The 144,179-nt window shown below is 36.9% G+C and overlaps 3 long non-coding RNA genes across 11 annotated transcripts; 2 read left to right on the top strand and 1 right to left on the bottom strand.

Moving 5' to 3' along the window:
* The first annotated feature begins 55,151 nt into the window (after nucleotides 1-55,151).
* LOC134484676 (uncharacterized) lies at nucleotides 55,152-58,407 on the top strand. Its single transcript, XR_010062308.1, has 2 exons — nucleotides 55,152-56,605; nucleotides 58,303-58,407. It is a non-coding gene; the product is annotated as an uncharacterized LOC134484676 (long non-coding RNA).
* Nucleotides 58,408-69,725: 11,318 nt separating this feature from the next.
* On the top strand, nucleotides 69,726-126,955 carry LOC134484680 (uncharacterized). Of its 9 annotated transcripts, none has more exons than XR_010062322.1 (6): nucleotides 82,756-83,435; nucleotides 92,725-92,812; nucleotides 93,103-93,167; nucleotides 97,749-97,808; nucleotides 99,192-99,322; nucleotides 111,754-112,493. It is a non-coding gene; the product is annotated as an uncharacterized LOC134484680 (long non-coding RNA). The 9 variants fall into 9 exon arrangements; XR_010062318.1 differs by lacking the exon at nucleotides 82,756-83,435 and adding an exon at nucleotides 98,563-98,728 and having other exon boundaries at nucleotides 92,197-92,812; nucleotides 111,754-112,498; XR_010062316.1 differs by lacking the exon at nucleotides 82,756-83,435 and adding an exon at nucleotides 98,153-98,728 and having other exon boundaries at nucleotides 92,197-92,812; nucleotides 111,754-112,498.
* LOC134484681 (uncharacterized) lies at nucleotides 71,379-72,168 on the bottom strand. The gene is made up of 2 exons (XR_010062325.1): nucleotides 71,690-72,168; nucleotides 71,379-71,595 (listed from the first exon to the last, which is right to left on the bottom strand). It is a non-coding gene; the product is annotated as an uncharacterized LOC134484681 (long non-coding RNA).
* Nucleotides 126,956-144,179: the final 17,224 nt, after the last annotated feature.

Here is a 144,179-nt window from a genome sequence, read left to right as displayed (position 1 = left end):
TCATCAATAAAATCACCATCACCATCAAAAGTAATTTAGGCTGGTAAGATGATTCAGCATTTATTAGAACTGACTGCTTTTCCATAGGTCAGAGTTTAATTTCCAGCAAAAACATCGTGGCATACAACAATGTATAACGGCATCTGATGCCCACTTCTGTTGTGTCTGAAAGTTACAGAATAATCAAAAATCAAATAATAAAAATCTTTAAAAAGAAATAAATAAAAGTTTACTTATCTAAGTTTAAGTACTGTGCTTCTTTAGCTGACCAGCTTTTTGTATTCCTCTGAGGACAGAAAATGTGTTCCATGTCTATTAAAATCCATGATGAGAGCTCACACATTACTTGCCATATTCCTAGGCTGTTATTCAAAACACAGCTTCTGCTTTTATGAGAAATTAAATAGCTTCTTATCACACTCCTATCCTTTCTTCATGTCCTGGCTCTGAGAGCCACATAATAAAATTAGTTTGTACATGAGGACATTACAGTTGAATTTTCCTGTTGTGTGAGAAAACTGAGGTTAACACAGAGGGGTCAGGACTGTATACAAAGAAGTGGGTATAATGACTAACTTAAATCCTAATGCTGTTCGTGCAATTGTTCAGTATACATGAGAGTTTTCCAACTCACAGTTCATCTTTTGGAGCTCAATAGTCAGTTTCTCCATCTTCTTAATCTGTTGTACTTGCTCATTGATGGTGGAAGTTTGGAAAGATGGCTTTCCTGCAGATCGTGTAGATAAATACAGGGAACATGCACAGCAAAGGCCCACACAAAGGAGAGAATATGCTGAATCCCCCAATGAAGCCTGATGAAAGAGGAAATCTACAGACACTTGAAGCGCTGAAGGAGGAGGAAAGCTCTCTTCAAGCTGGCCTACTAGCTATTTTCTTTCTCCCAACCATGATCGATAGACATATGACTCACTCCTTTCTGTAGTCCCCCTGGCACCTAACAACAAAATCAGTCCAAGACATGAAGAAATTGAGGACATTTTAAGTTCTTATCTGATGGGATGCAGGTAAGTCCTGGAGTCCATAGTGTTTAGAACCACCAAGACTTAATCATGCATGTTAAAGAAAAAGAGTCAGAGACCTTGATGCATGTCCAGAGAAGTAGCCCTTCTCATAATATTCCAAAGGCATGTCCAGAAATCCTCTGAAGATAAAATTCAATACTGTACCCTGAGAGTCAAAGCTTTTATCCCTGTTGATCTTATTGGTATTCTTCCTCATTTAGAATGAAATTAAGGAACTCATAGTAGACCAGCTGCATGATTGACAATTCCTGGCTCTCTGCCAAAAATTCATCAGGTATTCCTGACTCTGGGTCTCTTCTTTAGGAATCCAGAGACTTCAGGTCATAAGTCCTACTCCTAGAAGGCCTGAGGCAAGAACACCTCCTCTAGGAAGCTCCTAAGAACCAGTCCACTGCTCTCCCTCTCCCTTTCCCACCAGATAATTTATGTGTTCTCTTCTATAACAAGAAAGTATCTTAATTTATTCTTCCTCTCTCTTTTGCCTCTCCATGCTCTCTGTTTTCTCTGTAAATAGCTTGATCATCCTGAAAAACATTTTTGTGGGTAAACCAATGAGTACTTACTAAATGCCAGAAGGGCAGTTTCTGTTTCCATTACACTAGAGACATCACAGAGAATATCGTGGAATTTCCAGCATACATTAGAGTATCCAGATGAGAGTCCCCTTCAACAGCACAAAACTACCCATTAACTAGATCTTATCCAAATAAACAAGCCAAGTTGCCCTTTCAAGGATTTTTGCCTGAGACACAAGGGAAGACTTTCTATCACTGTCCCTTCTTACCCAGAGATATCACTGATCTATTGTATTTTTTACCACGTTCATGCATGAAGAGAGAAGACTCAATTTTCAAACATAGCCCACAAATTTTTGCCCTCACCTTCGGTAGCACACTCAAAATGACAAAGAAGAAAGTAAACTGAAAACATAGTTCAGACTGTTTGTCAGTGATTCGATGATTCAACACAGTTAATCCATCTCAGGGGACATCTTCTGTAGCTCAATGAGTAATGTATCCAAATTCTTCATCTACTCCTCCTGCTAAGTAATATTGGTAGTTTGTGTTGATGGCTTCCCAGTAGGCCATGTACATAGATAAATACAATTAAGCAAAGACTTGGGGAAGATCCACAGACTACAACAGATTGGATAGGGGGTAAAAAATACAGAAAACATACATTCTGTTAAAACTTCCTTCAGAGCCTCGAAAACTACTTATTTTAGCCATGAGGCTGGTTGTGATGAGATCAGTGGTACACAGTTCTGGCTATAGGTGCATTGATTAAGACAGGTGTAATTTGAGTCATCAAAAGCAAACACTCAGAGAAAGCTTGATGGGTCAATCTTGGAATGAGCAATTAAGTTGTCAAACTGAAGTACAGAGAGGTATCATGGGGAAGAAACAGACAGAGATAAAGGCAGAAAGACAGAAAGAAAGACAGAAAGACACACGCAAAAAAAACACACACACACACTCACACACACAAAACAAAGCAGGAATCATTGGGAAAAAGATGTTGTATGTAGATCATTGGTATGGAGTTTCAGCCAGGGAAGAAAAGTCAAATTCTTCATTTGGGTGCCACATGTGACAACTTCTGTACTCCTGAAAGGCAGTCACTACTACATTTATGTACAACATCCATTAGGAAAACACAGACAGGGAAGGGTAAAGTAAGGGAGGAGACTAGGTATTATTACAGGATGCATGTTTATTAAAACCCCATGTTACCTTTCTCCTGATGCTGGCCGTCCCTGTAAAGAGAAGACAGTCCATGGTCAGCCTGGCATGCATTTCTTGGATCTCTGACAATATTCCTTCCATACATGATCCTTGGCCCCTAGGGTTGTTGTGAGTTGTTGAATATTCTACTTCTTCTCAGTTGTTAAAGTTCTAGTCTAGTAGATTTGGACATAAATTCTATTTTCAATTGTGGTTCTCCAGTGGACAGCAAGTTCAGAACACACTGGGGTTTATGAGAGAAGCAAGTGCATAAAATGACATGAAATATGTTATCATTAGTAAAGACTGTTGTAGGAAAGCTGAAAAATAGGACAGAGAGGCAGACAGAGAAAGAGAGATGAGACAAAGAGACAAAGACACATACATACAGAGAGAGAGAGAGAGAGAGAGAGAGAGAGAGAGAGAGAGAGAGAGAATACTATGCCTTTTGTATAAGAAGCCAGAAAATAATTTGTCAATCTAGAAAACAAAGTATAAATGACTGCCTGTAAATCCCAGTAACTAAGAAAGAAATCTGGAGCCAGTTCTGCTATTGAGATCATACAAAATTGGTCTATACCAATGTGAGACACTAGACTTCCTTGAGCAAATCCTTAGCTTGGAAAATGTAGTTATGGTGGTCCAAAAAAAAAAAACACAGATTTGTCCCCTCCGTCCCCTCTCATTACTCTGATCTCCCATATCACAAGAGGATGAATGGTCTTCCACTTATCCTGAAAAGTAGCTCACAATGAATAGCAGCTATTTTCAACGGTCCATCATCTGAGCCTACCCTTGGCTTGTGGATGGTACTCAGGAAGTGAACTGACAGACTAAAACACTTTGCCAAGCTGGGTGTCAAAGTTCAAACATGAGACCTCATTCTATGATTGTCAACCCTTCAATGTTTCCATTGGTAGAGCAGTGTCACAATGGCCTGATACTCTCTTGTCACTCCTTTCATATGATTCATGTGACCAATTGATAGTCTGCTACAGGTTATTCACAGATCAACAGGATGCACCTTTGCTTCAGAGCCTTCATGTCTGGCCAAAGAAGCCAAGAGAAAAATGTAACAGTTAACAGTGTTAATGTAGCCATGCCAGGGCATTTCCTCCAAGTTTTACTTTCAAGTGTATTATTTTATTGTAGATTATGCTATTATTTCTAGAAGGTCATGTTTGGGAGAATATTTGGATGCTTCCATATCCACAGTTTCTAAATTTCTTACATAGACTTTTTTCCGTGACAAGATTTCTGTAAACTTGCATAAAAATTAACAATATAAGTAGACAAACACACACACACACACACACACACACACACACATACACACACACACACGGTGTACGGATATTAGAGAAGAGTTTATTGAAGAAAAGGTTGGTCAGTTGGTTTACAATATAAAATGTGAAGGGTTTCACTAAAATCTATTACCCTAAAATGAAGAGTTAGAAAATGGGAAATAATTGTGTGTCATGCTTCCCCCACAACTTGGCCACATGAACAATGAAGTATGAGACAATAGATCTCCATGATCAAAGCAAAATATCAGGAACGTACACAGTCAATTGAATGTGAATACAGCTCATCTCTCTGATCCTGAATGGAAGACATCAGGTGTTTCCCACACCTCTCCTGCATAGTATTTCATTGCAGTCCAATGCTAGCACACTGAAGGATATTCAAGAACATTCCTGAGAGGTGATATTTTTAATTAGCTTCATATAGAGATGAAGCAAGAGTGTCAGCATTCCCAGAGCTCTGTTTTGCAGGGGGTGCTGATTTCCTCTGGATCCCTTAGCAATGCTTCAGAAATCCAAGAGGTTAGCCTTCTCAGGCCTATTCACAGCTGCACATGGTATATCTTGGCTTCACAACACCATAGCCTGTAGTTAAAGAAGTCAGGATGAAAACTGCAATCTTCACCAGCCTACATTTCTTTGACTGATGCCCACAATCACAGATAAGTCTCTCTAGACCCACTACTATAGATAGGGATGCTTGTAGGTGTATAACATGGTTGTTTAGTTTTCCCAATTACTGTCAGGAGTCAGGAAGGAGCCACTCTGTGTTCTAGTTTACTAACTGACAGTTCTTCACTGTAGTAGGAAACTGCCTGCCAAAGGACACGGTTAGGACAAAACAGCAAGGAACAGATTTGGAAAAGGTCTATACCAATCCTCCATCTGATGGAGGGCTATATTACCAAGATATACAAAGAACTCATAAGTTAGACTTCTGAGAGACAAATTCCTGAATTAAACAAAGATTTCTCAACTGAGGAAAATCAAATATCTGAGAAGCATCTAAAGAAATGTTCAAAGTACTTAGTCATCAAGGAAATGTAAATGAAAACAACCCTGAGATTCCACCTCACACATGTAAGAATGTCTGAAATAAAAAACTCAGGAGACAGCAGATATTGATAAAGTTGTCAAGAGGAGGAATGATCCTCCTTCATTGGTGGAATTACTAATTGATTCAACCATTCTGGAAATGAGTCTGGAGATTCCTCAAAAAACTGGAAATTGCACTACCTGAGGACCCAGATATACCTATGCTGGGCATATAACCAAAGGATGCTCCAACAAACAAAAAAGACACGTTCAACTATGTTCATAGCAGCCTTATTCATGATACCAGAAGCTAGAAGGAACCCTAACTGCACTAATCATAGGAATGGATACAGAAAATATAGTATTTCTACACAATGGTGTACTATTCAGATATTAAAAGCAAAGATTTCAAGAAATTCATAGACAAATGGATTGAAATAGAAAATGTAATACTAACTGAGGTAACAACCACAGAAACACACACATGGTATGAAATCACCAAAAATAGATATTGCCGCAAAAGCTCAAATTACTGAAGATGCAGACTACAGACCACTGGAAGCCCAAGAAGGACTCCCAAAATGTGCTTGCTTAACTCTTTTTTAAAAGGGGGAACAAAAAATATCTATGAAATTAGAGGAGAAACTGAAGGATCCCATTCTGAGCATTACATCCTCATGGAAAATATACATATTATATATATATTATAATAAATATTATATATATATATATATATATATATATATATATATATATATATATATATATATATATATCAGGAAAAACAGATAAGATTGAAGAAGCTAAGAAGTGCATGCTGCAAGTAACCAGATATAGATCTTTCTTGAGAGACACAGCTGGAATCTGTCAAATACAGAAATGAATGCTTGTGGCACAGAAGTGAACTGAAAACGGACATCTTCTTGGTAAATTTTGAGAAAGGATTACAAGAGCTGAAGGAGATTTCAACCCTATAAGAACAACAATGCAATTGAACAAGAGCTTTCTGACAGTAGACCAATATTCAAAGACTGTACATGGACAGACCTATGGCTCCAACTCCATATACAGCAGAGGATGGCCTTGTTGGGAACCAATGGAAGGAGAATTTCCTTGTCCAACCTAGGTTTAACTCTCAGTTCAAGGGAATATCAAGGTGCACTAAGGGATGTAGTAGAAGAAGGGTAGGGGCATTAGTTAGGTCTCTTATGGACAGGAACCTGGGAAAGAAAATAAAAGTTGAAATGCAAATATAGAAATATCCAATTATAAAAATAATAAAATTTGCTAAAAATTAAAAAAAAAGAAAGAAAATTAAGAAAAGAAATCTGTCAGCTAATTATACATATTGACTCAGAAATCTAAAGGCTCACTGTCAGGGAATGGTAATCAGAGTAATACTAGTGGAAAGACTAAGATGATGAAGTCTCAACTAGAAGCACTTCTCTCTCCCAGATGTCAGTGTCAGTCACAAATTGCACAATAGATATCCAAAACATGGAGGTGTTTACACTGAGATGAGGACACAATACTTGTCTTTGGCTTCTTCCTTAGCACCTTTTTCTTCAGGGCAAAAATAATAAAAGCCAAGAGCTCTCAGGTAAACAACTGTGCCCATTCCAAACCGTGCTTTTTGGAATGAAGAAATTAATGATTTAAAGTCTCTGAATTTCAGGAACCATTAAAATGACAGTGCAGATTCTTCGAAAAGTATGACACCTCCCAATTCCCGTATGTGGAAGGTTAAGATAAAGGCTGTCACCTCAGTGGAACCACTCAACCTCTACCCAGGAATAACTGAGTATTACCAAGGACCATGTATTTCTTCCTTTTTTATATGAAGATAGAAGGCCAGCTTCCTGTTCCCCATCTCTGATATCTTCATCCTCTTTGTTCTCCCCCCCAAATAGCTGTTTACCTTGAATAGAAGGGTAATTGTAAACCCTAGAGGTACTGAAGGAATATACGAGGTGCAGTTGAAGACATGACAACACTTGTGACATCACAGAAGAAGCTAGGGCTCTCTAGGACGCAAGAGATTTTTCAGGGAGGGCCTAATGATGATGTCATTGAGAACTGCCATGGCCTACCTGCTGAAAAGCTTCCTTACATTGACCAGATTCAAGGGTGCCTTTTACAGGAGTGTCTCCTGTGACACAGAGGAAACCTTTATGTACTACATCTTTCTACAGCTAGAGACCTCATTTGCTTCATTAGTGGTTACATGTTCTGAATGGAGAAAGTTAGTCAAGGGCTTGGCATGGGTAGAAATGTTCTAGGAATGTGGTGTGGAGGAGATTCTTCTGGATAATAATTTTATTCAGTGAACCATTCCTGTAACATATGATTCAATTTCTTAGGTTTTCTTTTTTTCCCAAAGTCTAGTGTTTTTACTACAGACCTTTAATTGAGTGAATATTTTTTTTTACATTTTCTTATTGTACATTCCTTTATATGGGACTTTATATTCCTGAATGTGTATTCAAAAATTCTGTTTTCCAATTCAAGTTTTTGCAATGATTTTGGCAACAAAGAGGGCTCAGCTATAGAGTGAATATGACAGTGTAAATATTGTGGACCTGCTCCAAATTACAAACTCCCAAATCCTTATTTTATCCAACAATTACCAGACATCAGTAAAGCAAAGAACAACATGGATTACATAGTGTGGTTTTGTAGTTCCATTAGATATCAGTTCTCTAATATCTACCTTCATGTGTTCACATGGCCAGACTTGAGGGTTTTAGATGTTTTACCATAACTCTTTCTTCAGGCCAACCATAAAATATTGGAGGAGGGTCAGGGAGAGGAATGGCTTGAGGTCCAGGGAAACCTCAACATCAATAGTTTCATCAGAAAAGGAGGAAGTCTATTTGGCACTGTCATTTGTGGATTCTACATTCTTGACCTAGTTGCTCAGAATGCATGTTAAAATTCCTCATTACCTCCAAGCTTTAGGAGACACCAAATGTGTATATATTTCACCATTATGTGTGTGTATGCTACCAAAACTAGGTATGATTGATGAAGGTAAGAAGTGCATCCTGCCCGGAACTTTATACAGATCTTCCCTGAGAGACACAGCTAGAGCATGTCAAATACAGCAGTGAGTGATAGTGGCAAACCAGTGACCTTTAAATGCACCTTTTGTTAGTAAATTTTGAGAAAGGATTACAGGAGCTGTGTAAGTTAGGGGTCTGAGGGTACCTGTTAGAGAAATGGGGACAAGCAACGTGAAGAAGGACACCAAGACAAGAGTCTGAACCACACGTCAATTTTATTTTTCACCATAGCTGAATTTATACTGTAACAGGGGTAACAGAGGGAGGGGGAAGTAAGAAACACTTATGTAGGACAAGGACAAAATATTCATGTGGTCAGAAAATCGGGCAATGTTGACAGGATGTCAGAAAGTTCACAGAATTGTCATATTATTAGTCATCAGGACAACTTTATCATATTATTATTTTTCTTAACCACCAGATTTGTAATAGGCTCCTGCACCTGGCTGGGGATTTTTCATGAACCCAGTCATACTTAATTCTAACCATAATAATAACATCAACAACGTAGGTCTTCAATGACATCACTCCCAACATCTCCCCCTTCCTATAGTCAAGAGAATATGTGTCAAATGGCCATGCTTATCCTGGAATGAACCCCTCCAGAACTTTGTCGGTCTTAGGTTGGAGTGATATTTGTCACATGGCCAAGAGACTCTTTTAGCCAGGGTCTGTCATGGGATAAGGCAGCAAGTAATGGCGCCCACCAGTCACATGTCTTTGGCCCTTTATTCATGAATATATCACTCTCTTACCAGTCATTGACTGTCCAGCTTTGCACACAGGAGTGACAATTTCTTGATTTTTCAGCAAAGGCATCAGGACACTAGGCAGAAAAGAATGTTGGCCTCATTTGACTGAAGGACAAAAATATCCTTACCTGGGGTGGGAGGAGATGTGTAGGTGAGCTTGTCCCTCATCAAAGCCTCTTCCATAGCTAGCCTATGATAATATACCTGAATAGAGAACTGCCACTTAATCATATCTATTGACTCAGAAATCTAAAGGGTCATAGTCAGGTGAATAATAGTCAGAGCAGCACAAGAGTATATATGTGCAGCGCAAAACAAGGTAAGATTGAAGAAGTTAAGAAGTAGTGCATGCTGCCAGGAACCAGATATAGATTTTTTCCTGGCAGGCAAAACTAGAGCATGTCAAATAGCGAAGTGAATGCTAGTGCCAAACCAGTGAACTGAAAATGGACCTTTTGTTGGTAGATTTTGAGAAAGGATTACAAGAGCTAATTGTGCTTTCAATCACATAAGAACAAAAAAGTCAATGAACCAGAGCGTTCTGGAACTAAAACAATAATCAAAAACTGTTTGTGGACAGACCTCTGGCTCCAAATGCATATGTAGCATAGGATGGTCTTGCACAAATGGAAGGAGAAGCCCTTAGTCCTCCCTAGGTTTGACTGATAGTTCAAGGAAATGTCAAGGGACAGTAAGGGGTATTAGAGGAGAAGGGGAGTGGGACTAGTTAGAGATCTTTTGGACAGAAAAGTGGGAAAGGAAATAACATTTGAAATGTAAATATAGAAATAAGCAATTAAAAATACAATTAAGTTTTTAAAATAATAAAAAAATAAAAGAAATAAAAGAAAAGAGAACTTCTAGCAAATCACATCTATGGTCTAAGAAATGTAAAGATTCACTGTCAGGGAATAGTAGTCAGAATAATACTAGTCAAAAGATTGAGATGATGAGGTCTCAACTAGAAGCACTTCTCTCTCCCAGATATCAGTGTCAGACACAAACTTCACTATATGTATCCAAATAATGGAGGAGTTTACTCTGAACTGAGGACACAATACTTGTCTTTCTTTTCTTCCTTAGGAGGGTTTTTTTCTGGACAAAAAGAGTAAAAGCCATGAGCTGTCAGGAAAACAAATGTGCCCAGATGAAAATCTGTCCTTTGGAATAAAGAAAGTAATGATATAAACTCTCTGACTTTCAGGAACCATAACAAGCAGGGAAGTCCAGATTCTACTGAGAGGCTCCAATCTCCTTATTCCCATATGTGGAAGGCTCAGATCAAGGCTATCACTTCAATGATGCCACTCAATGCCTACCCATGTTTCACTGAGCTTTCACATATACCACATCTTCCTTCATTTCTTCATACAAGACAGTAGGCCAGCTTCCTTCGCCCATCTCTGATCTCTTCATGCTCTTTTTTTCTCCCTCTCAACTGGCTGTTTACTCTGAATTACAGGCGAATTAGTAAACCCTAGAGGTACTGAAGGGATATCTGAGAGGCATTTGCAGTCACAAGAACACTTGTGACATCACAGAAGAAGCAAGGGCTCTCCAGGATACAAGAGATTTTTCAGGGAGGGCCTAATGATGACGTCACTGAGAACTGCCATAGCCTACCTGCTGAACAGATTTCCTTACATTGACCAGATTTGGAGGTGCACTTTCCTGGAGAATCTCCTGTGACACAGTGGAAACCTTTACATTTTACATCTCTCTATTCTAGGGAATTCTCTCTGCTTCATTAGTGATTACGGCTCTGAATGGAGAAAGTTCCTCAGGGGCTTGGCAAGGGTAGAAAAGATATAGGAGCAAGGAGTGAAGGAGATTCTTCTGGAGATTAATTTTATTCCCAGGTCCAATCCTGTGACATTCAATTCTATTCCCTAGGTTTCCTCAGTTTTCCATGTGCCAGTATTTTACCTACAGACCTTAAAATGAGTGAATATTTTTTACATTTTTTGATTGTACATTCATTGACAGTGGACATTATATACATTCCTGCATGCGTACTCAAAATTTCATATTTCCAATTTCTTTTTTTTTTGCAATGAATTCGGAAAAAAACTTGGCTCTATTGAGTCAATACAACAGTGGAGATATTGTGTACATAAGTCAAGTGATCAACTCCAAAATCCTTATTTTATCGAAAAATTACCAGACACCAATAAAACAAAGGACCTCATGGACTATAAATTCAGTTCTCTATTCATATTTGATATCTGTAATACACTATCTACCTTCCTGTGTTCCCATGGCCAGCCTTGAAGGTTTTAAATATTTTACCATGATTCTTTCTTAAAGCTAAATATAAGGAACAGGAGGATGGGCAGGGTTATGAAAGCTTGAGGAACAGTGAAACCTCAACTTCAAGTACAGGAGGGAGTCTATTTAACATTGTCCTTTGTAAATTCTACATTCTTGAACTAGTTGCACAGAATCCACGTTAACATTCCACCTAAACAAACACCTGTAGGCACCAAAAGTGTGTATATATATATATATATATATATATATATATATATATATATATATATACATACAGCTGCCAATAATAGGTAAGATTGATGAAGCTAAGAAGTGCATTCTGCCAGAAAATGGATATAGATATGATTTGAGAGACACAGCTAGAGCATGTCAAATACAAAAGTGTATGCTAGTGGCAAACCAGTGAACTGAAAATGGACCTCATGTTGGTAGAATTTGAGAAAGGCTAACAAGAGCTGAAGGTACTTTCAACCCCATAAGAACAGCAATGTTAATGAACCAAAATTTTCTGGTATGAGACTAATATTGAAAGACTGAACGTGAACAGACCTATGTCTCCAGCTGCATATGTAGCAGAGAATGGCCTTGTTGGGCACCAATGGAAGAAGAAACCCTTGGTCCTCCCTTGGTTTGATTCAGAGTTATTGAAAATTTGAAGGGACAATAAGAGGGTTATAGAAGAAGTGGATAGGGACCGGTTAGGGATTTTATGGGAGGAAACTCTTAAAGGAAAAAATATTATAATTTTAAATAGAGAAATACATAATTAGAAAAACAAATAAAATTTGTAGAAAATTAAAAAAAAGAAATATAAGAAATGAAAACAGCCAGCTAATCACAGCTATTGACACAGAAATCTAATGGGTCACTGTCAGGGATTGGTAGTCACAGATATAATATTGGAAAGACTGAGATGGTGAAGTCTCAATTAGAAGCACTTCTCTCTCCCAGATATCAGTGTCAGACTCAAACTTCACTATAGATATAGAAATCATGGAGGAGTTTACTCTGAGCTAGGGATACAATACTTGTCCTTCCCTTCTTCCTTAGGTCCTTTTACTTTTGGTCAAAAATAACATAACCCATGAGCTCTCAGGAAGAAAATTGTGCCCTTCCCATCACTTGGATTTTGGGATAAAGATATTGATGATAGAAACTCTCTGACTTCCAGGAACCATAACAAGGAGGGAAGTCCAGATGCTTCTGAGAGGTTCCCAGCTCCTGATTCCCATATGTGGAAGGCTCAGTTCAAGGCTATCTCTTCAGCGAACCAACTCAACCCTTACAAAGGTCTCACAAAGGTTTCCCATGGACAACGTATTTCTTCCTTTTTTTATACCAAGACAGAAGTCCAGGTTACTTGTCCCCATTTCTTATCTCTTCATCTTCATTTTTCTCCCTCCCAAATGACTGTTTACTCTGAATTACATATCAATTAGTATACTCTAGAGGGACTGAAGTAATATCTGAGAGACAGATGATGTCACAGCAACAATTGTGACATCACAGAAGAAGCAAGGGCTCTGCAAGATAAAGAGATTTTTTTTTAGGAAGGGCCTATTTATGATGTCACTGAGTACTGCAATGGCTTACCTGCTAAACAGCTTTCCTTACATTGAAGAGTATTGAGGGTGCCCTTTCCAGGATGTCTCCTGTGACACAGTGGAAACCTTTACGTGCTACATCTCTCTAAAGCTAGGGACTTCTCTTTGCTTCATTATTGGTTACATGCTCTGAATTGAGAAAATTATTCAGGGGCTTGACATGTGTCGAAATGATCTCAGAACGTGAAGTCGAGGAGATTCTTCTGGATCATTATCCTATTACCAGGTCTGTTCCTGTGACTTACAGTTCAATTTCCTAGCTTTCCTATGTTTCCCAAAGGCCAGGATTTTCCTTCAGACCTTTACTTGAATGACTATTGTATTACATTTTCTAATTGTACGTTACTTGATAGGGGAATATATATATATATATATATATATATATATATATATATATATATTCCTGAATGTGCATTCAAAAATTCTGTTTTCCATTTCAATTTTTGCAATGATTTTGGTAACAAAGGGGGCACAGCTATGTAGTGAACAGAACAGTGAAAATATTGTGTGCCTACTTCAAATGATGAACTCTGAAATGCATATTTCATCCAAAAATTACGAGACATCTGTAAAGCAAGAGACAACATGGACTATGGAATGCAGTTCTATATTCCCATTTGATATTAGTTCTATAATATCTACCTTCCTATGTTCCTAGGGCCAGAGTTGAGGGTTTTGGATGTTTTACCATGATTCTTTCTTCTGGCCAAACATAAGAGTCAGGAAGTTGGGCAGGGAGAGGAATGTCTTGAAGTCAAGGGAAACCTCAACTTCAATAGTTTCATAAATACAGGATGGAGTCTATTTGGCTTTGTCATTTCTGGATTTTAAATTCTTGGCCTAGTTGCACAGAATCCATGTTACAATTCCACCTAGCCTCATACCTGTTGGAGCCACCAAAAGTATATATATATTCAGCCACCAAAACTAGATAAGATTGATGAAGCTAAGAAGTCCCTGATGCCAGGAACTGGATATAGATCTTTCCTGAGAGAAACAGCTAGAGCATATCAAATACAGAAATGAAAGCTACTGTCAAACCAGTAAACTTGAAAAGGGTCTCTTGTTGGTAGATTTTGAGATAGGATTACAAGTGCTGGAGGGACTTTCAACCCCATAAGAAAAACAAAGCCAATGAACCAGAGATTTCTGGTACTAAACTCATATTCAAAGAATGTGCAAGGGGAGAACTGTGGCTCAAACAGGATATGTAGCAGAGGATGGCTTTGGTGGGCACGAATGGAAAGAGAATTCCTTGGTTTTTCCTTTTTTGACACCCTGTTCAAGGGAATGTCAAAGGTATGCAAGGGGTTTATAGAAGAAGGGGAGGGGGACCTGTTAGGGAACTTTTGTACAGGAAATTGAGAAAGGAAAAATATTTGAAATGTTATTATAGAAATATCCAATCACAAAAGTAATAATATTTGGTAAAAAGTAAAAAAAAATGAAAAAAAGAAACTGCCAGCTAATCACACCTATTGACTCTGAAGTCTTGAGAGTCACTGTCAGGGAATGGTAGTCAGAGTAATACTAGTGAAAGACAGAGATGATGAAGACTGAACTAGAAGCACTTCTCTCTCCCAGATATCAGTGTCATACACAAACTGCACTACAGGGATCATAATCCTGGAGGAGTTTACTCTGAGCTAAGGACAAAATACTTGTCCATCCCTTCTTCCTTAGGATGTTTTTCTTCTTGACAAAAAGAATAATGGCCATGGGCTCTCAGTAAACAACTGTGCCATTCCCAAAACATGGCTTTTGGAATAAAGAAATGAATGATATAAACTCTCTGACTTTCAGGAACCATAAGATCAGGGAAGTCCAGATGTTTCTGAGATTCTTCCATCACCAGATTCCCATTTGTGGAAGGCTCAGATCAAGGCTGTCTCTTCAGGGAACCCACTAAACCCCTACCCAGTGCTAACTGAGCTCTGCAATGGACCACATATTTCTTCCTTTTTTATACCAATACCGAGGGGCAGCTTCTTTCTCCCCATCTCTGATCTCCTCATCCTCTTTGTTCTCCCTCCCAAATGGCTGTTTACTCTTAATTAAAGGCCAATTAGTAAGCCCTAGAGGTACTGAAAGAATATCTGAGAGGCATTTGCTGTCACAGCAACACTTGTGACATTACAGAAGGATCTAGTGCTCTCCAGGATAAAAGAGATTTTTCAGGGAGGGCCTAATGATAATGTCACTGAGAACTGCCCTGGCCTACCTGCTGAACAGCTTTCCTTACTCTGACCAGTTTTGAGAGTGCCTTTTCCAGGAGACTCTCTTGTGACCCAGGGTAAACCTTTATGTACTCCATCTCTCTAAGTCTAGAGACTTCTTTTGTCCTCATCAATGGTTACATGTTCTGAATGGAGAAAGTTAGTCTGGGGTTTGGCATGGGTAGAAATGATTTAGAAACAAAAGTTTAGGAGATTCTTCTAGATAATATTTTTATTCCCAGGTTCATTCATGTGACTTACAGTTCAATATTCTATGTTTTCTCTTTTTCCCAACAGGCAGTATTTTCCATATAGACCACTAATTTATTGAATATTGTATTACACAATTGTGATTATGTTCTAGTTTTCTTCTCTTGCTTAGTGATGAAAAAAGTGATACCCAATACTGTATTAGAACAAATATTACAAAGTACACAAAAAGAAAACAAATTACTCCCAAGGCCAACGCAACTTCATAAGCAAGCAATTTGAATTTACAGAGAAATAAATGGTTAAGTATTGTATTATTTATCTTTATAATTACTCTTATAAGAATCTTTAAAAAAACAGAAATCTAAACATCTGTATAAATATGTCATATCTGCTTTAAAAGATCAGAATGCACATCTGTGATATTGGGATGTAATGTGAATAAATAAATAAATGAATTTTAAAGACACAGATGTCCCATCTATGGACAACATGTTTTGTGAAAGCCCAATTCTATTTTTTTGGTACCCACGTGAAGACTCTGGAGTGCTTATGTCCTTAGATGTCATAATCCTTTTCATTCTATTCTTCCATCAGAGTCCCAAGCTCTATCTAGAGTTTGGCTAGTTGATGTCTGCTTCTGTCTGAGTCAGCAGTTTAGTGGAGTATCTCAGAGGGAAGTCAACCTAGATTCCTTTCTCCAAACATAACAGAGTTTCATTAATAGTGTCAGGGATCGGTGCTCATCAATGGGGTGAGTCTTAATCTGCACTAACCATTGGTCAATCATTCCACACTCTCTGCTCTATTCACGGAAATTCATTTCTTGTGGTCACAATAAATTTTGGGTCAAAAGTTGGTGTCTCTATCATTCCATTTGGTTTGCTCTCTGGCTACAGGAGATGGCTTCTTCAGGTCCATATCACTGAGGCTGTGAGTCTCAGCTAAGGAAACACTCATTGATTCATGGGCATCTCTTACCCCAGCTCTCTGCCTCTTTCTGGATATGACCTCTACCTCCACACCTATATCCATCTAGGCTGCTGTATCTGGCTTCTGTAGCAGATGATGTGAACACAGAGACTAGATATGCAAGGTGAGGAGATACCCGTGGGGTCCACTCCTGATCAGAGGAGAAAGGGCTAGGAGAAAAACTGTGAGAAGGGTGAACTGGAGGGGGGGGAGTGTGCAGTAGGTAAAGTGAATAAATAAACAAATAACTATGAAAATAACTAGGTAACCTTGAAGGTAAGAAGCAGGTGTGTGTGTGTGTGTGTGTGTGTGTGTGTGTGTGTGTAAGTAAGTAAGTAAGTAAGTAAACTAAGTAAAGAGCAGTTTTGCATGTCTCTGTGTTTGTGAGTGTGTGTGTGTTTGTGTGTGTATGTCTGTGTGTCTGTGTGTTTGTACATGTGTGTTTGTACATGTGTGTGTGTATGTGTGTCTGTGTTTGTTTATCTGAAACTATGATATTGAAGTTGAGAATCAACCAGCTGAAATTCTTTTCCACTGCCTTATTAGAAATCAAAAAGGGGAGGAAAGACGACTCATGTTCCAAAATCATAGGACCTGGGTGCCCAGAACTGAAGTATGGACTGACCAAATAGTACACAAAGCAGAGGATAACAATTCACTGTCCTGAAAACTACTTACCAGTTCCAGTTCAATGCAATGAATTTACATGTACTGAGGAATATGGAATTGTAGCATAATGAGTTGAGATCATTTACAAACAATTTCTGGAAGATTTCAAAGAGCTAAGAATGGATATAGGGAATTTTCAAGGCCCCTGAGAGATTAGTATGTGGTTTAAACTCTGACCAGATGAAAACGTTTAAGTACTGGACTAATCTACTAAAGTAATTTAGTAGCAAGCATGCTTTACAATTGTTTGCAATTAAGCATGGTGGTGAATAAAGGGAACACAGTAAGGAGGGGGAGGGGGGAGGGGAATGTTTGCCCAGTAACCGGGAAAGGGAATAACACTCGAAATGTATATAAGAAATACTCAAGTTAATAAAAAAAAAAAACAAAGTTATGTTACTTAAAGTTTGAAGACAGCAAGAAAGAGCATAGTGGATTTGTTTTCTTTCTTTCACAGAATTTGCACCTTTTTGAAAGAGCACTTTAGGACTCTTAATTACCTATTTATTATCAGACCTTTCTTCTGACCCAGAGTTCTTCTCTGTGCTGCCTTGACTTCTTGGTTCATTAAGCTATAGAAGATGGGGTTCAGCATGAATATCACAGTAGTATGGAAGATGACCAAGAATTTATCAACTACTTGTGGGTGGTTACATTTGGGTCTCAAGTAGTTTTGTCCCAACCCTACAAGGCTACCTATTCCCCAGGAAAAAATTGCCAAACGGGAACATACCTCACTGCTCATTTGTGTTGAATAGTGAAGTAGGGCCATACAGTGGTCAAAGGCCATGGCTGCCAAGGCAGCACTCAGTTATACCTAAAAGTGTGAAGAAAAACATTTGTTTGGCACATCCCTCCTGAGCGATTCCTCAGATCTCACTTACAAGGCTCTCCATATCTTGGGTATGACAGAGCCAGTGTAACCAATTTCCAGGATACATAAGTTTGCCAGAAAGAAGTACATGGGGGTGTGTCGAGTTGGATTTGTGTAGATAGCAAATGCTATGAGAGCAGAATGAGGGTTAACAGGATGAAGCATTCTCCAGGAACCTCAAAGTTCTTGGCAATTGCAAACCATTCGAAAGACAAGCCCTTTTCCTGCCACAAAGAGCAATTGACACAATTGACACTCATCTCCTGGAAGACAGAGCAGTAAGCAATTAGAAGAATACTTGCAGAAAAGAAATATTGATTTTTTAATACTTTTAGACACTCACTTACATTGGAGTCAAAGTCTTTCTCTGTACTCACAAAAATCAAAGCTTAGATGTGATTTATTCTCACAGATTTTCATATCTCATACTTTCTTTCTTAACACCAGGGTGTTTTCCAAAGTGTGCTAAGCATTGAGCAAAGTGTCCAAATATTTACATAGATGGTGCATACTTGTAGTCTTGGCACTAATGAAGTTCAGGCTGAAGGTTTACCATGGGTCTGAGTTCAGATTCACATGCTGTGTAAACAATCATTCAAATTAAGGAAAAGAAAAAGTTGACTGTATCTCAATTTTTTACCCATTCTAATCATTAATTAGTTAAAAATGTTAGGCAGAAAAACAGATCAGCCCACTTATTTCTATGCTTTCGTGTTGCCACAGGTATAGTCTCCAACCACCCAGTGTGTGTGTGTGTTGGACCCCAATTATTCTCTGTTGCTATTATGAATATTCAAACCCACACGATAAAGGTATAATTTCCTCAAGACCCATTATTTTTGAAAGTAATGTAAAATCAAATAATCATTTGATTAAAAAAATGTTTATTGGTTTACATACATAAATTTAAAGCCAAGGAACATCTAGATGTCTGCACAATAATGACATGGTCAGAGACACATCTGAGCCATGAAAGAGAAGAAGGATCAACCAAACAGGACCATAACCCTTCATTCTGAACTGCCTTCAATATGGCAGTTGTTATCTGTAACTTAATAGTTTGTCTCTTCATAGAACATGTTTTCTTAATGAAAGTATCACTGCGTAGGCATTAAATTTCTGTTTTCTTAATATTGTTCATGATATTCTATCAATCAGACTATTGATTTAAATTAAAAAAAAAGAGAAAAAAAGAGGTGTTGTCTTGATATGTATTCCAGGGTAACCTGAAATTCCTTATTTCTCTCCCTCAGTCTCTTGAATGTGAGTATTCAAAAAGCAAGACATGGTGCCCGACTTGATAGAAATTTCTTCCTATCCTTTTATCTCAACATCTTAGAATTCCACCAAATTGCCTGTATTTCCGTACACATAGTATCTATACAGTTCATTCCTCTTTGTTCACTTTTGCATATGGCAGCTGCTGTGTGCTTGCTTGGTAACTTACATGGAAACATGTTCAATTCCAGCACAGCCTTGTCTGTTTTCAGATACCACTCTTTCTTCTTTCTACAGTTACATCTTTCTTCTTTCTACAGTTACATTCTGTTTTTCACAGTGTATCTTTTAATGTAGCTGTTAGCACTGTGGTGGCGACTACTTTTCATCTCGTTCACATTGTAGCCTTATATGGAGACTGAGTATGTACTGCAACATTCTTATCATTATGTTTACCACCATACCAATCCATGAGTTCTCATGTAATGAGAAGCTCCAGTGTTTAGCTTATTTTGGCTCCTTTGGGATTCTGCCTGTCCCTTCCCATTATATCTTCTGAAGTTCAATCTCATGTCTCTCAAGTATTGGAGATGTGGCAAACTCATTTTTCTCCCAGTCTGAAATCTTTTCCCTTCAAATGACATAACCTTTCCTGTTTTGTAGGGTGTATATGTCTTTGCTGAAGTTTGGGTTTTCTTGCCAAAAAATACTTTTTCCTGATAAAGGTAGAATAGGAGATACCACAAGCCTATTAGGTTTTCTCTATTCACTGGATATAATGGAATTTCAGAGATATGTGAGTAGATCGGTTGCATGGTTGATCCACAAATCAAATGTGAGTTTCAGTATTTCCAAATTACAAATACACATGTTACCTATGTTTACAAATACCATATAAGACACACACACACACACACGTACACACACACATGCACACACACTCACATGTATGCCACATACACATATGTTCCTATATATTCATGCAGAAACACAGACACAGAGAAACAGAATACAAAAAGAGCACATGGAGATTGTACATGAATTAAAATTTTAGTATAAACAACAATACAGGGTAACAGTATTTGTTTACATCCATTTTACCATTTGGTCACTTAAAGACAAGGCTGAGAAAACAATGTATTCCCAATGATTTTGATTGTGTTTGAAATAAGTAAATTTCCCAAATCACTTATGTTGATCTGGTGTTGAATGTTTCTCAGCTACATGGGTCATGAGAATGTGTGCATGTCTACTCACACACATTTCAGACTTAACTTTGTGTACACTCTGTTTTGGGGAATTTCTCATCATCGTACATAATTTTCATTTCTATTCACTAATTCATCACAAGATTAATTTTTATGGGGATAATAAAAAAACACAGCTCCCCAAACAACAACAACATCAAAATCAAAGCAATACATAGTTTCCCATGGGGGCAGGAGACACAATCAGTTATACTAGCTTATTAGATCTATTAGATTAGATCTGCATCCATTCATGCAAAATTTATAAAAATCTAAGTGTAGAGAACATGAGACAGACTTAAAGCTCTGACAATTATGTAGCAGGAGGTCTGTTGTACATACTTGACATTTCAGTGGACTCTGCTCTTTAGAAAAATTGCTGGAATGCAGAGGATTCTATTGGGGTGCATTTCACACTTATTTTGATGTACTGTAAATATTTCTCAATATTAAATTAAAACAAACAAAAACAAGTAAACAACCTTCCTACAGCTAACACAGAAAATGAATACTTTTTTAAATTTGAAATATTTATAAAGAAACTTCCTTTTCATTAGTAGTTTCTGTATTTGTAAAGGAAGCTCTTTAGGTAGAGAGTGTGGCCTTTCCACTTACAGTTAAATTTCCAGAAAATCAACTCAAGAACCAGAATGTTATATTTACATTTAAATTTGTGCAATAAAAATGATTCGCGAGAAATCCTGAGGCTGCAGGACAGATTGACACATCTGCGCACCTCAGCCCAGATCCCTGATGCAAGGAGATATTGAACAGTGCTTCTGGACACTGGGATATAGGAACAGTCAGCCACCGGTACACACAATTCTGGTCTGCAATGAGGACTTCGCTGAATGGCCAAACTGTTCCCTGTACCCAAATCCCATAGGTGAGAGAGGTGCCTACACACATGAGAACAGACCACCAAAGAAAACCCAATGCCTAGGGGCAAGCGTAGAAACCTAAGAAACAAAACCAATACTACTTGGCATCAGCAGAGCCCAGTTATCCCACCAAAGAAAACACTGGATATTTAAACTCACCAGAAAAGCAAGATTTAGATTTCAAATCACATTTATTGATAGTGATGGAGAGATACCAAAAGAAATCTATTAGAAAAATGTAGGAAAACAAAAGTGAAAAAGTAGAAGCCCTTTGAGAGGAAACACAAACATCCATGAAAGAATTACAGGAAACATGACCAAATAGGTGGACGACTTGAAAATAGAAATAGAAATAATAAAGAAAGCAAAAGTTTACAAAGATGGAAATAGAAAAACAAAGGAAGAAACAAGGATCCGGAGATACAAGAATCTCCAACAGAATGTAAGAGATAGAAGAGGAATCTCAAGGCAGGACCTTCCATAGAAATCATTGATTAAACTGATGAAGATAATGTAAAAACAAAAAGTTCTTGGCCCAAAACATAAAGGAAATCCAGGAAAAAAATGAAAAGTTTAAACCTGAGGTTAATAGGTATAGAAGAAAAAGATGACTCCCAACTTAATGGGCCGGTAAATATCTTCAACAAAATTAAAAAAGAAAACTTCCCTGACCTATAGAAAGTGATGCCCATAAACAAACAAGAAGCACACAGAATTCCAAATAGATTTGAGGAGAAAGAAATTCCTCCCATCACATAATCGTCAAAACACCAAATGTGCAAAACAAAGAAAGAATATTAAAAGTAGTAAGGGAAAAAGGTACAAGTGACATATATAGTCAGACCTATAAGAATTACACCAGATTTCTCACCAGAGACTATGAAAGTGAGAATATCCTGGACAGATGTCAAAAAGACCCTAAGAGAGCAAAATTGCCAGACCAGGTTATTGTATCCAGTAAAACGTTCAAGTAACATACACAGAGAAACCAAGATATTCCATGACAAAACCAAATTTATGAAATCTCTTACAGCAAATCCAGGCCTACAAAAGAAAATACATGGAAAACTCCAACACAAGGAGAGAAAATACATCATACCGAAAACAAGAATATAATGTCCTTGCAATGAAATGAAAAGAGAGACAAAGAAACATAATTCTACCTCTAATTAGAAAAATGAATATCTCTTTACATCAATGGACTCAATTCCCCAATGAAAAGGCACAGACTCACAGAATGGATACATAAAGAGTATCGAGCATTTTGCTGTAGCAGGAAACACACCTCAGAGACGAAGACGGACACTACCTCAGAGTACATGGCTGGAAAACAAATTCCAAGAAAATTGCCTGAAGAAGCAAGCTGAAGTTGGATATAATATCAAATAAAATTGAATTTCAAATAAAAGTCTTTAACAAAAGATAAGGAAGGAAATGGCTTTCTAAGGAGGATAAGGAGGATGATGACTTCATAGCCATCATAGGATATATCCATCAAGATGAACTCTCAAACCTATGTATCTATACTCCAAATGAAAGGGCACCTACATTCATAAAAACGTTACTAAAGTACAAAGCATACATTGCACTTCACATAATAGATAACAGTAGGAGATTTCAACACCCCACTCTCATCACTGGAGAGATCATGGAAACAGAATTTGGACAGAGATGTAGAGAAAGTAACAGAAGTTATGAACCAAATTTATTTAACAGATATTTATAGAACATTCCATCCTAAAAATAAAAGGATATACATTATTTTCAGAACCTCAATGAACCTTCTCCAAAATTAACCATGTAATTGGTCACTAAACAGGTCTCAATATATACAGGAAGATAGAAATTATCCCATGCATTCTATAAGATCACCACACACTAAGACTGGTCTTGGACAAAAACAATAATGACAGAAAGCTCATGTATACATGGAAATTGAACCATGCTCTACTCTATGACAACTTGAAATTAAAGAGTTCTTAGAACTTAATGAAAATGAAGATACAACATTCCCAAACATTAGTGAAACAATGAAAGCAGTATTAGAGGAAAACTTATAGCTCGGAATGCTTGGTAGAAGAAACAGTAGAGAGCATATATCAGCAGCTTGACAGCACACTTAAAGCTCTAGAACAAAAAGAAATAAGTAAACCCAAGAGGTGTAGAAGGCAGGAAATAATCAAACTCAGAGCTGAAATGAACCAAGTAGAAACAAAAAACTTTACAAATAATCAACAACACCAGAAGCTGTTTCTTTGAGAAAAACAACAAGATATATAAACCCTTAGTCAGACTAACCCGTGGTCACAGAGACTGTATCCACAGTAACAAACTGAGAAATGAAAGGGAGACATAATAACAGAATTTGAAGAAATTGCAAAAATCATGAGACTCCACTATAAAAGCCTATATTCGAGAAAATTGGAAAATATGGAGGCAATGGACAATTTGGTAAACAGATACCAGGTACCAATGTTAAAACAGGAACAAATAAACCATCTAAACAACCCCATTAATCCTAAAGTAATAAAAGCAGTTATTAAAGGTCTCCCAAACAAAAAGATCGCAGTTCCAGTTGGGTTCCGTACAGCATTTTATTAAGCCTTCATAGAAGACCTCATAAAAATACTATCCAAACTAATCCACAAAATTAAAACAGTGCACTATCATATAGCTTCTAGGTAGCCACAATTAGTCTTATACCTAAACCACACAAAGACCAAACAAAGAAAGAGAACTTCAGATCAACTTCCATTATGAATATTTATGCAAAAATACTCAATAAAATACTTGTAAACCAAATCTAAAAAAACATCAAAATATTCATCCGTCATGATCAGGGATGCAGCAACGTTTTAATATACAGAAAACCATCAATGTGATCCAACATGTAAACAAACTCAAAGATAAGGACATATGGTCATTTCATTAGATGCTGAGAAAGCATTTGACAAAATTCAACAGCAATTCAGGATAAAAGTCGTGGAAAGATCAGGAATTGAAGGTCCATGTCTAAACATAGTGAAAGAAATATACAGAAAACCTCTAGCTAAGATCAATCTAAATGGAGAGAAACTTGAAGCAATCTCACTAAAATCAAGGACTATACAAGGCTGCCCACTCTGTCCCTACTTATTCAACAGTTCTTCATGTCATAGCCAGAGCAATCAGACAGCAAATGGAAGACAAAGGGATGCAAATTGGAAGGGAAGAAATCAAAATATCACTATTTGCACATGATATGATTGTGTAATTAAGTGATCCCAAAAGTTCCAACAGATAACTTTTTTACCTGACAAACAACTTCAGAAAAATGTCAGGGTATAAAATGAACTCAAAATACCAGGAGCCTTCCCCTCCTCAATGTATCCATAGACAGGCTGAGAAAGAAAATAGTGATTTCACACACTTCACAATAGTCCCAAATAATATAAAGTATCTTGGTGTGAGTTTAACCAAAAAAGTGAATGATCTGTATGCAAGAAGTTCAAGTATCTGAAGAAAGAATTTGGGGGTTGGGGATTTAGCTCAGTGGTAGAGCGCTTGCCTAGGAAGCACAAGACCCTGGGTTCGGTCCCCAGCTCCGAAAAAAAGAACCAAAAAAAAAAAAGAATTTGAAGACGGTCTTAGAAGATAGAAAGAGCTCCCATGCTCATGGATTGACAGTAGTAATATAGTAAAGGTGACCATTTTGCCAAAACCAAACTACACATTCAATGCAATCTCCATCAAAAATCCAACTCGATTCTTTAATAAAGATAGAAAGAGTGATGTGAAAATTCATTTGGATTAAGAAAAAGCCAGGATAGTGAAAACTATCTTCAGCAATAAAAGAACTTCTGGGGGAATCATCAACCCAGAATTCAATCAGTATTTCAGAGCAACAGTGAAAAAAAAACTGCATAGTGTTGGTACAGAGACAGACAGATCAAGAAGTGGAATAGAACTGAAGACTCAGAAATGAACCTAAACACCTATCAGTTGATCTTTGGTAAAGGAGATAAAATCATCCAAAGGAAGAAACATATCATTTTTCAAAAATAGGGCTTGTTCTACTGGAAGCCAGCATGTAGAAGAAGTGAAAATATCCCATTCTTATGACCATGTACAAAGTGTAAGTCCAACAAGAGAGAGAGGGGGGAGAGAGAGGGGGGGGAGAGGGGGGGAGAGAGAGAGGGAGAGAGAGAGAGAAGGAGAGAGAGAGAAGAAGAGAGAGATTGAGAGAGAGAGAGAAGGAGGAGGAGGAGGAGGCGGAGAAGAAGAAGAAGAAGAAGAAGAAGAAGAAGAAGAAGAAGAAGAAGAAGAAGAAGAAGAAGAAGAAGAAGAAGAAGAAGAAGAAGAAGAAGAAGAAGAAGAAGAAGAAGAAGAAGAAGAAGAGATTGAAACAGAATGAAAACTAAATTTTTTTTTATTAACTTGAGTATTTCTTATATACATTTCGAGTGTTATTCCCTTTCCCGGTTTCCGGGCAAACATCCCCCTCCCCCCTCCCCTTCCTTATGGGCGAAAACTAAACTTTAATTCTTCCCCATTCCCTGTCTTCCTCAGCTGTTGTATAGGCAGTCATGTTAGTGAGACATTATGAGTGTAATTTCTGGTGTTACTTTGAGAAACCATCTCATTGTAAACTTTATTCTTTTAAAATCTTCTCGCACCCTCTTCTGTAATGTATCTCAGCCTTGAATCAAGTGACATTTTGTAGATAGAGCCATTGAGACAGGATTTGAAATTGCTATCCTGCAGTTTGAATGGCTGGGATTTTTACTGTGATCTTTGTTGCAGAGACTGTAATTAATTCTGTATATAAGGACACATGGCTTTGATTGTTGTTAGGTAAGATACTTGCTTAAGTAAGTAAGGGGCTTTACATTCTCCCAAATAACCACACCTTCAATAGCTTTCTACACATGGGTAACTTACCAGTACCATCCATGTTCATTGAAGAGGACTTAAGCAAAATTAGAGAGTTGTTGGCTATCACCAAGCTATTTATGCCACTTCCCTGCCATCGTGGATATTCTGCCATGTTATCATTGTGTTTTCCAGGCATGATGTGAACAATCAGTAAAAACTGACAAGAGTGATGATTGTAATTACAGGTTATACTAGAAATTCGACCTGTGCCTGCCATATCTTCCTGTATTAGAACATTGACTTTCTGATAGGCAGGAGAATGTAAAAGTTAAATTTAGTCTTAACTAAATAAGGAAATTAAAATTTTCCTGCTCTAGCACGTTTAATTAATTGAAGCAAAATAAAATCTATTTACTTGATGTTGGGGAAATATCATTAAACAATATAATCCTTAATCCTTTTAAGAGATTTTTAGTCACAGATATTCATTAGCTGTCATACTGTGTAAAACTAGCATCAGGATTGTGATGATGAAATATTGTTTTATGCAAATGCATAATAATAATGAAGAAAATTATGTACCAAGCTTCATGCTTAGGTAACTAATTGCATGTATTCAATTGTATCTAAGATAATTTCATATTATCTAGGTATCAAATGCATAATAATTATGATTAAAATAATAACTAGATATCAAAATAAACATACTAGAGTTACCAAGTGGACATGGAAATAAAATCCTTTAGAATAATCAAAAATATTTATTAAAAGCCAAATCATGAAAACATTGTATATATAAAAGCAGCCTGGAGCTCTATGTCACCTTAAAGTGTTAGAGTGTGTACCAGTGAGGTGGTTTAGCAGATAAAATATCATGGCATGAGTAACCAAGAACCTAAATTTGATACCTACTCATATATGTTAGGAAGACTTCTATATTCACTACATGACCAGAACACATAAAAGCTTACACAGAATATTAATAATGAGACTAATGAGAACAATAATACTAAGAAAAAGAAAAAACTAAACTCTAGGAATATTTTAAAGAAATAATGTATTGGCCTTAAAATAGAAAATTCAACGCATTTTCTTAGTAATTTAACTATTCAAAAAAAAGTAAAAGTCTCTTACTTCATTCTATATGAAAGCAAAAACACATCAGATGGATTATGTAAAGAAAGAGAGAACTGCAAACTGTAAAATTAATATAGTCATTGCAGAGGAAAGAAACAGACACTAACCCAAGGTTATGTAAGTAACCATTTGAAGGATTTAGTGCATAATTTTAACATATTTAATTGAACACATCTTACGATGATAAAGAAAAGAAAGCTGGAAAAAATAATGCCTGAATATAGTCATAGCACTTAAAATGTGGCAAGCTGTCTCAAGTTCAATGATACCCTGAAATACATCAGAAAGCTATAAATAGGTTGATTTTATTATGGAGCAAGTACTGTAGTATTAGCTTAGTGGTTAAGAGCACTTACTGTTCTTAAGAGCAAACAGGTTCAGTTTCCAACACCCATGAAGCCACTTGCAACCATCTGTATAAGCAGCTCCTGGTCTCCCCAGGTACCTGTGTTCGTGTGCACAAATCTATACATAGACATTCACACATAACAGATCATTAAAACAAAATGATTCATAAATATATTTTCTGCACAAATTATAAAGAGTACGCCTTCTACATATGCAATCACAATTGATGCAATGTAATAAGAAAGGAGAAAATTCGCACATAGTATGAAGAGTAAATTAAGGATTAATGCTTACACAGTTCAGTAAGCATAAAACGCTAAACTTCATGATTGAATTCCAATGTAAATGATAAAAAGAATCTAGCATTTGAATCTATAAGTGAACCTATTTATATATTATTTTACTTATTTACATTCTTTCCATTGTACACTCTCCTGGTCCCCTCCCACAATTCCTTATCCCATTCCACCTCTTCCTTCCCTGACTCCAAGAGGATGATCCCCATATCCTGCCAGACACCATAATCCCTGTGGCCTCAAGTCTCTCAAGGATTAGGCCAGACCAATCAGTCCTCTGCTATACATGTGTCAGGGCATCAGACCAACTAGTGTATGCTGCCTGGTTGGTGGCTCAGTGTCTGGGAGATCTCAGAGGTCTGGCTTATTTGAGACTGCTGGTCTTCCTATAGAGGTTGCCCTCTGCTACAACTTCGCCAATCCTTCCCCTATTCAACAAATGACAGAAGTCAGAGACTGATACCATTTTAAAATATATGTCTCATTTAATTTTGAATGGTATACTATGGGTTCTTTCACATAAAATTGATGACTATATGTATTTATTATAATCTCTGAGATGGAAATTGGCAGTATTTATACAAATATTACATTACTTAACAGCCTTGACATCATTCCAACAACGTGTTTTGTAATTTATACAAAATATAATGTAAAAAATCACCACTGAGTACAGTGCCTGAGTCAGTGTCCATGCTGATTTTCTGTAGCTAATTTTAGTTAATGAAAATGAAATTAATATGGAAGCCACCATGAGGTTATTATTTAAAAAAATGAGTATACTGCAATTTATTAAATGCATGATGTTCCATGAAGAAATTTCCCATGCACATGTATCAAGATATATTGTTAAATGAAAAACACATGACAGAATATAGCATTATGTAATCAAACTTCATAAACAGAAGATTTACACATATTCTATAATTTTGTCAATGTAGAGTAAACCTGCTACAAGAGCATGGGAGGCAGTAGACAGAACACTGGGAGTTCTAGGTCAATTTGAGCTACACACTGAGACCCAATTTTAAAAACAAATAGAGCAGATTTGAAAGAATGTCTGCCAAACCGTTCTTAGTGGTTACATTTGGAAGTTTTAAGAAAGCAAGTTATTCTTTGACAATTCCATACATGCATAACACATTTTTGGAAGCCCTCTACACTCTAAGTCTAATATCTTTCCCAAAAAACAATACCCTATTAATACCAAATCACAATAGCACGTGCATGTCTTTTATCATTTTTGCTTCATGACCCCCTAGATATAACCTGAGCCTCTTCTGTGAACATGTGCTTGAAGCTATACATATAACAACTGGGAAGACACCCGTAGCTACATCATTTTCTATTCTCCAGCACTGCGCTTAGTTCCTTTGAATAGTCAGGATCAATTTTGTATAGAGTCTGTTCAGATAGATGTAACTATTGTGAGTTCCTGAGTGACACAAATGTATCATGCTCAGAGGACAGCATCTCACAGATCTCCTTAATTATTAATTAGCACTTGAAAGAAGCCAAGCCCTGCATCTCACCTTACCTCTAAACTGGAAGTTATCTCCCATGGGTTATCATTTGAAAATGAAAAATGAGTTTTCTCCAAGGCAATCTCACTGTGTAACCAAACTAGTTTTAAGGGTAGACTGCATATAAAGCACTAAGGGAACGCAATATTATCTTTGGAAGATCCTTGTTAGGACTTTTTCTTCAGAATGTATTTTTCCTTTTGTTATTTATTTATCTATTAATTTTTGCTCTGTATGTTTTGTGTGTATATTTTTCCAGGTTTTATGTTTCCATGGAATTCCTGAGTGTGTGAATTGAAGTCTGGGTCTCTGTGTCTGTATCTGATTTTTGTAGCATGCATTGGCTCTTTTCTATCTGCTTGTTTTGTTCTACTCCAGTTCATTAACTTTCATTTTACTTTTAACTCTTAGATTACTGTTTTCTAATGAGAGTCAGAAGAATGTAGATACAGAAGACTAGAGAGGGATAGAGGAATGGGGTAATAGAGGGAAGGGAAACAATAATTCAAATATATTGCTTAAAAAATCTAATTTTAAGAAAAGAATTTTAAAAACATAATTTCTAGGGCCTGTCTGCCCCTTTTCTCAAAGTCCTAACTAGCTTCATATTAAAAGTTAATGGAAATATTTTAAACCCTTTGAAAGGCACAGAAAATGATTTGTTTACAGCCAAACTGGAACTGCCACTATGGGATTGAAGCTTCTGTAGAGTTGCAATAATCCAGTAGTAGAGTCTTTAAATTATTTCAAAGACAACAATCCACTGAGGTTCAGTGGGAGTTTCACATGATGGTTGTTACAATTTTGAATGGGAAGATATACATTTTCGGTACTTCAGTTTTCATGAAACTCTTGAAGATCAAATTAAAAATTGTATGGAATACAATCATGGCATAGGTATGTTCCTTTGAAATTTTCAAAATTAAACCAAGTAATACTAATATATCATTATAAATCAGAACATATTGTATCCTAAGCGCATATCAACATGACATTTATGAAATAGAAGTAAATGCGTATTAGTGGATAAAAGCTGTTTCTGGAGAGGCACTATTCTGTTTCTTGGACAATTTCACTTCGTTGGTAGATGGGTTAAATCAAAGTCTGATAATGAAGGCTTTCTGTAAAAGACCATTCTCTCACTAAGGGACTCCCAAACCCTTTTGTGTAGGGCACTAGCATTTCAATCAATCATCTGAAGTAACTTTTGCAATATCTTTAAAACATGAAAATGACTGTACAGGACTTATATTCATTAATATCTCTTCTTCAAGCACAATACTTCTCATTTCATTCTTTGGTGTATCAAAATTCCAAATTCAATTTCATGTAAATTAAATGATGAAGGTGATGATGATGTTGATGATGATGGTGGTGGTGGTGGTGGTGGTGGTGGTGGTGGTGGTGGTGGTGGCGCTGGTGAAGATGATGAAGAAGAGGTCAAAAATGATCTTTTAGGACAGAGAACAAAGCCCATACCATTTTCAGTGTTTTTCCTTTCTTTAGTGTGTCTAGGATCGACAGGGAGAAATAATCTATTTTCAGTGCTATGTTGGGAAGGAGAGGTTTAAGCTCATCAAAAGTCCATAAACACCAAAAGAGAAAGCAAATTTTGTCATGAGAAATTTATTTCTATTCTCAAAAGAAACCCTTATCATAACCATTGCAATGAATCAATATAATTTTGTGAGGCAGCAAATTGTCTTTCAGAGTTTAGCTAATTAATATAAAGTGATCATGTACTGAGTGCAATCCCTGGCTGTCAGGACCAAAGCCCATGGATTTTAGATCTTGTTGTCCTAGGATTTTAAAAATGAATGATATAATTGATGGCAATGTGCAACCTAAAAGTCTTACTGTACAAGTCACAGAGACACCATAATATATGCTGAGTATCAGGTTAGAACTTTTATATTCATAAGTATTTGGAGTTTCAAAGAGTAAAATGGTTGAGGTTAAGAACAGGGCATTTTTCGGTTTGCATTTCAATCTCTAGTGTGCAGTTTGGTTTTGGTGGATCATTACACAGTGTTTCATTTTATTTTATTTGAACAGGTGATATAAGTTAACTGTACAGATTAATGAGTCTCAGTTTGATATTTCCATAATGCAGACAGCATGCACTGAACTAATGTAACTACATTTTTTCACTGAATATTCTGCAACTTACAAAAAGTTAGGATACTCTATTATATTTTTGGGAAAAAATGACTTCCATAGGCTATAAAAATCCTTATTTTATTTTCAGAACTTTTTCTCTTATTTTAGGATTTCTATTTATTCTTCACACATGTATACAATGTATCTTGATCACACCGATCCTTAACTTGGTTCTACTCTCTCTGGATATATTCCCTTTCCAGCTTCATGTTCTTTATGTTTTCCTGTTTTATTTTCTTTATAATCCATTGGTTCACTGAGTACTGCCTGCTTGGATCTTCCCTAACCCTTTGTCTTAATTATGTACTGAACTTTTTCATATGACTATAGATGCAGTGAGTCCATAGGTCCAATAATTGTATCATGTCTAGATGTCACAATTTCATCGTATCGCTCCTCAAATTCTGCCTTCTCCTTTTCTGCAATGTTTCCCCAGACTTAGGCTCAGCTTTCTTCTTCTCACTTTCTTAGGACTTATACCAGTTACACAGATCTACAGTAATTGCTGCACTGTAAACCTGTACATTTCTCTGACCACAGCTCATAAAAGAAGTAATGTATGGAAAAAACTATAAGAATTTGAAGGCAGTTTGACAACATGGCTATTTAGCAAAACAGGAACAGTAGGATCGTCTCTCTGGCCATGTGAACCGTGGGAAAAATGTGACCATGTTTAAAACATGACATCTGACTTTCCTTCTATAGGAGAGGCTTCAAAGTCAAACAAAGAGCAGTTGGCCATTTTCATAAGATTTAAATAATTGTCTTCATACTTCTGAATTTTCACCTGGCACAATGATAGCTAGTTTCATCAATATCTATGCCAATGATGTAATTTTGCTCTTTTGTTGGTTAAATAAAGGTCTAGTGCCAATATACTTTATTTTTCCAATTTTGTAACATGGTGTTTTGAACAGTGAGAAGGTAAAGACATTCGTGGAGTTATCACTGGAGTAGACAGGTTCCTTCAGGAAGATATTCCATCAGTGGTACTATTGGATCACAAGTAATCTATGTTTTCAGTTTTACATTAATTTCTTTAGTAGCTATTTTAAATTTTAGACCCAGGATTCTTTGTTCCAGCAACACTATACAAACACTGCCATTGGTATTTGTACTTCACCAACAATTTGTGGGTTTAGTATTCTTTATGTATTTTTGATGATTACTGTGCCACTATTTTAAGCATTTATTCAAATATATAGCATATTTAATTGCATTATTTTATTTCTGAAGAATAAGGTATTTGTGTCTTACAGATATGATCCATATGTCAGATAAAGATCCAGTAAAGTTTTATTTTCTCCATTTTTATTAACTTGGTATCTTTGAATGACATTCCATTGTGTAGATGTACCGTATATCCTGTATCCATTCCTCTGTTGAAGAGCATTTGGGTTCTTTCCAGCTTCTGGCTATTATAAATAAGGCTGCTATGAACATAGTAGAACATGTGTCTTTGTTATATGTCGGGGCATCTTTTGGGTATATGCCCAAGAGAGGTGTAGCTGGGTCTTCAGATAACTCAATGTCCAATTTTCTGAGGAAACTTCCAGAATTGTTGTTCCAGTCTCCAATCCCACCAACAGTGGGGGGGTGTTCATCTTTTTACACATCCTCGCCAGCATTTGCTGTCACCTGAGTTTTTGATCTTAGCCATTCTGACTGGTGTGAGGTGAAATCTCAGGGTTGTTTAGATTTGCATTTCCCTTATGACTAAAGATGTTGAACATTTCTCTAGGTATTTCTCTGCCATTCGATATTCTTCAGCTGTGTATTCTTTGTTTTGCTCTGAACCCCATTTTTCAATAGGGTTATTTGTCTCATACAGTCTAACTTCATGCTTTCTTTTTATATTTTGGATGTAAGTAGTCTATCTGTTAGGATTGGTAAAGATCTTTTTCCAATCTATTCGTTGCCATTTTGTCCTAACAGCAGCGTCCTCTGCCTTACAGAAGCTTTGCAGTTTTATGAGATCACATTTGTTGGCTCTTGATCTTAGAGCATGAGTCATTGGTGTTAAGGAAATTGTTAAGGAAATTTTCTCCAGTGCCCATGTGTTCGAGACGCTTCCCCTCTTTTTCTTCTATTAGTTTGAGTGTATCTGTGATGAACTGGATGTCCTTGATCCAGGTGGACTTAAGCTTTCTACAGTGCAGTAACACTGGATCGATCTGCATTCTTCTACATGCTATCTTTTTTTTTTTCTATTGATTGTTTTGGATCCTTTCTCACAAATTAAGTGACCATGGGTGTATGGGTTGATTTTTGGGTCTTCAATTTTATTCCACTCGTTTATTTGCGTGCCTGTCTCAAAGAGATACAGTTTTTATAAGTGTTGCTCTGTAATACTGCTTGAGTTAAGGGATAGTGATTCCCAGGGAAGTAATTTTATTTTTGAGGACAGTTTTAGCTATTCTGTGTTTTTTGTTATTCCAGATGAATTTATGAATTTTTCTGTCTAATTCTATGAAGAATTGGATTGCAATTTTGATGGGGATTGGAAAGAATATGTAGGTTGCTTTTGGTATAATGGTCATTTTTACTGTATTAGTCCTGCCAGTCCATGGACATGGGACATCTTTTCATCTTCTGAAATATGCTTCAGTTGGTTCAGAGATTTGAGGTTCTGCTCATATGCTCATATCTTTTACTTGCTTGGATAAAGACACCCCGAGATATTTTATATTATTTGGGGGTATTGTGAAGGGTGTCATATCCCTGGTTTCTTTCTCCGCTTGTTTAGCTTTTGTGCAGTTATTTTTATACCCATCTACTTTGCTGAAATTGTTTATCAGGCTTAGTAATTCTCTTGTGGAACTTTTGAGGTCACTAAGTATACTATCATATCAACTACAAACAGTGCTATTTTGACTTCTTCTTTTCCGATCTATATCCCTTTGACCCCCATCAGTGTCTACTTGCTCTGGCTAAGATGTCTAGAACTATATTGAATAAGTTGTGAGAGACTGGGCAGCCTGGTCTAGTCCCTGATTTCAGTGTGATTGCTTTAGGTTTCTCTCCACTTAGTTTAATGTTAGCTACGGATTTGCTGTATATGTTTAGCTGTGGGTCTTAAATTCCTGTGCTTTCCAGGACTTTTATCATGAGGGGTGTTGAATTTTGTCAAATGCATTCTCAGCATCTAATGAAAGGATCAATGGGTTTTTATCTTTGAGTGTGATTATATAATAGATTACGTTGATGATTTCCACATACAACACCATCCCTGCATGCTTGGGGTAAAACTGACTTGATCATGAGGGATGATTGATTTGATGTGTTCTTTTACTTTTTTTTTGCAAGTCTTTTATCCAGTATTTTTGCATCGATATTCATAAGGGAATTTGGACTGAAGTTCTTTTTTTTTTTTTTTTTTTGTTGGGTCTTTGTGTGGCTTAGGTATTAGAGTAATTGTGGCTTCATAAAAGGAATTCGGTAGTGCTCCATCTGTTTCAATTTGGTGGAATAGTTTGGACAGTATTGCTATGAAAATTTCTACGAATTCTGGATAGATTTTTGCACAAAACCCATCTGATACTTGACTCTTTTTGGTAGGGAGGTTTTTAGTGTTTGGTTTTAATTCTTTAGCAGTTATTGTTTTTTTAAACGATTTTTCTGTTCCTGATTTAGCTTTGGTACCTGGTATTTCTCTAGAATATTGCCATTTTTCTCCAAATTTTCAAGTTTTGTTGAATATAGGATTCTGTAGGATGATCTGATGATTTTTTTAATTTTCTCTGATTCTTCTGTTATGTCGCCCTTTTCAATTCTTTTTTTTTTTTTTTTTTTGTTAATTTGGACACACTCTGTCTGCCCTCTTATTAGTTGGGCTATGAGTTTATGTATCCTGTTGATTTTCTCAAAGAACCAGCTTTTGGTTCTGTTCATTCTTTGAGTAGTCTATTTTGTTCTACTTGGTTGATTTCAGCCCAAGTTTGATTATTTCCTTCCTTCTATTACTCCTGGGTGTGTTTGCTTCTTTTTATTCTAGAGATGTAGGTGTGCTCTCAAGCTGGTGACATATGCTCTCTCCTGTTTCTTTATGCAGACACTCACAGCTATGAGTTTTCCTTTTAGCACAGTTTTCATTTTATCTCAATAGTTCGGGTATATCGTACCTTCATTTTCATTACATTCTAAGAAGTCTTTAGTTTCTTTCTTCATTTCTTCCTTGACAAAGTTATCCTTGAGTAGAGGATTGTACAAATTCCATGTATATGTGAGTTTTCTTTCCTAATTGTTATTGAAGAAGAGCCTTAGCCCATGGTGGTCTGATAGGGTGCATTGGATTATGTCTATCTTTCTGTATCCTTTGAGGCCTGATTTCTGACTGATTATATGATCAATTTTGGAGAAAGTGCCATGAAGTGGTGAGAAGAAGTTGTATCCTTTTGTTTTATGGTAGAATAATGTAAAATATCTGTTAAGTCCATTTGGTTTATAACTTTCGTTAGTCTGTATATGTCTCTGTTTAATTTCTGTTTCTGTGATCTGTCTAGTGATGGAAGTAGTGAGTTTAAATCTCCTGGATCATTATTTGCGATGCAATATGTTCTTTGAGGTTTAGTAAGGTTTCTTTCATGTATTTGGAGCATAGATATTTATAATTTCGAGTTCATCTTGCTGGATTTTTCTTTGATGACTATGAGGTGTCCTTCCTTAAGCTTTTTGATGTCTTTTGGTTGAAAGTCGATTCTATATGATATTAGAATGGCTACTCATGCTTGCTTCTTCAGACCATTTGCTTGGAATTTATTTTTCCTCCCTTTTACGCTGAGGTATTGTCTGTCTTTGTCTCTGAAGTGTGCTTCCTGTAGTGCAAAATGCTGGGTCCTCATTGGGTATCCAGTTTGTCAATCTGTGTCCTTTTCGTGGGGAATTGAGTCCATTAAAGTTGAGGAGATATTAATGAATAGTGATGGCCACTTTCTCTTATTTTCATAAATGGAGGTTACTTTATGTTTGAGTGATTCTCTATGATTTGTTGTGAAATTTAATTCTTGCTTTATCTATGATTTTATTTGCCTCTTTGTGTTGGGGCTTGCCAGTGAGTGTCCTTTGCATTACTGGATATGTAGAAAAATAATGTGTAAATTTGATTTTGTCATTGAATATCTTGGTTTCTTCATCTATGTTAATTGAGAGTATTGCTGGATGCAGTAGCCTGGGCTGTCGTTTGTGTTCTCTTCGTGTCTTTATGACATCTGTCCAGGATCTTCTGGCTATCATAGTCTCTGGTGAGAATTCTGGTGTAATTCTGATAGATTTGCCTTTATATGTTATTTAATCTTCCCCTTACTGCTTTTAATATTTTTATTTGTTTTGGGAATTTGGTGTTTTGACTATTATGGGATGGGAGGATATCATTTTCTGGTCCAATCTATTTGGAGTTCTGTAGGCTTTGTGTATGTTTGTGGGCATCTATTTCTTTAGATTAGGGAAGTTTTCGTCCTTAATTTTGTTGAAGATATTACTGTCCGTTGACGTTGGCAGTCTTCACTCTCTTCTTCTTTTTTTTTTTTTTTCGTTCTTTTTTTCGGAGCTGGGGACCGAACCCAGGGCCTTGCGCTTCCTAGGTAAGCGCTCTACCACTGAGACAAATCCCCAGCCCCTTCACTCTCTTCTGTACCTGTTATCCTTAAGTTTGATCTTCTCATTGTGTCCTGGATTTCCTGTATGTTTTGGGCTAGGGCCTTTTTATGTTTTACATTATCTTTGATAGTTGTTTCAATGTTTTCTATGGAAACTTCTGCTCATTAGATTATGTCTTCTATCTCTTTTATCCTGTCGGTGATTCACACATCTATGACTCTTGGTCTCTTTCCTAGGGTTTCCAAATCTAGGTTTGTCTTCCTTTGTGATTTCTTTAATGTTTCTATTTCAATTTTTAACTCCTGGATGGTTTTATTCATTTCCTCTTACTTTTTTTTTCAAGTAGTTCTTTAAGTTACCTTTGTGTTCCCTCTTTATGGGATTCTACCTGTTTACTTCTGTATTTTCTGTTATGCTGTATTTTCTTAAGGGAGTTATTTATGACCTTCTTAACATCCTCCATCATCATAATAAAATGTGAACTTAAATCTAGATCTGGTTTTTCTGGTGTCTTTGGATATCCAGTGTTTGCTCTGGTGGGAGATTTGGGCTCTCATAAGCCCAAGTAGTCTTGATTTCTGTTGTTTGAGTTCCTGTTCTTGCCTCTAGTCATCAGGTTGTCTCTGGAGATAGCTTGTCTTGCTCTTTCTGATAGTGGCTTGACCGTCTTGTAGGCTCATGTGTCAGGACTGCTGTAGACCGGTTTTACTTTTTTTTCCCCAGTCATGGGAACAGAGTATTCTGCTCTCATGCGTCCAGTTGCTCATGTCTACTGGCTTTCATCTCTCCCTTTGGGCAGGAGCCAGAAGGAACTTCCTATACTTCTCCTACGTCCTTCTGAGTGGGGAGATGACACAGAAGGCACAAGGTGTTTTCCTCTTTAGTCAAGAATCTGGGCAGAGAATAGTGTCCTCTGTTTTCCCAGGAGTGTCGCTTCTCTGAAGGTCAGGTTCACCCAACCTAAGGATTTGTGAGCAGGATGCTGTTTGACCAGTACACTCTGGAACATGGTGCTCCTGCAATTTTACTCCTCCTATATTTTTGGGTCCAGAGGCACTATGAAGTTTTTTCTTGGGCCAGAGATGAGAGTATGGGTGGCCAGACATGGCAGTCTCTGTGCCTTGTACGCTCAGTTTTCCCACACTCCTGGGTGATCATCTCTCTCTCCCACAGTCTAGGAGCAGGGAGCTCTGGGATGGGATAAGCAAGGTTCAGGAGCCTGTTAGGAACTGGAAGGGCCTGGTCCCAGAGAAGTTGTGACTTTGCTTGTCCTGAGTACCCCAGTCAGGTCACTTAGAGCAAAAAACTTGAATTGACCTTTGGTCTGAGGACTGAAGTTGCTTCTCGGGCTGACTTTCAGCTCTCTATGAGAGCCTCGACGAGAAATGTCTTGCCCCAACTGCACCTACGTCCCTATTCACAGGATGCCCAGATTGAGCTAGGTGGTTTTTTTTTTTTTTTGAGTCAGAATGTGAGCAGAGTTCTCAGGGGTTTCTGCCTCTCAGACAGACTAAGTCTTCCCCACCCCACATAAGAATTGGTAGTAGGATGCTGTTTGGACCAGTTCAGACCCAGGTGCAGTTTGGACTACAGGGCTCCTGCAGCTTAACTGCTCCTATATTCATGTGTCCAGAGGCACTATGCAGTTTTTTCTTGGCCTAGGGATGTGGGCACAGGTGGGCAGAAGTGTCAGTCTCTCCTTCCCTGAGGTCTCAGTATTGCCCACTCTACTCTGTCCCACGGTGTTTCAAAAGGAGTTTCAAATGTTTATTCCCTATCCTACAGGTCTCCAGTCTTTCCATTTCTCCTGCAAATGTGTTGCAGAAGACCTCTCTGTTCAAGGGGAGGTAAAACAGGCCCCATCATACAAAGAGGGCTTTAAACTTCTTCTCTTAAAGGGAATCTCAGTGATTTATCATATTCCACAAATGGATTAAGTCCTGCCCCCTCTCAACACAAGACTTTAATACCTTCACCTTCTGCCAAAGCAGGGCAGAGAGCTATGTCCAATCACAAAGACAGTCAAATGTGTCCCCCATCTGCACCAAAGTGTGATATGCAATCTGCATTGGGTAAAATGAGTTTGAAACCTGACTCTGCTGACAAAAGGCATTTCAGAACTTCCCTATTAAACCTAGAGGACCTTACACGTCCTCCACTATTAAAAATGTTCTTAAATCATCACTTATGTTACAAGGGGCCAAAATACAGTCACAAAGCCCCAAGTGAACCTCACAACACACATACCAGCCCTAGCAGAGACAAAATTTTCTGCATGTACACCTTTAGATCAAGTACAATTGCCAGCTTCAGAAGGGGCTCTTGAGAGTTCCATACCCAAGGAAGATGTGGTAGAAAATTCTGAGTCCACCCAAGGGACTCCTGTGCATTCTGTACATAAAAATATCATTAGCGTACTCTACATCTCCCCCAGTACTTCTACTGTCACTATACAGAAAATTATTCAAATATCCTCTACCACCGAAAAGGACCCTCTTGACTTGTCATCAGGCCCAAAACGACCCAAGTTTATCGCAATACACAGTCAATGAGAGATGAACAGTCCATATTTATACGATGTAAAGAGAAGATAAAACATCCCCTACATCCTCAGAGAACTCTAGGTCATTCTGTCCTGAAAGGAGAGGCTCCAAAATTTTCCACATATACATCAGAGATGCTAGAATTTCCCAAAACTGAGCAGGAATCTCTGAATAGTACTCTATCTCATAAAGAGACTGTAGGACAAGAAACATCCACAAAAGGATATCTATCCACAGCCAAGTCTTTAGAAATGGTTTGCGGATGTGACACAAGTAAAAAACATGTTCTAGGACATTTTCCATCTTAGAGAAGGTTATGGATCCAACCATATGTTAATGAGGAGTGAGGGAACATGATATGCAAACACCAGTGTCTGTACCATCCTTGACATTGAGGAAAGGGATTCCTCGTTTTAATTTGTGCAAAAGAATGCATATGACCTCTGCAAAATTCACAGGGGGCTATTTGAAAATCCGTATATCCTCAAGATCAGGCCATCTTCCCCAAATACAGAAGATGCTACACACTCTTCCAAATATGCACAAAGGTTTTCCAGTCCTTCTTTATACCCACAAGCGGTCCCATAACATTTGCAAAATACATCAAAGACTTTGGATTTTTACCTTATATTCTGAAGGGGCCTTGGATCCTGTTTTGCCTATCAAGCAGGCTATGGAACCTGACACTTCTACACAAAAGTCTGTTTCCACTTCTCCAGCAGAAGAAAATTTTTTGGAACTTCCTCAATTACAAAACAATATCTAGAAACATCCTTATCTGCTCATGAGGCTCTCAGCCCTCTCACATATGTCCATGATGCTCTAGGAGAGGTCACATCTTCTGAGGTAGCTCTAATACCTACCCCCCATTCTGATGTCACAGTCAGGATTTCAAAACATATACATGGTACATTAAGACCTTCCTCATCTGAGAAGGAAGTCGTAGGATCTACTGCATCTGAACAGCATGCTTTACAACTATCCCCATCTCCCCAAGTAGATTTCACATGTCCACTCTGGGGAGAAATAGTCGACATTCTCCCTCTACCAAAATGGACGACAGGCATCCAGTTTCTAGAAACAAAGGGTTAAGTTTTGACCCTTCTGATGGACTTGAGAAATTTCTCCTCGAAGGAAGAGAGTTTCAACCTTACCCCTTCTGCCAAAAAGTATCCTTTGCCATCTTCTGCTGACAAAGAGACACCAAAAGCTACAATTCTTCCACAGGTGAGTCCCACACATTCTCCATCTGTCCAAAGGGCCTTGAAATTTTCCATAAATGATGAAGGAATTGTGGAAAGTTGCCAATCCTTACAAGAGAATGCTGGATATACCATATTGTTCCAAGATGCTCAAGTACCCCCTCCTTCTACCAAAAAGGCATGTTCACCGTCTACCCTAGGATTTCAGGGAATTTCTTCACCCCTCTCTAGAGCTCCAGAAAGTGTTCTCCCATCCTCAAAGTAATTTGTCATTGTGAAAATTAGACTCCAAAATAAAAAACAACATTTTATATTTTGAAAGGTCTGATGGAAAGTCCACATCGAAAAAAAAAATCATTTAGACCTTTTGCCATTAGCCCAACTATATCAGAAAAATATCATGTCTTCTAAAGCATCAAAAAATCAATCTGGTTCTAGCACTCTTCCTGGGAAACATTTACCATCAGCCATAGTATCCCCAGGACCATCAAAATCTAAAAAGGGGTATCTAGAATATTTACCATCTGCCAAAGGTCTTTAGGATGTTCATCAACTTCTCCATGAGCTTGGTTAACCCACAGAACGAAAGAACTAAAGCCATCTTCCCAGGGTGTTTTCCCAAGAACCACATAGTTTTTTCTTTTCTTTTATGCCAAGACTTAAGGCCAGCTCATCATATCTCTATTCTCTTGACCTCTTTCTTCTCCCTCCCAAATGGCTGTTAACTCTGAATTAGAGACCGATTAGTAAACCCTAGAGGTACTGAAGGAATATCCGAGAGGCAGTTGCTGTCAGGACAACACTAAAAACATCACAGAACCAGTTAGGGCTCTCCAGGATACAAGAATATTTCTGGCAGGACCTAATGATGATGTCACTGAGAACTTCCATGGCCTACCTGCTAAACAGCTTTCCTTACATTGACCAATTTCGAGGGTGTCCTTTCCATGAGTGTCTCCTGTGACACAGTGGAAACCTTTACATACTACTTCTCTCCACTGCTAAGTACTTCTATTGTTTCATTTGTGGCTACATTCTATGAATGGAGAAAGTTAGTTAGGGGCTTGGCATTGGAAGAAAAGATCTAGGAACATGGAGTGGAAGAGATTCTTCTGGATAATAATTTTATTCCCAGGTCCAAACCTGTGACATACACTTTAATTTCCTAGGTTTTCTCTGTATCTCCAAGGCAAGTATTTTCCCTACAGACCTTCAATTGAATAAATATTGTATTAATTATTTTGTCTGCATTCCTTGAGAGGGGACGTTATACATATTCCTGAATGTGTACTCAAAAATTCAGTTTTCCAATTCAATTTTTTGCAATGATTTTGTCAACAAAGGGGGCACAGCTATAGAGTGAGTATACCATTGTAAATACTGTGTACCTTCTTCAAATGATAAACTCCCAATCAGTTATTTTATCCAAACATTACAAGACATCATTAAAGCAAAGGAGAGCATGGACTATAGAATCCAATGCATGGAGGAGCTTACTCTTTGCTGAGAACACAATACTTGCCTTACCTTTCTTCTTTAGGACCTTTTCCTTCTTGGCAAAAGGATAAAAGCTAAGAGCTCCTTGGAAAAAATAGAGTGCCCTACCAAAACCTGACATTTGGGATAAAGAAATGAAATACAAAAACTATCTGACTCCCAAGAAAAATAACAAGCAGGAAAGTCCAAATGCTCCTGATTCCCATATGTGGAAAGCTAAGATAAAGGCTATCTCTTCAGTCAACCTACTCAACCCCTACACAAGACTCAAGGAGCTTTCCCATTGACCACATATTTCTTCTTTTTTTTATACCAAGACATAAGGCCAGCTTCCTACTCCCCGTATCTGATCACTTCATCCTCTGTGTTCTTCCTCCCAAATGGCTGTTTACCCTGTAATAGAGGCCAATAAGTAAACCCTAGAGGTACTGAAGGAATATCTGAGAGGCAGTTGCAGTCATGACAACACTTGTGACATCACAGAAGAAGCTTGGGCTCTCCAGGATACAAGAGATTTTTCAGGGAGGACTAATGATGATGTCACTGAGAATTGCCATAGCCTACTTACTAAACAGCTTCCCTTACATTGACCAGATTTGAGGGTGCCAATTTCAGGAGTTTCTCCTGTGATACAGTGGAAACCTTTACATACTATATCTCTCTAAAGGTAGAGACTTCTCTTTGCTTCATTAGTGGTTACATGCTCTGAATGGACAAAGTTAGTCAGGTGCTTAGCATGGCTAGAAAAGATTTAGGAACATAGAGTGGAGAAGACTCTCCCAGATAATATTTCATTCCCAGGTTCATTCCTGTGACTTACAGTTCAATATCCCAGGTTTTCTCTATTTCCCAAAGGCTAGTATTTTGCCTACAGACCTTAATTGAATGAATATTGTATTTCACTTTCTCATTGTACATTCCTTGATAAGAGACTTTATTAATATTCCTGTATGTGTACTCAAAAATTCTGTTTCTAATTCCATTTTCAGCAAAGCAAAGGACAAAATGACTATAGAATTCACTTATTTAGTCCTTTTTGGAATCAGTACTACACTATCTATCGTCCTGTGTCCCCTTCAATAGACTTGAGGGTCGGATGTTTTACCAAGATTGTCTCTGAAGCCCAAACATAAGATACCGGAAGATGGGTAGAAAGAAGAATGGCTTGAGGACCAGTATAACCTCAATTTCAATAGGTTCATAAGACAAGAGGGATTCTATTTGGCATTGTCATTTCTGTACTTTATATTCTTGAACTAGTTGTGCAGAATCCATGTTACAATTCCACCTAACCACATAGCTGTAGGAGCCATCAAAAGTATATATATATATATATATATATATATATATATATATATATATATATATCTGCCACCAAAACTAGATAAGATTGATGTAGCTAAAAAGTAAATTCTGCAAGCAACCAGACATAGATATTTCCTGAGAGACATAGGAAGATCATGTCAACTGCCTAAAAAACACAAAGACCCAAAAAAGAAAGAGAACTTCAGACCAATTCCCTTTATGAATATTGACACAAAAATACTCAATATAATTCTTATGAACCGAATCTAAAAAACAATCATCCATCATGATCAGGGATACAGGGATGTTTTAATATACAGAAAACCATCAATGTTATCCAACATCTAAACAAACACAAATATAAGGACACATGGTCATTTCATTAGATGCTGAGAAAGCATTTGACAAAATTCAACAACATTTCAGTGTAGGGAGCGTTGAGGTAAAACATAAATGGTGCCGACATCCAGTCCTGTCTGGTAGTAAATGATTTATTGCACATGCACAGCCTTTTCCCCTTGCCAGGGTGGCTGTAGGATAATGAGGTGATCCGGGGCCCTCCTGTGGTGATCAAAGATACTGCACATGAGCGGTTTTTCCACCTGCATCAGTTCGAAGGGATGGTAATAAGGTAATGAGGAATTCATGTGCCGCCAATCCCTGAAGGAAAAGTAGCAGGTGTGATAGTGGGATGATTCATGCTCGACCAATCACTGAAGGACAATTAGCATAACCACAGCCTGTTGTGTATATAAGGCAAGTGCTTTTAGCAATCAAGGTCCCTGTATCAACAAAGAGGTGGTCCTGCCATAAAGGCTGTAGAGAAGAATGCGACCTTGTTGTGTCTCCATGCCAGACGAGGTGGGCATGAAACTTCAGAATAAAGAAAGATCAGGAATTGAAGGCCGATTTCTAAACATAGTAAAAGAAATGTACATCAAGCTGCTAGCAAATACCAAACTAAATGGAGAGCAACTTGAAGCAATCTCACTAAAATCAGGACTAGACAAGGCTGTCCACTCTCTCCCTACTTATTCAAAACAGGACTCCATGTCATAGCCAGAGAAAACAGACAACAAACGGAGGTCAAAGGGATACAAATTGGAAGGGAAGATATCAAAATATCACTATTTGCAGATGATAGGATAGTATACACTTAAGTGACCCAAAAGTTCCACCATGGAACTTCTTAACGTGATGAATAACTTCAGCAAAATGTCAGGATATAAAATTAACTCAAACATACCAGGAGCAATCCTCTCCTCCATGGATAAACAGGCTGAGAAAGAAAATAATGAACCCACACACTTCACAAGAGTCCCAAATAATATAAAATATCTTGGTGTGAGATTAACCAAGCAGGTGAATGATATGTATGACAAGAAGTTCAAGTATCTGAAGAAAGAAATTGAGGAAGATCTCAGAAGATGGAAACAGCTTCCATGCTCATGGATTGACAGGATTAATATAACAAAGATGACCATTTTGCCAAAAGCAATGTACACATTCAATGCAATCTCCATCAAAATTCCTACTCACTGCTTTAATAGAGGTGGAAAGAGCAATTTGGAAATTCATTTGGAATACTTAAGAAGTTAGACTCTAGAAAGCAAAAGAATTTTAAAAACATATGTTCTAGGGACTTTCTGCCCCCTTTTCTCAAAGTCCTAACTAATATCATATCAAAAGTTAATGAAAATATTTTAAACCCTTTCCAAGGCACAGAAACTTATTTGTTTACAGCCAATACGGTACAATCGGGGTGACTTTCAGCTCTTTATGAGAGGCACAACCAGAAACGTCCAGCCCCTACTACTCCTATATCCATATGCACAGGAGGCACAGATGGAGCTATGTGTTTTTTTTTCTTAAGTCAGGAATGTGAGCAGAGTTCTCAGGGGTTTCCGTCCCTCTGATTGTCTCAGACTGACCCACCCCACACGAGATTTGGGTATAGGATGCTGTTTGGACCAGTTCAGATCCAGGTGCAGTTTGGACTGCAGGTCTCCTGCAGCTTAAATGCTCCTATATATATATGTGTGTGTCCAGAGGCACTATGCAGTTTCCTCTTGGGCTAGGGATGTGGGAACAGGTGGGCGGAGGTGGCAGTCTCTCCTTCCCTGAGTTCTCAGTATTGCCCACTCTTCTGTCCCACAGAGTTTCCAAAGGAGTTTCAAATTTTCATTCCCAAACCTACCTGTCTCCATCTTTCCAATTCTCCACCAGATGTGTTGGAGAAGACGCCTCTGGTCAAGGGGAGGTACAACAGGCCCCACCAAACAAAGAGGTCTGCAAATCTTCTTCTCTTAAAGGTAATCTCAGTGATTTCCATATTCCACAAATGGATTAAGTCCTGCCCCTTCTCAACATGAGACTTTAATACCTTCGCCAACTGCCAAATCTTGGCAGAGAGCTATGTCCACTCACAAAGACACTCAAAGATGTCCCACATCTCCACCTAAGTGCCTTATGCAATCTGCTTCGGGTAAAATGAGTTGCAAACTGATTCTGCTGACAAAGGGGATTTCAGAAATTCCTTATTAAACCAAGTGGAACTTCAAAGTCCTCCACTATTAAAAATGGGCTTAAATCATCACTTATGATCCAACGGGAACAAAATACAGTCACAAATCCCCAAGTGAACCTCATAACACACATAACAGCACAAGCAGAGAAAAAACTTTCTGCTTGTACACCATTAGATCAAGAACGATTGCCAGTTTCAGAAGGGGCACTTCAGAGTCCACACCCACACAAGATGTGTTAGAAAATTCTGAGTCCACCCAAGGAACTCTTGTGCCTTCTGAACATAAAAAATATGACCTAGTACCCTCACTATCTCCACCAGTACTTCCAATGTCCCTTATACAACAGAGAATTATTCAAATATTTTCTACCACCAAAGAGGACCCTCCTGACTTGTCATGAGGCCCAAAAGAGACAAGGTTATCAGAACACACACTCAATGAGCCATCCAGACATCATATTGATACAATGTACAGAGAAGATAAAACATACCCTTCCTCCCCAGGGGACTCTAGGTCATTCTGTCCTGAAAAGAGGGACTCCAAAATTTTCCACACATACATCCGAGATGCTAGAATTTCCCAAAACTGAGCAGGATTCTCTGAGTAGTACTCTATCTCATAAATAGACTGTGGGATAACATCTACAAAAGGAGATCTACCAACAGCCACATATGTAGAAATAGCTTGTAGATGTGACACATGTACAAAAGATGTTCTAGGACATTTTCCATCTGTAGAGAAGGTTATGGATGCAACCATACATGAACGAGGAGTAGGGGAACATGATATGCAAACACCAGTGTCTGTAGCATCCTCGACATCTGAGGAAAGGGATTACTTGGAATCCATTTGTGCAAAAGAATGGATATGACCTCCGCAAACTTCACAGTTGGCTATAGGAACTTCTTAATCTCAAGATCAGCCATCTTCCCCAACTACAGAAGATGTTCCACACCCTTCCAAACATGCACAATGGGGTTCCAGTCCTTCTTTATACCCACAAGCGGGCCCAGAAAATCTGCCAAATACCTCACAGGATATGGATTTTACCTTATCTTCTGAAGGGGCCTTGGACCCTGTTTTGCCTATCAAGCAGGCTACGGAACATGACACTTCAATTCTTCAATACGAAATTCTCTTTCCATTTTTTCAGCAGAAGAAATTTTTCTTGGAACTTCCACAATTACACAACGCTGTCTAGAAACATCCTTATCTGCTCATGAGGCTCTCAGACCTCTCACATATGACCATGTTGCTCTTGGAGAGGTGACATCTTCATAGTCAGCTCTAATACCTTCCCCCCATTCTGACATCACAGTCAGGATTTCCACAAATATACACGATACATTAAGACCTTCCTCATCTGAGAAGGATGTCTTAGGATCTACTGCATCTGAACAGCATGCTTTACAACTATCCCCATCTACCCAAGTAGATTTATTTCACATGTCCACTCTGGGGAGAAATAGTTGACATTCTCCCTCTACCAGAGTGGACCACAGTCACCCAGTTTCTAGAAACAAAGTGTTAAGTTTTGATCATTCTGATGGAGTCTTTAGAAATTTCTCCTCTAAGGAAGCCAGTTTCAACCTTCCCCCTTCGGCCAAAAGGGATCTTGTGCCATCTTCTGCTGCCCAAGAGACACCAAAAGCTACAATTACTCCTCAGGTGAGTCCCACACCTTCTACTTCTGTACAAAGGGACGTGGAATTTTCCAAAAATGACGAAGGTACTGTGGAAATGTGCCAATCCTTACAAGGGCATGCTGGACATTCCATATTGTCCCAAGATGCTCAAGTAACACCTCCTTCAACCGAAAAGGCATGTTCACCATCTGCCCTAGGGTTTCAGGGAATTTCATCACCACTCTCTAGTGCTCCAGAAAGTGTTCTCCATGCTCAAAGTGATTTGTCATTGTGCAAATTAGATTTCAAATATACAAAACTTTTTTTTTATATTTACAAAGGTCTGAGGGAAACTCCACATCGAAAAAAAATCATTTAGAACTTGTTCCATTAGCCCAAGTATATCAGAAAAATTTCATGTCTTCTAAAGCATCTAAACATCAATCTGGCTCTAGCACTCATTCTGGGAAACATTTACAATCAGTCATACAGTCCCCAGGACCATCAAATTTAATAAGGTGTATCTAGAAACTTTACCATCTGCCAAAATGTCTTTAGGATGTTCAGCAACTTCTCCATGAGCTTGGTGAACCCATAGAACAAAATAACTAAAGCTATCTTCCCAGGATGTTTTCCCAAGATCCACATATTTTTTCTTTTTTTTTTTATGCCAAGACAGAAGGCCAGCTTCCTTCTCCCCATCTCTGATATCTTCATCCTCTTTGTTCTTCCTCACAAATGGCTGTTTACTCTGAATAGAAGGCTAATTGGTAAATCCTAGAGGTACTGAAGGAATATCCGAGGTGCAGTTCAAGACATGACAATACTTATGACATCACAGATGATGCTAGGGCTCTCCAGGACGCAAGAGTTTTTTCAAGGAGGGACTAATGATGATATCACTGAGAATTGCCATGGACTACATGCTGAACTGCTTTACTAACATTGACTAGATAAAAGGTTGCACTTTACAGAGTGGAAAACTTTACCTACTATATCTGTCTAAAGCGAAGGAATTCTCTTGGCTTCATTATTGATTACATGCTCTGAATGGAGAAAGATAGTTAGGGGCTTGGCATGGGTAGAAAAAATTTAGGAACCTAGCGTGGAGGAGATTAATCTGGATAATACTTTTATTCCCAGATCCATTCCTATGGCCTATAGTTCAATTTTTTCAGAAATATGTTTCCCAAACACTACGATTTTCCCTATACTCCTTTAATGGAATGAATATTACATTATATTTTCTTATTGTACATTCTATGATAGAGGACTTTATAATATTCCTGAATGTGTACTCAAAAATTCTTTTTTCCAATTCCATTTTCTGCAATGATTTTGGCAACAAAGGGGGCCCATCTACAGTGTAAGCATAACAGTGTAAATACTGTGTACATACTTCAAATGACACACTACCAAATCCTTATTTTATTCAAAAATTACCAGACATTAATAAAGGAAAGTACCACATTGACTATATAATTTGTTTCTCTATTCCCACTTGATATTATTTCTGCAATATCTGCCTTCCTGTGTTTCATTGCCATACATGAGGGTTTTGGATATTTTACCATGATTTTTATTAAGGCCAAACATAAGATATAGGAGGCTGGGCAGCGAGTGGAATGACTTGAGGACCAGTGAAACCTCAATATCAGTAGTTTCAAAAGAACAGGATGGTGTCTACTTGGTGTTGCCATTTGTGAATTCTACAGTCTTGACCTAGATGCACAGAATTCATGTTAAAATTCCAGCTAAAATTATAGCTTCAGGAGCCACCAAAAGTACATATATATACATCAGCTTCTGAAACTGCACAAGATTTATGAAGGTAAGAAGTGCATTCTGTCAGATATAAATATTTCCTGAGAGACACAGCTAGATTATACAAATACAGAAGTGAATGCTAGTGGCAAACCAGTAAAGTGGAAATGGACTTCTTGTTTGTAGATTTTGAGGAAAGATTACAAGAGCTGAAGGGGCTTTAACACTATAAGAACAACAATGCCAATGAACCGGAGCTTTCTGATACTAGAACAATATTCAAAGAATGTACATGGACAGAGCTATGGCTTCAACTGCCTATGTGGAAGAGGATGGACTTGGTGAGCACAATGGAAGGAGAAGTCATTGGTCCTCCCTAGGTTTGACTCCAAGTTCAAAGGAATGTCAAGGGGTAGTATGGAGGGTTATAGAAGAGGAGGGGGACCAGTTAGGGATCTTATGGGCAGGAAACTGGGAAAGGAAATAACATTTTAAATGTAAATATAGAAACATCCAGTTAAAAAAAGCAATAATATTTGCTAAAAATGAAAGATATTAAAGAAAAGATAATTGCCAACTAATCATACCTATTGACTTGGAAATCTACAATGATAGTCAGAGTAATACTAGTGGAAAGACTAAGATGATGAAATCTGAACTAGAGCACTTCTCTCTCCCAGATAGAAGTATCAGACAGAAACTGCACTATAGGTACCCAAAACATTGAAGAGTTTACTCTGAGCTGAGGACATAATACTTCTCCATCCCATCTTCCTTAGTAACTTTCTCTTTCTGACAAAAAGTATAAAGTCCATGACCTGTCAGGGATACAACTGTGCCATTCAAAACACTTGACTTTTGGAATAAAGAAATGAATCATATAAACTCTCTGACTTCCAGAAAGCAAAAGAACAGGGAAGTTCAGATGCTCCTGAGAGGCTCCTGGCTCCTGATTCCCTTATGTGGAAGGCAAAGTTAAAGGCTATCTCTTCAGAGTTACCCCTCAACACCTAACAAGGACATACTAAACTTTCCCAAGCACCACATAATTTTCCTTGTTTTTTTTATACCAAGACAGAAGGCCAGCTTCCTTCTCTCCATTTCATATCCTTCATCCTCTTTTTTCTCACTTCCAAATTGTCTCTGAATTAGGCCAAATAGGAAACCTTAGAGGTATTGAAGGAAAATCTGAGAGGCAGTTGCAGTCATGACAACAGAAGGAGCTAGGGGTCACCAGATTATAAGAGAGTTTTCAGGGAGGTTCTAATGATAATGTCACTGAGCACTACCGTGATCTACATGCTGAACACTTTTCCTTACATTGACCAGATTCAAGAGTGCCTTTACCAGGTATGTCTCAGGAAACACAGTGGAAACCTGTATGTACTACATCACTCTAAAGTAGAGACTTCTCTCTGCTTCTCTAGTCGTTACATGCTCTGAATGTAGAAAGTTAGCCAGGGGCTTAGCATGGGTAGAAACGATTTAGGAACATGGAGTGTAGGAAATACTTCTAGATAATATTTTTATTCCCAGGTTCATTCCTGTGACATAAAGTTCAATTTTCTGTGTTTTCTTTCTTTCCCAAATGCCAGTATTTTCTCTACAACCTTTAATTGAATGAATATTGTATTTCAATTTCTTACTGTAAATTCCTTGATAGGGGACTTTGTAAATGTTCCTCATTGTGTAATCAAAAATTCTGTTTTCCAATTAAATTTTCTGCAATGATTTTGGTCACAAAGGGGGCACAGCTATAGAATGAGTACAACACTGTAACTACTGTGTACCTATTTCAAATGATGAATTCCCAAATCCTTTTTTTTTACCAAAAAAATTACCAGACATCAGGAAAGCAAAGTATAACATGGATTTTTTAATTCGGTTCTCTACTCCCATTTGATATCAGTAGTACCCTATCTATCTTCCAGTTTTCCCATGGCCAGACTTGAATGTTTAGGATGTTTTACCATGATTCTTTCTTAAGGCCAAATGTAATCTACCAGATGATGGGCAGGGGAGAAGAATGGCTTGAGGACCAGTTAAATGTCTACTTGAATAGGTTCATAAAAACTGGAGGGAGTCTATTTACATTGTCATCTGTGAATTCTACATTCTTGACATAGTTGGGGAGAATCCTTGTTAACATTCCGCCTAACAACGTAAGTGTAGAAGCCTCCAAAATTATTTATATACATCAGCCACCAAAACTAGATAAGATTGATAAAGCTAATAAGTGCATTCTTCCAGGAACTCGATAAAGATATTTACTGAGAGACACAGATACAGCATGTCAAATACAGAAGTGAATGCTAGTAGCAAACCAGTGAACTGAAAGCAGACCTCTTGTAGGTAAATATTGAAAAAGGTTAGAAGAGCTGAAGGTGATTTCAACCCCATAAGAACAACAATGCCAATAAACCAGAGCCTTCGGATACCAGACCAATAAACAAAGAACGTACATGGACTGATCTATGGCTCCAAATTCATATGTGGCAGAGGATGGCCTTTTTGGGCAAAAATGGTGATGATGCCCTTGGTCCTACCTAATTTGTCTCCCAGTTCAAGGGAATGTCAATGGACAGAAAGTCTGGTTATAGAAGTAAGAAAAGGGAACATGTAGGGATCTTAAGGGAATAAACTGGGAAAGGAATTAATATTTTAAATGTAAATATAGAAAACATCCAGTTTTAAAAAAGCAATAAAATTCTCTAAAAAATATGAATGACATAAAAGAAAAGAAAGATGCCAAGTAATCACATGTATTTCCTAGGAAATTGAAGTGGTAGTCTGAGTAATACTAGTGGAAAGACTGAGATGATCAAGTCTCAACTAGAAGCACTTCTCTCTCCCAAATATCAGTGTCAGACACAAAGTGCTCTATAGATATCCAAAGCATGAGTTTACTTGGAGCTAAGCATACAATACTTGTTTTTCCCTTCTTCCTTAGGACCTTTTCTTCTTTACAAAGTATAAAGGTCATGACTTATCAGGAAAACAAATATGCCCTTCAAACACTTGGCTTTTGGAGTAAAGAAATGAATGATATAAACCCACTGTCTTCCAGGAACCATAAGAACAGAAAAGTCCAGAGTGTAGGAAGTTCTTATAGACAATATTTTTATTCACAGGTCATTCCTGTATACTCTATCTAGTTTCCAGTGTTTGCATGCCCAGACATAAGGGTAGGATGATTTATCATCATTCTTTCTTAAGTCCAAAAGTAAGATACTGGACTAAGGACAGGGAGAAAAATGTCTTGAGGACGAGTTAAACATATTCTTCAATAGGTTAATAAAAACAGGAGAGAGTCTATTTGAAATTGTCATTTGTGAATTTTACACTATTGACATATTTGGCCAGAATCCATGATAATTTTCCACTTAAACATTTAGGTGTAGGAGCCACCAAAAGTATATATGTATACATCAGCCAACAAAACTAGGTAAGATTGATGAAGGTAAGAAGTGCTTTCTGCCAGGCACCAGATATAGATATTTACTGAGAGGCACAGATACAGCATGTCAAATACAGAAGTGAATGGTGGTAGTAAACCAGTGCACTGAAAACGGACATATGGTTGCTAAATCTTGAAAAAGGATTAGAAGAGCTGAGGGTGCTTTCAACACCATAAGAACAACTATATCAATGATACAGAGCTTTATTGTACTAGACAAATATAAAAAGAAAGTACATGTACTGACCTATGGCTCCAAATGAATAAGTGGCTGAGGATGTCATTTTTGGGCAACATTGAAAAGAGAGGCACTTGTCCTTCCTAGTTTTTCTTCCAATTCAAGGGAATGTCACGAGCCAGAAAGGCTGTTTAGAGAAGAAGGAAGGGGTTGGGGATTTAGCTCAATGGTAGAGTGCTTGCCTAGGAAGCGCAAGGCCCTGGGTTCGGTCCCCAGCTCAGAAAAAAAAAAGGAAATGGAATGCGTAGGGAACATATGATCAGGAAACTGGAAATTGAAATAGTATTTTAAATGTTTATATCTACTTAAAAATCTAGTTAAAAGGAATTAATTTTGCTAAAATATAAAAAAATGAATGATATAAAAGAAAATAAATGTGCAAAGTCATAACAATTATTGGCTCAGAAATTTAAAGTCATAGTCATAGTAATACTAGTGGAAAGACTGAGATGATGAAGTCTCAACTAGAAGAATATTCTCTCCCAAGTATCAGTGTCAGACACAAACTGCACTATAGGTGTCCAAAGCACAGAGGAGATGATTAACTTGAGTTAGGGACAGAATATTTGTTTTTCCCTTCTCCTTAGGACCTTTTCTTCTCGACAAAAAGAGTAAAGGTCCTTAGCTCTCATTAAAACAACTGTGCCTTTCACAACACTTGGTTTTTGGAATAAAGAAATGAACGATATAATCCCTCAGGAACCATAAGAACAGGAAAGTCCTGTTGTTTCTGAGAGTCTCCAAGCTCATGATTCCCTTATTTATAAGGCTCAGATCAAGATCTTTTCAGCGATATCACTCAAGCCCTACAAAGGTCTCACTGAACTTTCCAAAGGACCACATTTTTCTTCCTTATTTTTTATACCAAGACAGAAGGCCCGCTTCCTTCTCCCCATTTCCAAACACTTCTTCTTCTTTGTTACCACACCACAATTTGCTCTGAATTAGAGAATATTAGTAAAACCTATTGGTGAAGGAATAACTGAGAGGCAGTTGCAGTCACGACAATAGTTGTGACATCACAGAAGCTAGGACGCTCAAGGTTACAAGAGAGTTTTCAGGGAGGTCCTAATGATTATGGCACTGAGAACTGCTGTGGACTACCTGCTGAACACCTTTCCTTACATTGACTAGATTCGAATTTTCACTTTCCAAGTATGTCTCCCGTTACACAGTTGAAACCTATACATAACACATCTCTCTAAAGCTAGAGACTTCTCTCTGCTTCACAAGTGGTTACATGCTCTGAATGGAGAAAATTAGACAGGGTAGAAAAGATTTAGGAACATGGAGTGTAGGAGATAATTCTAGATAATATTTTTTTTTGGTTCTTTTTTTCGGAGCTGGGGATCGAACCCAGGGCCTTGCGCTTCCTAGGTAAGCGCTCTACCACTGAGCTAAATCCTCAGCCCCTCTAGATAATATTTTTATTCCCAGTTTCATTCCGTTGATATAAAGTTCAATTTTCTGTGTTTTCTCTGTTTCCCAAAGGCCAGTATTTTCCCTACAGACCTTTAATTTAATGAATATTGTATTTCAATTCCTTGTGGTTAATTCCTTGATAGGGGGTTTTGTAAATTTTCCTCAATGTGTACTCAATAATTCTGTTTTCTAATTCCATTTTCTGCAATGATTTTTGTCACAAAGTGGGCCCAGCTATATAGTGAGTATAACAGCATAAATACTGTAAAACTACTTCAAATGATAAACTCACAAATACTTATTTTAACAAAAAAATTACCAGACATCAGGAAATCAAAAACAACATGGACTATTGTATTTGGTTATCTAATCCCATTTGATATCAGTACTACACTATCTAGCTTCCAGTTTTCCCATAGCCAGAACTGAGGGTTTAGGATGTTTTACCAAGATTCTTTCTTAAAACCAAATGTAAGATACCAGATGATGGGCAGGAAGAAGAATGGCTTGAGGACCAGTTATACGTCTACTTCAATAGGTTCATAAAAACAGGACGGAATCTGTCATTCCTTAATTCTACATTCTTCACATAGTTCAGCAAAATCCATGTAAACATTCCACTTGACAAAATAGGTGTAAGAGCCACCAAAATTATATTTGTACTCATCAGCCAACCAAACTAGATAAGATTGATGAAGGTAAGAAGTTCATTCTGCAAGGAACCAGGTATAAATATTTACTGAGAGATACAGATACAGCCTGTCAAATACAAAAGTGAATGCTGGGACATACCAGTTAACTGAAAACAGACCTCTTGTTGGTAAATTTTGAAAAAGGATTCAAAGAGCTGAAGGTGCTTTCAACCCGAGAAGAATAACAATGCCAGTGACCAGCGCTTTCTTATAATAGACAGATTTACAAAGAAAGTACATGGACTAACCTATGGCTCCAAATGCATATGTGGCAGAAAATGGCCTTTTTGGGCAACATTGGAAAGAGAAGCTCTTGTATTCCCTACTTTGTCTCCCAGTTCAAGGGAATGCATTGCGGCAGAAAGGCTGGTTTGAAAAGAAGGAAATGGAACGGGTAGGAACCTTATGGGCAGGAAACTGGGAAAGGAAATAATATTTTAAAAGTAAATATAGAAACATCCAGTTATAAAACAATAAATTTTGGTAAAAAATAAAAAAAAGAATGATATGAAAGAAAGAAAGCTGCCAAGTAAAAAGACATCTTGACACAGAAATCTGAAGTGTTATTCAGAGTAATACTAGTGGAAAGACTGAGATGATGAAGTCTCAACTACAAATACTTCTCTATCCCAGATATCAGTGTGAGAGACAAACTGTACTATAGGTATCCAAAGCGTGGAGGAGTTTATTCAGAACTAGGGATACAATACTTGTTTTTCCCTTCTTCCTTAGGACCTTTTCTTCTTGAAAAAAAGAGTAAGGGTCATGAGTTCTCAGGAAAACAACTGTGCCCTTCACAACACTTGGCTTTTGGTATAAAGAAATTAATGATATAAACTTCTTATTTCAAGGAACCATAAGAACAGAGAAGTCCAGATAAGAACAGAGACGTGCAAATGCTTCTGAGAGTCTCCCAGCTCCTGATTCCCTTATGTGGAAGACTCAGATCAATGCTATCTCTTAAGCGATATCACTCAAACCCTACAAAGGACTCACTGAACTTTCCAAAGGACCACATATTTCTTCCTTGTTTTTTATACCAGGAAAGAAGATCAGCTTTTTTCTCCCTATTTCTATTCTCTTCATCGTCTTTGTTATCACTCCCAAATGTGCTCTGAAGTAGAGGCCTATTAGTAAACCCTAGAAGTACTGAAAGAATATCTCAGAGGAAGTTGCAGTCACAACAACACTTGTGACATCACAGAAGAATCTAGTGCTCTCCAGGTTAGAAGAGAGTTTTCAGGGAATGCCTAACAATGATGTCACTGAAAACTGTCATGGCCTACCTGATGAACACCTTTCCTTACATTGACCAGATTCAAGTTTGCACTTTATAGGTATGTCTCCTATGACACAGTGGAAACCTTTATATACACCTTCTCTCTAAAGCTAGAGAATTCTCTGTGCTTGACTAGTGGTTACATGCTGTGGGGCGTGGCATGGGTGAAAACGATTTAGGAACATGGAGTGTAGGAGATGTTCCTAGATAATATTTTTAATCCCCGGTTCATTCCTGTGACACACAGTTAAATTTTCTAGGTTTTCTCCGTATCACAATGACCAGTATTTTCCCTACAGATGTATAATTGAACGAATATTGTATTTCAATTTCTTATTGTAAATTACTTGTTAGGTGACTTTGTAAATTTTTCTCAGAAATTGATCTCAAAAATTCTGTTTTCAAGTACCATTTTCTGCAATGATATTGTCACATATGGGGCCCTGATATACAGTAAGTATAATAGTGTAAATTCTGTGTACCTACTTCAAATGTAATCTCTCAAATTCTTATTTTATCAAAAAAATTACCAGACAACAGGAGAACAAAGACAACATTGACTATTGAATTCTGTTTCTTGTCCCATTTGATATCAGTACTACACTCTCTAGCGTCCAGTGTTCCCATGGCCAGAATTGAGGGTTTAGGATGATTTACCATGAATCTTTCTTCAGGCCAAACGTAAGATGCTGGATGATGTGCAGGGAAAAGAATGACCTGAGGGCCAGTTAAACGTCTACTTCAGGTTTGGGATTTACCTCAATGGAGAGCGCTTGCCTAGCAAGCGCAAGACCCTCGGTTCCTAACCCAGCTCTGAATAAAAGAGAAAAAATAAAGTCTATTTCAATAGGTTCATAAAAACAGGGGGAGTCTCTTTGAAATTGTCATTTTTGAATTCTATATTCTTGACCTAGTTGGTCAGAATCCATGTTAACTTTCCAATTAACTTCATAGGTGAAGAGCCACCAAAAGTATATATGTATACATCAGACCAAAAAAAAAAAAAAAAAAACTAGATAAGATTGATGAAGGTAGGAAGTGCATTCTTCAAGGAACTGGATATAGATATTTACTGGAGACACAGATACAGCATGTCAAATACAGAAGTGAATGCTAGTAGCAAACCAGTGAACTGAAAACAGACATGTGGTTAAATTTAAAAAAAAAAGGATTAGAAGAACTGAACGTGCTTTAAACCACATAAGAACAATGATGCCAATGAAACAGAGATTTTTATAACTAGACCAATAATCAGAGAAAGTACATGGAATAGCCTATGGCTACAAATGCATATGCTGCAGAGGATGGCCTTTTTGGGCAACATTGAAAAGAGAAGCCCTTGTCCCCTCTAATTTGTCTCCCTGTTCAAGGCAATGTCATGCGGCAGAAAGTTTGGTTAGAGAAGAAGGATATGGAAGAGGTAGGGATCTTATGCACAGGAAACTGGGAAAGGAAATAATATTTTAAATGTATATATAGAAACATCTAATTAAAAAGCAATAAATTTTGTTTAAATATAAAAAAATGAATGATATAAAAGAAAAGAAAGCTGCAAAGTCATCACAAATATTGACTCAGAAATCTGAAGTGGTAGAGTAATACTAGTGGAATGACTGAGTTATTGAAGTCCCAACTAGAAGCACTTCTCTCTCCCAAATATCAGTGTCAGACACAAAGTGCATGATAGGTATACAAAGCATGTATGTGTTTACCTTTAGTTAGTGACACAATACTTGTTTTTCCCTTCTTCCTTAGGACCTTTTCTTCTTGCGAAAAAGTGTAAAGGTCATGAGTTCTCAGGAAAACAACTGTGCCCTTCACAACACTTGGCTTTTGGAATAAAGAAATAAATGATATAAACCCTTTGACTTCCAGGAACCATAAGAACAGGGAAGTCTACAAGCATCTAAGAGCCTCACAGTTCCTTATTCCCTTATATAGAAGCTCAGATCAACCCTATCTCTTCAGCCATCCCACTCAACCCCTACCAAGGGCTCTCTGAGTTTTCCAAAGGACCACATATTTCTTCCTTGTTTTTTTATACCAAGATAGAAGGCCAGCATCCTTCTACCCATTTCCAATCTCTTCATCCTCTTTATTATCACTCCCCAATTTCTCTGAATTACATGTCAAGCAGTAACCACTTTCAAAGTATGTCTCCTGTGACACAGTGGAAACCTTTATGTACTCCATCTGTCTAATTCTAGAGATTTCTCTCTGCTTCACTAGTGGTTTCATGTTCTGAATGGAGAAACTTGTTCAGGGGCTTGGCATGGGTAATAAAGATGTAGGAACATGGAGTGTTGGAGATTCTTCTAGAGAATATTATTATTCTGTATGTCACAGATTTTTTCCTGTGACATACAGTTCAATTTTCTAGGTTTTCTCTGTTTCCCAAAGTCTAGTATTTTCCCTACAGACCTTTTATTGAATGAATATTGTATTTGAATTTCTTATTGTAAATTCCTTGAAAAGCAACTGTAGGCAGCTGCGATGTGCCAGGACTCTAAGTTGGTGCTAGTTTCTGCCTTCCACCCTCCCAATGGCGAGCTCTCCTTTTAGTAAACTATTCCTTATTTGGCTATGCCACCTGGCCTGCCAGATTCTGCATTTTGAAAGCCTATCTGCATGACCCATTTGGCTTGCTAGGATTGGCCAGCACTATCTATTTAAGTTTGGTTTGGGGGTTCCCTGTGGTCAGAAAATTGTATCAACGTTCCTGAGTAAAACTCGTCGAAGAAGATCTTCACTATTCTTGTCTTCCATGCTGGTCGAGGGTGGACATGGCAAGTGGTGACCCGTAAAGGGACCTCCTGATATCAGAACTTCTTGCAGTCGGGGCATCGCTGGAAATTTCCCAAGGTAAGGTGGGACCATAAGCACCGTGGGAAATAAGTGGTTATAAATTCTCAGGGTAGTTAAAAAGTAAGTTCTCGGTAGAAACAAACTGAAATTAGGAAGACGCTTGGTAAATTTAGTCACAGCAGCCTAGAAAGTTTTGATCCTGAGGACCTCACAGTCTCATCCAATTTTTCTGGCTCTTCAAGAGCTGTTTGAGCATAAGAAACTAAAAATAAAAAGGAGCACCATAGAGAGATTTTTGTGTGAATGCCATGTCTTTGCTCCCTGGTTCTTAGACTCTGGTAATCTTACTGTGGCAAGTTGGGAAAAAATAGGGAAAGACCTTGATTTTGCATTGGAACAGGGGACTCTAAGACCTGGGGTCCATCCAGTGTGGCATTTACTGCATAGTTGTCCTGAGGATCAAAAATGTTGTCAGGCAACTATAGAGAAGGGGAAAGCTGCCCATGAAATGCTTCAAGAGGAAAGTACAGAAAACCAGGGAGGTACAAAGGAGACAGACTCAGAAAAGACAGATATAGAGGAAGAAACAGACGAAACAGATTAAGAAGAAGAAAAGGAAAAAGTCTAAAATGGTGGAGGAACTCCCTAGGAGGGTACCCTCAGCTCCTCCTCCCTGCAAAGTTGTAGAGGGAGAAAATAAAGTTTCAGGTGCAGGGGGTCCTCCTGTGGTTAACAACGGCACTGTACATGTGCAGGGTTTTCACCCGGCATCAATTGGCTAGTAATATGCTAATGAGGGAGCAGCACAATGCTAATGAGGTAATTCATGCTCCACCAATCCCTGAAGGACAATTAGCATAGCCTCTGCTGCTGTCTATATAAGGTGAGCACTCTTGCTGCTTGAGGTCCCACTGTCCCTGTTCAAGAGAGCTGTACAATAAAGGCTTGTTCGCAGAGGAATGCTGTTGCCACGGCTTCTTCTTGCGAGACATTGGGCACGCAACAAACAGGTAGTCCATTCTGCCCAGAAGTGTGGGAGCCAGTCCGCACAGAAGTGAATCTGGCCTATCCTGTTTATGTGGATGCTAATCAACAAAGGTATCATGAGCCTTTATACTTTAAGGTGATCAAGTCCCTGAAGGAATCAGTAACACTTATGGCATTATGGCCTCATTTACCATAGCTTAGGTTGAAGTCTGACACAGATTTTGCATGACTCCTAGTGATTGGATTAAACTTACGAGGGCCTGTCTTAGACTGCGACAGTATTTGTATTGGAGAACTTGTCTTATTGAGTTTCCCAATGAACACGCTGACTCTAACTTGGCAGCAGGGCGAGGGGCAGCCAGTCTGTCTGGGATAGAGATATGCTGCTGGGTCAGGGACACTTTGCCAATACTCAGACAGGGTATCCAGGACAGGTTTACCAGCAGATTAAGAAGTTACAACAAAGGCATGGAAATCCTTACCTAATAAGGGAGAAGTGAGTGGAAACCTAATCAAGATCCTTCAACGACCTATGGAGCCATTCTCTGACTTTGTAGCCTGATTAGTGGAAGCAGCGGGGAGAGTCTTTGGCGACCCCGATATGGCTATGGCGTTGATTAAACAGTTGGCCTATGAACAGTGCACAAAGGAATGTCGAGCTGCTATCATTCCTTACAAGAATAAGGGACTTGAAGCTTGGATGAAGGTGTGTAGAGAAATAGGGGGACCTTTGTCTAATGCTGGACTTGTGGATGCTGTTATGCAGAAGACGCAGAGAAAAGGAGGAAGTTCAGGAGTGTGTGTTAAGTGTGATCAACAGGTGCACCTAAAAATGCAATGTTGAGAAAGGAGAAGTCTATTCAGTACAGGAATTGGCCAACGCCCAAGGCAACAAGGTCTGTGCCACAAGTCCAAAAAGGGGAACCATTGGGCTCATGAGTGCCACTCGGTAAAAGACATCAATGGGCAGCCTCTTAGCTCGGGTTTTGGTGTAGCAGGTCCAAAAAATGGACAGCCGGTTCCAGGACACCAGGACCTACAAATATGTGGGCCAGTGGAGAATCAGGACGTATAACAGAGTCACGAGATATGGCCGTCCCTTCGCCATCCAAGAGGACAAGGTGAGCCACTAAGTGCTCCACAGGACTGGACCTCTGCTCCACCAGCAGACCTGTACTAACACCTTGAATGGGGGTCTAGTTGATAAAATCTGATTTTAAAGGACCCCTTGAACCTGGGCCAGTAGGGTTACTTATAGGGAGATCATCTACATATTTAAAAGGACTACATGTCCATCCAGGAGTTATTTACCCAGATTATACTGGGGTAGTCAAGATCATGGTAGAATCACTGAAAGGTATTGCTACCATTTCCCCTGGGGACAGAATACCCCAAATATTACTTTTGCCTAGACTTCATGAAAGATTTGTAGCCCACTCTAGAGGGAGAGGAGAGAATGGTTTCCGTTCCACAGTCCCCGACCTTACATTTTTAGCCTTGGGTTTAAACCAACGACCAGTAATGGAGCTAAGGGTAGATGGTAAAAGGATCCTAGGAGTGTTGGATAAAGGGGCCGATAGAAGTATAATAGCTAAGAAAGATTGGCCCTCTGGAAGACCAGTACAGGCCTCATCTCAAACATTACAAGGTCTCCATTAGACAAAAGCTCCTGATATGAGGGCAAGACAACTGAGTTGGAAAGATCAGGAAGGGCATTCAGGAGTTATGCAACCCTATGGGTTGGATTTGCCCATTTCCCTTTGGGGGAGATATTTGCTGAAAGATATGGGTTTCAAATTGACCACTGAGTATTCTGAAACTTCACTAAAGATTATGAAACATATTGGCTATTTTCCTGGTATTGGAATAGGGAAACACCTGCAGGGTACGACTAACCCTATAACTGCCCAACAGAGGGAAAGGAATCAGGTCCTGGGTTTTTCCATGGGGCCACTGAAGAAGGGTTCCCATTACCTGGAAAACAGAGGAGCCGGTTTGGGTTCCTCAGTGGCTGCTTTCTTCTGAGAAGTTTGCTACAACTAAAGCTGGGTGCCAAGCTTATAAAACCATCAGTATTACCTTGGAATACCCCAATTTTTGTGTTTAAAAAGAAGTCAGGGAAATGGAGACTGTTGCATGATTTACGAGTTATTAATGAACAGATGCAAATCATGGGCCCCAGTGCAACTCGGGCTTCCTCTTTTATCCTCTCTGCCAGACTGTTGGCCTGTTGTAGTGATTGATATAAAAGATTGCTTTTTCTCCATACCTCTTTGTCCAAGAGATAGTGAAAGATTTGCTTTTACTGTTCCATCATGCAATCATGAAGAACTTGATCAACGACTACAATGGGTAGTTTTACCACAGGGTATGGCCAATAGCCCTTCTGTGTGTCAACTTTTTGTGGGCAATGCCATTGCCCCAATAAGACAGAAGTTTCCTGCACCCAATTTTACAGATGATATACTTTTAACTGCAAAGTATGAAGAGATTTTAGGTTTAGTATATGGAAATTTAGTTAAATTGCTAGAAGGTAGGGGATTTGATTACTGCCCCAGAAAAGGTACAAAAGGGCAATTTTGTAAATTATTTAAGAACAAAACTAAGTCCTTATACCTTTATCCCCCAGAAGGTTGAATTGAGGAAAGATAATCTTAAGACTCTTAATGATTTTGAAAAATTACTCGGAGATATTAATTGGGTCAGATGTCATTTAAAATTACCAAATAATGAATTAAAACCATTGTATAATACTTTAGTTGTGGATTCGGCCTTGTAATCTCCAAGACAATTGACTGATGACGCAAAGGAAGCTTTAGAGAAGGTTGAAAAAGGATTACAAGGCACAATTTTACATCGATGGAAGGAGGGTGCTATGCATTCTAGCCACCCACAGGCAGCACACAATATTGTTGTGGCAAGATGGTCCTCTGCTTTGGGTTTATCCCAAGGCTTCTCCAGCTAGATCAGTAGAGTATTACCATACAGCAGTTGCATGATTAGCCCTGAATGCGATCCAACAGTGCGTACAATAATTTGTTGTTTCCCCAACCTCAATCATTGTGCCCTATACAGGTCAGCAGATGAAGATCTTGTGTGGCACTGTGGATGATTGGGCTATATCATGCTGTGGATTCCATGGAGAGATAGATAATCATTATCCAAAGCACTCTTTGCTATCCTTCTTTAAAGAACATCCCGTGATCTTTCAGTGTTCCTATATAGGGGGCGCCAAACATTTTTACAGATGGATCCAAAAATGGCTGTGGAGCTTATGTGATTAACCATCAAGAGACAATTTTGTGCCAATATCAACCCGGCTCTCCACAAATAATTGAATTCAAGATTGTGCAGGAAGTGTACAAAATTGTTCCTTTGCTTTAATTTTCTCTCTGATTCGTCATATATGTTAATGCAGTTAAGATATTAGAAGTGGCTGGCCCTATTAAAATTAGCAGCACGGTATGCCAGCTGCTGAAGGAACTTCAGAAATTGATCTGAGAAAGAGGTCACAAGTTTTTTGTCCAAAATATTAGAGCACATAAAGGTTTGCCTGCTCCTCTCAGTGAGTGAAATGATCTTGTGGATAGATGTACCCGAATGGAGTTCATATTCCTAAGCTCATCATTGGATGAAGCCCAACAGTTTCATAAACAATTTAATGTGCTTACTAAGACCTTAGAGCAGAAGTTTCACTTGTCTTGAGCAGATGCTTGACAGATAGTTTTAGGATGTCAACAGTGTATCACTTTTCACCATCCCCATAGTGTAGGGGTTAATCCTAGAGGACTTTTGCCCCTAAAGGTTTGGCAAATGGATGTAACTCACATATCTGGATTTGGGAGCCTAAAATACATTCATGTTTCTGTGGATACTTGTTGAGGTGTCATTCATGCTACCCCTACGAGTGGAGAAAATGGACCCAATGTTGTTGGACACTGCCTCTAAGCCTGGGCTGCTTGGGGAAACCCTCAACACTTAAAAACTGATCGTGGCCCAGCATAAACTGCCAAATCTTTCAAATCCTTTTATAAACAGATGAATGTGCCATGACCTGCCTTATAATCCCCAACATCAATGTGTTGTTGAGCAAGCACATCGTACCTTGAAGGAATGCATAATTAAACAAAAAAGGGGAATAGGCCATGGTAGAAGCCGCAAGGAACAGATATCCTTAGCCCCTTTTATTCTTAATTTTTTTTTTTTAATTTTGAATGATGATGGCCTTTCTGCTGCTGACCGACATCAGTGTCGGGCGGGCACATTGAAAGTTATGTGAAAGGGAAAGATGTGATCACTGGCTTATAGCATGGACCAGATCCCATGTTGGCATGGGCAAGAGGGTCTGTTTGTGTGTTTCCTCCGGATCTGCAAGATCCTTTGTAGGTCCCTGAAAGATTGACCAAGAGGTGCTACAAGAATGATGATCCTGCTGTTGCTGACACTCCTCGGTGTGACCCAAATGCTGGTTCAAACAGAGCCCTGGTGGGGGTGTTCCCAAGACTCATGCCGATACGTCATGACTTTTAAGCCCACTTCTCTAATTTGGTTAAACAGTTGTCACGTTATCTTCAAGGCAATTGGGCAGGAGAATTCGACTCCTAAATGGATCAGCTACATGTAGCCATCCTGAAGATGAACTCCACACGTGCAGATGCTAGACTGGCTACAAGATTGTCATCTTGGATTGTTAATGCTATGAATCATCTGAGGGTATGGGTGGGTATGGAAACCCTAGCTGGACTCTTGCTGCTGGTCTCCCTAGTGTGCCTGTGGTTTCTATTTTAGAATGAGGTTTGTTCAGAGGTGGCACACAGTTTGCAGCCATTGAAGCAGGACAGTCCCCTCAAGCCTGTCTAAGGGTCATTCAGAAGACCTTGTTGTACCTCACGCCCGAGTATGTGTGAGTGACTGTGCACAGTGATGGGCAACCTACCTTCTATCTATGGCATGGAAACTTGTGGACGATGAGTTGTCCTAAGACTGGTTTAATGAAGAGATGATCCTAAGACACGTGTTTGGGGGGGGGGGTCACCATGCTCAGTGGTTCCTTTGCCTGCTTGGTTAATTAAATAAAAGGGGGAACTATAGGCAGCGGTGTTTGGTCCGCCTCAAACATGGCACTGGTTTCCACCTTCCACCCTCCCAATGGTGCGCTCTCCTTGTAGTAAGCAGGTTCTTATTTGTCTATCCCTGCCTGGTCTGCTAGCTTCTGCATAGTGACAGCCTACCGGCATGGCCCACGTTGCTTGCTGGGATTGGCCAGCACTAGCTATTTAAGTGTGCTCCGGGGGTTCCCTAGTGTCTGAAAATTGTATCAAGGTTCCTGAGTAAAACTGCTTGAAGAAGATCTTCATTGGTCATGTCTTCCTTGTTAGTCGAGGTTGGGCATGATAAGGGACTTTGTAAATATTCCTCCATGTGTACTCAAAAATATTGTTTTCAAATTCCATTCTCTGCAATGATTTTGGTCACAAAGGGGACCCAGGTAATGAGTGAGTATAACATTGTAAATATGGTGTACCTATTTCAAATGATGAATTCCCAAATCCTTATTTTATAAAAAAAATTACCAGACATCAGGAAAGCAAAGGACAACATGGACTTATGAATTTGGTTTCTTGTCCCATTTGATATCAGTACTACACTATTGAGCTTCCAGAATTCCTATGGCCAGACTTGAGGTTTTAGGATGTTTTAACATGATTCTATCTTAAGGCAAAACATAAGATACCAGATGATGGGCAGGGAGAAGAATGGCTTGAGGAACAGTTAAACATTTACTTAAATAGGTTTATAAAAACAGGAAGGAGTATTTTTGAAATGGTCATTTGTGAATTCTATGTTCTTGACATAGGTGGGCAGAATCCATGTTAACATTCCACTTAAACACTTAGGTGTTGGAGCCATCAAATATATATATATATATATATATATATATATATATATATATATATACACACATCAGTCAAAAAAACTAGATATGATTGACGAAAGTAAGAAGTGCATTCTTCCAAGAACCAGATATAAATATTTCTTGAAAGACACAGATATAGCATGTCAAATACATAAGTTAATGCTTGTAGTAAGCCAGTGAACTGAATATGGACCTCTTTTTGGTAAATTTTGAATAAAGATAGAGGAGCTGAGGGTGTTTTCAAACCCATACTAACAACAATACCAATGACCAGAGCTTTCTCGTACTAGCCCAACATACAAAAAAAGTACATGGACTGACCTATGGCTCCAAATGCACATGTGGCTGAGATGGCCTTTTTGGGCAACATTGGAAAGAGAGGCCTTGTCCTCCACAGTTTGTCTGACAGTTAAAGGGAATTTCATGCGGCAGAAAGGCTGGTTAGAGAAGAAGGTAATGGAATTGGTAGGGATCTTATGGAAAGGAAATGGAGAAAGGAAATATTTTAAATGTATATGTAGAAACATCTACTTAAAGAAGAAAAAATTGTTAAAATATAAAAAAAATGAATGATATAAAAGAAAAGAAAGCTGCCAAGCAATCTCACATATTGACTCAGAAATCTGAAGTGGTAGTCAGGTTAATACTAGTATAAAGACTGAGATGATGAAGTCTCAACTAGAAGCAGTTCTCTCTCCCAGATATCAGTGTCAGACACAAAGTGCCCTATAGGTTTCCAAAGCATTGAGGAGTTTAACTTGAGTTAGGGACACAATACTTGTTTTTCCCTTCTTCCTTAGGACCTTTTCTTCTTGACAAAAACAGTACAGTCATGAGCTCTCAGGAAATCAACTGTGTCCTTCATAACACTTGGTTTTGGAATAAAGAAATAAATGATATAAACCCTCTGACATCCAGCAACCATAAAATCGGGGAAGTCCAGAAGCTTCTGACAGTCTCCCAACTCCTATTTCCCTTATGTGGAAGGCTCACATCAAGGCTATCTCTTCAGAGACCCCACTCAATTCCTACCAAGGACTCACTGAGCTTTCCAAAGGACCACATATTTCTTCCTTGTTTTTTATACCAAGACAGAAGGCGCTTCCTTCCCCCCATCCTATCTCATCATCCACTTTGTTATCACTCTCCAATTTTCTCTGAATTAGAGGCCAATTAGTAAACCCTAGAGGTACTGAAGGATATCTGAGAGACAGTTGCAGTCATGGCAACAGTTATGACATCACAGAATAAGCCAGGGCTCTCCAGGTTACAAGAGAGTTTTCAGGGAGGGCCTAATGGTCATGTCACTGAGAAATGCCATGTCCTACATCCTGAACATCTTTCTTTACATTGACAAGATTCGAGGGTGCCCTTTCCTCGTGTGTCTCCTTTGACACGGAGGAAACCTTTATGTACTCCATCTATCTAAAGGAGAGACTTCTCTCTGCTTCACTAGTGGTTACATGTTCTGAATGCAGAAAGTTATTAAGGGGCATGGCATGGGTAAAAAAGTTTTAGGAAAATGGAGTGTAGGAGATTCTTCTAGATAATATTTTTATTCTATATATCATAGGTTCATTCTTGTGACATACAGTTCAATATTTGAGGGTTTCTCCGTTTCTCAAAGGTCAGCATTTACCTACAGACCTTGAATAGAATGAATATTGTATTTCATTTCTTACTGTATATTGTTTGATAAGGGACTTTGTAAATATTCTTCAATGTGTACTCAAAAATTTTGTTGGCCAATTCCATTTTCTTCAATGAATTTGGTCACAAGTGACTCCAGCTATAGAGTGATTATAAAAGTGTAAATACTGTGAACCTACTACAAATGATAAACTCCCAAATCCTTATTTTATCAAAAAATTTCCAGACATCAGGAAAGCAAAGGACATTTTTCACTGTTGAATTCAGTTCTCTACTCCCATTTGATATCAGTACTAGACTACATAGCTTCCAGTTTTCCCATGGGCAGACTTGAGGGTTTAGGATGTTTCACCATGATTCTTTCTTCAGGCCAATCCTAAGATATTGGATGATGTGAAGGGAGAAACATGGCTTGAGGAACAGTAAATTATCTACTTCAATAGGTAAACACAAGAGGACTATTTGAAACTGTCATTTGTGAATTCTAGATTCTTGACATAGTTGGGCAGAACCCATGTTAACTTTCCCCTTAACCACATAGGTGTAGGAGCCACCAAAATCATATATATATATATATATATATATATATATATATATATATCAGCCAACCTAACTAGATAAGATAGGTGAAGGTAAGAATTGCATTCTGCCAGGAATCGGAAAAAGATTTTTCCTGAGAGACAATGATACAGCATGTCAAATACAGAAGTGAATGCTAGTAAAAAACCAGTGAACTAAAAACGGACCTGTTCTTGGTAAACTTAAAAAAAGGATTAGAAGAGCTTAAGGTACTTTCAACACCATAAGAACAACAATGCCAATGAACCAGGGCTTTCTCTTACTGTACGAATACACAAAGAAAGTACATGGACTGAGGAATGGCTCCAAATTCATATGTGGCAATGGATGTAATTTTTGATCAACATTGGAAAGAGAAGCACTTGTCCTCCCTTGTACATCTTTCAGTTCAAGGGAATGTCATGCGGGAGAAAGGCTAGTTAGAGAAAAAGGAAATGGGAATGTGTAGGGATCTTATGCTCAGGAAACTCAGAAAGGAAATAATATTTGAAATTTAAATATAGAAACATCCAGTTAAAAAAACAATAAAATTTGCTAAAAATAAAAAAGAAAGATATAAAAGAAAGTAAAAGCTGTCAAGTAATCACACATATTGACTCGTAAATGTGAAGTGGCAGAGTAATACTTGTGGAAAGACTGAGATGATGAAGTCTCAACTAGAAGCACTTCTGTCACGTTAATATTAGTGGCAGACAAAAAAATCACTATTGGTGTCCAAAGCATGTTGTTTACTTCGAGATAGCAACACAATATTTGTACTTCCCTTCTTCGTTAGTACCTTTCTTCTTGACAAAAACAGTAAAGGTCATGAGCTCTGGAAAACAATTGTGCTCTTCACCATACTTGGGTTTTGTAATAAAGAAATGAATGATATAAACTATTTGAATTTTAGGAACCATAAGAACAGGGAAGTTCCGATGCTTCTAAGAGACTTGCAGCTCATGATTCCCATATGTGGAAGGTTCAAAAAAGGCTATCTCTTTAGCGATCCCACACAAATCCTACCTTGGACTCACTAAGCTTTCCAAGGACCACATATGCCTTTCTTTTTTTTAAAAAAAAACAAGACAGAAAGCCAGCTTATTCCCCTTCTCATATCTCTTCATCTTCTTTTTTCTCACGCCCAAATAACTGTTTACTCTGAATTAGAGGCCAATTAGTAAACCCTAGAGGTAATGAAGGAACATCTGAAGATCAGTTGCAGTCACAGCAAAACTTGTGACATCACAGAAGAAGCTTTGGCTCTCAAGGATACCAGAGATTTTTCATGAATGAACTAATGATGATGTCTCTAAGACCTGCCATGGCCTATCTGCTAAAGAGCTTTCCTTACATTGACTAGATTTGAGGGTGCCCTTTCCAGGTATGTCTTCTGTGACACAGTGGAAATGTTTACATACTCCATCTCTCTAAAGCTAGTGACTTCTCTTTGCTTCATTAGTGGTTACATGCTCTGAATGGACAAAGTTATTCAGGGTCTTGGCATGGGTCGATGAGATTTAGGAACAGGAGTGTAGAAGATTCTTCTAGATAATATTTTCATTCTCAGGTTCATTCCTGTGACACAGTTCAATTTTCTTCGTTTTCTATTTCCCAAAGGCCAGTTATTCCCTACAGACCTTTAATTGAATGCATGTGTATTTCAATTTTTATTGTATATTCCTTGATAGGTGACTTTATACATATTCCTGAATGTGTACTGAAAATTCTTTTTTCCACTTCTATTTTCTCAATGATTTTCGCAACAAAGGCACCCAGCTCTAGAGTGATTATAACACTGTAAATTGGGTGTACCTACTTCAAGTGGTAAACACCAAATTACTATTAAATCCTAACATTTCCACATATAAGTAAAGCATAAGACCACATGTAGTATAGAATTTGGTTCTCAGGTCCGTTTTGATCTCGGTTCTTCTGTTCCAGTGTCTCAGGGCTAGATTTGAGGTTTTTGGATGTTTTACCATGATTCTTTCTTGAGGCCAAACATAAGATAGAGAAGGATAGGAAGTGACAAGAATGGCTTCAGGACCAGGGAGACCTCATCTTCAATAGTTTCATAAGAACAGGAGGGAATCTATTTGCCAATGCAATTTGTGGATTCTACATTCTTGACCTAGTTGCACTGAATCCAAGTTAAAATTCCCCCTAACTTCATAACTGTTGGAGCCACCAAAAGTATATTCATATATATCATTATATATATATATATATCATTATATATATATATATATATATATATATATATATATATCATACATATATCACACACACATACATATATATATATATATATATATATATATATATATATATATATATATATATATATATATATGTTCAGCCACCAAAACTAGATAAGATTTATGAAGCTAAGAAGTGCATTCTACCAGGAACTGGATATAGATATTTCCTGAGAGACACAGTTAGAGCATGTCTAATACAGAAGTGAATGTTAGTGGCAAACCAGTGAACTGAAAACGGACATCTTGTTGGTAGATTTTGAGACAGTATTACAATTGTTGAAGGTGCTCTTAACTACAAAAGAACAACATTCTCAATGACCCAGAGCTTTCTGGTACTAGACCAATATTCAAAGAATGAACATAGACAGAAATATGGCTCCAAATGCATATGTGGCAGAGGATTGCTTTTTTGGCACCAATGGAAGGAGAAGCCCTTGGTCCTACCTTGGTTTGTCTCCCAGTTTAAGGGAATGTCAAAGGGCAGAATTATGGTTAGAGAAGAAGGGATTGTGAACAGGTTGTGATTTAATGGGCAGGAAACTGAGAAAGGAAATAATATTTTAAACGTAAATATAGACTCATCCAGTTTAAAATCACTTAAATTGATAAAAAATTTAAAAAAGAAAGAAATAAAAGTAAAGAAAACTTCCAACTAATCACAGTTATTTACTCAGAAATCTAAATTGGTATTCAGAGTAATACTTGTAGTAAGACAAAGATGATGAAGTCTCAACTAGAAGCACTTCTTTCTCCGAGATATCCGTGTCAGACACAAAATGCACTATAGGTATCCAAAGCTTGGAGGAGTTTACTCTGACCTGAGGACCCAATACTTGTCTTTACCTCCTTCCTTAGGACCTTTTTCTTCTGGGCAAAAAGAAAAAAAGGCCATAGATCTCAGAAAAACAACTGTGCCCTCTCAAAATTTTGCTTTGTAATTAGGAAATGAATGATATAAAACCTTTGACATCCAGGAACCATAAGAACAGGGAAGTCCAGATGCTTCTGTGAAGCTTCCAGCTCTTGATTCCCATATGTGTAAGTCTCAGATCAAGTCTATCTCTTCAGCGATATCACTCCAACCCTTCCAAGGGCTCCCTGAACTTTTCAAAGTACCACTTATTTTTCCTTTTTTTTCATACAAAGACAGAAGGTCAGCTACTTTTTCCCCATCTCTGATCTCTTTATCCTTTTTGTTCTCACTCCCAAATGGCTGTTTACTCTGAATTAGTGGCCAATTAGCAAACCGGAGAGTTACTGAGGGAATATGTGAGAGGCAGTTCCTGTCAGGACAGTAATTGTTACATCACAGAAGAAGCTAGGGCTCTCCTAGTTACAACAGATTTTTCATGGAGGTCCTATTTATGATGTCACTGAGAACTGCCATCTCCTACATGCTAAACAGCTTTCCTTACATTTACCAGATTCGAAGGTGTCCTTTCCAGGTATGTCTCCTGTGACACACTGGAAAACTTTATGTACTCCATCTCTCTTAAGGTAGAGACTTATCTCTGCTCCACTAATGGTCACATGCTCTGAATGGGGAAAGTTAGCCAGAGGCATGGCTTGGGTCTCTAAGATCTAGGAATATGGAGTGCAGGAGATTCTACTGGATAATAATTTTATTCCCAGTTCCATTCCTCTGGCCTATAGTTCAATTTCCTCAGATATCTCTCTTTTCTAAAGGCCAATATTTTCCCTACAGACCTTTAATTGAGTGAATATTTTATTACATTTTCTTATTGTACATTCCTTGATAGTGGACTTTATATATATTGCTGAATGTGTACTCCAATGTTCTATTATCCTATTCCATTTTTTGCTCTGATTTTAGAAAAAAGAGGGCCCAGTTCTAAAGTGAATATAATAGTGTAAATATTCTGTATCTACTTAAATGATAAACTCCTAAATCCTTATTTTATCCAAAAATTACCTGACATTAGTAAAGGAAAGGACAACATAGACTATATAATGTGGTTCTGCAGTGGCATTAGATAGCAGTTCTCTAATATCTACCTTCCAGTGTTTCCATGGCCAGATTTGAGGGTTTTGGATGTTTTACCATGTTTCTTTATTCAGTCCAAACATAAAGTTCATGACATGGGCTGGGAGAGGAGTGGCTTGAAGTCCAGTGAATCTTCTACTTCAGTAGGTTCATAAGAATAGGAAGGATTCTATATGGCATTGTCATTTGTTGATTCTAAAATCTTAACCTAGTAGTGCAGAATCCATGTTAAAAATCCACCAAACACCATAGCTGTACAAGGGACCAAATATATCCTCGTCATTCTGATTGGTGTGCTGTGGAAACTCAGGATTTTTTTTCTTTATTTCCATTTACCTGATGGCAAAGGATGTTGATATTCCTCATTTGAGAATTCATTGTTTAGCTCTACAGACACAGAAACACACACACACACACACACACACACACACACACACACATACACACGCACACACACACACATTCAGCAACCAGATGTAGATAAGAGTGATGAAGCTAAGGAGTCTATGCTGCCAGTGAACTGAAAATTGACATCTTGTTGGTAGGGTTTGAAAAAGGATTAAAAGAGCTAAAGGTGCTTTCAACACCATAAGAACAACAATGCAAATGCAACAGAGATTTCTGGTAATAAACCAATATTCAAAGACTGTACATGGAAAGAACTATGGCTCCAACTGCATATGTTGCAAAGGATGGCCTTGGGGTCACCAATGGAAGGAGAAGTCATTGGGTTTGACTCCAAGTTCAAGGCAATGTCAGGGGGCAGTAAGGTGTGTTATAGAAGAAGGGGAGCAGAATTGTATAGGCTAATTATGGAAAAGAAACTGGGAAAGGAAATAACATTTGAAATTCAAATGTAGAAATATCCAGTTAAAAAAGCAATAAAATTTTATAAAAAATAAAAACAATGAAAGAAAGAAAAGAAATCTGCCAGCTAATCAAACCTATTGACTCAGAAATCTAAAGAGTCACTGTCAGAGAATGGTATTCAGAGTAATACAAGTGGAAAGACTGAGATGATGAAGTCTCAACTAGAAGCTCTTCTCCTCCAGATATCAGTGTTATAAACAAATTACACAATAGGAATCCAAAGCATGGAGGTGTTTACACTGCTGAGGAGACCATACTTTTCTTTCCTTTGTTTCTTTGAACCTTTTTCTTCAGAGCAAAAAGAGTAAAAGCCACGAGCTCTGAGAAGAACAAATGTGCCCTTCCCAACAACTGGCTTTTGTATTGAAGAAATTGATTACATAAATGTTCTGACTTCCAGGAACCATATCAAGCAGGGAAGTCCAGATGATTCTAAGAAGATCGCAGCACCTGATTCCCATGTGTGGAAGGCTCAGATAAAGGCTACTACTTCTGCAATCCCACTCAATACGTACCCAAGACTCACTGAACTTTCCCATGGACCAGATTTGAGGGTGCCCTTTCCAAGAGTGTCTCCTGTGACATACTGGAAACCTTTACATATTATATATCTTTAAAGCTAGAGACTTCTCTTTGCTTCATTAGTACTTACATGTTCGGAATAGAGAATGTTGGTCAGGGGCTTGGCATGGGTAAAAAAGATCTAGGAACATGGTGTGGAGGAGAATATTCTGGATAATAATTTCACTTCCACGTCCATTCCTGTGACATACAATTCAAGTTCCTAGGTTTTCTCTGTTTCCTAAAGTCCAATATTTTCCCTCCAGACGTTAAATTGAATGAATATTGTATTACATTTTCTTATTGTACATTCTTTGAAAGAGGACTTTATATATATTCCTGAATGTGTACTCAAAAATTCTGTTTTCTAATTTTATAATTATAATTATAAAATTATAATTATAAAAATTATTAATTATAATTTTATATTTTTGTAATGATATTGGCAACAAAGTGGGCCCAGCTAAAGCATGAATATAACAATATAAATATTGTATACCTACTTCTAATGATAATGTCCCAAATCCTTATTTTATACAAAAATTACCAGCCATCAATAAAGCAAAGGAGAACATAGACCCTAGAATACGGTTCTAAATTTCTTTTAGGCTTGAAAAATTTTGCCTAGAAAGTTTTGTAGTTGTATTTGTGTCTTTATCCCTCCACTGGTATCCTTCCGGGCTACAGGAGTTGGCCTCTTAATGTTCCATATCACCAATGTAAGTCACAGCTTCGTTAAACCCCATTGATTCGTGGGTACCTCCATTATCCTGGACTCTTTCTCTTCCTGGAGATTTCCCCTACCTCCTCATCTCTAAAAGTTCAAGATATCCTTTCCTTCTCCTGACTATCGGGTCATATCTCCTCTCCCTTCCCACACAGGATCCATTCTCCTCTTCCTTCCATCTCCCATCTAGTTCCTTCCCTCAATCGGCCTCCTAGACAATTTTATGCCCATTCTACATGAGACTCAATCATATGCACTTGGGGCATTCTTCTTGTGTATCTTCTTTGTCTCTATGAGCTTAGTGGAGAATGTCCTGTAGTTTACGGATAATATTACTTATAATTGAGCAATTTCAAAAACCCTGCTGGATCATACTTTTATATTAGTATTCAACTTTGAAAATGATAATTTAATATGTGTGAATGTCTGGAGGAACAAATTTATGTAAAAAAAAACTTAAAACATAGATCAAATCACAGATTTTAAAAGTTGACCTAATAATAAAATTGTCTACTATCATAAAGTTTGATTATATCACAGGCAATTTTTTAAGTGCTACAATAAATTTGGCAGACAAATGATGTTTTTACCAAATAATTATGGATAATTTGACTAAGATCAAATAAGATAAATATATTATTTCCATTTTGATATCACTTGCTGGCACTTTTCCTCAAACATGATGTATATAGCATTAAACATAATGGTATTAGATTTAAATTTTAATATTTATTTTAACCTAACCTATAAAGTAACAGGTTGTCTTATTTTATTCTTGTTGACATTCAACCTCATCCTCGCTTTTTCAGTTCTTTATTCCTTCCTGTCATATGTCCCTCACCACTTATACTAGTCTCACTTCATTATTCTTACATCTACATCCATATCCCACATGTTCAATATCTTCCATGGCACACTGTTTAAAACCCAACTTTCTCATGTCTGCGACCTATATCAGTTAAATAAACTCAAACCATCCACAGCTTCACATAAATACAAGTATATTAGAAGGAGATTCTATGATCTATATGAGGAAGAACACATGGTATTTGCCTTTCTGAGTCTTTGCTACCTTACTCGGTATATTTTCTAGTTACGTTTATTTTCCTGAAACCATGATAGTTTAGTTTTCCTAGGGCTTAATGAAATACCATTTCGTATATTGTCATATTCTTATGTATCTACATATCAATGAACATTCCTTACTATTCTCAATAAAACAACAATAGATTTTTTGTGAATAATGATGAGAAAGCTCAGATAGAGAAGTCAAGATTAATTACTGACAAACTAAGAAAAAAATTTTACAGATAAAAATTTGTGGTTATGTTAACTAGATCAGTGTATGCTAAGGTTAATAAAGGTTGTGGTATATATAATGTTTTAATACTAATTAAAATTGTAGAATATTCATACTTTAGAGAATGTTTATAAAATTGTCCATCACTAAGTGATTTTCCACTAATAATTTAATTTTTTTATAAAATATTTTTGTTATATATATATATATTTACCTATTTACCTTAAAAATAAAGAACATTAAGAAGATACTGTGATAAAATTCAATAATAACACCAAAGACCTGTTAAATTAATTAAAAACGGACTAGAAGTTATGGAAAACCTCTTCAGTTAAATTAAGAGAATTAGAAAAGTGATAGCATTTTAATAGAAATGCACGTGTCAAAAAATATACTATAAAATCCTGAAACTATACTAAGATGGTTACTATTCATTCCTATGTGCTAAGGATTCATCAATAAGCATGGTATATGAAGAGAAGGCATATATCAGAAAAATTTATTCATGTTTAACATACTAACTTTCTTCATAAAACTCAAGCGGACAATTCTCTTTTTTGTTGCTTAAAAAGTTTGTACAAAGCACGGCTTTTGATTATAACATAATATTTCAAAATTATCATTAAATATGCAAAGATCTTAACACAAAACCCAGTGTTTTCAGAGCAACCATACAACTTAAGAAGAAAAGAAAACATTTTTAAGTACATAAATATGCGTAATGAAGTCCCCACCTTACCAGTAACAGACGGGTCAAATTTATTGATCTATATATTACCTAGAATACTCTATCCCAGTTCATTGTTCCTTAGCATATGTTTTTCCTCATCTTTCTCTGTTTCTTATCTTCTGAAAGCAGGTGGTATTTCTCATAAAATTAGTTCAAATCATAAAATCTTCACTCAACAAAAAGAAAGTGTTTACATTAGAGGAAAACCAATTAAAGGTTCTCACTCTTTATTGTGCAAAATTTTATATTTGATTTTGTATGCTTAATATGCTTCTACACCTTAGTGATGACCTTTCAAGATTGGCCTGAAATTCACCATTCTTAATTCACAATGTAAAAGCCCTTTAGCTAATCACAGAAAAGCCTTCAAAGTGTATTTACATAGGTTTATTTAATAAAAATTCAACTTATAGTTTAAGGGGAATAGTGATGTAAAGCACCTTTTCTTACATTTTCGGTGCCTTCAGATTATTTTATAGCTAAGTCATTTCATTAGAATGAAGAAAAAATTATTAACATCTTACTAAAATAAAATGAGAATTTTTTTCTCTGTATAATACGGAACTTATTCTTGAACATTTTTTTGACAGTGTTTCTTTTATATCCCTGGCAGTACCAGAAAACTCTCTCTCTCTCTCTCTCTCACCTTTTCTCTCTTTCTCTCTCTGTAGACCAAGCTGGCCTTGAACTTAGAGTTCTGCCTGCTTCTGCTCCCTAGTACTAAGATTAAAGGCCTGTGCAACCACACCACGTGCTTTTCTACATCTTTAACAAGCTCTTTTCTGAATATATTCCAAATCTTATGAAGTTAGTTCCCTAAAGTACCTAGAAGAAATCCAATACCAAAAATATATTTTGCATATCTAAGTCCCTCTTCCCAAGTTCCTCCTTGATCTAGTCTCCTAGCAAGCTCTCTGAAGGAACTGAAAACAATAAATGTTTGCTTTCATTACAGGAATAAAGAAAAGGACTGTTTACTGCACAATCTCATGATATCACAGAACAATTCTTTCAACACTACAAAGTGAAATCTCATAAAAAGATGGGTACCCGAAGCCACAGTTTATTACCTTCTATTTGGTTGTGCACACTGTGACCACCATTCATTTTAATCAGGTTTAACACAAAGGTAATCTCTGCCCCAAGAATCCATTTCTACTATATTGACATATGCAGCCATGTTCAGTTAAATTTAAGCACCAACCGCACCAAAGTAAGGATTTATAAAATATCCAACAGAAACATGGGAAGACATTCTACAAAAATAAATTCATACCGAATAAATAAACAAAAGGTCTTTTACTTTTTGTAACACAACATCTATCCATTTTTATTATATTAATTGGTTCTGTGTACATTCACAAGCAAAGAAAATTGTATTTAAGCCAGGAAACAACTTGTGAGACTTAGTTCTCTCTATTATTTAGACTATGAAGACTAAACGTAGATATCAATGCTTAATAGAAAGCAATTTTAAATGTTGTGTCATTTAACTGTTTCTCAGATTTTTTTGTATAATTGAAAAAGTATAGCTAAATCTTGTTATTTAATATTTTTCCCACTCCATTTTATTATCTACTTTAACTCTGAGTAATAAGTCCAAATGGGATCTGATTACATATATTGGCCACATATGTATTTTTCTAAAACTTATAAGGCAAAGTTTTATATGCTAAAATGTACACTTTTGGGAGTACTGGAATTTAGTTCATCCTTTTTCATTATTTTCTCTGAAAGACTATTATTTACTAATTTGTTTTAAATTTTTAGAAGTATTTTGTGTGTGTGTGTGTGTATGTGTGTGTGTGAGTGTGCCTGTTTGAGTATACATACATACATATACATGTTCATTTGATAATTCAAATATAATAAGACCAGAGAAAGTAGCTTGAGTGATATTGATAATTTATGGACATAGTTAATTTTTGTATATGATGTATATATAACCTTGAAAATATTTTCTGAGTATTTTTCAAAAGCAATTTTTAAATATGTACACTAGATCACACATGCTAATTGCATTTTTATCTTTTTCCACACTAATTTTATCTCATTGGATGTCTAGAAAGAAATACATGGATCCATGAATCATGTCTTAACTCCAACTGTAGGTAGAATCAATGATAGATCTTACTTTTACTCACCTTTAGTTCATAAATTATATATTTAATTTGCTCTATTTATATTAGAAACGTGTGCCATATATATATATATATATATATATATATATATATATTCATTGATAACTTCCTTCTGTCAACAAACATTAAGAATTAATTATTTATATGCATTATTACAAAATCTAAGAACATTTAGTTTCTTCCATAATCAGCTACCATAATGCATAAATATTAGAACCATTTCCTGACTGACGCTATTAACAAAAAGTACTTGATGTACCATTCCTATAAACATATTTTGATATTATCCATCAAAGTGTCTTCACGGAGATGTGTAACTTTTACTAAAAGGAAATATAGTAAAATTGTTATTATCTTTGAATCACAAATGATGTCAGTATTTTTCCATTCTATATTTATTTAAATTGTAAAATACAGTTCTTTTAAAATAAGGCATAGAAAAAAGGGACATATTGGCTATAGACAGCAAAAGAGACCAAAGAAATTAATGCTAAACTCTAATATTTGAGCCAATATCAGAAATGGGAAATGATATTTTACTATTAATTTAATGAGACATAGTGTCATTTTTATTTAATAATTTTTCCTGAATATTTTATGTATTTTCAGTTCAAATGGTATATCCTTTCCTACCTTTCCCATAAACCCCCACTTCAGCTTCTTTGAGGATGTTCCCATTCCCACCCACCCACCTCAACCTCAATCCTCTGGCATTACCCTACACTGGGGATATAAGTCTTCACAGTATTAAAGGCTTTTCCTTCCAATCATGCTCGACAGTGCATTTCTCTGCCACACATGTGGCTGGTATCGTGGGTTCCTCAATCTGTACTCACTAGTGGGTTGTTTAATCCCCCGAATTTATAGTGGGATCTTGTTGGTTGGTGGTGTTGTTTTTCCTGGGGTTTTGCAAATCCCTTCAGATCATTAAGTATTTTCTCTAAAACTTCCATTGAAACCCCCTTGTTTAATCCAATGGTTAGCTGCAACCATCCTCATTTATATCAGTAGGGATCTGTCAGAGCCTCTCATGAGACATCCATATCTGATTTGTATCAGTAAGGATTTGTTGGCATCAGCAATAAAGTCTGGATTGGGTGGCGGCATAGTGGATGGATCCCCATGTGGGGCAGTCTCTGGTTAACCCTTCTTCAGTCCCTGCTTGACTCTTTATCATTGTATTTCCTCCCATGAATATTTAGTTCCTTTTTCTTAGAAACAATGTAGCATCCACATTTTGGTCTTCTTTATGCTTGGGCTTCATATGACCTGTGGATTCTTTCTTATGAATATGTTTGTGTGTGTGTGTGTTTATAATACAATATATATGTATATATGCACATATAATTATATATATATATTGTTGCTATACACATATAGCATCATGTGTCCTTGTTACATGTTGGAGCATCTTTTGGGTAAATAACCAAGAAGTGGTATTGCAGGATCCTCATGTATTACCAATTGTGTTAGAAAATTCCAGACTGATTTCCAGAGTGGTTATACCAGCTTGCAATCCCACCAACATTGGAGGAGTGTTCCTCTTTCTCTACCTCCTTTTAATTATCATTTGTCATCTGAATTTGTTTTTATCTTAGCCATTCTGATTGGTGTGCTGTGGAACCTCAGGTTTTTTTTTTTTTTGGTTTACATTTACCCGATGGGTAAGGATGTTGATATACCTTAGTTAAGAATTCATTGTTTAGCTCTATACACCATTTTGAAAGGACTATTTGATTCCCTGTAACATAATTCCTTGAGTTTTTGTTTAGATTGAATTTAGCCCTCTATCATATGTAGGATTGGTAAAGATCTTTTCTTAATCGATTGGTTGCTCCTTTTTCCTAATGACAGTGCCTTTTTCCTTACAAAAGCTTTACAATTTTATGAAGTTCCATTTGTCAAATCTTGATCTTAGAGCATAAGCCATTGGTTTTATATTCAGGAAATTTCCCCAGTGCCCAAGTGTCCAAGATTCTTTCACATTTTTTCTTCTATTAGTGTTAGGTTATATGATTTTATGTGGAGACCCTTGATCCACTTTGACTTGAGCTTTGTATGCGGTGATAAGAATTGATTGATTTCCCTTCTTCTGCATGCTAATTTCCAGTCAAACCAGCATTATTTGTTGAAAATGCTATGTTTATTCCATTGGATGGTTTTGGCTCCTTTGTAAATATCAAGTGCCTGGGATGTGCCTTCATTTCTGGGTCTTCAATTCTATTCCATTGATGTGGGTATCTGTCTCTGTACCATAACCATTAAATTTTTATCATTATTTTTCTGTTATACAGTTTGAGGTAAGGGATAGTGATTCCCAAAGAAGGAAAAGATCTTTACCAATCATGCAACAGATAGAGGCCTTATATCCAAAATGTACTAATAACTCAAGAAGTTAGACCGCAGGGAGACAAATAACCCTATTAAAAGTGAGGTTCAGAGCTAAACAAAGAATTCACAGCTGAGGAATGCCAAATGACTAAGAAACACCTAAGGAAATGTTCAACATCTTTAGTCATAAGGGAAATGCCAATCAAAACAACCCTGAGATTTCATTTCACACCAGTGAGAATGGCTAAGACCAAAAACTCAGGTGACAGCAAATGCTGGCGAGGATGTGGAGAAAGAGGATCACTCCTCCATTGTTGGTGGGAATGTACAACCATTCTCGAAATCAGTTTGGAGGTTCCTCAGAAAATTGGACATTGAACTGCCTGAGGATCCAGCTATACCTCTCTTAGGCATATACCCAAAAGATGCCCCAGCATATAAAAAAGACACATGCTCCAGTATGTTTATAGCAGCCTTATTTATAATAGCCAGAAGCTGGAAAGAACCCAGATGCCCTTCAACAGAGGAATGGATACATAAAATGTGGTACATCTACACAATGGAATGTTACTCAGCTATCAAAAACAACGAGTTTATGAAATTCATAGGCAAATTGATGGAACTGGAAAATATCAACCTGAGTGATGTAACCCAATCCCAGAAAAACACATATGGTATGCACTCATTAATATGTTGCTATTAACCCAAATGCTTGAATTACCCTAAATGCCTAGAACACATGAAATTCAAGATGGATGATCAAAATGTGAATGCTTCACTCCTTCTTTAAAAGGGGAATAAGAATACCCTTGGCACGGAATAGAGAGGCTAAGATTAAAACAGAGACAGAAGGAACATCCATTCAGAGCCTACCCTACGTGTGTCCCATACATATACAGCCACCCAATTAGACAAGATGGATGAAGCAAAGAAGATCAGGCAGACAGGAGTCAGTTGTAGATATCTGCTGAGAGACACAGCCAGAATATGGCAAATACTGAGGCAAATGCCAGCAGCAAAGCACTGAACTGAGAACAGGAAACCCGTTGAAGGAATCAGAGAAATAACTGGAAGAACTTGCAGGGGCTCTAGACCCCATATGAACAACAATATCAAGCAACCAGAGCTTCCAGTGACTAACCCAGTACCTAAAGACTATGCATGGACTGACCCTGAACTCTGTCCTCATAGTAGCATTGAACATGCTAGTAAGATCACTCATTTAAGGGGAAGTCTTTGGTCCTGCTAAGACTGAACCCCTAGTGAACATGTTTGTTGGGGGGAGGGCGGCAATGGGGGGAGGATGGGGAGGGGAATACCCATAAAGAAGGGGAGGTGGAGGGGTTGGGGTATGTTGGCCTGGAAACCGGGAAAGGGAATAATACTCAAAATGTAAATAAGAAATACTCAAGTTAATTAAAAAAAAGAAATGAAAGGATCCAGTGTTAGAAATATGCAAAAAAAATTAAGCGAAAGACTACAGAAATTTGGAAGGGAGATGAGATGCGGGCAGGTCTAGGAGGAGCAGGAGGGATTGTGGGTGCACTTGATCAGAGCACATTGTATTACATGTACGGAATGTTCCACAAATGAAAAGCAAACCTTCCCATCCTTTTGATATCCTTATGCTGTGTTACGATGCAAGGCTTTCAAGAAGAACACAGATCAGATATCAGCTCCTGCTTCTTCCTTTAGGGGTGCCCTTGTGGTGAATAAACTTTACAAGCAGAAAAAAAAGAAAAAGTAAAGAAGTTCTTTTCTTGTTGAGGAGAGTTTTCTCTGTCATGGGGTTTTTGTTATTTCAAATGAATTTTCAAATTGCTCTTTCTAACTCTATGAAGCAGTGAGTTGGAATTGTGATAGCGATTGCCTTGAATATGTTGATTGCTTTTGCCAAGTTTGCCATTTTTGCAATATTAACTCTACCAATCCATAAGCATGGAAAGTCTTTCCATCTGAGATTTTCTTCATTTTTTTTTCTTCACAGAGTTGAAGTTCTTGTCATAAAGACCTTTTACTTGCTTGGTTAGAGTCACACTGAGGTATTTTTTATTATTTGTGACTAATGTGAAAATTGTCATATCCCTAAATTCTTCTCAACCTGTTTATCCTTGAAGTAGAGGAAGCGTAATGATTTGTTTGAGTTAATTTTATATCCAGCCATTTTACAGAAGTTGTTTATTGGCTGAAGGAGTTCTCTGGTTGAATTTTTGGGGTCACTAAAATATACTATCATATCATATACAAATCATGATATTTTGACTTCTTGAATTCCCTTTATCTCCTTTGGTTGTCTAATTTCTGTGAATAAGATTTCTAGTGCTATATTAAAGAAGTAAGTGGAGATTGGGCAACCTTTTCTATTCCCAGATATTTGTTGAATTGCTTCAAGGTTCTCTCCATTTATGTTGATGTTGGGTACTCTTTTTGTAATATTGTTTTTACTAAGTTTATGTATGGACCTTGAATTTATAATATGTACCAAATCTTTTAACATGAAGAGGTATTGATTGTTTTCATTTTTTGTCACCATCTAACAATGTGATCATTTGTTCCCCCACCCTGTGAGTTTGTTTAAATAATTGATTTTTCTATATGCTGACCTCACGTTGAACCATCACCATTTTTTGAAAATTCTGTCTTTTTTCCATTAAATGGTTTTAGAACATTTGTCAAAGATAAAGTGACCGTAGGTGTTTGCATTTATTTCTGGATCTCCAGGCTTGGATATCTGGTAAAATTTTCACTTACCATGAATGCAGAAACCAAGATACTCCATGACAAAGCCAAATTTACAAAACATCTTTCAACAAATCTAGCCCTACATGGGATAGTAGATGGACACTTCCAACACAAGAAAGGAACTACACCCTAGGAAAAATTTGGGAATTAATCTTGCAACAAACCCAAAAGATGATAGCCACAAAAAGTAATTCCATTTCTAACAATAAAAATAGCAGGAAAGAACAATAAATTTTATTTAATATCTCTTATCATCAATGGACTTAATTCTCCAATAAGAATATATAAACTAAGGGATTGAATAAATAAAGTGGACCGAACATTTTGCTGCATACAGGAAACACACCTTAATTATATAGACAGTCACTATCTCAAGGTAAAAGGCTGGAGAGAAATTCCAAGCAAATGGTCCCAAGAAATAAAACGGAAATAGCCTTTCTTACATTGAATAAAATCGACTTTCAACCAAAGATATCAAAAATGATAAGGAAGGACAAAATAATTGTCAAAGAAAAAATAATACTAAGATGAACTATCAATTATGAACAACTATGTTTCAAATGCTAGGGCACCTAAATTCACCAAAAGAAAATCACTAAGCCTCAAAGAATATATTGGCGCCAACACGATAATAGTAGGAGATTTCAATACCCAAGTTCATCAATTGACCGTTTGTGGCAACTGAAACTAAACTGATACATTAAAAATAACAGAAATAATCATCCAAATGGATTTAGCAGATATTTAAATAACATTTCATCCTAAAACTAGAGAATATACCTTTTTTCTTTGCACCTAAAAGTAACTTCTCCAAACTTACCATATACTGTGTCACTAAACAGGTCCATATAGATACCAGAATATTGAAATAATCCCATGCACCCTATCAGATTATCATGGACTAGTGCTGGTCTTCAATACTTTCTTATTTTTATATTTGTTTTTATTATCGATATTTGCTTAATGTGGTATTTTTGAAACACTAGCTTTCTTGATAGTTTGGCACTATGAAATCTAGGTTGGGTTTAGCCTAATAGTAATTCTTCCATTTTGCCTCTATAGTAGCAAGAATGAGAGCTCCATTCCATTCTTTGGTATATACTATATTTTGAGTGAACATTTTGGGCACACAGTGCATTTAATGGTTTTCATCTCTTCTTAAGTATATATTATTATTATCTCATCTTAAAAATTTGTAACTTGACAATGACATTTTTAATATCATGTTTCTGAATGGGTCTTTTGATCTCATTTTGTTTATATTTTATCTCCATTTTAAATGGATTTTCCTTTGTGAATATTTTCTGTCTTTAAGTATGTTTGTGCCTTTATGAGATTTTATTATTGTTTATCAATGAAAAAATGCATTTTATTTACACCAGCAGCCATACAGGAAGGGGAACACAAGAGTTAGTTAGCTATTTGTATAGTATTGGTTACTTATTAAAAAATAAAAATCTCTGAAACAAAGGACAGTGATTAATTTCACACTATCCTCCCCCAATATTCCCAGCATACAGTAATTCCTAGTAATGGCCTGAGGTCATGTGGTGTTGGGAAATACTTTATGGAAGAATAAACCCACAAACCACAGAATATTTAAAGAAAATCTTTCTTCCATACACACAGATACATAATACGATTACAGGGAGGTCAATACAATTAATTAAAGAAGATGTAAAGAATATGTTGTTACAAGAAACTGAGGACAAGGAAAGAATTTCAAACCACTGTCAACTATACAATGGTGAACATTTGTTCCCAAAAAGTAGTTTGTGTGCCAGAACAATAACAGCTGTACTGGACCCACCTTTTATCTACACAAAGTGGGGAGCTATGGTCCTATTGGAAACAATGAAGACAGAAAACCAAAACAATAGCAAAAGGGGAATTAATATAAGCAATCTGGTAATGCAAACTACCAAAGACATCTTTATGTTCTAACCAGAAATCGCAGGAAAACTCATATCTGAGCGCCCTATCTAATGACAAGAGTGAGCAAGCCATGGCCTTTCTCCCTTTCATATTTTTAAGTACTTTACAGAAACAAGAATCTCAGATTGCTTTATCCATGATTTATGAAAGGGTTTTCAAGGCGTCATGTATTAAGAAATCATTTAAAAGTATTTTTAGCTCCTGACAAGTTTTTATTAAAGTCCTCAAACTTCTTGGACTTAGATCCCAAAGTGTAACTAGGCCAAACCTGAGCTGTAAAACTATGACAAGGCAACAATAACAGATATTTTCATGGCCCAAGCACTATAGCAATATACTATTGAGTACAGAGATCCAAATTTATTCAAACAGATCAAGAGAGAAGGGAGAAAAAAAGTTAGAAAAGTGATGAAGAATCAACACCTCCCTTGTGTATGTCAGCATTTATGGTTCTGCAGTAAGTCCTAAGAGGCAGTATCCAAGTACCAAGGGGAGGAAAGGACTAAGGACAAGACAGGGAGATAAACTAGCATGGCAGGTGTATGTAAGAGAAAAACTTAGACATGAAAATGTCCTGTAATTTAAAAAAAAAGATTTTTTTCATTATTTTTTCATTCCAATCAAAAGAGACATCCATGAATGATTCTCCTCTAAGGCTTCCATAAAAGAGGTAAAACAAAAACGAATATAAACATTGAAAGTTTGAAAATAAAACAAAAGAAAAAGAACTTGTGTACGTTTCAGAGCAGGAGCACTGAAAAATGAACTAAATCTGGTCAAGATGAAACCTAGAGTGAGAAGTAGGAACTAGAATTAAGAGCTGCAAGAGATAGGCAGGTGAGGAGTGACAGGAACATGGCCAGGCCTGAGAGATAAGACTGGTCCTTTACAAGGGCACAGAATGAGGTAAGAAAACATTTCAAATAAAGCAGCACCTTTCCTTTATGCTCACCTCAGTAATCCCATCCTCTAATATCCCCCATTTACATACTAAAATAGAAGAGTTGTGGTATGTATATCACTCACTTCCCATTTACTTTTAACCCTGCCTCCAAAGTCAGGAAGTCCAAACTTTCTAACTTCCAAGAACAAAAATACAGCCCCAGGTATAAGGGGGTCCTGAGGGCCAAGTGACAAACTGCAATATGTGAGAGTAGAGAATATGGAGATTTCTCATTCAACATAGCAGAAGTTTGATGGCCCAAGCTAAGAAAGGAAAAGGCAACCATATCAGGTAAACAAGGTCTGCTTCTCATAACATTAAACTCATTTATATTATTCTTTCCTTTAAAAAAGAAATACTTTATTTGGGCTTATAATCCAGAATATCAGAGTCAGTGATGGATGATATCAGAGTAAAGATAAACAGGCAGAGGTTGCTGAAAGATTACATCTCAGACCATAAGCAGAAGGTGGAGAAAACTAGATTGAAATAGCTTCAGTCTTTTGAAACCTCAAAGCCTACCCCTAACAACATACCTCCTGCAACGAGGAAATACCACTTAGTGAGATTGCAATTTTTGGGCATTTTCATTATTCTTAACTACACTTAGTCAAATCACTTCCCAGCTCAATCTTCATTTTGAATGAAGCTGATTTTCCTGCAAAGTGGCTGTACCATCTTCTCTTCCTAATATTGGCTTTCATCATGGTGATAATAGATGATTCTGGATACATAGGGGATGTTTTTATTCCTATGTATCATTCCATTTATGTACTACATGTGTACTGACATTTCAATGAGTTTCATTTGGAAAAGGTATAAATGGTTGATCTTATATATACGGTTTCAACCTCTATTAACATCTTTTTGAAAATATCAAATATCCATTCTTGATTAATAATTTCTTCTCTCATAAGATAAAAAAATAAAATTTTACTCTAATCAAAATAATTATCTATATTTTCATACTGAAAAATACAGAAGAATATTAAGATAATGTGGAATATTAAATAGGCTGAAATGCATGTTCATTAATTAAGAATAACCAGAATCATTGATATGTTTTTGGAACATAATATATGAACAAATACCAAAGCATTGAATAAATAGTGTCAGAAGACGAGGGTCATTATATAAAATGTACCTTACCTTCAGATCCAGTGTTTTTGTTCATGTAGCAAGAATTCAATTTACCTACTCTTCCTCAGTATTTTTCATCCTCTCATTGACTCGAATTTCAAAGCTGTATCCTATAACTAGCATGATTGTTAAATTTCAAACCAAGAACAGTGCATGTGTCAATCATTTTCCGCCTTTCCTTATTTGTGTTTTATTCTGTTCCCAAAGGCCAAGTTGTGTTGAAGTTATGAAGAATTTCTTGCTTCTTTGATGAAAATTTTCTGAAAGCATAGATTATTCATATTTGTAAAATACTATTGATATGTTTAATAGTACTGGATATTATAGTTAAAATCATCTGGGTTAGGAATTTTTGCATGTATATCATAACACACTAAAATACTAAAGATTAAAAGTAGAAGAGATAGAATTTATTACATGTTTTTACTCTTCTAGGGTTTGTAAGTTTACAAAATCTGAGCAAATGATTTCTTTCTGTGAAATTCACATTCATGAGCTATTATATTCTAATCAAACAGTGTGTCAGCACCAATAAACTTGGATTAAATTCTAATTGCAATACAAAATGTTTGTAGTAAGTAAATGGGCAAATAATTTGTCTGCATATACTAAATAAGCATGTAGTATAATCATAGGTTTGCTCTTAATTAAATAAGTACTCCCAGATACACCTTGAAAAAATACAGATAGTAATGTAAGTTTTTTTTTTATATAACAGCTAATAATGGTCTGAGTAATGGTTTAAATCAACAAACCATGAACAGTAAGTAGGAATGTCTAGTGAGTTAGAGGTTCTTTCAAGCATCTTCAAGGGTCTAAAATAAATTCCTTTATAATTCTCCTAAATCCACTTATCATGAAACATTCCACATCAGAGTAAATAACACCAACATCTTTTCATTTTCTCAAAAAAAGTCATTGGGTTTCTTTTCTTCCTACTCAACCCACCCTCATTTTACTACCAAACACAACAATTTCCATCATAGCTCTCTGATATGACTCTTTTTCATTATCATTGACACTACTTCCAGATAGACTTCAAAAACATCCTTAAAATCATTCTCTGTATCATATCATAATTCATAAGTAACCAGAGTCCCTTACTATATACATTGTGAGTTAAACAAACTTATTTAAAACTATACAATGATTTCTAAGACATTTTCAGTAAATAAAAATTATATGTCTAACATTGTTTCTATATTCCCATATGAGACATTGCCTGAGATTCAGCTTTATTTGGACCGTTCTTCTATCTCTTAATCAATACAAACTACTCTCATATTTACTTTTTTGGATATGTCAAGGTCTTTGTCCTCTTATCATCCTTATATTTACTGTAATTTTGACCAAAATATAGATCAATTATTTTTCATCTAATTTAACTTAAATGTCACTTCCTCATGACAATCTCCATGACCTTATTTCTAAAATAGATTCTTCAACTACTTGCATACTATCAACTCCAACACACTGATTTATTCATTCATTTTTTTCTTTTTTCTTGTACTATAATGCAATCTTTATAGAAGAAAGTTCATAATACTTTCTATTTATTCCTAATCTATACACTATTATGGACATGGTACATTAGTGGAGACTTATTATTTATTACATGATTCAGTAAGTTGCATAAATAAACTTTATACTATTCTTCATTTTAATGAATATGCATCCCGTGCATTGGTTAGACCATCATGTAGTAATTATGTGAGTTCTTCAATTCAATGACCTAGTTGACATTGCCTAAACATTTTAATTTGTCACAGATAGTCTCTGTCATATTCAAAACAATACTTTGTTCACTGAACAATTATCTCAGCTGGGAATACATTTGACATGAAAGAATGAGATTCCTAAGTTTAATTCACAGCATCCATGTGAAAATGCCAGCTGCCATATGTTTGTGGTCCCATCTTTGAAGAGACAGAGAGATGATGATTCCTAGGCACTTACTTATCAGGGAGTCAAATTTCTTTTGTGAGCTGTTCCAGTGAAAGTTTAAAAACCAAGAGGACCCAGAGCTGTGTTCCCAGAGCTGAACCTGTACCTCAGCTCTCTGTCCCCAGATCCAATGAGGAAATAGATGGACTTCCAGGAGTGCTGACACACTCAAGAGCACAGGAAAGACTTTTTCTTCTCAGAGGTAACTTCCTGGAGTGCTCAGAACCCACGAAAAGAGGTGCAGTCTGTTACAGCATACTTTTGTTTCTATCTATTCCATATAGCTGAAATTTATCCACAGTTCTTGGCACACAAGATAATTCAAGAGAGAACAACGGTCCCATTACTGTTGACACACAGGCTAAGAGAGAATTCAAGCCACTTTCAGAGACAGCAAAACCAGCTAACTCCAGATGGTGAGGGGCATGTATAATTCCCTAAGGAACATAAACTGATGTTACTAGACATCATCAGAAACCAGTTCTCCCACCAAAGCTAGCCCAGTATACCCCTGACACACCAGAAAAGAGATAGAAAAGTTTGTAGTTCAAATCACTGAACATGATGAGGTTAAAGGATTTTAAGAAGGACATAAATAACTCCATCAAAGAAATACAAGACAACAGATGTAAAGAGATAGAAGACCTCATAGAGGAAACCCAAAAATCCCTTAACGAATTACATTACAACATAACAAGCTGCTGGAGGAATTGAAAAATCCATCAGGAAGTAAAAATGGAAACAGAAAACAACAACAACAACAACAAAAACAACAACAACAACAGCAAACCAAACAAAGATGAACACTCTGAATATAGAAAACCTGGGAAAGATATTAGGAGTCATAAACGCAAGCATCAACCAACAGAATATAAAATATAGAAAAGAATCTCAGGGGCAGAAGATACCATAGAAAACAGTTACACAATTGTCCAAAAATACAAAACAAAAAACTCCTAACCCAAAACATCCAGGAAATCATAGACAAAATGAGAAGATAAAACCTAAGGATAATAGGTATAGAAGAGAATGAAACTCCCACTTTGAAGGGTCAGTAAATATCTTCTACAAAATTATACTAGAAATCTTCCCTAACCTAAAGAAAGAGACAACCTTGCACGTACAAAAAGCAAAAAGAATTCCAAAAAAATTGGAGCAGAAAAGAAATTTCTTCCATCACATAATAGTTAAAATATAAAGTGCACAAAACAAAGAAAAAAATGTTAAACGCAGTAAGGGAAAAAGGTCGAGTAACATAAAAAGGGAGACCAATCAGTATTCCACACTTCTTAAAATAGACTGTGAAAGCTAGCAATCCTGGGCATATATCACACAGATCCTAAATGAAAAAAAATGTCAGCCCAGGCTACTGTAAAACCTCTCAACTACCATAGATGGAGATTCCAAGATATGCCATGTCATGAGCAAATTTACACAATATCTTTCCACAAATCCAGTCCTACAAAAGATGATAGATGGAAAATTCCAGTACAAGGCAGGAAACTACACCCAGAAAAAGAAAGAACACAATCTACTTTTAAAAAACACAAAAAAGAGATAAAGTAGGTAGCCACAGAAAAATAATTCGACATTTAACAAGAAAAATAATAGACAAAACCAATCATTTGTCCGATATCATTAAACATCAAAGGACTCAAATACCTATAAAACGACAAACACTAGAAGTCAACTGCCCTGGAATAAAAACACTTTATTCTTCCTCTGTCTGCAATGGAGGGGTCAGAGACATGGCCATCTGATGGACCAAAATCTAGAATTGACCTTGTGACTGAGGAGTGTCTCAAACATTCAGCCTCTGCTGTAGTGTACCTGAAACTGAATCCTTGTGAACAAGAATCCATAGAAGATTCTCACTTTGTTTGTGGCTGAACAGAACTTGTTCCTCAAACCTTATTGCATAGCCAATACAACTCTGACCACCAAAAAATCTCCAAGAACAATGGATTGAGGTCCCTTGACCAATGAATAAAAATTCCAGCCTGGATCCAAGGCCACTTATCTAAGATTCTCACCAGAAAGGCCAATATCCCTCACACCCATACCTGTGAGGCTTATAGTAAGTTTAAATAGGGTTTAGATCCAGTGACTTTGACACAAGATTTCAGAATAAATCTCAGATTGCTGTCAAGTCTGTAGTGGAGGCCTTGGAGATAAGAATTTTCTTGAGTTCTCTGAAAATATGGAGCCCTGGAGTGCTGGGACCATAGTCTTCTATAGAAGGTAATCAGGAATAGTCCCTTACTTTCAAACTGGTTTAAGACCTTTCTCCTTTCAAAAACATTGGTATTTTTTTCTGCTCAGGATGATTAGGACTTAGAGTTACTCATTTGACCAAATGGTCTCTCAGAACCATCCCTTTTGCTTGGGGCCCATGGAATATTTTACCTCAGACCATGGAGCATTGATCCCTCTGTTGAAGGTTCACTGAAATCCAAAAGGAGGGAGCAAATCCTGGAATCTCATGCTACTTCCTTGTGTAAGGTCACATGATATGTTGTGAAGTCATCAGTCTGGTGCTCATTTCTTTTTGGTTGAATATAGTTTTTAGGAGGCAATCAGGCTTAGGACACCCCCAACTTTTCTTGAATCATGGAATCTATATTCAGTCTCTTGCAGATTCAGCTAAAGATGTGTATATGCTAGACTGTGAAGTACCATTAGAAGATGAAGCAATGTAGGACCTCTTGAGCTATTGTAAGCAATTTAATTTTTTTCTCAAATACTAGGGGATTTTGAATACTCAAAACAATTTCCTGTCACAGGGACATCAGCAACTGTTCTTTACTCGGGGGTACTCATCTATTCTTTCTTTGATTAAGGAGGTGTCATATGTTATCCCTGAAAGAAAGGTTACTTCATATCATTCTAGTTTGTCCAAAGGAAGTTTAGATATTAATTTAGGGTGAGGAAACCCACACTATTTCTTGATATTATGGACTGTGCCACAGATATGTTTCCTAATTTTTCCCTGGTTTCTCTGTCAGTTCAAGGTAAACTGGAGGTTCACTTGGGATGCAATGAAGAGCCCCTGACAAGCATATTCTTCAAAGTAAGATGAATATATTCCCCTTTCTTTGAATAAGAAAATCTAGACATACCCTTAAAGTTGAACGTGGCTTAATACAAATTCTTCTGATAAAGAACATACAGAGAAGCAAATGAAATGAATTCTCATACAGATGTTTATTTTTTCTTAAGGAAACTTTAAATTAATATCCCCTGACAATGGTTTCTTCCGAGAATCCACCTCTATCCAGAGAATATCAGTTCTATTCTTCTAAGAGGTCTTAATGTTTCCTTCTGACCTGGGTGGCCAGGCATACATAAATGTTTGAAGGAATGGCAGACCACATGGACATGATGTCCTCAGACATGTCAGTGCAAATCTGAGCCCTAACCTACGTTCTGCCTTTAAGGTTTGTAACATAAAATGGAGCAGTTTCATCTTTGTTGTCCATGATTATCCTGCTGCTTAACAGCTTGAGTAAAAGATAAATCCAGAGATTACCACCCAATATGTAAGAGCAAATTCCCTAATTTCTGGCAAGCACGCCTCATAGTCCCCAGACACATGGTTATTCTGGACTGTGAAAACAGTTGCACTTGACTCTCTTCTTCCAGTACCCAAGGTAAACCTTTGCCTGAAGGATTCTGTGACCTTTTCGCTCTTTCCAGTCCTCCTAAATGTTCTCTCTGAATATTGGGCCCTTGAATTTCCAACAAAGTAGTTGTATACCTAACTGATCAGACATATTTTCAAAAGTGACTCCTTCTATAATCCAGGGACTCGACTCTACTCCGGTTTGAAGTCCCAGAGTCGAAGTTTGGAATCAGAGTATATAACCCTTGCAAACTGCAATCAGGCAAATCAATAGAAATGTAATAATTTCAACATTTATGCTTAGATCTTAACAGCTGAACGAACCAGAAGGATTAACCTAGCCAGATACAATTATCCAAAGCCTTTGGCAGAAGAAATATGTTCCTGTCTTTTCTCTTGCATTAACAGAAATTATGAATATATAAAACTCTGAATGAGAATTTGAAACTTATGATTACTGCTGGAAACTTTATTCTGGCATAAGGTACCAGGGACCTTTTCTGTTGACAGAAGTGTGTATGGCACCTATATACACTATGCCTGAATAAATTTCTCTTCATTTTCAATAGTGCTTTAGAGTTTTCCTCTCTTACATGGGGTTCACTTTACCCAGTGTTAACTTACTCCTTCTTCTTATATTGTAGAGCATGTCAGTACTCGCCAAAGTACAGCATTGCCCTAGATCCTTTATGGTAAAGAGGCTTAAAACCTGCTTGAAGACTTACATGGCCCTTTTATATTCCTATTCCCATCAAGTGGTGTTGTCTTTTCTCCTTAAAGAGCTGCCAGACCAAGGGAGTGTTATACCACGCATCCTACATGAATGATCATCTAACATTCCCTGTCTTTCCAGTAGGATTGTGGGTCAATTTTGTACTTCAATCCACCCAGTAGATTTTAGACCCTCAGCTTCTGCAAATGGGGGCTTGGGAAATCAAATTCTATTGAAAGGGCTCTAAAAATTATTCCCAGTGCACATCAATTGTCTCAGACCTCCTCCCTGTGTACTATGGGAATTTTGGAGTACCTGTGGAACTAAAGAATCACTAGAGCTGCCCTTCGTCCTATGCCACAGAACACAGCTATTAAGAAAGTTTGCTTAAAACTAACCTCTTTATTCAAGGTATTCATACAACACATATGCAAACAATGGTGTCTTATATTTCTCTGCTTCTAAATCCTAGTTCAGAAGACACAAAGCTAAATTGACTCTTATACTATGTGCCTTAAAGTAGGTCATCAAAATATACACCATTCCTATATTTTATTCACATATGTGTGTAGCTGAACACATCCATGAAGAAACATCACCGCTTCCTGAACCACTTATACTGTTGTTGTGACCATTGCCTGGACTAAAAGATATATAGGGTATACATATAGAGAACATACTTAGAAGTTACTGAGATAGAGGCAGAACATTTCTCCAAGACCCAGTGTAGCCGATAACCTTCCCCTTTCTTACCATGGGTGAAGTGGATACTTCTTTTCTTCAAAATATGACTAGGGACCTCCACATTCTGAACCAATACTTTCAGGACTTCACTTTTGCTGAAGATCTTCTCAGAACTTCCCATTCTGTGAATCTCTTCTCAGAACTCTACATTTCTGATATACGTCCTAGACTCATTCCTCTTTGACGAGGCCCTGAGAACCACCCTGAATGATGATGTGACTCCTTCCCCATCAGTGTGGCCTTGGATCTTTCTCACCTCTTGATGGAGTACACTTCCTTTGACCAAAGGAAATTCACACATTCCTTTATTCACAAGGTGACATGAGACATGCTTTTCCAAAAAATAGTATGCCATACCTTGTATTCTAAAGAAGTCCCTCATGAATTTGAATTACCTCACATGGATATACTCTAAATAATAGAAATTCAAGGCTTTTACCTTTTACCATGGTGGATAGAGAAATATGTTCTTCCACTCGGGTTTGAGGTCCCAGTTCCTATATATAGAATCATTGATTGATGGAATCAATCCAATCACTAGAAATCAAGAGCACCCTTTGTTGCTGCCAATATATGGACATATTAAGACAAACTGAATGAGCAAAAGATCCAGAGACAGTAATGCAGGCTGTTTAAAAAAGGCCTGGGATGTTACCTGCACTTCCCCATATTAAATACAAGATGTAAAATTCCTACCAACTAAAGAAGTATAGAAATTGAACGGCATTGTTGGGGAAAATCCTTTACCAAATCAGGTAATAATGACATTCATGTTTCACAGGATGTTTCATACTACCAACCCCAACTCCAAGGGTTTTCTAACACATACCTTTGCACAATCAGATCTCAAAGTTTTCTCTTTCTTAAAGGCGTCAAGATCTTCCTTTTTCCATCAATTACCTAAGTCATTGAACAGAATGTCTGACCTCCCTCCTACAACTGAGCCTACTCTACACATTCCCTGGTTGCCTTATGTCCTCTCAAGTACTCATATAAAGGAAAGACCCCCAAACTTTGATTATTTGAAAGTGGGCTCAATTCACTTCACTTCTGACGAAAGAGGCCCCATGGTCTCATGGCATACCTCTGTAGAAGCCAGAATCAGATTCAATAACATGCAGTTCAATGTAGTACAAAATGGGATCTTCATCCACAAAAACTATAGACATCCAGTTCCTGGCCAAGGGAGTATTGGTATGGATTGATGCTCACAGAGAAATCTCAGGTTTGGCTCCTAAGGGCAAGTCTCATTGATTCCATCTATATTTGTGAGGAGTTTCAGTTGTAGCCTCTAGCTCTGGATGCCCCAAGAGCATCACTTAATTACAAGGACATCTTATACCTGATTTAACTTCATTTTTCTTAATTGCCAAACTTGACCAAGATTGCCAGGCAATCATAATTCCAATTTCCCAGTGGGACATCATAAGATTCTTGGTGTAGATCAGAGGGCAGAGTACAGATAGCTAAAATTAAAATATATGCAACCTTACTACAGAAGGTTCTCAGAAATGCAATTTTTCCATCTCTCATTTATGGATGTGTACACATGTACACTTATAAATATATACATCATATATACATATATACATCACATATATGTATATATGTATATATACATTATATATATATATATACATCATAGGTATACATATATACATCACATATACATACATATATGATATATATATACATGTATACATCTTATATATACATATACATATACATATGCATATACGTACATGTACAGATACACATACACACACACACATATGTGTGTGTGTGTGTGTGTGTGTGTGTGTGTGTGTGTGTGTATCAATGGAGCATCACAGTTCAGACAATCACCCTGATAGAAGAGCATGCTGACTAATGGAAGCTGGAAAGAATAATTGAAAGAAAATTATGCAATACCATATGTTTTCCCACCACCAAAGGTGAGCTAGAATTTTTCATTCTTCACAGTTAGGTGACTGGATCTTGGTAATTGGTTAAAAATGGCCAGGCACTTTCTTGTTTAGCAAAACAGTTCAGTATGACCCCATAAGTTGCAGTTATGAACACAGGTTACACAAACTGCACCTATTTCAAGCCATCTCAACACCATCCCCTTTAGATGAAGGGAAATCAGCACTTCACTTTGATTGGTAGCCTTCAGGTTTTTATTCTTTGACAAATAATACCTTACACCATCCTCTTCTGTCTAAGATCAGTTATAAGAATGACTATAGTTTACTATTGAGATCTCAGAATTTTTTTTTTTTGCCCAAGAGGACCAAGATTAAAGAGTCCTTAGAGCATACTCAACCTTCTAATAGGGATGTTTAGATCAAAGGTAACCCTGTAATAGGGAGCTTTAGATCATGTCCATCTAATTATGGCCACTAAGAAAATACAGATGTGACCAAAGGCACTTCACTTAATTATGATCTATGTTAGTAAATTGTGAAACTTTCATTATTTGTCCTATATACCATCCTTCATGCTTATAACCATTGTCGATGATTAGCTTCAAGAGGATTTAGAGACTGAAAATCATGACTGCTGAATAATACTAATGCTTGGATCCCTGACAGGCCTCCCATGGTGTAACTGAAGATACGATATGTGAAGTAGCCCTAGCTTGCCTGCTCAAGGTAGGCTTGAACACTCCATTATCCTTAAATAGGTTTGTCACTTTAAGCAGATTCTACGTTTCTTTAATATTCTACTCTTAAAAGTCATTACTTTAGATCATCGATTTATGTCCAGTATATATCAAATGTACATTCTGTATATAAGAGTGTCCGATATCTGTCTTATAAGACTTACAATTCCTGAAGTCATCTCTGGCACCCAGGTCTCAAACTCCACTTCCACTCAAAAAGGTCCTCAGCAGCTAACCTATTTGACAAAGAATGATTCTGAACCATGCTACTTTTGATGAAAGATGTCACAAAATTAACACTTAACTGTGTCTCACATTCAAAACTTCCTCTAGGAGGGACATCAGAATGATACCTTTTGCTCCAGTTGTTCTCAAATTCACATCTTCTGTCCATGGGGTCTGTAATGTCACCGTTTCATAGAAGAACTTCAGTGTCTCTCCTTTCCCTATGGGAGCATCAACACTCCACATCTACTCACAAGTATTTCACCTTTTTTCTCTGTATAGTGGACAAGAGCACTTTCACCAAAGGCCCACATTGGCCTGAAATATCTTCTTTTGCCCAAGGCGTACTCATGCCTGCACTCTCTTGTGGCCATCATTAGCACTTCTTCTCTTGATTTTGTGAGCCTGCTATATCCCAACTGTTTAGGATTACATACAAACTTATTTCTGCTACATGTATTCTGAGACATTCCTCCATGGAAGGAAGGGGTGTTGATCTTTTCTTGTCTGAAAAAAAGTCTTCAAAGCCCAAAGACAACTGCTGGAATGAAATGCAACCTATAGGACTGATGGAAGAATTGCTACCTGGACTTTCAAATGCCATGAAAATATATGGACATTCTAAATACTGATAAAGAATAGGAAGCTGATCAAGCAATACTGGATCTTCCTCTGCTCCACGAGGTACTAACATTTTCTCCAGAATAAAATGTTTTTTCTTATAATTTTAGAAGTAGCCAGAGATTTTAAACTTCTAACAAACCGGTATACAATATCTCCTTTGCACATTTTCTCAGAAATCCCGGTGATGTCCACGGTGCAATAACAACTTTTTCCCATGAAGTCTGGTATATTACCTTTTTGATGACTGACACAACAATCCTACTTCTGTGCAAGTTCCCTACCTCCACCATCTTACTGAGTAAGATTTAGACTTATACAATTAAGAGGACTCCAGAAGGCCAAGGAATTACGACACATTCCCCATATGCCAAATCCATTTCCTCTCTAAAATTTCTAAGTTTATTGTCCTGAGAAACACTGTTCTGACGAAGAGATCTCAGAGAAATCTGGACTGAGTTCTCAAACAAGAGTCTAAAAGCCAGCACAAATCAGACTACTATCTTCATTGTGTTCCCTTACACAGAGGTGTCCTTTCACATGCAGAGGAATGTGTAGATGGACATATATTTGAATAAGATACTGAACCTAAGACTACTGCATTAGAGCCTCGTACAAGACTTCTAAGACTGTTGACTGCCTACCATGGATATTCAGGTGTGTATTCTTTACTGTGATTTTCAGTTTGGAGTTGCTGAAGTAGTGTGTGGCTGGAATGTTCTATAATTTCCAAGGTATCAATCAACCTTCAACTTCTGCTCAATAGTACTCCAGACATAAGAGGAAGAGAAGCTATGCACATTCCATACAGTCCAGGGGAGATCCTATTTCACCCTTATACTTTAAAACATCAAAAATCTATCACCTTTTCCTGGAGGGACAGCAAAAATTCCTCTTCTGCACACAGGGAAATTAGATATTCCTCCACCTATTCAAAGGAATCTGAGGATCCTCTTTTCATTTATATGATTTTTTAATTTAAGTTTCAAATATACCATTTCCTGGTTTCCTGTTCATACGTCATCTATCTGCTCTCACTCCTTCTTCGATAATGGTGTTCCCATCCACATCATCCACCCGTCTAATCTTTCTCACCTTCCTTATATTAAGAGTCCACATTTGGAAGGATTAAGAGCTTTTCCTCCCCTTGTTGCCCAAAAAGGCCATCTTGTGCTACATATACATCTACAGCCATGAGTCAATCCATGTATATACTTTGGGTGATGCTTTACTCCCTGGGGCCTTTCGTTGTTGGGCATTGTTGTCCTATGAGGTTGCAAGCCCCTTCAGGTCTTTCAACCACTTCTCTAATTCCTGCAACTGGTGTTCCATTTTCAGATTAATGTTTTGCTGCTAGCATTCAACTATGAATTTGACCTGCTCTGGCTGTGTCTCTCAGGGACATCTATATCCAGTTCCAGTCAGCATGCACTTCTTAGCGTCAATAATCTTATATACTTTTGGTGACTGTATATATGTATATGACCCACAGGTGGGGCATGAATTCCTTCAGTCTCTACTTCTACCTTTGCCTCCACATAAACTCCCGTGAATGTTTTTTGTTCCGCCGTTTAAGAAGGAGTGAAGCTTGCATAATTTGATCATTCTTCTTGAACATCATGTGGTCTGTGGATTATATCTTGCCGAATTCGAACTTTTGGACTAAAATGCACTTATCAGAGAGTGCATACTATGTGTCCTTTTCTGTGATTGGGTTACCTCACTAAGGGTGACGCTTTCTAGGTCAATCCATTTTCTTATGAGTTTCATGAATTCATTGATTTTAATGTGGAGTAGTAGAACATTGTACAGATGTATCACATTTTATGTATCCATTCGTCAGTTGAAGAGCATCTTGATTCTTTCCAGTTCCTGGCTATTATAAATAACAATGCTGTGAGCATAGTGGAGCATGTGTCTTTGTTGAATGTTGCACCATCTTTTGGGTCTATGCAGAGTACAGGTAGAGCTGGGTCCTCAGTTAGGGCATTATCCAATTTTCTCAGGAAACTTCAGAATGATTTCCAGAGTTATCATACAGGTTTGCAATCCCTCCAATAATGGAGCAGTGTTCCTCTTTCTCCATAACCTCACCAACATCTGTTGTCACCTGAGTTTTTGATCTTAGCCATTCTGACTGCCGTGAGGTGGAACCTCGGGACTATTTTTATTTTTATTTGCTTGATGACTAAGGATGTTGAACATTTCTTGACACACTTCTCAGCTATTTGTTATTCCTTAGTTGAGAATTCTCTGTTTAGCTCTGCACCCCATTTTTCATAGGATTATTTGGCTCTCTGGTGTCTAACTTCTTGAGTTATTTGTATATTTTGGATATTAGATCTGTATCAGGTGTAGGATTGATAAAGATCTTTTCCCAATCATTTGTTTGCTGTTTTCTCCTAATAACAGTGTCCTTTGACTTACAGAATCTTTGCAGTTTTATGAAGTCTCATTTCTGATTCTTGATCTTACAGTACAAACCAGTGGTGTTTAGTTCAGGAAATTTTTCCCAGTGCCCATGTGATCAAGATTCTTCTCTACTTATAGTTTCAGTTTATTGGGTTTGATGTAGAGGTTTTTGATCCACTCAGACTTAAGGTTTGATTAGACCAATAAAAATGAATCGATTTGCATACTTCTACATGCTGCCCTCCACTTGTTGAAAATCCTAATTTTTTTTTCATTGGATGGTTTTGGCCTCTTTGTCAAATATCAAGTGACCATTGATGTGTGTGTTTGTCTTGGGGTCTTCAATTCTATTCCACTTATCAACATTCCTAGATCTGTACAAATACAACTTTTTTTTGTCATTGATTTTTTTTAATCACTATTGCCCTGTAATACTGCTTGAGGTAAGGAATGGTGATTCTCCCAGAGGTTCTTTTATTGTTGAGTACAGCATATGTATGTTGTGCCATCACTTTTATTAAATTCTAAAAAGTCTTTAATCTTTCTTTATTTCTTGCTTGACAAGTTATCTTTGAGTGGAGCACTGTTCAACTTACAGGTATGTGTGGGCTCGCTGATGTTTTGTGGATATTGAAGATCAGCCTTTGTTTGTCACGGTTTGATTGGATAAATGGACATATTTCAGTTTTCTTAGATCTGTTGAGGCCTGTTTTGTGACTTGTTATATGATTAGTTTTGGAAAAAATACTATGAGATGCTGGGAAGAAGGCATATTATTTTGTTTTAGGATGAAATATTCTATAAATATCTGTAATGTCCATTTTGTTCACAACTTCTGTTAGTTTGTCTAGATCTTTGTTTAATTTCTATTTCCATGATCTGTCCATTGAAGAGATCGTGGTGTTGGAATCTCCCACTCTTATTATGTGAGGAACATTGGGTGCTTTGAGCTTTAGTAAGGTATCCTTTAGGAATGCAGTTGCCCATGTATTTGGAGCAAAAATATTTAGGAGTGAGAGTTCCTATTGCTGTGATAATCTTTTGATAAATATGAAATTTCCTTCCTCACCTGTTTGGAAAACTTTTGGTTGATAATCGATTATATTCCATGGTAGAATGGCAAATCCAGCTTCCGTCTATCAGACCATTTGCTTCAAAATTTGTTTTCTAGCCTAATACTCTCAGGTAGTGTCTGTCTTTGTCTCTAAGTTGTGCTTTTTACATGCAACAAAATGCTGGGTACTCTTTATGTATCCATTCATTTAGTCTACGTCTTTCTATTGGGGAATTCACTCCATTGTTGTTAAAATATATTAAGGAATAGTGATTGTTGCTTCTGTCATTTTTGTTGTTAGAGGTAGAATCATGTTTGTGTGTCTCTTTTCTTTTGGTTTCATAGCAAGATTAGTTTGTTGCTTTTTATAGTGTGTAGTCTCCCTCCTTGTGTTAGAGTTTTCTACCTATTATCTTTCGTAGGGCTGGATTTGTAGAAAGATACTGTATAAATTTCGTTCTGTCATGGAATATCTTCGTTATTCCATATGTGTTAATTGAGAATTTTCCTGGCAATAGTAGACTGGAATGGCTTTTGTGTTCTTTTATGGTCTAGAGTATATCATTGCAGGATCTTCTGACTTTCATAGTATCTGGTGAGAAACATTGTGTAATTCTCATAGGTCTGACTTTATATGTTACTTGACCTTTTTCCCTTATTGCCTTTAAACTTCTTTCTTTATTTTGTGCATTTAGTGTTTTGACTATCATGCGATGTGAGGAATTTCTTTTCTGGTAAGATCTACTTAGAGCTCTTTTGGCTTCTGGCATGTTTTTCGGCATCTCTGTCTTTAGGTTGGGGAAGATTTCTTCAAATTTTTTTGAAGATATTTACTGGCCCTATAAGTTGGGATTCTTCACTCTCTTTTATACTTCTTATTCTAACACTCGATCTTCTCATTGTGTCCTTGAGTCCAAACAACAGGTAACTTGGAGCAGAAAAGATGGTCTTATCTCTGCCTTCAAGTGTGTAGGCACTCTTACCAACTGGTTTTCAGCTCTCAGTACAGCCAGAAAACAAAAAAGTCCTTCAGCTGAATTCTCCTAGTTCCCTGTGTAAATATTGTGTACCTCCTTCAAATGATAAACTCTGAAAGCCTTATTTTATCCAAAATAGTTGTGGTGCATATGTGTGTGTGTGTGTGTGTGTGTGTGTGTGTGTGTGTGTGTGTCACATGTCCAGCAGACTCTGAATGGTCATTCCTTCAGTCTCCAAAGAACAATATCTCCCTACCCCTCTTATGGATATTTTATTTACTCTTTCAAGGAAGGAGTAAATCATCTGCATTTTGGTCCTCCTTCTTGAGTTTCATGTGGTGTGTGCCTTGTATCATAGTTAACTTGAGCATTTGCACTGATATCCAATTAAAAATGAGTGCATACTTTGTTTTTCTGTAATTGAGTAACCACCCTCTGGATGATATTTTCTAGGTGCATCCATTTGCCTATGAATTTCATGAACTCATTATTTTTGATAAATGAGTACTAGTCCATTGTGTAAATATAGGCCATTTTCTGTATCCATTCTTCTCGTGTAGCACATCTGGGTTAATTCCAGCTTCTGGATATTATGAATAAGGCTGCTATGAACATAGTTTAACATTTGTCTTTGTTGTATGTTGGAGCATCTTTTGGGTATATGCCCAGGGGAGGTATAGTTGGGTCTTCAGCAAGTGCAATGACCAATTTTTGAGGAAACTCAGGTCTGATTTTCAGGGAGGTTGTACCAGTTTGCAATCCCAACAACAATGGAGGAGTGTTCCTCTTTCTCCACATCCTTTCCAGCCTCTGCTGTCACCTGAGTCTTTGATCTTAGCCATTCTGACTGATGTGAGATAGAATCACAGGGTTGTTTTGATTTGCATTTCCTTTATGACTAAGTAGGTTATACATAAACCAAATCGTTCTAAGATATGATGTTACCCTAACTGTTGTTCTGTATATAGCTGTGTGCCAATTGAACAATTTCTATCTCCTTCTTCAAAGTTCAAGTCAAATCACATCAAGGAAATCCACACACAATCACATATGCAGAAGCCAATAGAATGGGCAGTGTCAGAAAGTGCCTAGAACACATTTGCACAGGAGAAAATTTTCAGAACAGTACACCAAAGGCTCTAAGATCACCAGTCAATTTACAAAATCCCATCATTCGGAAAACTTTCTTTAAAGCCAAGTACACTACCAATAGGAAAACAACAACCTACACATTTGGAAAAGAGTTTTACGAACCCTACATTTGAGAGAGTGCCAAAATTAAAAATATAAGAACTCAGAAAGGTAAACTCCCACACAACAAAGAACCCAACTTTTAAACTGGATTAGAGAGCTAACCAAGAATTCTCAACTGAGGTATCTCAATAGGTGAAAAACATATCGAGAAATGTTTAACATCCTTAGTTCACATAAAGGCAAATCAAAATGAACATAAGAGTCTTCCTTAAAACAATCAGATTGGCTAAGACAAAAAAACTAATGCAGTAGCAGAGTGGGCTAGGATGTAGGGAAAGTGGAATACTCCTCCACTGCTTGCGGGATTAGTAGCTGATAGCCACTTTGGATATCATCAGTGTGGAGGTCCAGAGAAAATTGCAAACAGCTTTACTTGAAAACCAGCTTTACCACTCACTTCAACACATATACTCAAACTTGATCCATACATAACGTGGACATGTGGTTGAAGATATTCACAGCAGTCTTACTTATAACAGTCGAATGCTGGAAAGAACCATGATATACCTCATCTCCACTCAGGAATAAATACAGAAAGTGTGCTATATGTAAACAATGGAACATTACTTAGGTATTAAATATGAGGACACCAAGAACTCTGTAGACAAATGATGGAACATGAAAATAGTGAAGTAACAGAAATCGAAAAGGACATAACATGGGATGGACTTAGTGACTAGTAGATGTTAGCCCTGCTAACAGAATACCCACTATACAAATCTTTTATAACATGAAGGGTAACATGTGAGAAGGCCAAATGGCGGATACTTGGAACCCACTTAGAAGGGAGAACAAAATAGTCATGGAATGCAGTGGAGTGGAAGAATCTAGCTAGATGTGGAAAATGATGGATAAAGTGGTGGGAGTTGCACCAATTAAAAGAGACAGGAGAGAAATTCAGAGGAAACGTGGAGTAAATAACAATAAGCGTCAGTGGTGGGTGGTGAACTTGGGTATCCCCAGGAAAATCCCAGATGCCAGAGATGCAAGTGTATCCCAGAAACTTACTGTGATGGTGGTAGTTTAAATACCGAGCAGGAAAATAGATAGAACAACTAGAGACTTCCTCCTGTAGCTAGACATGCCCCCCAGTGAAGGGGTGGTGCTGCCCACACAGCTCACATTTTTTTTACCTATAAATCTCCAATCTAAAAAATGTAAATACAAAAATGGAGCAGAGACTGAAGGAAAGGCAATCCAGAGACCACCCGACCAGAAGAACAATTTCATCCAGAGACTCCAAATCCTCAGACTATTCCTGAGGTCAAGATGTGCTCGCAGATAAGAGCCTAATACGTCTGTCCTCCGTGGGGCTCTGCCATCACCTGACCGTGACAGATGCAGAAACACCTAAGCATTTGACAGCACCTGACAGCCACAAAGGAAGAGATAGTGGAATGACTTAAGGATCTGGAGGGATTTGGAACCCAATATGAAGAACAACAGTATCAATTAAGCTTACCCTTCAGAGGTTCAGGAAATTTTCCACCTTCTAGTATATGCTTTGGCCAGTCCAAGACTTCTGCTACATAGATACCAGAGCATATGGGGAAGACAACTGCCTCAACTGCCATATCTGGGAAGGGAAGCAATTGGTCCTGTGGAGATGTCATATCAAAGAGAAGGGGGATGTTAGAGGGCAAAAGTCGAAGTGGGGAGCACCATATTAGAAAAATGAGGATCGGAATAGCTTAGGGAATTTAAGAAAGAAAAACCAGTTTGGGAAATGACATTTGAAATGTAAACAAATAAATATATTATTTTATACATATAATGTGTACAATATAACACATTTATGTTTACAACAGAGATATTCACATCTGTCTCCTTAAGGACTATATATTTCATTTTCTCTACTATAGGTTTGTTGAGAGTTGAAATCCATAATTTTCGTGAGTTTCTTACTATTGAAAATCACATAGATACACCCAATCAATGTTTTATCTCCTGTCCTTATAGCTATAAATCTTTAGTTACCACTGCAAAAAAAATATGTTTTATTTCTGTTGCATTGGGATTCCTTTCCATGCCTCAAATGTTTCCCAACTTAACTGTACATCTCTATATTCCCTCCATTGTCATCCTCTTCCCTCTTTCTTCACGTTTGACATTCCTGTTCTTGACAGTGTTCCTCTGCAATCCATAAGTTCATTTGTACGTCCCAAAGTGAGGACAGTCTGGACCGCATCCCTTGAATTTACACTAAACTAATCAAACCGAAATAGTGTGGAGAATTAACATTCAGATTAAAGTGAAAATGTCTCCCATTTTTCTTTTTTGATCTGGATTATCTCATCTATGATGACATTCACAAGATCCATTCATTGTCTTGAAAATTACATGCTTTCCTTTTTCAATCTGTAAAAGACCCACATTTTCTTTATGCCTCCATTTGTTAAGGAACAACTTGAATATTTCTAATTATTCAAGGGTCTCTATACTAGTATGAATCAAAATTTGGATATATTTTCCTCGAGTTATATCTTTAGGCGCATCCATTTCCGGATTCCTGAAGAAACATCATACTGATTTCAAAAGGTGCTGTAGAAGTTTGCATTCCAACCAGGAGAATAGTAATGTTCCCCTCTCTCCATAACACAGCAAACATAAGTTGACTCATGTGTTATAAAACTAAAATTTCTGAAAGGGAGGAAAAAATTCTCAGAATAATTTTGTTTTGCATTTCTGTATTGTATAAGGATGATAAATATTTCACTTTCGATTCTTAGTCACTTGAGTTTCTTCACTTTTGAATATTTTGTTTAGATATGTAGCCTAATTTAATTTAGTTTCTTGATATATAGTGTTTTAGTTTTTCTAATATTATTTATAGAAGCACGTTTTTGAACATGTACATGGAAATAATGCTTACTATTTTTGAAAATAGCCACTTTAAAATCATTAAGATCAAATTACATAATGCTCTCATTAAACTCACAGAATTGGCAGATCTGTTTTAACCAACTGAAATCATAAGGTCGCTTCATGAAATATCCCTATATAATAAAACATTTTCTACATACATTATACTGAGGAATATAGTTTATATATTTTACTCTTTGAGAATTTCCACCAATGAATGTTGATGATAATTTTCCATTTATTTTTTCCACATCACTCTATTTCTTTGAATCCTTCCTGTGTATATCTTCTACATTAAAGTACTGTTTAATAACTCTATGATAAACCCTTACAAATAATTTTCAATCCTCCAACTGAAGATACTAACTGTCCATAGTATGTCAGATAGGTATAGCAGTTTTCAGGCCTTTTCCCTGCATTCTTCCCTGTTGACTGGTTTGAAGCTGTGCAGGAAACAACAGCTGCTATGTGACATGAGGGCAATACTTCTTGTATCCAGAAGACACACTTTATGTCTGATCCCTCCCACAATTTTCTACACCTAAAGTCTCTTTTCACCTTGTTTCAGAATGGCTTTTTGGCCTTGCGGAAGGTGTATAACATGTATATCCAACTCATCATGGCTGAAATCAGTAAAATGTAGACAACTATATAATGAATGAAAGGAAGGGGTCACTCTTGGAAAGTATTAACAAGATCGTCATAACTTCTGGCCATGTTAGGTAATGAAAGGGTTGAATGAATAAAATGAAAGAGAATATAGGAAACATGGAGAAAACACAGATTATTTAGATTTACAGTCCCAAATCTAGAATATTTTTTAAAGCATTCGTGATTTACTGTGGGGAGCTGGCGTAGTGGCAATCCCAAGATGGAGTCCGGGACTGCTGCCACGTCTCACGAATAGCACCTGAACTTAAGCCCATGCCCCATTGTGAGAACTGCGCAGGCGCACCATAACATTATATGACGTGGACCTATGAACAGAGGTTACACAGACTGGTGAGGTGGTTGAGGGAGGATATAAGGGAGTGGCCTCGGGGGCTGGATGGAGGCATTGTTCCTGCTTGCAGACAAAAGGGTTCCTGAATAAACTGCTTTGAGAAGAACGTGTGGTGTTGCTCCTTTCCTGCTGGTCGGGGTTGGAAGTGAGAGTATATACTAGATGTATTGGGTATAGCAATATTAAATCAGCTCACTTTGCATAATTAAAACAGCTCTATACTAAATAATTGCATAGAATCAGGTATTTAATTTCTCCCACCTCAAATATCATAGATTCACATGTATTCAGTTGAAAAGAAATGAATATACATTTAAATAGCATTTAAAGTGTTTAGGACTATTTCATAAAGTAGACAAAAGGATTTAATACATTAAAATTCTATTTTGAATCTGGTATTATCTAACAATGATAGAGTAAATAAGGAGAGAGAGTGAGACAGGGGGACAATCTGGCAAAAGGGAAGGTAATGAGAGAGGGAGAAAGAGGTACGGACCACTGACACAAAGAGAGGAAGAGGGAGTATTTTACACACTAATTTAAACCTATACACACATATTCTCAATAAAATACTTGTGAACAGATTCAAGTCAACATTAAAAATAATCTTCTACCAGATAAGCTTTCTTCAAATCCCACACATACAAGAGAGAAAAATTTAAACAGGTCCACTACAAGCAACAAGAAGACAAGAATATACACTGGTTTCACAACTATGTATTACAGTATTTGGAATTTTAGCTGGAGGAATATGACAACCGAAGAAGATCCAGGGAATACAAATGAAAAATTAAGAAATCAAAATGTTCTCGTTTGCAGATGTCATGACACCATTTTAAAAACTCTAAAAATGTATCAGTCTCTTAAGACTGAAAAATACGGTCATAAAAGCAGAATATCATAGGAACACACAAAATTCCTTAGCCTTCCTTTATGACAATCCAAACCATACTTTGAGGAAATATGGGTCAAATTCCCCTCACAATAATCAGAATATATAAAATAAAATATTGTGGATGAAAATATTAAAAATGCAAAGACCACTATGAATTAGCTAGACGTGATCCTGAATAGAGACAATTGTTCTTTAAAAGTTTACGTTTCTTAAAGCTGAAAATATATTCACAATTCAAAGTGAAAACTCAAAACACGTTATCGTTTTTGTTTTCCAATTTCAAACCATGGGAGAGAAATCAGGGAAGTATTCCACTTGAAACACTCTTAAAATATATAACAAAATACCCTGAATTCGCATAGTTATAAAGCATACTATGAGAAGACATACGAAGTAACCATGATCCATCCAGAAAACATATAAGAACATTCCAGCTGATGTTCTGAAGGACCTTAAAGACTTGAATAAATCAAACTTTTATAGTTTTAAGAATAAGTAGATAGTGTAATAATGTCAATTTTTGATTAATTAATAAAGGAAGGCTAAGGAATTTTGTGTGTTCGTATGATATTCTGATTTTATGACCGTATTTTTTCAGTCTTAAGAGACTGATACATTTTTAGAGTTTTTAAAATGGTGTCATGACATCTGCAAACGAGAACATTTTGATTTCTTAATTTTTCATTTGTATTCCCTGGATCTTCTTCGGTTGTCATATTCCTCTAGCTAAAATTCCAAATACTGTAATACATAGTTGTGAAACCAGTGTATATTCTTGTCTTCTTGCTGCTTGTAGTGGACCTGCTTTAAATTTTTCTCTCTTGTATGTCTGGGATTTGAAGAAAGCTTATCTGGTAGAAGATTATTATTAGAAATAAAATCTCCTCTTCTGGAGATTGCAGATTAGCCTCAGGAAATGGTTTTTGGCTGGCAGCACCATTGACAAAACAGTGTTTTGGTGGAGGATTTTCCATCAAAAAACTTAGCTTTACCACAGAGGCTTGGTCCAAAATACAAATGATAGTCAGTCAACAGTTTGCCATATCTTGATATCCAAAGAAAAGGAACAGTTGATTTAGTCATGATTCGGTGATGACTCTAATTCATTTCAGAATCATAGATATTGCCAGCATATATAAAACCAAAAGACCCATTGTCAAACAGCAGTATTCTCCGCATTGCCCACAGTCACCATAGTAATACCAGTGGTGAGCTCTACAGTATGGTTTGTTTCTGTTTCCTGTTTTTGCAGCTTATAAACCTTGTTTCTTTGACCCACAGAGAAGTTTCAAATAAAATAATGAAAAAAAATTTGAATTGAAAGCTATTGGTCGCTTGTAGTTGTAGTTAAAAATGAGGACCTCAAGCAATCTTCACTTGGTCCTCTTCTTTTAGGATTGGGGTTGATTCGCTTTTGCTTTTGCTTTTAGTTTCATTTTGGTGATTTTTTTTGTTTTATTATGTTTTCTTTTTCTTTTTTTTCTTTTCTACATGCAGAGATCAAGAAGTGGTCAGAAGAATTTCAAGTATAAATTCAGATGGCTGGAAAGAGCCCAGTCTCTCTAACAGGTCCACATTGTTTGCTGTACTAGGGATTTTTCTCTTGCCTTTAATATTGCCCATTTCCACTTTTTGGATCCTTTTATCCTGGCATAATTAATACTACATGTATATTATAATTATTTGAATTTCAACTCTGAAATTCTAACTCCTCTATCTCCCACACAAAACCAGAGACATGGATTGAGTCTTGTTTGGTCACGTTTTGATTCTTAGATCGGGAATCTGCCTGCAAACACTGAAGGTCCTGTTCCCAAATTGATTCTCTATAGTTCAATAAAGATGCTCTTGGCCAACCAGTTGTGAGGATATCTAGTATTCCTGCAAACAGGCTAGTAGACACAAGGGTGGAGAAAGGATTTAAGGGTGGAGTAAGAGCTACCAGTCATGTGAGATCTAGTATGGAGTGGCCATTGGTGTAGCAGGCAGGATGTTAGAAACACAGTAAGATAAGCTCATATTTGGGGTGCTGCGCTATGACCAATGAAACTGAGCCATTGAGCTAGGGCTCATTTAGAGGTGTTGAGGAGGGAGTAAAAAGGACAGCTTGCTATTTGTTAGAGGCTTAAAAAAACTTGACAATAGAGCTAAAGCACATCAAAAGTTCCTCAGCGTATGTGGCTTTCAAGTGCATTCTAAGGGAACCTGATCAGCTCTGGTAGCTTGGTCTTCCTGGAGCTTACACTGAGGCAATAGGAAAAACCTTCTGCAGAGTCTTATGAGAGCAATCCATGACCACAATGAGCGTGTCCAAATTGACCTTGACCATGAGAGTTAGAGCTGACCCACATGTATCTTTTGATTATAACCATTTCTTCTATGTGATCTTTTAGTGTTCTATTTGCTAAAAACTATTAGTGAAGAGGGTAAAATGATTCTAAAGGCTATTCTTGTTTGTCAACTATTCATCTGAGATTATTTAATCCCCAATGATAGAGGGAATATGTGAAGAATTTCTTAATAATATAAGGTCAATGTCAAATGTGCTTCTTATATGGATCTTTGGAGTAGGATGTTGCATCTTTACCCTAGAATTTTATCAAGATCTATTCTTTATATTTATTTTTTCAGGCATCTGCAGATACATCCCTTTGAAAAATGAATCCTTCTCACTAGAGACCATAGAGAGAACCTGCATTTCAATGATAATTAAATGTCATTTCAAGACATCAAATCAAAATATCAAAGTGAGAATGGAATAAATTTATTAGGACAGTGTTTTGCGAACAACTTCTTTCACAAACAGCCTTGGAAGGAGAGTTCTGAAATTTTGCATTTTATATTTGACTTTGCTCGTACTCTGACACAATCAACTCAGAGCTGTTTGGGACTTTATGGGCAATTAAACACGACAAACAGAGCTGAATGCATCATATACTCTGTCGTCTGTGTTAATATGGCTACAGTGAAGAACAACCATGCTAAAGATATTCATCTGTTTTTCAAACAACATCCTCATACAAGTGTGGACTTCTGTGGGTTATTGTATGAATAGGTTAAAACACTGGCTGAGAGTTGCCAAGGCAGATGTGGGATGGTACATGCTTGGGGCATGAAAGGCCTGTGTGTAGATCATAAACAACTTCATAATATTCATTGCTTTAATAATTACTAGGAAGTGGACTTCTGTAAAATGACTTCAGAAGACAAGCATGGTAGGCAAACAGTAACTGATTCCCTGGAGATTTAAATGATCTGGCTTGTGAAACATGGACTTAGAAGTAGAGACATGTCAGAACATGAAGACTGGAAAATCAAACCTCTGTTGCCTCTTAAGTTTCCCTACCCCATGGTTTGAGGCAAACAGCAACAGATTTTTTGCACTGAGGAATCGAATAAAAGCCAATTTGTTCTAAATCCCTGTCCTGTGAAAATACTGAAGTCATCTGTGACGCACTTCAACTCTCAGCATGGTTGAATGTCTGCTGTCAGCATGGGCTTTTACAGCCATCCCTTTTATAACTGCAGAGCTCCAAACTGCTTCAGCAACATCATTATATTCTCTTTCTGTTGCAGGGAGATTAGATCACTGTGACTACCTATGCAGTCTTTCTCTACCTTTAAAGATCCAAGGAACTATTCTCACTCCAGTGACCTATTGTAAGTAATCTTGAATCGCATTGTTGTTGTTAGTAGATCTAATCTCTTCGAATCCCAGAAGACCATGTGTCCAAAAAAGTTGATTGAGGAAGTCTTGGGTGTTTCTGTAGTAGGGGCAGGTGTGATTGATGAACAGGAATGCCTTCCCAGACTAGATCTTGCAGTTCACATACACCTGAGCCATTCTGACAGCGTGCAGCTTCCCAGAAATGAATGTTCAGTTGAAGATACTGGTCTGTTTGAGAATTGCAATCCCAGTCTATTCTTAACTATGCTTTTTATTTGAATCCCCATAGAAAACATGGAAGAATGAAGCTTTTACTTTTTCATGTTTGCACTCACAATGCTACCAAACCCTCACATACATTAGAACCTGCATACTGAAAATTTATCCATATACTTATGACCAGATGAGACACCAAGCCTTTTGGACTAATAATCTAATGGATTCTAGGAGTTTACAAATAGTCAGCCATTGTTAAATTATGTGGTCCGTAGTCTGTGATCATTTTGAACAATCAGATTCCTCTATACAGAGAGATTCATCCTTTACTATCTGTTGGGAACACCAACTACTACACCAGGTATCTAGAGAAGACCTTTTATGGCAGTTTGTCTCTAGTAAGAGTTTCAGCTAAGTTACAAATTTCCAATGGACACATTCCCGTAGTCTGACTTTCAAAGGATGCTTTGATACAGCCCTTCTTATTTTCTATAGTTCTTGGCAACAGAATTAAAATATCAATTGTAATCTATCAATGAAATGCACCCTAATTTATTTGCATTAGTGCATCAGAGAGAAGGATTATAGGATGAACAAGAATTGAAAAACAAGATGTCCTTCCTTCTGAGGACCAAGACCAGGAAATCTGAACTACATAGAAATCTGAGACAAGTTGTCTGAAGTTTGTTCTTTCCTTCAATCATGGATCTCCTAGTGAAGGAGCTCAGGTCTCATGAGTTGGCAAAAAATAACTTTATTGCTGAGCCAGGTCAACTGCTGAATACCTCTTTCATGGACCTGAAGAAACTCTGTATTCATCCTGCTATAATGTGTATATATCTATGTATCATTCATAGAATGGACACTTTACTGTTTGTTTGAAAGCAACAGTTTGTCCCTGAAGAGACACTAATTTCTTCTTTCGCACATTATTTCACAGGCTGATGGTGGGTCTCATAAGTTTATTCTGGAAGTTGCTTTACAATAATCATTCTCTGATCTGGAAGAGACCCTTTTTAATGTTATGAGATCTGTTAGAACCATATCAACCATCATTTTCCATTCCCAGTTTAGTACTGATTCATACTCCACTAAAGGTTTGTGGTCTCTGATAAAGGCAGCATCTCCCCAGACTAGTATTAATATTGCTCTTGGCACTGCATTTATGATACATCAATGTGATTTCCTTACCATTTTCATCCCCAAGAGAGTTTTTCAATTCTTCATTTCATCTGATGGGTCTAATCTACATCGTCACCCAGGATATTTGAGAGTTTTGCTAAAAAATTTTAAAAAAAGAAAGAAAGAAAAGAAAGGAAAAATGCAAGCTTATTTCACCAATTGACTCAGAAAACTTAAGTGTTAGTCAGTGGAAATACTAGTGGAAAGATTGAGATGATGAAGTTTCAACTAGAAGGACTGCTCTCTCCCAGATATTAGTGGAAGAAACAAACTGCACTATTGGTATTCAAAGCATGGAGGAGTTTGCTCTGAGCAGAGGACACAATACTTTTCTCTCCCTTATTATTTAGGACCTTTTTATATTTTACGAAAAGAATTAATGCCATGAGCTCTCAGGAAAACATCTGTGACCATCCAAATACTTGGCTTTTGGAGTAAGGAAATGAATGATATAAAATCTCTGACATCCAGCGGCATAAGAACTGCGAACTCCAGATGTTTCGGAGAGGCTCACAGCTCTTGATTCCCATATGTGTAAGGCTCAGATCCAATCTATCTCTTCAGTGATCCTCCTCAACCCCTACCAAGGATTCACTGAGATTTCCCAAGGACCACATATTTCTTCCTTTTTTTTGACACCAAGTCAGAAGACCAGCTTCCTTCTCCCCATCACTGATCTCTTCATCCTCTTTCTTCTCACTCCCCAATGGCTCGTTTTTCTGAATTACAGGCCAGTTAGTAAACTCTAGAGGTCCTGAAGGAATATTTGAAAGGGAGTTGCAGTCACAACAACACTTGTTACATCACAGAAAAAACCTACCTGCTAAATAGCTTCCTTACATGAACCAGATACAAGGGTGCCCTTTCCTGGTATGTCTCTTGTGACACAATGGAAACCTTTACGAACTCCATCTCTCTAAATCTACAAACTTATCTTTGCTTCATTAGTGGTTACATGCTCTAAATGGTGAAATTTGGTCAGGGACCTGGCATGGGTAGAAAAGATTTAGGAACATGGAGTGTAGGAGATTCTTCTAGATAATATTTTATTCCTAGGTACATTACTGTGAAATACAGTTCAAATTCTAGGATTTCTCTGTATCACAAAGGCCAGTATTTTCCCTACAGACCTTTAGTTTTAATGAATACTGTATTTCACTTCTTACTGTATATTCCTTGATAGGTGATTTTATAAATGTTCCTGAATGTGTACTCAAACATTCTAATTTCTAACTCATTTTTTGCAATGATTTCTCAACAAAGGCGCACAGCAATAGACTGAGTATAACAGTGTAAATATGGTGTAGCAACATCAAACGATAAACTCCAAAATTATATTTTATCCAAAATTTCCAGATATCAGTTAAAAAAGGACCATATGGAGCATAGAATTTTCTTTTCTAGTCACTTTTGATATCATCTGCAAAAATATCTACATTCTAGTGTCTCAGGCCCAGATTTAATTGTTTAGGATGTTTTAACATGTTTCTTTCTTAAGGCCAAGGAGAAGGTAGAGGAGGATGATCACAAAGAAGAACGGCTTCTGGACCAGTGAAACCTCAACTTCAATAGGTTCATAAGAACAGGAGAGAATCTACTTGGCAATGCCATTTGTGGATTCTACCTTCTTGACCTATTTGCGCAGAATCCATGTTAAAATTCCACCTAACTTCATAATTGTAGGAGTCACCAAAAGTATATATAACAGCCACCAAATTAAATAAGATTGATGAAGCTAAGAAGTGCATTGTACCAGGACCTGGATGTAGATATTTCCTGAGAGACATAGCTAGAGAATGTCAATTACAGAAGTGAATGCTAGTGGCAAACCAGTGAACTGAAAACGGACCTCTTGTTGGTAGATTTTGAGAAAGGATTACAAGAGTTGAAGGTGCTTTCAACACCATAACAACAACGGTACCAATGAACCAGAACTTCCTGGTACTAGACCAATATTAAAAGACTTTACATGGACAGACCAATTTCTCTAAATGGATATGTGGCAGATGATGATCTTAATGGACACCAATGGAAGGAGAAGCCCTTGATCCAAGCCAGAATTGTCTTATAGTTCAAGGGATTGTCAAGGGGCAGAAAGTGTCATTAAAGAAGGGATAGTGAATAGGTAGGGATTTTATAAGAAGGAAAATTAGAAAGAAAATAATATTTTACAGGTAAATAGAGAAACATCTAGTTTAAAAAAAAGCAATTAAATTTGCTAAAAAATAAATAAACTCAAGATATAAAAGATAAGAAAACAGTCATCTAATCAAACCCATTGACTCGAAAATCTAAAGTGGTATTCAGAGTAATACTAGTGGAAAGACAGAGATGATGAAGTCTCAACTAGAAGCACATCTCTCTCCCAAATATCAGAGTCAGATAAAAACTGCACTATAGGAATCCAAAGCATGGAGGTGTTTACTCTGAGCTAGGGACACAATACTTGTCTTTCCCTTCTTCCTTAGGACGTCTTTCTTTTGGACAAAAAAAAATAAATAAATAAAGGCCATGAGGTCACAGCAAATCAACTGTACTGTTCCCAAAACTTGGCTTTTGGAATAAAGCAATGAATGATATAAACACTCTGACTTCCAGGAACCATAAGAACTTGGAATTACAGATGCTTCTGAGGAGCTCTCAGCTCCTGATTCCCATATGGTGAAGGCTCATATCAAGGCTATCTCTTTAGTTACTCCAGTCAACACGTATGAAGTATGCACTTAGCATTCCTAAGGACGACGTATTTTTCTCTTATTTTAATACCACGGCAGACGGCCAGGTTCCTTCTCCCCATCATTGTTGGGCACTATGGGAGTAGAAGCCTTTTGTCCTCCCTAGCTTTGTCTCCTAGTTCAAGGGAATGTCAATTGGCAGAAAAGGGGGTTTGAAAACAAGGAAAGGGAACAGATATGATCTTAAGGGCAGGAATCTGGGAAAGGAAATAATATTTTAAATTTAAATATAGAAACAACAAGTTAAAAAAAACAATAAAATTTGCTAAAGAGTAAATATAATGAAAGATAAGAAAGAAAACTGACAATTAATCCCATATATTGACTCGGAAATCCAAAGTGGTATTCAGAGTAAAGCTAGTGGAAAGACTGACATGATGAAGTCTCAAACAGAAGCACTTCTCTCTCCCAGATATCAGTGTCAGACACAAACGGCAGCATAGGTATCCAAAGCATGGTGGAGTTTACTCTGAGAAGAGGACACAATACTTGTCAATCCTATCTTCCTTAGGACACTTTCTTTTTTACAAAAAGAATAAAGGCTATGAGATCTCAGGAAAACAACTGTGCCCTTCCCAAAACTTGGCTTTTGAAATAAAGAAATAAATGATATAAATTCTCTGACTTCCAAGAACTATAATAACAGGGAAGTCCAGATGTTTTTGGGAGGCTCCCAGCTTCTGTTACCCTTATATTGAAGGCTCAGATCAAGGCTGTCTCTTCAGCCATCCCATTCAATCTGTACCAATGACTCACTGAGCTTTCCCAAGGACCATGTATTTCTTCCTTTTTTTATATAAAGAAAGAAGGCCAGCATCCTTCTCCCCATCTCTGATCTATTCATCCTCTTTGCTTTCACTCCAAAATGGCTGTTTACTCTGAATTAGAATTCAATTAGTAAACACTAGAGGTACTGAAGTGATATCTGATAGGGAGTTTCAGTCACAACAATACTTGTGACATCACAGAAGCTAGGGCTTTCCAGGTTACAAGAGATGCTTCAGGGAGGGCCTAAAGATTATGTCATTGAGAAGTGCTATGGTTTACCTGCTAAACAGCTTTCCTAACATAGACCAGATTCGAGGGTGCCCATTCCATGTATGTCTCCTGTGACACAGTGGAAACCTTTACATACTCCATCTCTCTTAAGCTAGAGATTTCTCTTTGATTTTTTTAAGCAGTTACATGCTTGGGATGGAGAAAGTTAATAAGGGCCTTGGCATGGGTAGAAAAGTTTTAGGAACATCTAGTGTAGGAGGTTCTTCTAGATAATATTTTTATTCCCAGGTTCATTCCAGTGACATAGAGTTCCAATTTCTTGGTTATCTATGTATCACAATGGCCAGTATTTTCCCTACAGTCCTGTAATTAAATGAATATTGTATTTTACTTTCTTATTGTACTTTCATTGACAGGGCATTTCATAAATATTCCTGAAAGTGTACTCAAATATATTGATTTTCAATTCCATTTTCTACAATGATTTTGGCAACAAATTGTGCCTAGCTATAGACTGAGCATAACGGTGTAAATACTGTGTACACACTTCAAATGATAAACTCCTAAATGCTTATTTCATCTAAAAATTACCAGACATCAGCAATACAAAGGGCAACATGGACTATAGAATTTGGTTCTCTAGTCCCATTTGATATTAATTCTGTACTACCTATCTTCTTGTTTTCCCATGGCCAGACTTGAGGGTTTTGGATGTTTTAATATTATTCTTTCTTAAGTAAAAACCTTAGATACTGGAGGATAGGCAGGGAGAAGAATGGCATTATTACCAGTCAAACCTCAAATTCAATATGTTCATAATACAGGATGGAGTCTATTTGACATTGTCATTTCTGAATTCTACATTCTTTACCCAGTTGGGAAGATTTTATGTTAACATTCCACCTAACCACCTAGTTGTAGGAGCCACCAAAAGTATTATATATATATATATATACATCTGCCACCAAAACGATATAAAATTGATGAAGCTAAGAAGTGCATACATTATGCCAGGAACAGATATAGACCTTTCCTGAGAGACACAGCTATAGTATGTGAAATACAGAGTTAAACGATAACGGCAAATTCTGTACTGAAAATGGACTTCTTGTTGGTAAATGTTGAGAAAGAATTACAAGATATGAATGGGGCTTTAATCCCCATAAGAACAATGACAATGAACGAAACCTTTCTGGTACTAAATCAACATTCAAGACTGCACATTACAGACCAATGGCTCCAATTCCATATGTAGCAGAGGATGGTCTTGGTGAGCAACAATGGAAGAAGAGGCCCTTGGTCCACCCTAGGTTTGATTCCCAGATCAACGGAATGTCAAGAGGCAGTAAGGGGGTTATAGAAAAAGGGGAAATGGACAGGTCAGGGCTCTTTTGGAGAGGAAACTGGGAAAGGAAATTATATTTGTAAAGAAAATATAGAAGTATCCAATTAAAAAAGCAATAAATTGCTTAAAAAATGATATAAGTAAAAGAAAAGAAAATTGTCAAGGAATCATACATATCGACCCAGAAATTTAAAGGGTACCTGTCAGTGAATTGTAATCAGAGTAATACTAGTGGAAAGACTGAGATGATGGTGTCTCAGCTAGATGCATATCTCTGTCCCAGATATCAGTGTCAGAAACAAAGTGCACTATAGGAATCCAAAGCAAGGAGGAATTTACACTGAGGAGAGGATACAATACTTGTCATCACTCCTTCCTTAGGAACTTTTTCTCATGGAAAAAAAAATAATGAAAGTCATCAGCTCTCAGAAAAACAACTGAACCCTTCCGAACCCCTGCCTTTTGGAATAAAGAAATTAATAATAAAAAATCTCTGATTTCCAGGAACCATAACCAGCAAGGAAATGCAGATGCTACTGAGAGGCTTTCACCTCCTAAATCCCATATGTGGAAGGTTCAGATCAAGGCGATGTGTTTAGTGTACCCTCACAACCCCTACACAGCACCCAGAGCTTTCCCATGTACCATGTATTTCTTCGATTTTTAAACTAAAACATTAGGCCAACTTCCTTCCCCCCATCTCTGATATCTACATCCTATTTGTTCTCCCTCCTAAGTAGCTGTTTAAACTAAAATAAAGGCCAATTAAAAAACCTTAGAGGTACTAAAGGAATGTCTGAGAGGCAGCTGCAGTCACAACATTACTTTTGATATAACAGAAGAAGCTAGGGCTCTCTAGATTGCAAGAGATTTTTTAGAGACGGCCTAATGACGTTATCCCTGAGAATTGCCATGGCCTACCTGCTAAAAATCTTTCTTTATATTGACCAGATTCTGGGGTGCCCTTTCCAGGAGTGTCTCCTTTGACACAGTGGAAACATTTATGCAGAATATCTCTCTAATGCTAGAGAGTTCCCTTTGCTTTATGAGTGGTTACCTGCTCTGAATGGACAAAGTTATTCAGGGTCTTGGCATGTGTAGAAAATACCTAGTAACATGGGATGTAGGAGAGCCTTCTGGATAATTTTATTACCAGGTCCATTCCTGTGACAAACAGTTCAATTTCCTAAGTTCTATCTGTTTCCCAAAGGACATTGTTTCCCTACAGATATTAAAATGAGTGGATTATGTATTTCATTTTCTAATTGTTAATTCCTTGATAGGGGACTTTATAGGTATTCCTGAATGTGTACTCAATAATTCTGTTTTCCAAATCTAGTTTTTTGCAATGATTTTCGCAACAAAGCTGGCCAAGCTAAAGAGTGAATTTAATAGTGTAAATATTGTGTACCTACTTCAAATGATAAACGCCCAAATTTTTATTTAATGCAGAAATTACCTGACATCAGTAAATCAAAGGACAGCATGGACTATAGAAAGCAGTTCTGTAGTCACATTAGATATCATTTCTTTAATATCTACCTTCCTGTGTTCCAAGGGTGAGACTTCAGGCTTTTGGATGTTTTAAAATGATACTTTCTTCAAGCCAAACAATAGATACAGGATGATGGGAAGGGAGAAGAATGGCTTGAGTTCCATTAAAACCTCAACTTCAATAGGCTCAAAAGAACAGGAGGGAATATATTTGGTATTGTCATTTGTGGATACTCCATTCTTCACCTAGGAGCGCAGAATCCATATTAAAATTTCACATAATTTCCTAGATGTAGAAGCCACCAAATATATATATATATATATATATATATATATATATATATATGTAGAGAGACAGAGACAGAGACAGAGACAAGGATGGATAGATAACTAGATAGATAACTAGATAGATAGATAGATAGATAGATAGATAGATCAGCCACCAAAATTAGATATGATTAAGATTAATGAAGCTAAGAAGTACATGCTTCCAGGGACAGGTTATATATATTTCCTGAGAGACACAGCTAGAGCATGTTATTTACACAAGTCAATGCCAGTGGCAAACCAGAGAATTGTAAATGGACCTCTTCTTGGTAAATTTTGAGAAAGGATTACTAGAGCTGAAGATGCTCTACACCATCAGTAGAACAATGACAATGAACAAGAACATTCTGGTACTATACAGATATTCAAAGACTGTACATGGGCAAACCTATGGGTCCAAATGCATATGTAGCAGAGGATTGCATTGTTGGACACCAAAGGAAGGAGAGGCCCTTGGTTCTCCCTAGGTTTGACTCCCAGTTCAAGGAAATGTCGAGGGGAAGTAAGAGGGGTTTAAATGTAAAGGAAGGGAAACGTTCAGGTCTCTTATGGAGAGGATACTGGGAAAGGAAAAAAAACATTTAAAATGTAGATATAGAAATATCCAAAAAATATTAAAATTAACTTAAAAATTAAAAAAAATCAAAGAAATATAAGTAAATAAAACTGCAAGGTAATCAGACATATTGATTCAGAAATCTAGAGGGACACTGTCAGGGAATGGTAGTCAGCATAACACTAGTGGAAAGAATGAGGTGATGAAGTTTCAAATAGAAGCATTTCTCTCTCCCAAATATCAGTGTCAGACAGAAACTGTACTATAGGAATCCAAAGCTGGAGGAGATTACTCTGAGCTGAGCATACAATACTTGTCTTTCCCTTCCTCCATAGGTCTTTTTCCTTTTGGGGGAAAAAATAAAAGCCATGAGCTCTCAGAAAAAAAAAAAAAAAACACTATACCTGTCCCAACACCTGACTTTTGGAATAATAAAATGAATGATAAAAAATCTCTGATTCCCAGGAACCATAACAAGCAAGGAAAACCAGATGCTACTGAGAGGTTCGCAATTCCTGAATCCCATATATGGAAGGCTCAGATCAAGGCTATGTGTTCAGTGAACCCTCACAACCCCTACACAGCACTCACTGTGCTTTCCCATGTACCACATATTTCATTTTTTTAAACTAAACAGAAGGCCAACATTCTTCTACTCATTTCTGTTATGTACATACTCTTTGTTCTCCCTCCCAAATGACTGTTTGTACTGAAATAAAGGCCATTTAGTATTCCCAAGATGTACTGCCGGAATATCTGTGATGCAGTTCCTTGTGACATCACAAAAGCTAGTGCTCTCCAGGGTACAAGAAATTTTTCAGGGAGGGCCAAATGATGATGTCACTGAGAACTGCCATGGCCTACCTGCTTTCCTTATATTGACCAGATTCAAGGGTGCCTTTTCCAGGAGAGTCTCCTGTGACACAGTGGTAACCTTTATGTACTATATCTCTCTACAGCTGGAAACTTCTCTTTTTTTCATCAGTGGTTACAGGCTCTTAACGGACCAAGTCAGTTAGGGGCTTGTATTGGGTAGAAAAGATCTAGGAACATGGGTTGTAGGAGATTCTTCTGGATAATAACTCTATTACCGGGTCCATTCCTGTTACAAACAGTTCAATTTTCTAGATTTTCCCTCTTTCTCAAAGGCCATTTTTTTTCTCTACAGGCATTTAACTGAGTGAATTTTGTATTTCATTTTCTAATTGTTCATTCCTTGATAGGGGACTTTATAGATATTCCTGTATGTGTACTCAAACATTCTGTTTACCAATTCTAGATCTTTGCAATGATTTTGGCAACAAAGGTGGCCAAGCTATAAAGTGAATTTGCAAGTGTAAATATTGTGTATCTACTTAAAATGATAAGCTATCAAATTTTTATTTTATGCATATACATAGCTGCCTGAGTAAATAAAAGGAGAGCAGGGACAATCGAAAATGTTTCTGTAGTCCCATTAGATATCATTTCTGTAATAAGTACCTTCCTGTGTTCCAAAGGGTGATATTTCAGCATTTTGGATGTTTTAAAATGATTCTTTCTTCTGGCCAAAGATAAGATAAAGGAGGATTGACAGGGAGGGAAGAACTTGAGGTCCAGTGAAACCTCAACTTTAATAGGCTCATAAAAACAGGAGCGATTCTATTTGTCATTGGCATTTGTGGATTCTACATTCTTGACGTAGCTGCTCAGAATCCATGTTAAAATTCCACCTAATCTCATAGCTCTAGGAACCACCAAAAGTATATATATATATATATATATATATATATATATATATATATATATATATATATATATATACATATACATATATGTACATATATATACACATATACATATATATAATATATATATACACATATACATATATATATATAATATATATATATACACATATACACACATATATATATATATATATATATATATATATATATATATATATATATATAATCAGCCACCAAAACTAGATAAGATTGATGAACCTAAGAAGCACATTCTGTCAGGAACCAGATATAGATCTTCCCTAAGGGACACACCTAGAGCATGTCAAATACAGAAGTGAATGTGCTGTTGCAAAAATATAAAAATAAAAAAGTAGTCTTTTACCCCGCTTACACTGTCACCATAGTTTCCCAAGCCTCTGCTAGATATCTTGGTTGAATACAGCCCTACTCCTCATCTGCCCAGTGTCTCTTACTGCCACACACATTCTTACTCAAATCCTCACATAAAAGAACACACAACAAAATAATCTTTGACCCAATTGATAAGATATAATAGCCCACTTAAGCATACCAAGCCTGGTACCATCCATACCTTTGGAACATTAATAACAACAAGTAAATAAACAGAGCAGAATCTTAACTTCACCTGCTATGGCTTCTCACCTCTCCTCTTCCTGTCTCTCCTTTTTCCTCTAGTCTCTTCTACTTCCTTCAAACTTCTTTCCTGCCCATTCTTCCTTCCTCCAATGATAGGCCTCCTTCTTTCCTGGACCCGCCCCTCACCTGTACTTCACAAATTTAATGGGAAAGTGGTTTTGGAGAATTCACCTGAGTTCTGAATACAGGACAAGGCAGCTGTCCTTAGAGCAGTGGATTAGCATCAAAATACAGATAACTTCAGTGTAAACAATGTTTCCCCCTTTTTGTCCAGTTAAACAGACTTTTAATTTACATATCAATTGAGTAAGATTATTACCATTCAACAATTTTAAAGCATTTGATATACTCAACACCCAGTCTGTCACTATATCAGTTAGAAATAACATTTAGTTCTTCATTTCAGCTTCAGAAAGGCTTAAAATCTATATTATGTCTTGGCTAGATTGTATACTATCTGATAACTATCCGAAAAATATGTATATCCAGAGTTATACGGCCTGATAAGCAACGAGACTATAATCAGTCTCCAACCGTGCCAGAAATCTGAGAAAGACCAATATCTATACACATAGGAAGCCTAAGACCACTTCTAGTACTGAGAGGTTGTAGAGACACATTTCCACTAGCACAGTCCACTGTTAGCAACATGTGAGTGGGATACTTTCTAAACTTTTCAGTGTTTCTTCCTAAATATTGACTTTAAAATGCATTTAGCATAATAAATATTGAGGAGGATGGAGGGAGGGAGGAAACTGAAAGGGAGGGGAGGTAGGGAAGGGAGTGGGCTTTGGAGGAATTAGTTATAGGGAAAGCAGGGAAAAGAGAATGGAAATCACAAGTTTGGGGTGCACATCTCAAGGAAGATCCAGAGAACTGGGAAAGGCGAGTCCCCAGGATGTCTATTGGGGTGACTGTAGCAATGAGGGTACAGATCCTTAATTTGCCAATTCTGTAGCCAGGAATGACCCACAGTGATGTGACAAGGAAAAAAACCCACCCATTAAACCTTCAATCCAAAGTTAACACAGCCTACAAGATCTTCAGAGACAAAGATAGAAACAGTAGACATGGAAGGAATGTCCAACCAATGGTTATTACAGATTGAGACCTACCGCATGAGCAATCACCTATCTCTGATACATTAAAGATACTCTATCATGCTTGCACACAGATTCCTAGTATAACTTTCCTCTCTGTGACTCCACCCTATAGCTGAGAGAAACAAGTGTAAAGATTCACCACCAAACATTAGCTGGAGCTTGGGGAGTCTTTAAAAAAACAGGTGAAGAATCAAGGCCCAGATAATATGAGGGACTTCACAGAAAGACCAATAGAATCAACTCATGGGGACTCTTGGGGTTTTTCAAAGACTGAACCACCAACCAGAGAGTGAATATGGACTGAGCCTGAGCCACCAGGACATAGGTAGGAAATGTATAGCTTTGTCTTTTTATGGGTTCCCCTGACAATGGGTGTTGGCGTACCTTGAAGATGGAGCACCGATCTTGGGATGTAAAATGAGTAAATAAATGAATGAATTTTAAAGAAACAGATGTCCCATCTACATACAACATGTTTTGGGGAAACCCAATTCTAGTTGTTCGGTACCCACATGAAGACAAAGCCTGTGGACTGCCTATATCCTTAGAGGCCATAATCCTTTTCATTCTGTTCTTCCATCTGTGTCCCCAAGCACCACCCCTGGTATGGCTAATGGATGTCTGCTTCTGTCTGAGTCAGCAGCTTAGTGGAGTCTCTCAGAGGGAAGCCATGTTAGACTCCTTTCTCCAAGCATAACAGAGTGTCAGTAGTAGTGTCAGGGATTGGTGCTCATCCCTGGGATGGGTCTCGATCTGCACTAACCATTGGTTGAAATTTCCTCACTCTCTGTTCTATGCACGGCGCCTTCATTTCTTGTGGTCAGAATAAATTTTGGGTCAAAAGTAGGTGTCTTTATCACTCCATTTGGGTTGCTCTCTGGCTACCGGAGATTGCTTCTTCAGGTCCATATCACTGAGGCTGTGAGTCTCAACTAAGGAAACACCCATTGATTCATGGGCATCTTTTACCCCAGCTCTCTGCCTCTTTCTGGATATGACCTCTACCTCCTCAACCCATATATCTAGGCTGCTGTGTCTGTCCTCACTAGCAGATGGTGTGATCACAGAGACTAGATATGCAAGGTGAGGAGATACCCGAGGGTTCCCCTCCTGCTCAGAGGAGAAAAGGCTGGGGGAAGGATTGTGAGAGGGGTGAACTGGAGGGGGCAGTGTGCAGCATGTAAAGTGAATAAATAAACAAATAACTATGAAAATAACTAAGTCTACTTGAAGGTAAGAAGCAGGTGTGTGTGTGTGTGTAAGTAAGTAAGTAAGTAAACTTCAATGTAAGAGCAGTGTGTGTGTGTGTGTGTGTGAGTGTGAGTGTGTGTGGCTGTGTATGTATTTGTGTGTGTGTATATATATATATATATATATATATATATATATATATATATATATGAAGTTAAGAACAGGTGGGTGTATGTTTAATATTAAATTATCACATTTGAGAAAACAGTAGTCTATGCAGAAGACAGGACACCTTAGGCACTATATTTACAAAAAATGGTGTTTGCTGCAGATGAATGAATGATTCGGTGATTAATAGCATTATCTGTTCTTCCAGAGAACCTGTTGACAGCTCACAAGTGGCTGTAATTTCAGCATCACGGAACCTCACACCTTCTTCAACCTCCTGGACAGTAGGCATGCATGTGTTGCACATGTGAACAAGCATATGTACAACAAAAAGTATAAAAACAGAAGAGCAGTTCCTGGTTGACATAATTTGATTTTCGTGAATATTCATAGTAATGATCACAGTCAAATAAACACTTTATTGTTCTATAGTGCAATCAAAACCACTAAAAGTTAATGATCACATGAGTCACTTAAAATCTATTTATTAAAAAATTGCAATAAAAATTTGCAGAAATGAAATTAAAATTTTATTACTATATGAATTAAAAAACATTAATATTCTCATATAGAGCTGAAAATAATACTTTACACATATTTCTTTGGCTTGTATAAATATTGCAGTTTGTGGTTAATTTGCTGCTGGTTTTTGTAGGAGTTCTTTCCAGGTATTAGCCCATAAACTCTATAAACTCATGAAGAATACACTACAGGAATGTAGGCTCTATTGTGTTGAATCCAGGAAGGTTGCTATATGTTTTCCTTCTTGTCTGATCAATTTTCTCTACGTACATTACAAGGATATTTTTGTTCATGGATTCTTCCACTTTTGTCAAGCTGATAGCTGATAGCTGATAACTGGAGAATATTTAATTTTGGAAGATCATTTTTGAAGATATTTCCTAATGTCTGCACTATCAATGATATAGATTTTCAAATGTGTGGCCAAAGGAACAGCTATCAAGGGACTAAACATGACTTTTAACTAGTGTTGCTTTGTCTTTTTGAAAGAAGTAATCAGAAAGGGATGCTGTTTGTTTTAAGGGACTCTGGGGGGAAAACAGGAAGGAGGACAGCATTTGAGACATAAATAAATTAATAAAATAAATAAATACAAAAAATAAAAAAGAATTCAAACTATACAGGAAAAACAGATTTAATTGCTAGGAAACAGTATGGTTTTATATCGTGTCCTAATTCCTGAATTTTATATACTTTAAGCAATCTAATGACTAATTCTCAAAAATCAGAAAATTGAAAAAAAAATTGTTACAAGTAACACAGTAGGTTTACCAAATCATATCAACAATGTTTCTAGAACTGTACACTTTCTATGCCCATATCCAATCCAGAAATCCAGTTAACATTTACTTATTACATATCTTAAGTCATTCAGTTTTGTGATAATTCATTACTATTTTTATCTTCTGTGACCACACCTTTGAAGATAACTACTTACCTTGCAAGAATGTCTCTGAATTTGGATTTGCCCAGTGGGTTTCCTCTTTTAGGTTGAGATTATATGTACTTGACACAGATACCACAAAGTGTTTCTTGCTTCGCTTATCGCAGGTAAGCATTAGGAGGATATCTGTCATCTTAACAAGAACCAAATATGGAGCAATGAAATTATTTTAAATTATTTTCCTTTCATATTTAAAATATTTTAATGTATTTTCTTTTGTATTTCTTTTAAAGTAATAGAAGTTATGGGAGAATCACTTAAAGCCTATGGAAAGACTGTGTGTCTCTTCAAAACATTAGGATTGGTTTTCAGCATCTCTGTCATTTTTTCACCAACATTTTGACCTGAATGATCCTTACTCCATGTAAGAAAACTCAGAACAATGAGTCTGAGGAGAATATAATTACTGTCTTTCTGTATGGGTGACTCATGCCTAAAACAATACTGTGGTTTTGGTGTCATGGTAATTTGTCAATGTCTTCAATATTTTCAGCACACTTAAATGGAATTTTATTTTTGTTTCATTATACTCATAAAGACTCAAGATTCTAATTGTATATTATTTTATTTTCCTGTTGAATAGCAACCTGAATCTAATTATATAACTCTAGCTGACTTTTATTTTTATATTCGGTCACTTGTAAACTCACTTCAGTTCCTGTATGTGAATGCATATTTGTGTGTGTGTGGGTGTGTGTGTGTGTTTGTGCATGTGTGTATGTGTGTGTGTGCGTGTGTGTGTGTGTGTCTGTGTGTGTGTGTGTGTGTGTACGTGTGTGTGTGTTTATATGAAACTATGATACTGATGTTGAGAATCACCTGGCTGAAATTCTTTTCCACAGCCCTTTTAGAAATCAAAAAGTGGAGGAAAGACTACTCCTGTTCCAAAATAATAGACACTGGGTGACCAGAACTGAAGTATGGACTGATCAAATGGTACACAAAGCAGGGGTTAACAATTCACTCTCCTGAGAACTAATTAGCAGTTCCATCCAATGCAAAGAATTTACATGTACTGAAGAATATGGAATTGTATCATAACGAGCTGAGATCATGTACAAACAATTTCTGAAAGATTTCCAAATAGCTAAGAATGGATACAGAGAATTTTCAAGACCCAGAGACATTAACATGTGGTTTAAACTCTGTCCAGAGGAAACCACTTAAGTACTGGATTAATCTACTAAAGTAATTTAGTAGCAAGCATACTTTACAATTGTTTGCAATTAAGCATGGTGGTGAATAAAGAGAACACTTTAAAGAAAGGTATGTTTCTTAAAGTTTGTTTCAAGACAGCAAGAAAACACACAGTTATTATTTTTTTTCTTTCTTTCACAGACTTTGCACCTTTTTGAAAGATCACTTTGGGATCCTTAATTATCTATTTATTATCAGAACTTTCTTCAGACCCAGAGTTCTTTTCAGTCCTGTCTTGACTTCTTCATACTTTAAGCAAAGATGATGGGTTCAGCATGGATATCACTGTGGTATGGAAGATGACCAATAATTTTTCAACTCCTTGTGTGTGGTTAGATTTGGATCTCAAGTAGTTTTTTCCCAACCCTACAAGGCAACCTATTCCCCGTGAAACACTTGCCATGTGGGAACATACCTCACTACTCATTTGGGCTGCAGAATGAAGCAGGGCCATACAGTGGACAAAGGCCATGGCTGGCAATAGGCAGCACTGAATTATACAAAAAGTGTGAAGAAAAATGTCTGTGTGGCACATCCCTCCTGAGAGATTCCTCAGATCTCACTTTCAAGTCTCTCCATATATTGTGTATGACAGAACTAGTGTAACCAAATTTCAGGATACGTAAGTTCATCAGAAAAATGTACATGGGGGTGTGTAGAGATGGACTGGTGCAGATAACAAAGGCCATGAGAGCAGGATGAGGATGAACAGGAGGAAGCATTCTCCAGGTACCTCAAACTTCTTGGCGATTGAAAAGCATTTGACAGACAAGCCCCTTTCCTGCCAAAAAGTGCAATTGACACAATTAACACTCATCTTCTGGAAGACAGAGCAGTAAGCCACTAAAAGGATTCTTGCAGATAAGAGATATTGATTTTTTAATACTTTTAGACACTCAGTTACATCAGAGTCAAAGTCTTTCTCTGTAGTCGCAAAAATCAAAGCTTAGGAGTGATTTATTCTCACAGATTTTCATATCTAATACTTTCTCTCTTAACACAAGCGGATTTTCCAAAGTGTGTTAAGCATTGAGTCAAGTGTCCAAATATTTACAAAGCTGGTGCAAACTTGTAGTCTTTGCACTAATGCAGTTCAGGCAGAAATTTTACCAGGGGTGAGTCAGTTTCACATGCTGTATAAGCAATCATTGAAATTAAGGAAAAGAAAACCTTGACTGTATCTCAACTTTTTACCCATTCTAATCAGTAACTAGTTATAAATGTTAAGCAGAAAAACAGATCAACCTACTTATTTCTATGCTTTCGTATTGCCACAGGTATAGTCTCTCCAAAAACCCTGTGTGTGTGTTGGGCCCCGATTATTCTCTGATTGCTATTATGAATATTCAAACCCACACAATAAAGGTATAAATTCCTCAAGACCCATTATTTTTGAAGATAATGCAAAATCAAATAGTCATTTGATAAATAAATTACTGGTTTTAATACATAGAATTAAAGGCAAGGCACATATCGATGTCTATACAGTAAGGAGGTCATCAGAGAAGCTTTTTAAGATGTGTAAAATGAGACATGGAAGTGAAGAATGATCAACCAAACAACACCATACCCCTTCATGCCACAACCTTCAATATGACAGCTGGTATTTGTAACTTAATAATTAACGTCTCTTTATAGAACATGTTTTCTTAGCAGGAGTATCACTGCATAGGCGTTAAATTTCTATTTTCTTAATATTGTTCGTGATATTCTATCAACCAGACTTTTGATTTAAATAAAGAAAAAAAGAATAAAAGATGTATTGTCTTGATATGTAGTTCGGGCTAACCTGAAATTCCTAACTTCTCTGTCTCAGTCTCTTGAATGTGAGTATTCTAAGAACAGGATATGGTGCCTGACTTGATAGAAATTCCTTCCTATTCTTTCATCTCAACATCATAGAATTACAACAAACTACCTGTATTTCTGTACACATAGTATTTATACAGTTAATCTTTGCTCATTTTTGCATTTGGCACCTGTGGTGTGATTGCTTGGTTACTTTCATGGAAAATTGTTCAGTTCCAGCAGAGCCTAGTCTGTTTTCAAATATCTACCTTTTCTTCTCTCTCCAGTTATACTCTGTTTTTCACAATACCACTGCTAAAGTAGCTGTTAGTACTGTAGTGGTGACTACTTTTCATCTTGTTCACATTGTTGCCTTATATGGAGACTGAGTATGGACTGCAAAGTTCTTATCATTATGTTTACCATCCTTACCAATATCTGAGCTCTCATGTAATGAGGAACTCCAGTGCTAAGCGTACTTTGGTTCCTTAGGGATTCTGCCTGTCCCTTCCCATTATATCTTCTGAAGTTCAGTCTCATGTCCCACAAATATTGGAATGTGGCAAACTCATTTTTCTCACACTCTGATAACTTTTCCTTTCAAATGAGATGTCCTTTCCTGTTTTGTGGAGTGTATATGTCTTTGCTGAAGTTTGGGTTTTCTTGACAAAAAATAGACCACTTTTTCCTGACAAGTGTAGAGTAGGAGATATCACCAGCCTCTTGGCTCTCTCTCTATTCACTTGATATAATAAAATATCAGAGATATGTGAGTAGATCAGCACATGGTTAATCCACAAATCAAATGTGATCTTCAGTATTTCCAAATTTTAAATAAATAAACATGTTATCTATGTTTATAAATACCATATAAGACACACACACACACACACACACGCACTCATACACACACTCACACACACACTTGTATGCCTATATATTCATGGAGAGACAGAGACACAGAGAAACACAATAGAAAAAAGCACGTAGAGGTTGTACATAAATTAAACTGTTAAAATAAGCAACAATGAAGGATAACAGTATTTGTTTACATCCTGCTTCACCATTTGATCACTTATAAACACGGCTAAGAAAAAAAGCGTTCCCCATGAGTTTGCTTCTGTATGAATAAGTTAATTTCCCAAATCACTAAAGTTGATCAGGTGTGGAATGCTTGTCAGCTACATGAGTCCTGAGCTTGTGTGCATGTCTAGCCACAAACATTTTAGATTTGCATTTGGGTACACTCTCTTTTGGGGAATTTCTCACCACAATACATAATTTTCGTTTCTGTTCAATAATTGATCACTATATTAATTTTCTATTTGGGTTAATGAAAAAACACAGCTCTCCAAAACAACAAAAACAACAAAAAAAAAAAGAAAAACAATACACGATTTTCTTGTGGGGGCAGGGGACATAGTCAGGTATAATACTTTATTAGATCTATTAGATTAGATCTGACCCATTCATATAAAAGTTATAAAAATCTAAGTGTAGAGAACATAGGGTAGACTTAAAGCTCTGAGAATTATGAAGCGAGAGTGCTGTTGAACATACTTGACCATTCAGTGGACTCTCTTCTTGTAGAAAAAAAAAATGCTGGAATGCATAGGATTCTATTGTTAGGCATTTCACACTTATTTTGATGTAGTGTAAATATTTGTCCATATTAAAATAAAAGAAACAAAAAACAAAAACAAAAACAAATAAACAACCTTCCCACAGCCAACACAGAGAATGACTATATTTTAATTTGAAATATTTTTACAGCAACTTACTTTTCATTAGTAATTTCTGTATTTGTATAGTTAGCTCTCTAGTTAGAGAGTGAGGCCTTTCTTCTCCCAGGTAAATTTCCAGAATATTAACTCAAGAACTAGAATGTTGTATTTACATTTGGATTTGTGCAGTAAAAATGACTCACGAGAATTCCTGAGGTTTCATAAAAGAAAACTTACTAAAGCTAAAAGCACACATTGCACCTGACATGATAATAGTAGGATATTTCAACACCCCATCCTCATCACTGGAGAGATCTTGGAAACAGAAATTAAACAGAGATGTAGAGAACATAATAGAAGTTATGAACCAAATGGATTTAACAGATATTTATAGAACATTCCATCCTAAAATATAAGGATATACATTCTTCTCATAACGTCAGGGAACCTTCTTCAAAATTGACCACACAATCGGTCCCTTAGCAGACCTTAACTGATACAGGAAGATAGAAATAATCCCATGCATTCTATAAGATCACCACACACTAAGACTTGTCTTCAACAATAACAATAATGTCAGAATGCTCACGTATACATGGAAGTTGAAAAATGCTTTACTCCATGACAAATTGGTCAAGGAAGAGATAAGGATAGAAATTAAAGACTTCTTAGAACTTAATGAAAATGAAGACACAACATTCCCAAACATACGTGACACAATGAAAGCAGAACTAAAAATAAAAACTTATAGATCTGAGTTCTTGCGAAAAGAAACAGGAGAGAGCATATATCAGGAGCTTGATAGCACATGTAAAAGCTCTAGAACAAAAAGAACTAAGTAAACCCAAGGGGGGTAGAAAGCAGGAAATAAAACTCAGAGCTGAAATCAATGAAGCAGAAATGAAAAGCACCATACAAAGAATCAACAAAACCAGGAGCTGTTTCTTTGACAAAAACAATAAGATAGATAAACCCTTAGCCAAACCAACCAGAGGTAAAAGAGACTGTATCGAAATTCACAAAATCAGAAAAGAAAAGGGAGACGTAACAAGGGAATCTGAAGAAAGTAAAAAAAAAAAAAAATCATCAGATTCTACTATAAAAGCCTATATTCAACAAAACTACAAAATCTGGAGGAAATGGATAATTTCGTAGACAGATAGCAGGTAGCAAAGTTAAAACAGGAACAAATAAACTATCTAAAGAACCCCATAACTCCTAAAGAAATAGAAGCATATATTGAAAGTCTCCCAACCAAACAGAGCCCAAGTAGAGATGGTTCAGTGCAGAATTTTATCAGACCTTCTTAGAAGACCTCATACAAATATTATCCAAACACTTCCACAAAATTGAAACAGACAGAGAACTACCACATTCCTTACATGAATCCACAATTACTCTTATACTTAACCCACACAAAGACTCAGCACAGAAAGAGAACTTCAGACCAATATCCCTTATGATATTGATGAAAATATGAATATTTCATATTGATGAATTATGAATATTGATGAAAAATACTTATAACATTCTTGCAAACCGAATCTAAGAACACATCAAAAAAATCATCCATCATGATCAAGTAGACTTGAACCCAGGAATGGAAGGATGGTTTAATATAGGAAAATCCATGAATGTAATCCATCATGTAAACAAACTCAAAATTAAAGAGCACATGAACATTTCATTAGATGGTATAAAAGCATTTGACAAAATTCAACAACCCTTGTGGCTAAAAATCCTGGAAAAATCAAGAAATGAAGGCTCATATCAAAACATAGTGTGGGGCTGGGGATTTAGCTCAGTGGTAGAGCGCTTACCTAGGAAGTGCAAGGCCCGGGGTTCTTTCCCCAGCTCCGAAAAAAAGAACCAAAAAAAAAAACATAGTGTAAGAAATATACAGCATACCTGTAGCTAACATCAAACTAAATGGAAAGAAACTTGAAGCATTCCCAGTAAAACCAGGAAGTAGAAAAGGCTGCCCAACTCTCTCCCTACTCTTTCTAAACAGGACTCCATGCCATAGTCAGAGAAATCAGACAGCATAAGGGGTTCAACCAGATACAAATTGGAAGAGAAGATATCAAAATATCACTATTTGCAGATGATATGATTGTATATACTTATTGACCCCAAAAGTTCCACCAGAGAATTTCTCAACCTGATAAATAACTACAGCAAAGTGTCAGGGTATAAAATTACCTCAAACAGACCAGTAGCCTTCCACTCCTCAATGGATAAACACGCTGAGAAAAAATAATGAAATCACACACTCCACCATAGTCCCAAATATTATAAAATAACTTGGTGTTAGTTTAAACAAGCAAAGGAATGATCTGTATGACAAGAAGTTCAAGTATCTGAAGAAAGGAATTGAGGAAGATCTCAGAAGATAGAAAGAGATTCCATGCTCATGCATTGACAGGATTAATTTAGTAAAGATGACTATTTTGCCAAAAGCAATGTACAGATTCAATGCAATTTCCATCAAAATTCCTACTCACTTCTTTAATAAAGCTAGAAAGAGAAATTTGCAAATTCATTCCAAATAAGAAAAAAGCCATGTAGCTAAAACTATCCTCAACAAAAAAAGAACTTCTGGGGGAATCATCACCCCTGAACTCAAGCAGTATTACAGAGCAATAGTGATAAAAAAACTGCATGGTATTGGTAAAGAGACAGATGGATAGACCAGTGGAATAGAATTGAAGACCAAGTAATGAACCCACACACCCTATCGTTTGATATTTGGCAAAGGAGATAAAACCATCCAAATGAAGAAACATAGCATTTTCCAGAAATAGTGCTGGTTCAACTGGAAGTCAGCATGTAGAAGAATGAAAATAATCCCAATTTTATGACCATGTACAAAGCTTAAGTACAAGTTAATCAAGGACTTACACATAAAACCAGATACACTCAAACTAATGGAAGAAAAGGTGGGGAAGAATCTTGGACACATGGGCATTGGAGAACATTTCCTGAGTAAAACACTAGTGACTTATGCTTTAATATCAAGAATTGACAAATAGGAGATCATAAAACAGCAAAGCTTCTGTAAGGCAAAAGACACCGTCATTAGGATAAAACTGCAACCAACGGATTGGAAAAGATTTTTGCCAATCCTATATCTGACAGTGGATAATATCCAAAATATACAAAGAACTTAAGAAGTTAGACTCTAGAAAGCAAAAATACCCTATTAAAAATGGGGTAGAGTGGGTTACAAGACATTCTCAGCTGAAGGTTTTCAACTGGTCAAAAAACACCTAAATAAATTTTCAACATTCTTAGTCATCAGGGAAATTCAATCAAAACAAATCTGAGATTCCACCTCACAGCAGTCAGAATGGGTAAGATATAAATCTGAGGTGACAGCAGATGCTGGCAAGGATGTGGAGAAAGAGGAACACTCCTCCATTGTTGGTGAGATTACAGAATGGTACAACCCTTTTGAAAATCATCTGAAGTTTCCTCAGAAAAATGGACATTCCATTACCTGAGTACCCAGTAATACCTCTCTTGGCCATATAACCAAAAGATGTTCCAACATACAACAGTGCAATATAGTCGAATATGTTCATAGCAGCCTTATTTAAAATAGTCAGAAGCTGGAAAGAACCCAGATGCCCTTCAAGAAAGGAATGGATACAGAAAATGTGGTACATCTACACAGTAGAATATTACTCAGCTATCAAAACAATGACTTCATGAAATTCATAGGCAAATAGAATAAACTAGAAAATATCATCCTACATGAGGTTATTCTATCAAAGAAAAACATACTTGGTATGCATTCATTGGTAAGTAGATATTATCCAAAAAGCTGGAATTACCCATCGTGCAATACACAGACCACATGAAACTCAAGAAGGATGATTAAAATGCAGATGCTTCACTCCTTCTTTAAAAGGGGAAACAAAATACCCATGGGAGGGGATAAGGAGGCAAAGTTTAGAACTGAGATTGAAGGACCTGCCGTTCAGAGCCTGGCTCACATGTAGCCCATACATATACAGTCACCAAAACTAGATAAGATGTATGAAGCTAAGAAGTGCAGGCTGACGATAACTGGATATTTATCTCTCCTGAGAGACACAGCCAGAATATGTCAAATACAGAGGCAAATGGCAAGAGCAAACCACTGAACCAAATCAGACCCCAGTTGGAGGAATTAGGGAAAGGATTGAAAGAACTGAAGTTAATAATAACAATCTCAACCAAACAGAGCTTCCAGAGACCAAATTTCCAACAGCAAGACTATACATGGCCTGACCCATGGTTGCAACTGCATGTGGCAAAGGATGGTCTTGTTGAGAAACAATGGAATGAGAAACAATTTTTTTTCGGACAATGTTGTACCCCCAGTGTAGGAGAATGTGGGGAGGTGTAGGGAGGCTGTGAGTGGAGAGGTGAACTCCTTTATAGAAGGGTAGGGGGAAGGGCTAAGGGGCTTGTGGACTGGAAACCTGGAAAAGGGAATAACATTCGAAATGTAAACAGGAAATATCCAACAGTGAGAGAGAGAAAGATTGAGAGAGAGAGAGAGAGAGAGAGAGAGAGAGAGAGAGAGGAGGAGGAAGAATAAGAGGAAGAATAAGAGGAAGAAGAAGAAGAAGAAGAAGAAGAAGAAGAAGAAGAAGAAGAAGAAGAAGAAGAAGAAGAAGAAGAAGAAGAAGAGGAAGAGGAAGAGGAAGAGGAAGAGGAAGAGGAAGAGGAAGAGGAAGAAGAACAAGAACAAGAACAAGAACAAGAACAAGAACAAGAAGAAGAACAAGAAGAAGAAGAAGAAGAAGAAGAAGAAGAAGAAGAAGAAGAAGAAGAAGAAGAAGAAGAAGAAGAAGAAGAAGAAGAAGAAGGAATTGAAAGAGAAAGAAAAATAAACTTCCATTCTTCCCCATTCCCTCTCTTCCTCAGCTGTTGTTTAGGCAGTCATGTTAGTGAGATGCTATAAGTGTAATTTCTGGTGTTACTTTGGAACACCATCTCATAGTATACTTTAGTCTCTTACAATCTTCTTTCCCCTCTTCTGTAATGTCCCTCAGCCTTGAATCAAGTGACGTTTTATAGATAGATGCATTGAGACTGCACCTGAAATTTCTATCCTGCATTTTGAAAGGCTGGGATTTTTACTGTGATCTTTGTTGCAGAGACTGTAATTAATTCTGTATATAAGGACACATGACTTTGATTGATGTTAGGTATGATACTGGCTTAAGTAAGTAAGGGACTGTATATACTCCCCCTTAGTCACAGCTGCAATAGCCTTATTTATGTGGCTAAATTACCAGTACCATCCATGTTCATTGAACAGGACTTAAGCAAAATTAGAGAGCTGTTGGCTATCAGCAAGCTATTTCTGCCACTGCACTGCCCTTATGTTTATCCTGTCATGTTGATCATTGTGTTTTACAGGCATGATGTGAACAATCACTTGAAACTGACAAGACTGGTGATTGTAATTACATGCTATACTAGAAATTAGACCTGTGCCTGGCACATCTTTCTCTTTAATAGTTACTTTCTGATACTCAGGAGAATGTAAAAGTTAAATTTAGTCTTAAACTAACAAAAGGAAATTAAACTTTTTCCTGCTATAGAGCGTTTTTTAATTGAAGCAAAATAAATATTTACTTGATGTTGGGGAAATATAATTTAATAGTATAATCCAAACACCTTTTAAGTGATTGAAAGTCACATGTAGTTGGTAGCTGTCATACTTTCTAAAATTGGCATCAGGATTATAACGATGAAATATTCTCTGCTTTATGCAAATACAAAGGAATAATGAACAAAATTATGTACCAAGCTTCATGCTTTAGGTAAATAATTGCATTTATTCAATTGTATATAAGATTATATCATATTAGCTAGGTTTCAAGTGCATAATAATCATGATTAAATTATTAATTAAATATTAAAATAAGCATACTTGGGTTACCAAGTATAAATGGAAAATAAAATATATTAGAATAACCAAAAATATTTATTAAAAGCAAAATGATGAAAATATTGTTTCCATAAAAGCAGCCTGGAGCTATATGTCACCTTAAAGTTTTATAGTGTGTTCCAGTGAGGTGTCCCAGCAGATAAAATTTCATGCCTTGAAAAACCAAGAACCTAAATTTGATACCTACACATATATGTTTTGAAGACTTCAATATTCACCACAACACCTGCACACATAAAGGCTACACAGAATATTAATAATGAGACTAATGAGAACAATAATGATAAGAAAAAGAAAAAAAAAACAAAACTATAGGAACATTTTAAATAAATAATATATTGTATTGGTCTTAAAATAGGAAATTAAACACTTTTTCTTAGTACACTAACTATTCAAAGGAAAACTAACAGGCTTTTACTTCATTCTATATGAAAGCAAAAACACATGAGATCGATTGTGCAGAGGACAGAAACAGATACTTATCCAAGGTTCTATAAGAAAAATTTGAAAGATCTACAGTATAATATTAACATATTTAATCAAACACATCTTACGATGATAAAGGAAAGAAAACTGGAAAAAATGATGGCTGAGTGTAGTCTCAGCACCTAGAATGTGCCAAGATGTCTCAAATACAAAGACACCAGAAATACATGAGAAAATGATAAATAGGTTGATTTTATTATGGAATAAGTATCGTAATATTAGCTTAGTGGTTAAGAGCACTTATACTCATAAGAGCAAACACATTCATTTTCCAACATCCACGAAGCCACTTGCAACCAGCTGTAAAAGCAGCTCCAGGGGATCTGACATCTCCTGGTCACCCCAGGTGCCTGTGTCCATGTGCACAAATCTATTCATACGCATTCACACATAACAGATGACTCAAATAAAAAAGATTCATGAATGTATTTTCTGCACATATTATGAATAGTAAACATTCTACATATGCAAACACAATTGCTACAATATAATAAGAAAGAAGACAATTCGCAAATAGTATGAAGAGTAAATTAAGGATTAAAGCTTACACAGTTCAGTAAGGATAAAATGTTAAACTTCACTATTGAATTGCAATGTGGATGTTAAAAAAATCTAACATTTGAATTTATGAGTAAAACTATTTTATAAATTATTTTATTTAAATACATTCCTTCCATTGTACAATCTCCTTGTCCCCTCACACAGTTACTCATCCCATTCCACCTCTTCCTTCCCTGACTCCAAGACGATGTTCCCCAGATTCTGACAGGCCACATAATCCCTGGGGCCTCAAAACTCTCATGGATTAGGTCAGACCAGGCAGTCGTCAGCTATACATGTGTCAGGGCATCAGAGCAGATAGTGTATGCTGCCTGGTTGTTGGCTCAGTGTCTGGGAGATATCAACAGTCCAGAATAGTTGAGACTGCTGGTCTTCCTATAGAGGTTGCCCGCCACTTCAACTTCGTCAATCCTTCCCCTAATCCAACAACTGACAGAAATCAGAGACTGTTACCGTTTTAAAATATATGTATCATTTAATTTTGAATGGTACACTATGGGTTCTTTGACAAAAAATTGATAGCATTATGTATTTATTATAGTCTTCAGAGATGGAAATTTGGCAGTATTTATACAAGTATTTCATTACTTTACAGCATTGAGATCATTCCAACAATGTGTTTTGTAATTTAAACAAAATATATTGTAAATAATCACCACTGAGTACAGTGCCAAAGTCAGTGTCCATGCTGATTTTCTGTAGCGAACTTTACTTAATGAAAATGAAAATAATCTGAATGCCACAGTTAGGTTATTATTTAAACAAATGAGTAATCTACCATTTATTAAATGCATGATATTCCATGAAGAAATTCCTCATGCACATGTATTCAAGATATATTGTTAAATGAAAAACAAATGAGAGAATATTGCATTATGTAATTAAATTTTATAAACAGAAGATTAACATATATTCTATAATTTTGTCAATGTAGAGTAAACCTGATACAAGAGCATGGGAGGCAGTAGACAGAACACTGGGAGTTCTAGGTCTTTTTGAGCTACACAATGAGATCCAATTTTAAAAACAAATAGATCTGATTTGAAAGAATATCTGCCCAACCGATCTTAGTGGTTACATTTGGAAGTTTTAAGAAAGCAAGTTATTCTTTGACAATTCCATACATGCACAACACATGTATGGAAGCCCACTACACTCCCAATATCTTATCTTCCCCAACCAACATATCCTCTTTAGACCAAATCCCCTCAGCACATGCATATCTTTTATTTTTCCTTCATGACCCCCTGGATTTAACCTGAGTCACTTTTGTGAAAAAGACCATGAAGCTATACACTTAACAACTTGTAAGACACCAGTGGCTACATCATTTTCTATTCTCCAACACTTCGCTTAGTTCCTTTGAATAGGCAGGGTCAATATTATATAGGGTCTGTTCAGATAGATGTAAGTATTCTGAGTTCCTGAGTGCCACAACTGTATCAAGCTCAGAAGACAGCACCTCACAGATTTCCTTACCTATTAATTAGCCCTTGAAAGAGGCCAAGCCCTGCATATCACCTTATCTCTACACTGGAAGTTATCTCCGGTGGATAATCATTTGAAAATGAAAACTTAGTTTTCTCCAAGGGAATCTCACTGGGTAACCAAACTAATTTTAAGGGTAGAATTCGTATAAAGAAATAAGGGAACTGAACAACATCTTTGGGGGATCCTTGTCTCATAATATGACAGGAGTTTTTATTCGGAATGTCTTTTTCCTTTTGTTATTTATTTATTTATTTATTTATCTATTAATTTTTACTCTGTATGCTTTGTGTATATATTTTTTCTTCGTTTTCTGTTTCCATGAAATACCTGATTGTGTGAATGGAAGTCTGTGTCTCTGTGTCTGTATCAGATTCTTGTAGCCTGCATTGGCTCTTTTCTATCTGTTGTTTTGTTCTATTCAAATTCATGAACTTTCATTTTATTTTTATCCCTTAGATGACTGTTTGTTTTCTAGTGAGAGTCAGAAGAATGTAGATACAGATGACTGGAGAGGAATAGAAGAAGGAGGGAATAGAGGAAAGGGAAATCATAATTCAAATACATTGCATGAAAAAGTCAAATTTTAAGAAAAGAATTTTAAAAAACATACTTTCTAGTGCCTGTCTGCCCACTTTTCTCAAAGGCTTAACAAATTTTATATTAAAAGTTAATAAAAATATTTTAAACCCTTTCCAAGGCAAGGAAAATTATTTGTTTACAGCCAATCTGGAACTGCAACTATGGGAGTGAAGCTTCTGTAGAGTTGCAATATTGCAATAGGAAATTCTTTAAATGCTTTCAGAGATATTAATCCACGGAAGTCCAGTGGGAGTTTCACATGATGGATGTTAGAAATTTTCAATGGGAAGATATACATTTTCGATACTTCAGTTCTCATGCAACTCTTCAAGATCAAATTAAATGTATGGGATACAATCAAGGAAGAGGTATGATCCTTTGAAATTTTCACAATTAACCCAAATAATAATAAAATACCATTAATAATTCAGAATATATTGTATCCTAAGCCCACATCAGCATGACAATTAAGAAATAGAAGTAGATGTGTATCAGTGGATAAAAGCTGTTTCTGGAGAGGCACTATTTTATTTCTGGGACAATTTCACTTCGTTGGTAGATGGGTTAAATTAAAGTTTGATAATGAAGGCCTTGCTGTAAAAGATCATTCTCTCTCAACAGGAATTTCAAACCCTGATGTACAGCATGCTAGCATTTCAATCAATCATCTGAAGAAACCTTGATAATGTCTTTATAACATTAAAATGACTGTACAGGAGTTAGTGTTAATCAACATCTCTTCTTCAAGCAAAATACTTCTCATTTCATCCTTTGGTGTAACAAGATTCCAAATTCAATTTCATGTAAATTAGATGAAGATGATGATTTTGATGTTGATGATGGTGGTGGAGGGGGTGGTGGTGTTGGTGGTGGTGTTGGTTGTGGTGGTGAATATGATGAAGAAGTCAAAAACGATCTTTTGGGACAGAGAACAAAGCCCATAATATATTCAGTGTTTTTCCTATCTTTATTGTGTCTAGGATCGAGAGTGAAAAATAATCTATTGTAAGTGCTATGTTGGGAAGGAAGAGGTTTAAGCTCATCAATAGCCCACTATCCATTACAAGAGAAAGCAAATTTGTCCTGAGAAATATATATATATATATATATATATATATATATATATATATATACTCACATGAAACCCTTACCATAACCATAGCAATGAATCAATTTAATTATGTGAGGCAGCAAATTGCCTTTCAGAGTTTAGCTAATTAATATAAAGTGATCATGTACAGAGTGCACTCCCTGGCTGTCAGGACCAAAGCCCATGAAGTTTAGATCTTGTTGTCCTAGGATTTTAAAAGTGAATGACATAATTGATGGCAATGTGCAACTCTAAAAGTCTTACTATATAAGTCACAGAGACACCATAAGATATGCTGATTATCAGGTTAGAACTTTTATATTCATAAGTATTTGGAGTTTCAAAGAGTAAAATTGTTGAGGTTAAGAACTGGGCATTTTTAGGTTTGCATTTCAATCTCTAGTGTGCAGTTTGGTTTTGGTGGATCATTACACAGTGTTTTATTTTATTTTATTTGAAGAAGTGATATAAGTTAACTGTACAGATTAATGAGTCTCAGTTTGATATTTCCATAATGCAGACAGCATGCACTGAACTAATGTAACTACATATTTTCACTGAATTTTCTGCAACTTACAAAAAGTTAGGATTCTCCATTCTATTTTTGGGAAAAAATGACTTCCATAGGATATAAAAATCCTTAATATATTTTCAGAACTTTTTCCTTATTTTAGAATTTTATTTATTCTTCACACACGAATACAATGTACCTTGATCACACCGATCCTTAACTTGGTTCTACTCTCTCTGGATTCATTCCATTTCCAGCTTCATGTTCTTTATATTTTCCTGTTTTATTTTCTTTATAATCTATTGGTTCACTGATTACTGCCTGTTGGGATCTTCCCTAATTCATTGTCTTAACTGTGTACAGGACTTGTGCATACGACTGTAGATGCAGTGAGTCCATTGGTCCGACAACTGTTTCATCTCTAGATGTCACGGTTGGATCCTCTCACTCCCCAATTTGGCCTTCTCCTTTTCTGCTGTTTCCCCATCCTTATGCTCAGCTTTCTTCTTCTCATGGTCTTAGCACTTATATAAGTTACACAGATCAACAGTAATTACTGCACAGTACACCTATACATTTCTCTGACCACAGATCATAAAAGTAGTAATGTATGGATAAAAACAGTTAGTATTGGAAGGCAGTATAACAACATGGCCATTTAGCAAAACAGGAATAGTAGGATCCTCTCTATGGCCATGTGAGCCATGGGGAAAATGTGACCGTGTTTACAACATGACATCTGACTTTCCTTCTATAGTAGAGGCTTCAAAGTCAAACAAACAGCAGTTGGCCATTTTCATAAAATTTATATAATTGTCTTCATATTTCTGGATTTTCAACTGGCA

This window comes from Rattus norvegicus, assembly GCF_036323735.1.
Source record: "Rattus norvegicus strain BN/NHsdMcwi chromosome Y unlocalized genomic scaffold, GRCr8 chrY_unlocalized_3, whole genome shotgun sequence".
Lineage (NCBI taxonomy): Eukaryota > Metazoa > Chordata > Mammalia > Rodentia > Muridae > Rattus > Rattus norvegicus.
This window is presented reverse-complemented; position numbering and strand designations above follow the sequence as displayed.